This window comes from Trachypithecus francoisi, unplaced genomic scaffold (genome assembly GCF_009764315.1).
Source record: "Trachypithecus francoisi isolate TF-2019V2 unplaced genomic scaffold, Tfra_2.0 Lachesis_group15, whole genome shotgun sequence".
NCBI classification, from domain to species: Eukaryota; Metazoa; Chordata; class Mammalia; order Primates; family Cercopithecidae; genus Trachypithecus; species Trachypithecus francoisi.
In genome coordinates, this window is record NW_022681460.1 from 112015900 (window position 1) to 112149375 (window position 133476).

Genomic DNA, 133476 nt, shown 5'->3' on the forward strand with positions numbered 1-133476 from the left:
GAGACCATCCTGGCTAACACGGTGAAACCCCATCTCTACTAAAAAAATACAAAAAAAAATTAGCCGGGCGATGTGGCGGGCGCCTGTAGTCCCAGCTACTCGGGAGGCTGAGGCAGGAGAATGGCGTAAACCCGGGAGGCGGAGCTTGCAGTGAGCTGAGATCCGGCCACTGCACTCCAGCCTGGGCGACAGAGCAAGACTCCGTCTCAAAAAAAAAAAAAAGATTCCATATCAAAAAAAAAAAAAGCTGTAAAAAACAAACATTTTTAGCCAGGATCCCATCTTGATGGTGCCACGTGCTCCCAGTGGTTACATCAGGAAGAAGGGAAGGGCAGCTTGTTTCTCTTTCAGGGATGGTCACTTTAATCACTGGGGAAAAGTGATGCAAATTTCTGTTTTTTATTTTTGTTGAGACAGAGTCTCACTCTGTCGCCCAGGCTGGAGTGCAGTGGCCGGATCTCAGCTCACTACAAGCTCCGCCTCCCTGGTTCACGCCATTCTCCTGCCTCAGCCTCCCGAGTAGCTGGAACTACAGGCGCCGCCACCTCGCCCGGCTAATTTTTTTCTGTATTTTTAGTAGAGACAGGGTTTCACCGTGTTAGCCAGGATGTCGATCTCCTGACCTTGCGATCCGCCTGCCTCGGCCTCCCAGAGTGCTGGGATTACAGGCGTGAACCACCACGCCCGGCCTTTTTTTTTTGTTTTGAGACACAGTCTAGCTCTGTTGCTCAGGCCAGAGTGCAGTGGCGTGATCTCAGTTCACTGCAAGCTCCACCTCCTGGGTTCACGCCATTCTCCTGCCTCAGCCTCCGCAATAGCTGGGACTACAGGCGCCCGCCACCTCGCCCGGCTAGAGTTTTTTAGTAGAGACGGGGTTTTTTTTAGTAGAGACGGGGTTTCACCGTGTTAGCCAGGATGGTCTCGATCTCCTGACCTCGTGATCCGCCCATCCCGGCCTCCCAAAGTGCTGGGATTACAGGCTTGAGCCACCGTGCCCGGCCAAGTGATGCAAATTTCTAAATGCTTTAAGGAGGGATGATAATACAGAACTGTCAGTTTTCTTTGGCCTTTGCTTTGTTGGTAACCCTGAGACCAGGGGCTGTCCTGCCCTCATGAGCCATTACCCATTGAGTAAAACTATTCCTCTAGGTCTGCGTATTGGGTGTCTTTTAACATGGATGACCTAGGTGTGGGGCCACCTTCCTCGCAGCAGATCCTAACCCAGGGTGTTCACCTTCGCAGGTGTGGGAAGAGAGGAGAGAGACCCGAGAGTGGAGCCCGCTGTAGGGAGGCATCCCCACAGTGAAGCATGCTTGAAGAATCAATCTTGGCTGCCCTGGAGCAGGAGCAGCTGGGGGAAGTCAAGTTGGAGGAGGAGGAGGCTGCTAGCCCAGAGGACCCCAGGCGGCCAGAGTCCAGGCTGAGGCCCGAGGTGGCTCACCAGCTGTTCAGATGCTTCCAGTATCAGGAGGATATGGGGCCACGGGCATCCCTAAGCCGGCTCCGGGAGCTCTGCGGCCACTGGCTACGGCCGGCTCTGCACACCAAGAAGCAGATCCTGGAGCTGCTGGTGCTGGAGCAGTTCCTGAGTGTGCTGCCTCCGCACCTCCTGGGCCGCCTGCAGGGGCAGCCACTCAGGGACGGGGAGGAGGTGGTGCTGCTGCTGGAGGGCGTCCACCGGGAGCCCAGCCACGCTGGGCCGCTGGTGAGAGGGTGGGGCAGTGGACTGAGCAGTATACGGATGATGGGGACTTGATCTCCTCAGTGAAGAATCTCTGGAAACTCCACTTTCCCCTACCTGACCATTCCTTCTTCACCTCTTAACTCCTGCCCTGTCTGACTCCCACCTCGTTTCCGTCCCATGTCCCCTCGGAGTCAGAAGGACACAGGCTGCTACCCCGGGAGTCACTTAACTTGAATGTGTTTTGAACAGGATTTTAGTTGTAATGCTGGCAAGAGTTGTCCCCGTGCAGACGTCACCTTGGAGGAAAAGGGGTGTGCTTCCCAGGTGCCCAGCCACAGCCCCAAGAAGGAATTGCCTGCAGAAGAACCTTCAGTGCTGGGCCCATCGGATGAGCCTCCCACACCCCAGCCAAGGCCTGGCAAGCCTGCTGAGCTGGGACAGTGGAGACTTCCCCCAAGTTCAAAGCAGCCACTGAGCCCGGGGCCCCAGAAGACATTCCAGGCCCGGCAAGAAAGCAGTGAGGAGCCTGTGCCCTAGGAGGCCAAGGACTGGGTGTTGGGAAGGGGCCTGGATGTCTGGGGTGGGGTGAGAAGTGGGGCCTCCCCAGGTGACCGGAACAGGAGAGCGCCAAGGTGTCTTCACCTATGATGTGGTGCGTGTCCTTGCAGCCACATGGCAGGCAGGGCCTCCTTCTAACAGTGCTTCCTCCCCTCTTCCCCAATGCTGTCAGGCCCCCAGGGCCGCTCACCATGGCCAGAGGAGAGTTCCCGAGATCAGGAGCTGGCAGCTGTGCTGGTGAGCTGGGCCGCACCCCAAGGTGTTCTCAAGCCCCAGGAACTTCCCTACCACTGTCGTTTTAGCAAATCCATAACTTTCCTGATTCAGTCCTGGGAAGTGTTTCATTCCCCACAGGTTCCTGAGGCATGTTCCTCACTCACCAAGGGTTTCTGCTCTTGATATAGGAGTCCCTGACCTTTGAGGATGTGCCAGAGAATAAGGCGTGGCCTGCACACCCCCTGGGTAAGCAACCCTTCCCTGGAGTAGTGACCACTGATGCCTCTTTCTTTTCTTTTTCTTTTCTTGTCTTTTTTTTTAAGAGATGGAGCCTTGCTATGTTGCCCAGGCTAGTCTCAACTCCCGGGCTCAAGCAATCCTCCCACCTCCGCCTCCCAAAATACTAGGATTACAGGTGCGAGCCACCATGACCGGCCGACACCTCTTCTTTGCCTGAAGTTCCAGACCCTACCTGACTTTTTGGCCTTTTTGTTTTTTGAAACAGGATGTTACTCGCCCAGACTGTGGCACAATCATGGCTCACTGCAGCCGGGACCTCCTGGGCTCAGGTAATACTCCCACCTCAGCCTCCCCAGTAGCTGGGACTACAGGTGTGTGCCACCACGCCCAGCTAACGTTTTGTTTTGAGGTCAAATAAAGGGGCACCCTTGTTTGACCTCTATCCTCTCCACCCACCTACCAGGTTTTTTTGTTTGTTTGCTTGTTTGTTTGTTTGTTTTGAGACGGAGTCTCGCTCTGTCGCCTAGGCTGGAGTGCAGTGGCACCATCTCGGCTCACTGCAACCTCCGCCTCCTGGGTTCAAGTGATTCTCCTGCCTCAGCCTCCCGAGTGGCTGGGACCACAGGCGCACGCCACTACACCCAGCTAATTTTTTATTTTTTGTAGAGACGGGGCTTCATCATGTTGGCCAGGCTGGTCTCGAACTCACTCCTGACTTCAAGTGATCCACCCGCCTCGGCCTCCCAAAGTGCTGACATTACAGGCGTGAACCACCGTGCCTGGCCTTTCACCTACAGCTTTGCAGGATCCTGGGTTTCTTTCCACTTCTAGGCCAATCAGGTTCTGGTGATTGATAGGGACCCTGGGAATAGGCCTAACCGTCTCTGTTTTCTCTTGTTTCCCAGGATTCGGAAGCAGAACCCCAGACAAGGAGGAATTTAAACAAGAAGAGCCCAAAGGGGCTGCCTGGCCCACTCCCATCTTAGCAGAGTCTCAGACAGATAGTCCTGGGGTGCCGGGAGAGCCTTGCGTCCAGATGCTCGGACGGGGCGCTGCGGCGAGTGGCCCTGGTGGAGATGGGTCCCTTCTTGGCGGCAGTGAAATTTTGGAGGTCAAAGTGGCTGAGGGCGTCTCCGAGCCCAATCCGGAGCCGCAGTTCATCTGCGCGGACTGCGGGGTGAGCTTCCCGCAGCTGTCTCGCCTGAAGGCGCACCAGCTACGCTCGCACCCGGCCGGGCGCTCCTTTCTGTGCCTTTGCTGCGGGAAGAGCTTCGGCCGCAGCTCCATTCTCAAGCTGCACATGCGCACTCACACGGACGAGCGGCCTCACGCCTGCCACCTGTGTGGCCACCGCTTTCGCCAGAGCTCGCACCTGAGCAAGCACCTACTGACCCACTCCTCCGAGCCGGCCTTCCTGTGCGCCGAGTGCGGCAGCGGCTTCCAGCGCCGCGCCAGCCTTGTGCAGCACCTGCTGGCGCACGCCCAGGACCAGAAGCCTCCCTGCGCTCCTGAGAGCAAGGCCGAAGCGCCGCCGCTGACCGAAGTCCCGTGCTCCCACTGCGGCCAGACCTTCCAGCGCCGCTCCAGCCTTAAGCGCCACCTGCGGATCCACGCCAGGGACAAGGACCACCGGTCCTCCGAAGGCTCCGGCAGCCGCCGCCGAGACTCCGACCGGAGGCCCTTTGTGTGCAGCGACTGCGGCAAGGCCTTCCGGCGCAGCGAGCACCTGGTGGCCCACCGGAGGGTGCACACGGGCGAGCGGCCCTTCTCCTGCCAGGCTTGCGGCCGCAGCTTCACGCAGAGCTCGCAGCTGGTCAGCCACCAACGAGTGCACACGGGCGAGAAGCCCTACGCCTGTCCGCAGTGTGGGAAGCGCTTCGTGCGCCGGGCCAGCCTTGCCCGCCACCTGCTGACCCACGGTGGCCCTCGGCCCCACCTCTGCACCCAGTGCGGGAAGAGTTTCGGCCAGACCCAGGATCTGGCCCGCCACCAGCGCAGCCACACGGGCGAGAAGCCCTGCCGCTGCAGCGAGTGCGGCGAGGGCTTCAGCCAGAGCGCTCACCTGGCGCGCCACCAGCGCATCCACACAGGGGAGAAGCCCCATGCCTGCGACACCTGCGGCCACCGTTTCCGCAATAGCTCCAACCTGGCCCGCCACCGCCGCAGCCACACGGGCGAGCGGCCCTACAGCTGTCAGACGTGCGGTCGCAGCTTCCGGCGCAACGCGCATCTGCGGCGGCACCTGGCTACCCATGCGGAGCCCGGGCAGGAGCAGGCCGAGCCCCCGCAGGAGTGCGTGGAGTGTGGCAAGAGCTTCAGCCGCAGCTGCAATCTGCTGCGACACCTGCTGGTGCACACGGGCGCCAGGCCCTACTCCTGCACGCAATGTGGCCGCAGCTTCAGCCGCAATTCCCACCTGCTGCGCCACCTGCGCACCCACGCCCGCGAGACGCTATACTAGCTTGGCCCGCCTTCTGCCAGCCGTGCTCTGCGCCACCTACCCAGGGTCCTCCATAGCGGAGGCCTGCAGGAATATCCTTTCCTACCACACCCCACTTCCCTTTCCTTCCACTTTCTCGGCTGTGCTTCCCTGCCCGAGGCATTGCTTTCCGGCCTCAGCAATGTAATTAAAACGCCCGAAGTAAAATGGCCTTCTCCAAAATGGCCCCTCTTTATTTCTTTACAAGTCCACCAAAATTCGAACTGTCAGCTGTCCCTCTGGGGCACAGGGACACAGCTGCACCTCTGGAGCAGGCTGCCTGGAAGCAGCTGTGGGGAGAGTGTCGCCACCCAAAGTGGGGGAGAAGGAGGAGATGTTAGCCTTCACAGCCAGCTGTGGGGAGGGCCAAGGAATCTGACCCTGGAATGTTTTCTCCTCTGGAATCTGCCCTTGATCTGTGCTGTGCAGTAAGTACTCACTAGTCACATAAGACTCCTTGACTTGGGCCGGGCGCGGTGGCTCAAGCCTGTAATCCCAGCACTTTGGGAGGCCGAGACGGGCGGATCACGAGATCAGGAGATCGAGACCATCCTGGCTAGTACGGTGAAACCCCGTCTCTACTAAAAAATACAAAAAAAACTAGCCGGGCGACGAGGCGGGCACCTATAGTCCCAGCTACTCGGGAGGCTGAGGCAGGAGAATGGCGTAAACCCGGGAGGCAGAGCTTGCAGTGAGCTGAGATCCGGCCACTGCACTCCAGCCTGGGCGGCAGAGCAAGACTCCGTCTCAAAAAAAAAAAAAAAAAAAAGAGCCGGGCGCGGTGGCTCAAGCCTGTAATCCCAGCACTTTGGGAGGCCGAGTCGGGTGGATCACGAGGTCAGGAGATCGAGACCATCCTGGCTAACACGGTGAAACCCCGTCTCTACTAAAAATACAAAAAACTAGCCGGGCGAGGTGGTGGGCGCCTGTCGTCCCAGCTGCTCGGGAGGCTGAGGCAGGAGAATGGCGTGAACCCGGGAGGCGGAGCTTGCAGTGAGCCGAGATCCGGCCACAGCACTCCAGCCTGGGTGACAGAGCGAGACTCCGTCTCAAAAAAAAAAAAAAAAAAAAAGACTCCTTGACTTGGCTCAGCATGGTGCTCATGCTCCCAGCACTTTGAGAGGCTGAGGCAGGTGGATCACCTAAGGTCAGGAGTTCAAGACCAGCCTGATCAACATGGTGAAACCCCTGTCTCTACAAAAAATACAAAAATTAGCCAGGCATGGTGGTGTGTGCCTGTAGTCCCAGCATCCTGGGAGACTGAAACAGGAGAATTGCTTGAACATGGGAGGCAGAGGTTGCAGTGAGCCTAGATCATGCCATTGCGCTCGCACCTGGGCAACAGAGTGAGACTATGTCACCAGATGTTGCAGGAGAAATTCCTCTCTTGGAAGACCCCAGGAAAGGATATTTCAAGTAGGAGGGATCAGTCAACTGAGAGATGGAGGGTGAAGAGTTGGGAGAGGCCACATTTGAAGCACGGGAAGCCCTCCTGATGTATTGAGTGCCTACTGTGTGCCAGGGAAGGTGCTGGGTTATTGAGGGGAATAAGGGGAAGGCGGCCTGGGAAGGATGTGGGAGGGGCGGCCCAGGCAGAGGGAGTAGCAGGAAGCCAGGCCTGGGGAAGGGAGGAGCCCCAGATGCAGCTGGAGAGCATCTGTCCCGGAGGGGGACAAAAAAGCTCCCAATGACTGGGGCCTGACAGGTCAGCCCTGTGCTCATGTGCAATGGGAGACCTGCAGAGGGCTCAGGAAGGGAGAGATTTCTTCTCTAGTAATAAAATCACTTCAGCTTTAGCTACTGCATGGAAATGGCTTGAGAGAGGCAAGACCAGGGACACCAGCTAGGAGGCGGAGACTGCTGTCCAGGCTGGGGGTGACAGAGCACCTGGGGACCACAACACAGCAGGAGGGATTTCTAGGTAAGAGGAAGCCAAGGGGGACATGAGGGGTGAGTCAAGGGGGACACGGAGTCACTGGAGAGGTTGGGGAAATGGTAGAAAGAACTTGAGCAGCTGGGCGCAGTGGCTCACACCTGTAATCCCAGCACTTTGGGAGGCCGAGGTGGGTGGATCACCTGAGGCCAGGAGTTAGAGACCAGCCTGGCCAACATGGAGAAACCTCGTCTCTACTAAAAATACAAAATTAGCCGGGCGTGGTGACATATGCCTGTAATCCCAGCTACTTGGGAGGCTGAGGCAGGAGAATTGCTTGAACCCAGGAGGCAGAGATTGTGCCATTGGACTCCAGCCTGGGCAACAAGAGTGAAACTCTGTCTCAGAAAAACAAAACAAAACAAAAAACTTGAGCAGTAGTGGAGGGGAGATCCCAGCATGTGGCACAGGGTAAGGAGAGGCGGCGCCAGGGTCGGGCCATGGGCGGCCCCTCAGAGCTGGGGTCTCAGGCCAGAGACAGTCCTTCCAGGATAAAGGGAGGTCAGAGGTTTCTGCAGGATGCAGAGGAGGAAAACCTGTGGGGCCCTTTGAGGCTCTGCAGAGAGAACTCTGGATCCAGCTGCCTCCTTCCTCAGGAAGACTGGGGGCAGCAGGGCCCAGAGAGCCTGGCGACACCTTTCCTTCCCCCGGTCACCTCCCTCAGCCCTGCAGGAGCTGCTAGGACAGGGGCTGGAAGCAAGCAGGGCCCCTCAGGGTGACCAGGGCCACCAAAGGTGACTGTCAGGGTCACTGTCCAGCTGTTTCCCAGGCTGGGCTCTAGGCTGGAGCCAAGGAGCGCTTGCTCCGAAACTCAAGAGTGCATCCAATGCTCTGAAAGGGCAGACCAAGGAGGGACATACTGACCTCCAGCAGTGTTCCTGGTCCCCAAGCCCCCCACTTCCTTGAGCACACCCCAATGTCCCTCCAAGACCGCGGGCTCAGCCCTAGGAGAGCTGCTCAGGGAGCCTCCCTGTGGGTGTTTGCTCCTCCCCAAGCTGTGGCCCATTTCCGCTTCCTTCTTCCTCCTCAGCCCAAAGGCAAGAGTCATGGAACCCCAGGACAGGATGGGAAAGAACAGGACAGGGCCCCCAACCCCATCTTTATTTCACCAGCTGCTGCTGGATGCCAAGCCTCCCCTGAATGGGGGAGGCTGGTCTGTGTGAGTCAGCGGAGGCAGGAAGTGGAGGACGACGGGAGCCTCTGCAGGACCAGTTGAGCGTGGCCTCCAAAATGGTGAGAAGTGCCCTCCCAGTCGTTCCTCCTGGCTGCCCTGGGCTCTGCAACTGCAGGGTGCTGAGGCCTCAGGCCCAGAGATCTGACCCCTGCCTTCTTGCCTCTCCCTTGAAACCAGGGCCTGGTGGGGAACTCCGGAGTCCCCTCTGCCCCAGCCCCTGGGGCCCTTGATCTTGGGAGAAAACCAAGGAGAGTTTGTGTCCCCAGCCCTGCCTGGGGGATGAGGACGGAAGAGGGAGTCATGATAAGAAAGATGCGGAGGCCAAAGTCCCCTCATGCCGGAGGCCCGGGGTGGCGATCAGGGAGCGGTTCTGTGCTTCCGGCTCTGTAATCAAGGACACACCAGGCTGAAATCCTCTAGTCCTCAACCAACCCACTAGGGCATGGAGACCCATGCGCCATTATCAATAAGAAAGTCAGGGGCCTGGCCTTGCTCTTCCACATCTAGAACCTGGGTAGATCCATCGGAGCCACAGTTTCTGCTGTCACTATTGAGCCGCCTGCCTCCCTGTGCCTGCCTGTCAGAGAAGCCTGGAGATAGGCACCTGATTCCATTTAAGCAACTGTTATTTTATTTTATTGTTTTCAGGGGAAAGTATGAGTGCGGTCCCCCACTACCACAAATTATGCAGCCGGGTGTCCCACACTTGGGGAAATCACAGGGGTCAGCACATCCAGGGTGCAATTGAGACGGTTTGGCTCTGTGTCCCACCCAAATCTCATCTGGAATTGTAATCCCCACATGTCAAGGGAAGGACCTGGTAGGAGGTGATTGGATCAGGGGGGCACTTTCCACCATGCTGTTCTGGTGAAAGCGAGTGAGTTCTCACGAGATCTGATGCTTTTCTTGTTTGTTTTGCTTTGTTTTGTTTTGTTTTGTTTTTTGTTTTTTTGTTTCGTTTTGAGATGGAGTTTCATTCTTGTTGCTTAAGCTAGAGAGCAATCGTGCAATCTCTGCTCACCACAACCTCCACCTCCTGGATTCAAGCGATTCTCCTGCCTCAGCCCCTCTAGTAGTGGAGATTACAGGTGTAGCAGTTATATCCGGGCTAATTTTTCTATTTTTAGTAGAGACGGGGTTTCACCCATTTGCACAGGCCGCAGAGCTCCCTGGAGGGTGTGCTGTGCCTCACATTTGGGGTGGGGCAGTGGTAGAGAATGAGAGGTCAGAGGAAACCCAGGAAAGGAGGAAGAGACCCTTTCCTGGGTTTCCTCTGACCCCCACCAGGACCCACACAGGCCCTGCTCTTGGGCCTGCCCAGCTGACCCAGCCTCTGAGAGGATCCTTCTCTGAGTCGTTTCCAGGACAGCACTGCCCCACCCCTGTCCCGGGCTTTCCGGGCTGTGAGGGGCTCCTGGGACTGGTGCTCCCTCTCATCTGCACCCCTGCCATTCTCCAGCACCCCCGACAGATGTGACCTCCGGCGCCTCCAGTGACATTCTCACCCCATCACTATCCACCTGCCACTGGGCATCACTGACTGAGCCCTGACACACAGGCACCTCGGGAAATACTGAGGGCACCCGCATCCTTACGGTCTGTTTTCAGACATGCCCACAAAACACACGCAGCCTCTCACTCACCTTCGCGAAGCACATGGCAGCCAAAAGTTCCAGGAGCCAGGGCCTGCTGGCGAGGAACAGGTATGAGGAAAAGTGTCTCAGAGAAGCACCCTCCTGCCCAGATGGTCCTCACCTTCAGAAACCCCAACTCCCCACCTGAGATGACCCAGCTCCACTGAGACAGTCACCTTCTGCACCCAGTCTTCCTGGCACAAAGACACAGTTGGTTTCATGGGGGAAGTGGGGAGTAGTGGGCGGAGCCTCTCCCAGGGCAGGAGAGAAGGAGGCCACTCCTGCACCAGCTAAGTCATGCTCTAGGCTTCAGGTCCAAGAGACTATCTCTCCACACCCCCCAACCCTAGACCCTCCATGACTCTCACAAAGGCCACCATCCGAAGGCATCTTGGGATCCATCCAGACTGTACCTTGTGTTTTTTTTTTTTTTTGAGATGGAGTCTCACTCTGTTGCCCAGGCTGGAGTGCAGTGGCTGGATCTCAGCTCACTGCAAGCTCCGCCTCCCAGGTTTACACCATTCTCCTGCCTCAGCCTCCCGAGTAGCTGGGACTACAGGTGCCCACCACCTCACCCAGCTAGTTTTTTGTATTTTTTTTTTTAGTAGAGACGGGGTTTCACCGTGTTAACCAGGATGGTCTCAATCTCCTGACCTCGTGATCCACCCGTCTCAGCCTCCCAAAGTGCTGGGATTACAGGCTTGAGCCACCGTGCCCGGCCCAGTACCTTGTTTTTATAGCTTTACGGTGATGCAATTCACAGGCAAAGCAATTCACTCACTGACCTGTGCAATTTAAAGCACAGAACTGTGCAGCTATCACCACAACCCATTTTAGAACATTTTCATCACTTCTAAGAGAAATTCTGCCCCTCTGAGACATCACCGCCAGTCCTCACTTCCCTGGACAACCACTCATCTACTTTCTTTTACTTTTTCTTTTTTTTCTTAGACAGAGTCTCCCTCTGTTATCTAGGCTGGAGTGCAGTGGCACGATCTCACCTCACTGCAACCTCTGCCTCCCGGGTTCAAGCAATTCTCCTGACTCAGCCTCCTGAGTAGCTGGGATTACAGGCACATGGCACAACAACCAGGTAATTTTTGTGCTTTTAGCAGAGACGGGGTTTCACCATGTTGCCAAGGAGTCTCGAACTCCTGACTTCAAGTGATATGCCTGCCTCCGTCTCCCAAAGTGCTGGGATTACAGGCGTGAGCCACTGCGTCCGGCCTCATCTGCTTTCTCTCTCAATGGATGTGTCTCCCCCACACGTTTCCTGTAAGTAGAATTACACACTAGGTGACCTTCTGTGTCTAGCGTCTTTCACTGAGCATCCTGTTCTTGAGGTTCATCTGTGTTGTAACATGGATCAGTCCTTCATTCCTTTTTTCTGGCTGCATAATATTCTACTGTGTGGATAGACCACAAGTGGTTTCTCCATTCACCCATCGAAGGACACTTGGGTTCTTTCCTCTTTTTGGCTATGCTGAATAATGCTACTGTGAACATTCACGCACAAGTTTCTGTGCAGACATATGTTTTCAGTTCTCTTGGATACGTATGAAGGAGAAGAGTAGCTGGGTTACATGGTTAATGTGTTTTTATCCTTTTGAGGAACAGCCAGACTATTTTTCAAAATGTCTGTCATTTTACATTCCCAGCAGCAGTGTGCGAGGGTTCCTGTTTCTCCATATCCTCAGAAACATTTGTTATGCTCTGGGTCTTTTTAATTCTAGCTATCTTAGTGGGCTGAAATGGTATCATGTGACAATTTTTTTTTTTTTTTGATACAGTCTCGCTTGGTCGCCCAGGGTGGTGTGCCATGGCGTGATCTCGCCTCACTGCAACCTCCAACTCCCGAGTTCAAGCGATTTTCCTGCCTCGGCCTCCCAAGTAGCTGGGATTACAGGCATGTGCCACGACACCCGGCTAATTTTTGTATTTTTAGTAGAGACGGGGTTTCACCATATTGGCCAGTTGGTCTAAAACTCTCGACCTCAAGTGATACCTGCCTCTCAAACGACTGCATCAGCCTCCCAAAGTGCTTGGATTACAGGTGTGAGCCACCGCACCCGGCCAATTTTTTTTTTTTTTTGAGACAGATCTGTTGCCCAGGGTGTAGTGCAGTGGTGTGATCACAGCTCATCGTTGCCAAGACCTCCCACCTTCAAGTGATTCTCTCCTCTTAGCCTTCTGAGTAGCTGGGACTACACATGCGAGGCGCCATCATGCCCGGCTAATTTTTGGATTATTTTGTAGAGACAAGGTCTCACTATGTTGCCCAGGCTGCTCTTGAAATCCTGGGCTCCAGCCATCCTCCCACTTTGACCTCCAAAAGTGTTTGGATTATAGGCATGAGCCACTGTGCCCAGCCTCTTTCCAACTTTCTGGATGATGTCCTTTGAAGCACAAGTTTGAAATTTTGATTATGAGACCATTTAAAAAATAAAAATAATCGCTTTGACATGACATTTTTGTGTAGCAGTTATAAAATTTTAAAGGCTCTGGAAGTCTACATGGAGCCATGAGGCAGTCTCAATTCCACAGTGGCCGACTGTCCTCCGGGTGCCCCATAACCAACTTTTGGGTTCCTCTCTACTTCTTCCTCCCACTCTTCTTTCTTCTTTTTCTTCTTCTTATTTTTATTTTATTTTTTTTTTTTTTGAGACGGAGTCTCGCTCTGTTGCCCAGGCTGGAGTGCATTCATGAGATCTTGGCTCACTGCAACCTCCCTCTCCTGGGTTCAAGAGATTCTCCTGTCTCAGTCTCCTTAATAGCTGGGATTACAGACATGCACCACCATGCCTGGTTAATGTTTTTTTTTTCTATTTTTAGTGGAGATGGGATTTCTCCATGTTGGCCAGGCTGGTCTCAAACTCCTGACCTCAAATGATCTGCCTGCCTTGGTCTCCCAAAATGCTAAGATTAAGGCGTGAGCCACCACACCCGGCCCCACTCTTCCTTCTTAGATTCCCCATCAACCCTGGATTCCTTCTTCTGCAAAGCAGGGAGATTCAGGTCGGTCCAGTTCCCGCCACAACACTTCTCCCTAGGTCCATCAATGCTCAGAAGAATGAAAGGGCTTTTTGTCCATTCATTTTTATTGTCCTGACTGGGATGAACAAGTTTCTAAAATACAAATTTCTCCCTCCTCATACATGGAAGAGAAACTGACAGAGGCCCAAATCGTTTCCCAGCAGCCCAGAATTCCCAGGTAACTGACCAGTCTCCTGCCTCTGTCCTCATGCTGATCTATTTGTATGAGAAGTTGGGGGAACCCCTTCCCTGGTCGTGGGGATGGCTGCCCACAGCCTCAGTTCCAGGAAGCACTAGGGGGTCACGGAGGCTGGACAGCAACTTAGGAAGTGGCCCTAAGTGACTCTACCCATGGGGGTCAGGCCGCCAGTGTGGCTCTGTAGAGAAGATATGAAGAGATTGGTCCTGGGATGGGGGAACACTTCAGAGCCACAGAAATGCCACGAGACAGTCAGCTACTGCCCCCCACAATCCCCGCAACTAGTTAAAATGCAGATTCCTGACCCCACCCTGAGTGAGGATTCAGGGTGAGGTGTGGGATCTGCAAACTTCAATTTCCCAGTGATCCTGATGTGGGATAGCCTAGAAAAATAGTTCCAGAGACAATAATTTAGATCCTAAAACTGTGGGGAGTGGGGACAGGGTGAATCAGGTGCCCCCAGGTTCCACCCACCCCTCACTCTAGAACTAAGGCCTCCCAGGAGAGAGTGCTGAGGGAGCAATGACCAGGCCTGAGCCACGGTTCCGTCCCTGTCTTTCCACCAGCGTTGAGTTGATGGGAGTCCAGCTGTTCTCTCCAGGGTGCAAGCAGGGAAGGGGTTTTGGGGATAGAAAGGTGCTCCATTCAATGGGAGGCAGTTCTGGGCCCAGGGAGGTGCCCAGGCTGGGCGGCCTGGGAAGGAGGAGACAGGTGGCAGGGGAGGAACCGAAACAAGGTTAACAGGGTCTGGAGAGCAAAGATCATCCCTCCAGCCACTGATGCCACCACCCAGGACGTGGTGCATGGGTCCTCAGGGGTGATATCTGGGCTGGTTCCGGGTCTGGGTCCCAGGTTCCCACCAATGTGGCAATGACTGTAGAGGGGCATCGTGGGAGCAGAACGGGGTGAGAAACTGCGGGTGGGAGAGGGCAGGGCCCGGCTTCGCAGTGAAGCCTGTCCTCTAACGACCCAGGAACGCCAAGCACAGTGGCCAGGCAGGGCAGGGCTGCGGAGAGTCCCGGGACTGCGCTCCGAAAAAAGCTGCCTTTTCCTGGAAAAGGACGGTCCTGCGGGGGCAGCTCGCCGCCAGGGACTGCCAACCCTCCGGGTGAGGCCGCAGGCCCGCCCCTTGTCCTCCCCGCCCCTCCCCGGGCTCGGGAGGCAGGGTCCTATCGCTCCCTGGTGGCTGCCGCGAGGGAACGACGGGGGCGGCGACCGACACGTGGACCCAGCACGGGCGCCCCCTGGCAGCCGGTTCTGGTGGCACCGCCGGGGGCGGGAGACCCCGCGGAGACTGAGTCCAGCGCCAGGGCGACCAGTCCCCGCTGCCGCCGCCCCTGCGCGGGAGATCCACCCCGCTTAGTCCGCGCCCAAGCCCCCGTCTGTGGGAACAGACAAGGGGCCTCCGCAGCGCCTCACAACCCCCGACCAGTCCAGCGGCGGGGGACTTGGCCGTGGCAGGCGCTGTTCAGTCTGGATGGCTTCCCCCATCAGCGGGAGGCGACAACCCTCACCAGCAGCGGCAAGAGGAGCAGCGGGAGGGGAGCGGGCCGCCGTCCTGCAGCCTGGTTGAGCTCGCACTGACAATCGCAGGCTCTGGACTCGGGGGTCGCTTTGGGGGGCCTGGGGGCGCGGGGACCAAAACTTGGGGCGGGGCAGTCCAGCCAGTTGGGCCCCATGGGCTGGGGGGCGTACGGCTCGGCCTTGATGCTGTTCTTGGGGAAGCGCCAGTAGTGGGCACCCTTGAAGAAGTAGGTGTCACCTGGGAGAGCAGAGCTTGAGTCCCGGTCCCGCCCCGCCCCGCCCCCCCCCACTGCCGAAGGACCCCCATCCCTGTAGGGTGGTCTCCATGTCCCCATTCCCCACACCCCTCTCCCCACGCCAGGCCTAGTAACCCGCAGGTCACCGCGCTTCCCACCTGCGTTGCTGACGGTGACATCGTCAGGGGAGGGGGGCGCGCCTTCCCAGAGGCTCAGGTCGCGAGGGTAGCCGGGGTCCGGGCGCGCCGCCGCCTCATCGTAGCGCCAGTACTGCCGGCCGCGGACCAGGTAGGTCTTCCCGTTCTGTGGCCACGAGAACACGGCGTCCACCTCCTCTCCAGGGGGCAGCCCCAGCTCCGTGAGCGGCCGCGCCCCGCGCTCCAGCTGCCGGTCCTGGAACACCCAGAACTGGGGCCCTGCAGGGCAGAGGCCGGGAGGTCAGGGTGGGCTCCCCGCGCCGATCCCAGCGCGCTCCGCCGCCCGCCCCACTCACCGCTGAAGAGGAGGATTCGGCCGTCTCCGTGCCGGGCATAGGCGGCCTGCACTACCCTCACCTGGGCAGGCAGCCCCTCCCAGAAGCGGTGCAGCCGCGCGGGCCGCGGGGACACCAGCTGTCCGGAGGGCTGGAGGCGCCAGAACCAGGGGCCTGCAGGGGACAAAGGGGTTCGCAGGAAGGCATGAGACAGCAGGAGGTCTCCTCCCGCAGGGTGTGTGGCTGGGTGGGGAGGGGTTCCATCTGGAAATCAAGGGCGCAATGGATCTAGGGTAGCCCATCCTGGCCTGCCTGGGACTCTTCCCTTTTTAGTACTAAAAGTCCCAGGGCTGTGCCTGGTGGCTCAGACCTGTAATGCCAGCACATTGGGAGGCTGACAATGGAGAATCACTTGAGCCAGGAGATTGAGACCAGCCTGGGCAGTATAGTGAGACTCCATCTCTACAAAATAAAAAAATAAATTACTAGCAAGGCCTGTTGGCATGTGCCTGTGGTCCCAGCTACTAAGGAGGCTGAGGTGGGTCGATCACTTGATCCCGGTATTTTGAGGCTGCAATGAGCCGTGATCACACCACTGCACTTCAGCCCTGGCAACAAAGCAAGACTCTGTCTCAAAGAAGAAGGAAAAAAGTTCCACTTCCAGGGTAAGCCCACAACCCCAGTGGGTCACTGAAGTGGGCAGGAAGCCAACATATATGAGGCCACATGAAATGACTCACCTTTGAAGAAGAAAGTTTCCCCTCGGATGTTGGCGATGGCGTCAAAATTGCCCTCACACCGATCAGGGATGGGGAAGGACGGGCTGGGGAGGAAAGGAGAGGTGAGCAGAGGGGGGGCTTGTTTCCTCCAAGGCGGAGACCCCCACCATCCCCATCTCAAAGGACACTGAGGCTGGGCAGCTGGTCACCCAAGGTCACCCAGTTGGTGGGGGACTCACCTGTCTGGGGGTGAGACTGGGGGCTGGGGAGGAGGAGCCAGGGGTTTCCTTGTGGGCTTGTCATATGGGGTTTGGGGTGCCTTCCCTGTGGGGAAAGAGTCAAGCAAGTGTGGGTCCCCTGGCCTGCTGCAGAGGACACTGGATGGGGCAATGATGGTTTCGCAGCGGGTCCCTCTCCTCCTACCATAGAGCTGCTGCAGGCCATCACGGTCATCCGGAGACAGGCGATACTTGTCAGGGTTGCCCACCGGACCCTGGTAGAAGGGCCTCATAATGGAGTTGGGGGCTGAGGAGTGGCCCAGGCCCAGGGCGTGGCCAAACTCATGGACAGCCACGGCAAACAGGTCGGTCCCCTCGCCGTCTGCAGGAGAAAGCGGGTGGAAGCTGAGGCTGCCCCTGCCTGGGGAAAGGGGGCACAGGAAGGCCCTGCAAGTGCGGCTATGGCCAACAGGAACAGCAGGACACCCTCCAGAGGTAGCCTCAGCCTCCTCTGCCCAGGACCCCCCCGAACTCTCCATCATCCCTGTCTCCAGTCACCCAGTCAGCATGGCTGTGCTGTCTCCTAAGCCCATTTTACAGAGGAGGAAACTGAGGCACAGAGACTTCAAGGTAGGTGGCCAGGTACCCTGGCTCTGCCGGCCTGCCTTTCATCAGGGGTTTCAATGGTCTTGGTCAAATCACATCTGCACTGATGAATTTCCCTGTCGACTGTAGGTTCTCTTGTTGCTCTGAGTCCTTTTTCTGAGAAACTGGGGGAAGTTCGGTGTTTCAGTCAGAGCGATATCATTCATCTCTCACCTTCTTCCCTGCCTTGTCTCTCCTGGGCCATACTGGGCTTCCGGACCCTGCACCCCTTCCTGCACCCTTGTCACGCCATGCATCTGGGGGAAATTACACAACCACAACTGTGCAGCCCCAGCCGCACGAGATTCCCAGAGGGCAGTCCACAGGGGCCCCGGTACCTCCTATCATCCTTGCCCCAGGCTCTGGCAGGCAGCTCCTGCATGCTTCCCTCAGCCCCATGGCAGGCTCACAGCCCCTTGAGCTTCCAGTCAACCCCAGCCCCCAATTCTCAAATGATAAATGTGTTTCCTGTTTCATCAAGACAGGACATCAATGTTATCTGTAACTTCCGGTGCACTGGGGCACACAGCTGCATCTCCCCATGCTCACCTCCTGCCTCTTGCTGTGCTCAGTATGAGGACTTAGCCTGGATCACCTCCTCCAGGACAAGAACAACCTACCCTCATCTGTCCATCCAATCTACCCACCCATCCATCCCTGCCTCTGGGCATGTATCCTTCCATCCATCCATCCCCCGCCTCTGTGGATGCATCTGTCCATCCATCCCTGCCTCTGTGCATGCATCTGTCCATCCATCCCTGCCTCTGTGCATGCATCTGTCCATCCCCCGCCTCTGTGCATGCATCTGTCCGTCCATCCCTGCCTCTGTGGATGCATCTGTCCGTCCATCCCTGCCTCTGTGCATGCATCTGTCCATCCATCCCTGCCTCTGTGCATGCATCTGTCCGTCCATCCCTGCCTCTGTGCATGCATCTGTCCGTCCATCCCTGCCTCTGTGCATGCATCTGTCCGTCCATCCATCCCTGCCTCTGTGCATGCATCTGTTAGTCTATCCATCCCCGACTCCTTCTTTGTATCAGCTCATCCAGTGTTCAGTGCTCACAACTCCCTCATCCTAAGATGCTCATTGGACCTATTCCCTCCCCTCACCCCACACGGTTCTCTGCCCTCCCTTCCCAGTCAAGTTCTCCAGCCAGTGGTCTCAACTCAATCTTCACTTCCTCTGCTCCTCTCATGCCCAAGCCCACTGTGGCCTAAATTCTTCCCCAACACGCTGGGTCTACAGGCACTAAAAAGGTGACTTTGTCCCTGGATGACCAAATACAAGCCAATGTAACTTACTGGGCTTGTTTTTCCCCCAGCCACGGCTGACACTTCCTCCTTCACTCTTTGGGCTCAGTCTTTCTCCATCTCTGTTGATGCCACCTACCCCTTCATGGTGGGGTTCTCTGTAGCTCTGTATCTGACCGTCACGTTCCACCCTTTCCTCCCAGAAGCTCGCCAGCCCCCATGGACTGCTGGCTCTCAAGGCGGCCACTAGCCCAGCTCTGACAGCAGATGGCAATGCACACTATGCGGCCCGGGGCAGGCCCTATGCCAAGAGGCATGGGTGAATCGCTCATTTCATCGGCAAGCCCATGCCACCAGCAGGCACCATTCTCCTTGCATTTCTCAGGCGAGGAACCTGAGACAATGAGGTGAAGGAAGTTGTTCATTACGAGGGGAAGAACCCTGACTTACTTGAATTCAACTTTGAAGCCCACATCCTCTTTTTGTGTGTGTGTGACAGGGTCTCACTGTGTCACCCAGGCCGCAGTGCAGTGGTGTGAACACAGCTCATTACAGTCTCAACCTCCCTGACTCAAGCAATCCTCCCGTTTCAGCCTCCTGAGTAGCTAGGACTACAAGCATGTGCCTCCACGCCTGGCCGAAGCCCACATTTTAATGTTGCGGCACACAGCCTCCCCAGCTTTTGCCTCGCCCAAGCCCTCCGCAGGACCTAGGCACCTTCCTGCCTGCCCCTTTCCCCCCGTCGCTCAGGCTCCCCAGCAGCCCACAGCCAAGGTAGTTAATACAGGGCTACAAAGAGCTGGGCCTGGCCTCAGGCAGGATCGCCTCCCTGGCATTGCCATCCCTGCTGCAGAGCTCCCATGGGATCAGGCTCCTCTCCAGCTGAGACCACATCCTCACTCAGCTTCTAGACTTCCTGCTTCCCATCCCCCTCAGCATATGGCCCCTGAGAAACTTGCTTGCACAAGAATTTCCCTCTGGAGCTCCACCTCTGGGGAACCTGACCTCAGACAGAGGAGACCAAGCTCTAGGGCAGGATCCTCAACTTCCTGGGCCCCACCTGCATGGCCAGCCCGGAGCTCTGCAGACTCCCACCCAGACCTGCACTTGTGCCTGCCTTCTGCAAGCCTACTCCTCCCTCTCCCACTCTCCCACCTGCATTAACAGCACCACCAGGACACCATCCTCCAAAGGCCCCAGCCTCATCTCTCCTGTCACCAGGATCCAGCCAGATCTCAATCCGTGCCCATCCTAACTGAACCTCCCTTAGATCCATCCACTGGCCCCTTCCCCGGGAGCACACTCCACCATCTCGTGCCTGGACCGTGCGAGAACTTCCTGCCTCCCTGCCTCTATCCTACCCCTGGACCCCGCTGAAGTTGATGATAGTTCCAGAATGCAAAACCCCTTAATGATTCCCCAACTGAACAAAGGCTTCCACATGCTTTCAAGGCCCTTGGTGATCCGGGACCTGCCATCTTCTGCAGTCTCCCTACTGATGCCATAGTTTTGGCTTCCGGCCTCAGATGTCCCAGGTCATTTCCCTGCTCACTGGCTCCTCGTACCCCTGACTCAGCGGACTCGCTGCTTTCCTATTGGATCTCAACCCTGTGTACCCGGGGAGAGTGGTACTCTCTATGTCTGGTCTTGTGCTAGTCGGCGCTCAGTGTGTGTGTGTGGATATTTACATATATATATATATTTGAGATGGAGTTTTGCTCTTGTTGCCCAGGCTACAGTGCAGTGGCACAGTCTGGGCTCACTGCAACCTCTGCCTCCTGGATTCAATAGATTCTCCTGCCTCAGCCGCTCCAGTAGCTAGGATTACAGGTGTGTGCCACCACACCCGGCTAATATTTTGTATTTTTTAGTAGAGACGGGGTTTCAACATGTTGGTCAGGCTGGTCTCAAACTCCTGACCTCAGGTGATCTGCCCGCCTCTGCCTCCCAAAGTGCTGGGATTACAGGCGGAAGCAACGGCGCCCGGCCTATATTCATATATATATTGAGGGAATGAAGTCACCTCTTCTAGGAAGCCTCCTCTTGCCCAAGAGCTTTGGGCCAACATCTCTGAGCCCCTGCAGGCTTGAGGACTTCCTCTGCTGGGACTTTGTGCAGCTGTGTCACTGTGGGTTTTGTCATTGCCAGTCACTCTTCTGACTCAGCTGCCAGGTAAAGATTTGTTTTCATTTCTGTAAGCCCCCAACTCTGGATTGGAGCTAAGCACCTGCTAGACCTCTGTGATGGTCAATTTGGCCCAGCTGTCGTGCCCAGCTGGTTGGTGAAACACCAGTTTAGATGCTATGGTGAAGGTGCTTTGTAGATGCAATTAACATCTACAATCAGTTGACCTTAAGTCAAGTAGATCATGCTCCATAGTGTGGCTGGGGGTGGGGTGGGGGCAGAGCCAATTGGTTCAAGGCCTTGAGAGCAAAAGCTAAGGTTTTCTGGAGAGGAGGGAATTCTGCCTCCAGACTGTCACTGAAATCCGGAGTTGCCAGCCTGCCATACAAATTTTGGACTTGCTAGCCCCTACAATCCTGTGAGCCAATTCCTTAAAATAAATCTCTTTACATACACACACACACACACACCCCTCCCCATACACACATAAACACACAGACACATCCCACACACACACATCCTATTGGTTTTGTTTCTCTGGAGACCCCCCAGCTGATAGAGCCTCCATCAATAAATATAAGTTAAACCTAATTATTGGCCAGGAGTGGCGGCTCATGCCTATAATCGCAATGCCTTGAGAGACCAAGATGGGAGGATCACTTGAGCCCAGGAGTTCGAGACCAGCCCTGGCAACACAGTGAAGCCCGGTCTCTACAAAAAATTTTAAAACTAGCCAGGTGTGGTGGTGCACATCTGTGGTCCTGGCTATGTGGGTGGCCGAGGAAGGACGATTGCTTGAGCCCAGGAGGTGAAAGCTGCAGTGAGCTGTGACTGTGCCACTGCACTCACTCCAGCCTGAGCAAGATAATGAGATCCTGTTTCTACAAAAAGTTAAAAAAAAAAAAAGCCAGGTATGAAGGTGTGCACCAGTGATCCCAGCTACTCTGCAGACTGAGGTGGGAGGATTGCTTGAGCCAGAAGTTCATGGTTGCAGTTAGCTCTGATTGCACCACTGCACTCTAGCCTAAGGAACAGAGCAAGACCTTGTTTTTTTGGTTTTTTTTTTTTTTTTTTTTTGAGACGGAGTCTGGCTCTGTGGCCCAGGCTGGAGTGCAGTGGCGCGATCTTGGCTCACTGCAAATTCCACCGGGTTCATGCCATTCTCCTGCCTCAGCCTCCTGAGTAGCTGGGACTACAGGCACCCGCCACCGCGCCCGGCTAATTTTTTGTATTTTTAGCAGAGACGGGGTTTCACTGTGTTAGCCAGGAGGGTCTCGATCTCCTGACCTCGTGATCCGCCCGCCTCGGCCTCCCAGAAAACTTATTCTGGCCAAGACCAGACCTGGCAAGAGGATCTCTCATAAGAAAGGAGATTTTACCTGTTGACCCAAAAGTCCAGGTCTCCTCATCGTCAAAGTGAGTGTCCCCGGAGATGGGGTGCTCCCCGGGGAAGAAGGCATGGGCTAGAGTGCCCCCCAAGCCGTCGAAGGGGTAGCTGTCCTGGTGGAAGGCGCGGGCAAAGTCGATGAGGATGTCGGGCTCCTGGGCCTGGGGGGAATCCACCTCATGAAATGTGAGGTCTGACTCCATGCCCCAGGCCATCAGGGCATAGTTCATGAGGACCCGCACTGTCTCCTGGCTCAGTTGGGAGCTCTGGGGGAAGGAACGTACCCTGGGGAGAGGGGAGCAAGGCGTAAGGGTAGCCGTGGAGGGAGCAGGCAGCCATTCAAAGCTGGAGCCCAGCAGGCAGGCCCAGGGTGCGGGTGGGGCCTGGGACCTACCTCCATGTCAGGGTTCGCTTCTTCCACACGCTGCCGCTCAGAGCATACCGGCGACGCCGCCTGACCAGCCCCGCCACCCCCAGCACGTCAGGCAGGGAGCAGCGGGGCTTTCGCATGGTGGCCACTGTCCCTGGGTCTGTGGGAGACATTTGGTGATGTCGAGTAAGGGGGTGCACAATAGGAGAGCCTGCCTTAATCATAGCACCAGTCAACTTTCTACATGGGAAAACTGAGGCTCAGAGGGCTTAAGAAACGTGTCCTCGAAGGCCACACAGCCCAGATTTGAACCCAGGCAGTCTGTCTCTGGAAGCCAGCTCCTACCAAGCTATTCCCACTGCCCTTTGGAGTGGCGTCACCTGGCCTGGGACAAACTGGCTGCATGCAGGTGGTGCTCAGAGGCTCAGGCCAGGATTTCGCATCCAGCTTTCCTGGGCCCTGGTGGGCAGACTCTGGAGAAAGGAGCCCTGGGTATGCAGTGAGGACCTTTGAGGCTGGAACCCTCTGGGAGCTGTGCAGGCCTCACACCATCACTGCCAAGCTCTCCTCAAACCCAGATTAAGTCCAAAGTCCCCTGGCCGGCTGGGTCTCTGGCCTCCCGTGGCAAGCCACCCCCTCCCGGGTTAGGTCTCTCCGGGGTCCCCTTTCCCAGTCAGGCTCCATCCCCAGTAGTCTCATCTCCAAATTAAGGTCAAACTGCGCCTCATTTGTTGAGGCAGCAAATAGTAGTGAAGGACATATAGATGCCAGACAGTGTTCTAGGCTGTTCCTGAGTCACCGGGACAGAGAAAGGGCCTACCTTTCCTTGTAGTGAGCCAGATCCTTCCAATTCCCTCTTCTTGCCCACTTAACCCCACAGAAGAGTTCCCTGGCCCTGCCTCCAAAATATGCACCCCGAATCTAACTACTCTGGGCCACATACGCCACCCATCCTCCTGCCACCATCCCTCGTGTGGACTCTGCAGCCGTCTTCCGCCTGGTCTCAGGGCTCCTGCCTTTCATTATCCATCAGGACTCAGAGGAAGCTTAAAACTGCAAGTCAAGGCCAGGCACAGTGGCTAATGCCTGTAATCCCAGCACTGTGGGAGGCCAAGGTGGGCTGATCGCTTGAGACTAAGAGTTTGAGACCTGCTTGGCCAACAAGGCAAAACCCTGTCTCTACTAAACATACAAAAAAATTAGCTGGGCATGGTGGCGGGTGCCTGTAGTCCCAGCTACTCAGGAGGCTGAAGCACGAGAATCACTTGAACCTGGGAGGCAGAGGTTGCAGTGAGCCGAGATTGCGCCACTGTACTCCAGCCTGTGCGACAGAGAGAGACTCTGTCAAAAAAAAAAAAAAAAGAACTGCAAGTCATACCAAGTTCCAAGTTACTTCCCTTCTGAGAAACACTTGCGCAGTTGCTAATCACCCTTGGAATCAACCCCAATCACCTTTCAGGGCCCTTGGCTGAGGCCTCTCGCCAGAGCTCTTCAATGCTCCTTTCGCTCCAGGCACACAAGCTTGTGCGTGCCATGGGGTCTTTGCACTTGCCCGGGACACTCTTCTTCCACATCTTCCCATGGCTGGTTCCTCCTCTTTGTGGTCTCAGCTCATATGACACTTTTCAGAGGGACCTGCCCTAACCTGACCAGCCCCTCAGTGCCAATAGCATTTTATTTTTTTCCAAACACTCACCACTATCTGAAATTATCTTGCATATTTATGTTCTTGATCTGTCTCTCTCTCCCCCGAGAAAGCTAGCTGCATGAGAGCAGGAACCTTACCGACTTTATTTATCACTATACCATTGGAGCTGAAAGGGCATGGCATCTAAGAGATGCTCAAAGTGTATTTTGTTAGAGAGACTGGGTCTCCATGTGTTGCCCAGGTTGGAGAGCAGTGGTGCAATGATAGCTCACTGCAGCCTTGAACTCCTGAGCTTAAGCAATCTTCCCACCTCAGCGTTCTGAGTAGCTGGGACCACAGGCCTATGCCACTACACTCGGCTAAGTTTAAAAAAAACCAGGCTTTAGGCCAGGTGCAGTGGCTCACGCCTGTAATCCCAACACTTTGGGAGGTGGACGCGGGCGGATCATGAGGTCAGGAGAGCAAGACCATCCTGGTTAACACAGTGAAACCCCATCTCTACTAAAAATACAAAAAATTAGCCAGGCCGGGTGGCGGGCGCCTGTAGTCCCAGTTACTCGGAGGCTGAGGCAGGAGAATGGCGTGAACCTGGGAGGTGGAGTTTGCAGTGAGCCGAGATTGCGCAACTGCACTCCAGCCTGGGCAACAGAGTGAGACTCCGTCTCAAAAAAAAAAAAAAAAAATCCTTAGAGGGCTGGGCACGGTGGCTCACACCTGTAATCCGAGCACTTTGGGAGGCTGGCCACCTGAGGTCGGGAGTTCGAGACCAGCCTGACCAACATGGAGAAACCTCCTCTCTACTAAAAATACAAAATTAGCCTGGCGTGGTGGCGCATGCCTGTAATCCCAGCTACTCGGGAGGCTAAGGCAGGAGAATCACTTGAACCTGGGAGGCGGAGGTGGCAGTGAGCCAAGATCCTACCATGGCACTCCAGCCTGGGCAACAAGAGCAAAACTCTGTCTCAAAAAAAAAAAAAAAAAGTCCTTAGAGAGTGGGGGGGCGTCTCACTTTGTTGGTCAAGCTGGTCTCAAACTCCTGGCCTCAAGCAATCCTTGAGTCTCCGCCTCCCAGAGCCCTAGGATCACAGGCATGAGCCACCAGGTTCTTGATAAATGCTTATGGAAAGATGAATGTCTGAGGCCCTCTGGGGTTGGGGCCTGAAATCAGCATTTTCACAGCTCCGTGTCCCAGGAGCACGCTGAGGTCTAAAGACTGTAGGGCGGTGGTGAGGCTGTATGCAGAGGCAGGGCTGGGGAGGGGTGGGGGCCACCTACCCATGCGGCCGGTCTCAGGCAGCCCCGCGAACCTCTGCATGACCTTGATGGCATCGCGCAACTTCGCAGGGCTCTGCAGCTGGGCCTGGGCAGGGTTGGGTGGCGGCAGGTAACCATAGCGCGTCAGCCAGTCCTAGGGCATCGGAGGGGACAGGTGAAGCGAGCTGGTGAAAAGTATGGGCTCTCCCTGCCCACCATCATCCTGGCAGCCCTGCCCCTCTCAGGCACCCAGACAGAGCCCAGGGCCCCAGCCCCGGATGCCTTCAGTCCCGGGTTTGTCAGTCTATGTCTGGACTTCAGCTCCTCACCGCAGCTCCTTTCCAGAGCTTCAAATCCCAGCCCCAAACCTCCCCCACAGACCCAAGAATCCGGGAGCCCAGACTCCATCCTCAGTCACTCTTTGGACATAGGAATCTTGCCCCTGCTTTCCCCGGACCCAGGAGTCCGGACTCGGCTTCCCTCTCTCAACCTCCCTGCAGACCCCAAGAACCTGCAGACCCTAAGAGCCTGCGGACCCCGAGCTCACCACGCCCAGGCTCACGTCCTGCGCCGAGGGCTTCGGGGCGCGCGCGGGCGGTGGCAGCAGCGGGAGCAGCAGCGCCAGAAGCCGGAGCTGCAGGCGCAGCACCCGCGGCCGCATGGCGCCCCCCAGCCCTGGCCGCCGGCGGGGTTCGAAGGGGGCCTGGCTGAGGCCGCCCCGGGGACCTGGGGAAAGAGATCCGGGCCTGGAGAGGGCCGGGGGCACCCGGCACGGAGCAGGGAGGGATGGGCTGGAGAGCTGGGGTATGTTCGAGGGTCCTGGAAAGCCCGCGGTGGAGTCAACGGAGGGTCCAGGAGGGCCAGGGTCGCGCCGCTGGGTCGGGTGGGCCTGGGAATCCCAGGACGGTAGAGGGACGCGGGAGCGGCGCAGCCTCTCGGGGTCCCGGGGCTCTGCGCCGGCGGCCCCTCCTCTCCGGGCGCGAGCGGAGGGCTGGGTGGGGCGGGCCGGGCCGGGCGCACCCCGATAAGCGGTAAGGGCGCGGCAAGGGAAATGGCCCAATCTTCGGACGTCCAGGGACAAGGGGCGGGCCAAGAGGTGGCTCCTGCCCGACCCAGAGACCCTCCTCCGACGCAGGACGCCCGGGCGGGGGCCGGGGGTCCACGGCTCCAACTCCCTCGTTCGCAAGTTTCTCTTCCCAGATCCCCGCTCCTGTGGGACTCCCCGGGGCAGGGCTCGCTTCTGCTTTCTTGAAGCTGCGCGGCCTGGGGGAGGGCGGCCCGGGCCTCCGACTCAGCCAGCCCTCCCCATCCCTGTATCCTGCCCCGCTCCATCCCCCCAGGACCGGTGCTGCGGGTTGTCTGAGAGCCGGGGGGATTTCCGGGCAGCAGGAGGCTGGGAAGGAAGCCTCCTTCCCTGCGGGGTCCCGGTCCGCCCTCCGCCCCGCCAGCTCCAGCTGTGCGCGGTTGCAGCTGCCCGAGGGCCGGATACTCCGTCCCCCAACCCACGTGGGCTGCGCGCGGGACTCGGCCTGGGCAAGGCGGGGGTTTGGGCCCGTCTAGATCCCGGGAACAGGAGCTGCTCTGCGACTGCGCCTGTCTCCCCAGGTGCCGGACATTTAAATGCAGCAACCACTACGCGGAAGCCGCAGCGCCGGCCAGTCCCAGGAGCCGGGGACAGGGGAGTGAGTGGGCAGGGGAGATCCGGGAAGCTGAGACCTGGGGGTCTGCGAGCCGCCCCCTTCCGCGCCGAGAGCACCGGGCTAGGAGGCCGAACAGGTGGGGAAGGAACTGGAGGAAGCGGGCGGGAGGCTTCCTGGGGAGGGCGGGTGGGCGAGTGTGTTACTAACTGCTCAGTCCTGGAGCAGCTGAGGGGCACCCGCCAGGGCTGCTCACAAAATAAACAGCGAGCAGGATGCGGAGCTGGAGATGCAAAGGCAAACACTGCGATCCAGCGCCGGCTCGCAGGGGCCGCCAGAAAAAAACACCACAGACTGGGAGGCTCAATCAGAAGTTTACGTTCTCACAATTCTGGAAGCTGGAAGGCCAAGATCAAGGTGCCTGCGGGGCTGGTTTCTCCTGAGGCCTCCTCCTGGGCGTGCAGATGGGCGTCCTCTTGCTGTTCCCGTAGACGGTCCCCTGTGCCTGCACACCTCAGAGGTCTCAACCTCTTTTTATTTTTATTTTTTTTGAGACGGAGTCTTGCTCTGTTGCCCATGCCGGATTGCAGTGGTGCGATCTCGGCTCACTGCAAACTCCGCCTCCCGGGTTCACGCCATTCTCCTGCCTCAGTCTCCGAGTACCTGGGACTACAGGCACTTGCCACCAGGCGCGGCTAATTTTTTGTATGTTTAGTAGAGACGGGGTTTCACCGTGTTAGCCAGGATGGTCTCGATCTCCTGACCTCGTGATCCGCCCTCCTGGGCCTCCCAAAGTGGTGGGATTACAAGCGTGAGCCACCGCCCCGGCCATCGACCTCTTGTAAAAAGTCAGTCATGTTACAAGGGACCACCCTAAAAGCCTCATTTTAACTTAATCACTTTTTGATCAGCTCTATCTCCAACTACAATCACATTCTGAGGTATTGAGGCTTTAACATACAAATTGTTCTTCTCTCTCTGGTGTTTTTGTTTGTTTTGTTTTGTTTTTTGTTTGTCTGTTGGTTTTGAGCTGGGGTCTTGCTCTGTCTCCCACGCTAGAGTGCAGTGGTGTGATCATGGCTCACTGCATCCTCACACTTCTAGGCCGGAACAGTCCTCCTGTCTCAGCCTCCCAAGTAGCTGGGACTGCTGGCCCAAGCCACCATGCCCATCTTTTTTCTTTCTTTTTTTTTTCTGGTAGAGATGGGGCCTACCTGTGTTGCTCAGGGGTTTCTTGAACTCCTAGGCTCAACCAGTTCTCCTGCCTCAGGCTCCCAAAGTGCTAGGATTACAGGCGTGAGCCACCATCCCAGGTTCAACATAGGAATGTTGACAGGGCACAATTTATTCCATAACAGATCCCATGTTTGTCATCAGATTGGCAAAATTTTGAAGTCTGACAATGCCAAGTATTGGACAGGTGGGCCCAGATGAAATTTGTTCTGTAGCCAGGTGTGTGGTGACTCACACCTATAATCCCAGTACTTTGGGAGGCCAAGGCAGGAGGATCCTTTGAGGCCTGGAATTTGAGGAAGACCCAGCCTGAGCGACATACTGAGACCCTATTTCTACCAAAAACGGAAAGAAATAAATTGATGCTCTGCAGGAGAGGCAGCATTTGTTCATATAGAAATAAAATAAATCAATAAAAAGAAATTCACTCTCTGCAGATAGAAGCATGTTTTGTGATTTACCCTATGTCCCAAATTTGGTTCAGATTAGAGACTAATAAGGCCACAAGCACACCAAGAGAATAAGAAGAGTTTGATTACTCAACGATGAGGCTTTCTGGGAGAGCAGAGTGGGCTTCCAGGCAGCTCTGAAAGTGGTTTGAGAGAGCAAGGAGGGTTTTGTTGTTGTTTTGTGTGTGTGTGTGTGTGTGTGTGTGGTTTTTTTTTTTTTTTTAATGGAGCCTCACTCTGTCGCCCAGGCTGGAGTGCAGTGGCACGATCTGGGCTCACTGCACCCTCCGTCTCCCAGGTTCAAGTAATTCAAGGAGGGGCTTTTATTGTTGTTAGGGGATAAAGTGGGATGAAGGTCCCTTCCAACCAGCCATGGCTTTCCTAATTTAAATTTCTCTGTAGTGCAAGGGAGAGAGCACCAGGGCCTTCGGATTAGCTTGCCAAGATGTGGGCACAAGGAGAAGAGAGGCAGGGGCTTTAAAGCTGCCAGCTGTAAAACATCAGAAAGGGAGTCAGATACTTTATACCTAGTATAAATTAAAGCCTATGCGTTAGGCCAGGCATGGTGGCTCATGCCTGTAATCCCAGCACTTTGGGAGGCCAACACAGGCAGATCACTTGGGCCCTGGCGTTTGAGACCAGCCTGGACAATATAGTGAGACCCTGTCTCTACAAAAAATACACAAATTAGCTGGGAATGGTGGTGCACACCTATAGTGCCAGCTACTTGGTAGGCTGAGGCGGGAAGATAACCTGTGTCCGGGACATTGAGGCTGCAGTGAGCTGTTCCTGCACCACTGCGCTCCAGCTAAGTGACAGAGTGAGACTCTGTCTTAAAAACAAATAAGCCGGCCGGGCGCGGTGGCTCAGGCCTGTAATCCTAGCACATTGGGAGGCCAAGGCGGGTGGATCACGAGGTCAGGAGATCAAGACCATCCTGGCCAACACGGTGAAACCCCGTCTCTACTAAAAAGACAAAAAAATTAACCGGGCGTGGTGGCGGGCACCTGTAGTCACAGCTACTTGGGAGGCTGAGACAGGAGAATGGCGTGAACCTGGGAGGCGGAGCTTGCAGTGAGCCGAGACTGCGCCACTGTACTCTAGCCTGGGTGACAGAGGGAGACTCCATCTCAAAAAATAAATAAATAAAATAAAAATAAAACAATAAAATAAGTAAGCCAGGCAAGGTGGCTCACGCCTGTAATCCCAGCACTTTGGGAGGCGGAGGTGGGTGGATCACTTGAGGCCAGGAGTTCCAGACCAGCCTGGCCAACGTGGCGAAACCGCATCTCTACTAAAAGTACAAAAAATGAGCCATATGTGGTGGCACTCACCTGTAATCCCAGCTACTGGTGAGGCTGAGGCAGGAGAATCACTTGAACCCGGGAGGTGGAGGTTGCAGTGAGCCAAGATCACACCACTATACTCCAGCCTGGGCAACAGAGCACGACTCTATCTTGAAATAAATGAATAAATAAATAAAAATATGCAGGCACAATGGCGTGTGCCTGTAGTCCCATCTACTTGAGAGGCTAGGGTGAGAGGATCACTTGAGCCAGGGAGATGAAGGCTGCAATGAGCCATGATCATGCCACTGCATTCCAGCCTCAGTGACAGTGAAAGACCCTCTCTCAAGAAAATAATAATAAAATATGAAGATAATACGTGTGCTTTGAAAACCAGCTTGGCCATACTGACTAGCGTCAAAGGGCCGGGCATCTGTGATCAGGATGGCTGCCATTCCTTTGCTACTCCCTCTCAGTAGAGGTGGAATCTCATCCTCTCTGCCTGAGCCTGGGCGGGCCTCAGTGCCTCCCTTGACCAGAAGAATGGTGTAGAAGTGATGGTTCTAGGACCTCCAAGGTAGGTCTTAAGAAGCCTTACAGCTTCTACCAAAGCCTTCCGGAACCTCACATTAGAAGAAGTCGGCCATGATATAGGAAGTCTGGGACAGACCTACTGTGAGGAGGTCCAGGCAGGCCACATGCAGAGGCTGTGTGGAAAGCGAAATGCTGCCGGGCCCCGCTGATCCAGCCATCCAGCCCAGGCACTCGACATGGGCGTAAACAGCCCTAGCCACGTCTCCCTGCAACTTAATGAGATCATGGCAGCAAGAACTGCCCAACACAACTCAACCTGCCTGCAAAACTGAGAGAGAGAAAAGCCAATTGTCTTTTTATTTATTATTTATTTTGAGGCAGAGTCTCCCTCTGTCATCCAGGCTGGAGTACAGTGGCGCAATCACAGCTCACTGCAGCCTTCACCTCCTGGGCTCAAGTAATCCTCCATCTTAGCCCCCAAGTAGCTGAGACTATACACATGCACCACCATGCTCAGTTAATTTTTATAGAGATGGGGTCTCATTGGCCAGGTGTGGTGGCTCATGCCTGTAATCCCAACACTTTGGGAGGCCAAGGTGGTCAGATCACAAGACCAAGAGATCGACACCATCCTGGCCAACATGGTGAAACCACGTCTCTACTAAAAAAAACGAAAATTAGCTGGGCATGGTCGTGTGTACCTGTAGTCCCAGCTACTTGGAAAGCTGAGGCAGGAGAATTACTTGAACCCAGAAGGTGGAGGTTGCAGTGAGCTGAGATCGTGCCACTGCCCTCCAGCCTGGCAACAAAGTGAGATTCCGTATCAAAAAAAAAAAGAGAGAGAGACGGGGTCTCACTATGTTGCCCGGGCTGGTCTTAAACTCCCGGGCTTAAGTGATTCTCCTGCCTCAGTCTCCCATAGTGCTGAGATTACAGGAATGAGCCACTGCTCCTGGCCACAAACTGTTGTCATAAGCCTGTAAATTGTGGAGTAGTGATGCCACAAGAGATTACTGGAACTCTCACCCACTAATTTGACTTCTAGGTGGTGACAGAGTGAGAATTCCGCCTGTGTGTCCATGGAGATCTATGTACAAGGATGTTCCCTCATACTCCTATGAGAAATGGGAGTGGAGAAATAGTGGGAGTTTGTTTTTATCATATTACGTTCTTTATGTTTGTTTGTTTGCTTTTATTTATTATTTTTTGTGTTTTGGGGGGGTTGTTTTTGTTTTTTCATCTTTTTGTTTTGTTTTTTTCTAGGAGTTTAAACATTGGATGGGTTACTATGCAGTGGTTAATAAACACAAGCTCAACCCAGATGCATCATCCTGGATACATCTCAGGAATAATTTTTTTTTTTTCTTAGACAGGGTCACGCTCTGACACCCATGCTGGAGTCCAGTGGCGCAATCACAGCTCACTGCAGCCTCGGACTCCTGGGCTCGATTGATACTCCTGCCTTGGCCTCCCAAAGCATTGAGATTACAGGAACAAGGCACTGCACCTGGTCTCAGAAACATTTTAGAAACAACTGTCTGAATTATTCAAAACATGTGAATGCCCTGAAAGACACAGAAGAAGGCAAGGTGACTAACCCCGTCTCTACTAAAAATACAAAAAATTAGCTAGGCGTTGTGGCGGGTGCCTGTAGTCCCACCTACTGGGGAGACTAAGGCAGGAGAATTGTGTGAGCCCGGGAGGCAGAGCTTCTGAACCGAGATCACACCACTGCACTCCAGCCTGGGCGACAGAGCAAGACTCCGTCTTAAAAAAAAAGAAACACTAGGCCGGGCGCGGTGGCTCAAGCCTGTAATCCCAGCACTTTGGGAGGCCAAGACGGGCGGATCACGAGGTCAGGAGATCGAGACCATCCTGGCTAACACGGTGAAACCCCGTCTCTACTAAAAATACAAAAAAAAAAAACTAGCCGGGCGAGGTGGCGGCGCCTGTAGTCCCAGCTACTCGGAGGCTGAGGCAGGAGAATGGCGTAAACCCGGAGGCGGAGCTTGCAGTGAGCTGAGATCCGGTCACTGCACTCCAGCCCAGGCGACAGAGCGAGACTCCGTCTCAAAAAAAAAGAAAGACTAAATAAAAATGACAGCTAAAGGCCGGGTACAGTGGCTCATGCCTGTAATCCCAGCACTTTGGGAGGCCGAGGCGGGCAGATCACGAAGTCAGGAGATCAAGACATCCTGGCTAACACAGTGAAACCCTGTCTCTACTAAAAATACAAAAAAAGTAGCCGGGCGTTGTGGTGGGCACCTGTAGTCCCAGCTACTTGGGAGGTTGAGGCAGGAGAATGGCATGAACCCGGGAGGTGGAGCTTACAGTGAGCCGATATCGTGCCACTGCACTCCAGCCTGAGCGACAGAGCAAGACTCTGTCTCAAAAAAAAAAAAAAAAAAAAAAGATGGCTAAATGAAATATATGACCTTGGATTGGATCCTGGATTTTTAATTGTTTTCTTTTGAGACAGAGCCTTGCTCTGTCACCCAGGCTACAATGTGGTGATGCCATCTTGGCTTACTGCAGCCTCCGCCTCCCAGGTTCAAGCGATTCTCCTGCCTCAACCTCCGGATTAGCAGGGGTTATGGGTGTATACCACTACACCTGGCTAATTTTTTGTTTGTTTGTTTGTTTTGAGACGGAGTCTCGCTCTGTCGCCCAGGCTGGAGTGTCGTGGCACGATCTGGGCTCACTGCAAGCTCCGCCTCCTGGGTTCACGCCATTGTCCTGCCTCAGCCTCCCGAGTAGCTGGCACTACAGGCACCCGCCACTACGCCCAGCTAATTTTTTGTATTTTTAGTAGAGATGGGGTTTCACTGTGTTAGCCAGGATGGTCTCGATCTCCTGACCTCATGATCCACCCACCTCGGCCTCCCAAAGTGCTGGGATTACAGGCGTGAGCCACTGCGCCTGGCGTAATTTTTGTATTTTTAGTAGAGATGGGGTTTCACCATGTTGGTCAGGCTGGTCTTGAACTCCTGACCTCAGGTGATCCACCCACCTGGGCCTCCCAAAGTGCTGGGATTATAGGCGTGAGCCACCACACCTGGCCTGGATCCTGGACTTTTTAAAAAGTAATCTAAAAAGGGCATTCCTAGGCCGGGCGCGGTGGCTCAAGCCTGTCATCCCAGCACTTTGGGAGGCCGAGACGGGCGGATCACGAGGTCAGGAGATCGAGACCATCCTGGCTAACACAGTGAACCCCGTCTCTACTAAAAATACAAAAAACTAGCCGGGCGAGGTGGCGGGCGCCTGTAGTCCCAGCTACTCGGGAGGCTGAGGCAGGAGAATGGCATAAACCCAGGAGGCGGAGCTTGCAGTGAGCTGAGATCCGGCCACTGCACTCCAGCCTGGGCGACAGAGCCAGACTCTGTCTCAAAAAAAAAAAAAAAAAAAAAAAAAAAGGGCATTCCTGGGAACATTTGAACATGGGCTGTATATTAGATACGGTCATTGTATGTATTTTACCAGTGTTCACTTTTTTGAATGAGATAATGTTCGAGATTATGTAGGAGAACATCCTTATCCTAGGGAGATGCCAGCTGAAGTAGCCAATGGTTTAGCAAAATGTTTATGGGTGTGTGTAGTCTGAAAGGAACATAATGCAAAATCTAATAGAATATTCACCGTTGTAAGCCTACTTGGAGGCTATTCATTGCATTATTCCTGCAACTTTTCTTTTCTTTTTTTAGAGACAAGAGACAGGGTCTTGCTGGCTGGCGAGGTAGTTCATTCCTGTAATCCTAGCTCTTTGAGAGGCCGAGGTGGGTGGATTACATGAGGTCAGAAGTTCAAGACTAGCCTGGCAAACATGGTGAAACCGCATCTCTACTAAAAATACAAAAATTAAGGCCGGGCGCGGTGGCTCAAGCCTGTAATCCCAGCACTTTGGGAGGCCGAGACGGGCGGATCATGAGGTCAGGAGATCGAGACCATCCTGGCTAACACGGTGAAACCCCGTCTCTACTAAAAAATACAAAAAACTAGCCGGGCGAGGTGGCGGGCGCCTGTAGTCCCAGCTACTCGGGAGGCTGAGGCAGGAGAATGGCGTAAACCCAGGAGGCGGAGCTTGCAGTGAGCTGAGATCCGGCCACTGTGCTCCAGCCTGGGCGACAGAGTGAGACTCTGTCTCAAAAAAAAAAAAAAAAAAATTAGGCCGAGTGCGGTGGCTCACACCTGTAATCTCATCACTTTGGGAGGCCAAGGCGGGTGAATCACCTGAGGTCAGGAGTTTAAGACCAGCCTGGCCAAAATGGTGAAACCCCGTCTCTGCTAAAAATACAAAAATTAGCCAGACATGGTGGCGCATGCCTGTAATCCTAGCTACTCGGGAGGCTGACGCATGAGAATCGCTTGAACCCGGGAGGCAGAGGTTGCAGTGAGCTGAGATCACACCACTGCACTCCAGCCTGGGCAACAGAGTGAGACTTTGTCTCAAAAATAATAATAATAATAATAAATACAAAAATTAGCCAGGCGTGGTGGCACGCATCTATAATCCCAGCTACTCAGGAGGCTGAAGCAGGAGAATCGCTTGAACCCAGGAGGTGGAGGTTGCAGTGAGTTGAGATCACACCATCGTACTCCAGCCTGTGCAACAGAGAGAGACTCTGTCTCAAAAAAACAAAAAACAAAAAAAAAACAGAGAGACAGGGTCTTGCTCTCTTGCTCTGACTGGAGTGCAGTAACTATTCACAGGCTCCATCACAGCACACTGCAGTCCCCCACTCCTGGAGAGTTGGAAAGAAAAAAGGAAAAAAGAAAGCAGGTTAGTGGTTACCAGAGGCTGGGGTGGGGAAAGAGATGGACTGCAAAGGGGCAAGGACAATTTTTTGGGGTGATTCATCATGATTGTGGTGGTAGTTTTGTTGCTGAATATATTTGTCAAAACTCATCAACTGAAAGACATAAAATTGATTAATTTAATTATATGTAAAGTGTTCCTTGTAGTGGGTTAAATTGCATCCCCCAAGCTGGGCACAGTGGCTCACACCTGTAATCCTGGCACTTTGGGAAGCTAAGGCCAGTGAGTTACCTGAGCTCAGGAGTTCGAGACCAGCTTGGGCAAAATGGTGAAACCCCATCTCTACTAAAATACAAATATTAGCCAGGCATGGCAGCGTGCACCTGTAATCCCAGCTACTCAGGAGGCTGAGGCAGGAGAATCGCTTAAACCTGGGAGGTGGAGGTTGCAGTGAGCCGAGATTGTGCCACTGCACTCCAGCCTGGACAACAGAGTGAGACTCCGTCTCAAAAAAAGAAAACAAAAATTGTGTCCCCCCCTAAAAAAAGATATGTACAAGTCCTAATCCCAGGTCTGCAAGAATGTGGCCTTATTTGACAATAGGATCTTGCCGGGTGCAGTGGCTCACGCCTGCAATCCCAGAACTTTGGGAGGCCAAGGCAGGCAGATCGCTTGAGCTCAGGAGTTTGAGACTAGTCTGGCAAACATTGTGAAACTCCATCTCTACTAAAAATACAAAAATTAGCTGGGCGTGGTGGCACGCATCTGTGGTCCCAGCTACTCAGGAGGCTGAGACAGGAGAACTGCTTGAACCCGGGAGACAGAGGTTGCTGTGAGCCAAGATCGCGCCACTGCTCTTCAGCCTGGGTAACAGAGCGAGACTTCATCTCAAAGGAAGAAAAGAAAAAAGAAAAATGGGGTCTTTGCAGACATAAGTTAAAAATCTCAAGATAAGATCATCCTAGATTTAGAGTGGGCCCTAAATTCAACAGCTGACATCTTTATAGAAGAGGGAAATTCAGAAGGAACCAATCCTCATTTCAGGCTTCTGGCCTCCAGAACTGTAATACAATAATTTTCTGTTGTGTAAGCCCAGTTTGTGTTTTTTGTTTGTTTGTTTCCTTTTATTGTTTGAGACAGGGTGTTGCTCTCTCATTCAGGCTGGAGTGTAGTAATGCAATCATGGCTCACTGCAGCCTCGACCTCCTGGGCTCAAGGGATCCTTCCACCTCAGCCTCCCAAGTAGCTGGGACCACCGGCATGTGCCACTAATTAGTATTTTTGTTTGTAGAGACAGGTCTTGCTCTTTTTCCCAAGCTGGTAGATATTTTGTTACATACATCAGCCCTAGGAAGCTAATACCTACCTCAATAAAGCTGATTTTTTTTTTTTTTTTTTTTTTTTTTGAGATAGGGTCTTGCCCTGTCACCCAGGCTGTAGTACAGTGGCACAATCTCAGCTCACTGCAGCCTCCATTTCCTAGACTCGAGTGATCCTCCTGCCTTAGCCCTGTGAGTAGCTGGAACTACAGGCACACACCCCTATGCCCTGCTAATTTTTGTATTTGTTTGTAGAAACGGCGTTTTGCCATGTTGCCCAGGCTGGTCTTGAACTTCTGGCCTCAAGTTATCTGCCCACCACAGCCTCCCAAAGTGTTGGGATTACAGTTGTGAGCTACTGTGCTCAGCCAAAGCTAATTTTTTTTGTTTTTTTTCTGAGACAGAGTCTTGTTCTGTCGCCCAGGCTGGAATGCAGTGGCGCATTCTCAGCACACTGCAATGTTTGTCTCCCAGGTTCAAGCGAGTCTCCTGACTCAGCCTCCGAGTAGCTGGGATTACAGGCGTGAGCCACCATGCCTGCACTAATTTTTTTTTTTTTTTTTTTAGTAAGTGGGAGAAAACACTTGGAAACATAAGCATACATAAAAAAAACAAACGAACAAAAAACCAAGTTGCAGAACAATGAATTCTGTGTGAAATATTTTATATAAAGGTTTTTACTGTTCCCAACAATACTACCTACTGTTCATGGACTTAGCATATGTCATAAAAGCCTGGAGGCACCTGGATCTGGACCCAAGTTATTTCTACCTGGTTGCTTCTAGGGAAGGGCAAGGAGCAGGGCGGGGTCCTACTGGCCTCTGGATGCCCAGCATAGACTCTCAAGGCATTGTGAGATCTGAGAAGGCTTCCCTAGGGACGACCCCTCCTCAACTCCCAGCCAAGACTCAGAAACCCCCAGGGCTCAGCGGGTGGATGGAAAGGCGGGGAGGGCATTCCAAACTAAGCACCTGGGAAGCTGGCTTGTTTGGGCTGGAGAGCAGGTGAGGCTGGGTGATCATCCTTCCCTTTGTTTTTTTTTTTTTTGGAATGGAGTCTCGCTGTCACCCAGGCTGGAGTGCAGTGGTGCAATCTCGGTTCACTTCAACCTCTGCTGCCCGGGTTCAACTGATTCTCCTGCCTCAGCTTCCTGAGTAGCTGTGATTACAAGCGCGTGCCACCACGCCCAGCTAATTTTTATATTTTGTTTTGTTTTGTTTTTTGATTTTGTTTTTGTTTTGAGATGGAGTCTCGTTCTGTCTCCCAGGCTGGAGTGCAATGGCACGGTCTTGGCTCACTGCAACCTCCGTCTCCTGGGTTCAAGCGATTCTCATGCCTCAGCCTCCTGAGTAGCTGGGACTACAGGCGCCCGCCACCACACACGGCTTATTGTTTGTATTTTTGGTAGAGACGGGGTTTCACCGTGTTAGCCAGGATGGTCTCGATCTCCTGACCTCGTAATCCACCTGCCTCGGCCTCCCAAAGTGCTGGAATTATAGGCGTGAGCCATTGCGCCCTTCCAAATTTTGTATTTTTAGTAGAGATGGGGTTTTAGCGTCTTGGCCAGGCTGGTCTTGAGCTCCTGACCTCATGATCCACCTTCCTCGGCCTCCTAAAGTGCTGGGATTACAGGCATGAACCACCGTGCCCCGCCAATCCCTCCCTTCTTAACCAGACATGTCCCAGCCTCCCTGGGCCTTCCCTGAGGTCACTCTGTCCCTCCTATTCATCTTTCTCCTGGGATCAGCAAGAAGCCTGAGGGTGAGGCGAGGGCTGAGAGCCCCTGTGTGGTGCTGGGTGGCCAAGACTCTTAGGCCCAACAGGGAGATGGAGGCCAGGACTCCTGGGTCCAGAGGAGACTGAGGACCAGATTCAAATATACAAAGCCATGCACACTGGCTCATGCCTCCAATTCCAGCACTTTGGGAGGCCAAGGCAGGAGGATTTCTTGAGGCCAGAAGTTGAGACCAGCCTAGGCAACATAGCAAGACCAAATCTCTACACAAAATAAAAAGGTTAGCAGGGCATGGTGGCATCTGCCTGTAGTCCCAGTCACTCAGGAGGCTGAGGCAGGAGGATCGCTTGAGCCTAAGAGTTCAAGGCTGCTGTGAGCTATGATCATGCCAGTGTACTTCAACCTGGGTGACAGAGTGAGACCCTGTCTCCACAAAAAACAAAAACCACAAATTTCCCAAGAGTGACTGAGGCTGAGAGCTAGGCAAGCTGGGATGAAGGCTGTGCTATGTACCCACAGACAAATGACTTCGCCTTTCTGAGCTGGCCTCCTCACCTGTGAATGGCATGACCTCATGGGGTTGCTCTGAGGATGAAATACAGTGTGACATGCAGGTGAGTCATCTCTGGTGGCCATGCGGAGATCACCAGCAAGGACTAAGTGCTGGCACTTCACCCTCATTTAATCCTCACACCTGGCCAGGCATGGTGGCTCACACCTGTAATCCCAGCACTCTGGGAGGCCGAGGTGGGCATATCACCTGAGGTCAGCTGAAGGCCATCCTGGTCAACACAGTGAAACCCTGTCTTTACTAAAAATACAAAAATTAGCTGGGTGTGGTGGCGCATGCCTGTAATCCCAGCTACTTAGGTGCCTGAGGTGGGAGAATCGCTTGAACCTGGGAGGCAGAGGTTGCAGGGAGGCGAGATCTCACCATTGCACTCCAGCCAGGGGGACAGAGCGAGACTCTGTCTCAAAAAAAATCCTCACATCCCTATAAGCTAGGAACTATCATCCTTATTTTACAGATGGGGAAACTGAGGGCTGCAGAGGTTAATCAGCTGAAGGACACAGGCATACACATCACATCTGGTATATGGCCAACTGCATCCTGGACTGAAGCCATGTGATGCCAGCACCCATGGCCCAAGCACCTTTGCTGTACTGTTTTATTGGTTCATTTCTGGTTTATAGGTCTATACTCCCTCCCATGGCCCAGGTGAACTATGAACCTTCTGGAAGTAGGGCTGTGATCACTTCATCCCGGGATGAGCCCAGTCTGGCAGGAGACGCTTAAGATGTGCTAAGTGTGGGTGTGAGTGGGGCCAAGGGTGACTGGCATTTGGAGGGGACACTGAGCTTATATTTCCAGAGGGTCACATAGCAGCACCCGGGGAGGCTGGGATGTCTTCAGCCCTCCAGAGGCTACCAGGCTGCTCCCACAGGTGCACTGGGAGAAAGTGGCAGACTTGCTGGGCAATGTGGCTCTAAGACAAATCTCCGGCTCCCCTACTCTCTGCTGGCAGAAAACCTGTCCCAGCCCCAGGACCCAGGAGTCCCAGTTCCTAAGTCACCCCTCCAAGGAGTCCTTGCTCCCCTTTTCCCACAAGCCAAGAGTCCCAGGGCCCACCCTCCTCCTATTTTTCTAGAACCCAGGTAAGTAGCCCCCAGTCCCCCAAGACTCAGGGGTCCTGACCCCCAGCCAGAGGTGCACGGACCCACCTGACACCGGCCAGCCACAGCTGATGTGCACCGCCCCTTCTACCTCCGAACTCAGTGAGGCCAGGTGAGTAGCTGAAGTCAGCCAAGGAGTGTGTATTGCATCATGGAAATTGGCAAATGCAACCAGCAAGGGCTTCTGTTTTAACCAGGGAGCCTGTTGTTAAATGCTTACAAGCACATCGCTGCTCCCAGCCTTCCATCTGTTCTGCTCTCCAGGCCAGGAGCCCCTGTCACGAGGCCCAGGGAGCCCTGGAGTCTGGAGATAAATCGTGGCAAGACACAAGGCCATGGCTGGGGCATCACTGCTGCCCAAGCCACCTTGAGTCCCCAGTCCCAGACCTTCCCATCTCCACACCAAGGCCCCCGTCCCAGACAACAGCATGGTCCTCAGCTCTGCATAACTCAGGAACTGAGAGCACCAGGTGGACTCGGGCATGGCTCTGGGCAAGTCACTTTCACTGCCTGTGCTACAGTGTCCTTGTCTGTGGCATGGGAATCAGTAAAGAGCATGACCCTAAAGCCACACTTGTGCTGTTCACCTTCAAGTTCTGACCAGGGGACCCCAAACAAGGTGGAGGACCCCCCTGCCCCCGAGGCTCAGCTTCCTCATCTGTAAGATGGGGATGACAACAGTTCCTCCTCATCAGGTCATCATGAAAGTCAACAAGTTGAGCCGGGGCGGTGGCTCACTCTGTAATCCCAGCACTTTGGGAGGCCAAGGTGGGCGGATCACGAGGTCAGGAGTTTGAGACCAGCCTGGCCAACACATTGAAACCCCGTTTCTACTAAAAATACAAAATTAGCTGGGTGTAGTGGTGCACACCTATAGTCCTGGCTACTGGTCAGGCTGAGGCAGGAGAATCACTTGAACCCAGGAGAGGAGGCTGTTGTGAGCTGAGACGGCACCACTGTACTCCAGCCTGGGCAAGAAGAGTCAAATTCCATCTCAAAAAAAAAAAAAGTTCAACAAGTTATGCCTATAAAAGTGTTTACTTGGCCAGAAGCACTGGCTCATGCCTGTAATCCCAGCACTTTGGGAGGCTGAAGTGGGAGGATTACTTGAATCCAGGAGTTTGAGACCAACCTGGGCAACCTAGTGAAACCGCATCCCTACAAAAAGTACAAAAATTAGCCGGGCATGGTGGCATGTACCTGTAGTCCCAGTTACTGGAGAGGCTGTGGTGGGAAGATCCCTTGACCCCGGGAGGACGAGGTTGCGGTGATGGTGCCACTACACCCTAGCCTGGGTGACAGAGCAAGATCCCATCTCTAAAAACTAAAAAAGTTTACTTAGCCGAGTGCTTAAGATGTCAGATTCGGTGTTGTCGTCATTGCCAATGAGTTCCTACCCCCACAGGGCAAGGCAGTCCTGACGGCAAAGAAGCAGCGGCTACCTCAATGTAGGATCTGCACACAGTAGATGCTCAGTTAACTGGCCGGGCCGTTTGCAACCACAGCAGGATGGGCCAGTGCCCCCCACCCAGGTGGAAGCGACTCTCCCTCGACCCCGCCTGGCCATTCAGGCAGCCTGGGAGCGCCACGGCCTCTCCCGCGGCCCCGCCCCTTCACCTGTGTCGGCCGCACACCTGAAGCCGCCTCCGGAAGAGGGGACCGGAGACCGCGGGGACCTCGGAGGGAGCCCGGCGGCTTCGGGTGAGAGCCTGGGGGACGCCGAGGGCCGGGCCCCTCGAGCTTGGGGAGGGACTGGTGCGGCCGCGTCGGCAGAGAAGGTTGGGGAACCAGGGCGGGGGTAGGGGAACCGAGATCGCCGGGGAACCGGGGGCGCCGGCAGGAACTCAGCCGTCGGGGGTGAGCCCAGCCCCTTCTCCGGGCTTCCGACACCTGGGGCCAGGGATGGGGGGCGCTGGCGGCCCCAACACCTGGGCAGCTAAGTGCGGAAGGGTGGGGGAGAGGTTTCCAGGCCCGGGTCTCTCGGGTGGAGGGGGTGGGGGGAGCGGGGCCAGCGAGGGCCAAGTCAGGGAGATCCTCGGGAGCGGCCTAGGGGCGGCTGGGCTAGGACCACGGTGACACTCAGGTCCTGCGAGCAGGACTGCACATGGACATCGGGCGAGAGGAGGAGGGGGAGCACAGGTGTGTGCGCGTAGTGGGTGGAGACCCCCCTGAGGACTGGGGCTGGTAAGCCCGGTGCGTCGGGCCCTCTGACCGGAGCCCCTGAACCCCAGCCCCTAAGCAACCCTAGGGGAGCGCGGGGCTCCAGTCCCCAGGGGCGGGCCGGGAAGTAAACAGAAACTCCGAGCCGCGCTGCAGTCGGGCGGCCGGCACAACCTGTTACCTCGCCCTGATCTGGGCCCTACGCCAGGGCCCTGGGAAACTGGGGGGTTCAGGGTCAGGACTCCTGAGTTCGGAGGGGTGGGGACATGAATGCCTGAGTCCTGTGGAAAGTGGGAACTGGGTGGGAATCCTTGGTGGGGGACATTGGAGGTGGGGACCTCTGAGTCTGGAGGGTGGAGTCAAAGCACCTGCTCAGGAGGTAACAGAATGAGTGCGAGACACCTGGGAGGTCAGTAGCTGGGATCTGGGCTTCTGGTAGGGGAGGGAGCTGGATTCCTGGGGGTGAAGACACCTGAGTTCCCAAGTCTTAGGGTCCTGCATTTCTGGGAGGAGAAGGGGCTGGGCTCAACTCCAACTGCTGAGTCCCTGAGAACCTGGGTTCTGGGAACTGTCTCAGATGGCGAGGGGCTACGAGCCAAACTGCTGGGTTCTGGGAAGAGAGGGGACAGGGACCGGAGGTGGCCTGTGGCCCTGGAGCACTGGAATGAACTTTCCTGGGGACAGAGATTGTCTAGCAGAGGCCAAAGGCTGGGCAGGTCATTTCCTTCTGCTTGCTGCCTCAGTTTACCCCAGGGACATTAACGGAACTGGGTGGCCAAAACACAGGTCATTAACCCTTCGCGGCTCAGAAAGCCCTGGCTGCAGGACCTGGCAGGCTGGCAGCAGGTGGAGAATTCCTGGAGGGCCAGGTGTTGGGCGGAGGGTGAGCCCCTGTCAGACTGCAGAGTAGAGTGTCCCGCAGTCACCTGTCCCCGCAGATGCTGCAGGTGACATGAGTTCTCCAGATGGGCCCAGCTTCCCGTCGGGGCTGCTCTCTGGGGGCGCCTCTCCCAGCGGCGACGAAGGCTTCTTCCCCTTTGTGCTGGAGCGGAGGGACTCATTCCTGGGAGGGGGCCCAGGGCCTGAGGAGCCGGAGGACCTAGCCTTGCAGCTGCAGCAGAAGGAGAAAGACCTGCTATTGGCGGCGGAGCTCGGCAAGATGCTTCTGGAGCGAAATGAGGAGCTGCAGCGGCAGCTGGAGACGCTGAGCGCCCAGCACTTGGAGCGTGAGGAAGTGAGCTAGCACTGGGCCGGGTGGGTGGCCAGGTGGGCAGAGGAGGACGGGTGGGCCTGGAGAGGACAAGGGAAGGGAGTCAGGCAAAGGAAGGAGAGAGGAGCCGGGGAGGACAGCGGGGCAGGGGGAGGACTTTGGAACAGATCAGAGCTGGGCCCAGTCCCCCGGCAGTGTTGCCTAGTGGTAAATAACAGGAACTCTGGGTGCCAGGCACAGTGCCTCACACTTTGGGAGGCCAAGGCAGGAAGATCACTAGCCCAGTGTTCAAGATCAGCCTGGGCAACATAGCGAAACTCTGTCTCTACAAAAAATAAGAAAATTAGCTAGATGTGGTAGTGGCACCTGTAGTCTCAGCTACTCAGGAGGCCGAGGCAGGGGGATCACTTGATCCCAGGAATTTTAGAGTTTGAGGCTGCAGTAAGCTATGATCCACTGCACTACAGCTTGGACGACAGAGTAAGATCCTGAAAAAAAAAGAAGGAAGGAAAGAAGGAAGGAAGGAAGGGAGGAGGGAGGGAGGGAGGGAGGGAGGGAGGGAGAAAAAAAAGAAACGAAAGAAGAAAAGGAAAGGAAGGGAAGGAAAGGGAAGGGAAGGGAAGGGAAAGGAAAAAAGGCATGAATTCTCAGGCCAGGCATGGTGGCTCACACCTGTAATCCCAGCACTTTGGGAGGCTGAGGTGGCTGGATCACTTGAGGTCAGGAGTTCGAGACCAGCCTGGCCAACATGGTGAAACCCCGTCTCTACTAAAAATACAAAAAAAATTAGCCAGGCATGATGGGGTGTACCTGTAGTCCCGGCTACTTGGGAAACTGAGGCAGGAGAATCACTTGAACCTGGGAGGCAGAGGTTGCTATGAGCCAAGATCATGCCACAGCTCTCCAGCCTGGGTGACAGAGCGAGACTCCATTTCAAAAAAAAAAATAAATGATAAATAAAAAATAAAAAACTGGGTTCAGACCCTTGTCCAGCTGTGTGACCCTGGGTCAGCTGCTGGCCCTCTCTGGATCTTGTGTCTAGCTCCTCAGCAGTATAGCAGACCACCAGGCAACAGTCATGAGTGTCTACACCCTGCCTGACACTGGGCTGAGTGCTTTCCATGACTCTCCATTGATTCTTGCCCAGCCCAATGAGGCAGGAACAGTTCCCTCTGCCCAGGTTCTATTTTCGGCCAAATTCTTGCTCTGGGGCTCACATCTGGTCTCCTGAACACCCTCCTTCATCTGCTGTATTGGCCCCAACCACTGCCCTGAGCCTGACCTGGGTAGCTAACCCTCTCCACCAGGCCACCTAGAGGGCATCTCGACACAAGTGGCACTTGATTCCACACGCTCGATTCCATGCCCACATCACCTGCTGTCCCCATCCTTGCTTTTCCACTTGATGACCAGTGACCAGAGCCTGTGCACCTCCTTGGCCTCTTTCTCTCTCTCTCTCTCTTTTTTTTTTGTGTGAGACAGGGTCTCCCTCTGTCACCCAGGCTGTAGTGCAGTGGTGCAATCAAAGCTCACTGGAACCTCAACCTCACGAGCTCAAGCAATCCTCCCATCTCAGCCTCCTGAGTAGTTGGGACTACAGGCACACATGCACTACTATACCTGGCTAATTTTTGCATTTGTTGTAGAGATGGGGTCTCACCATGTTGCCCAGGCTGGTCTCAAACTCCTGGGCTCAACCAAACCACCTGCCTCAGCCTCCCAAAGTGTTGGGATTACAGGTGTGAGTCAATGCGCTCAAACTTTCTTGAATGTACAAATCCCCCCAATATCCACAAGCCCTTTTGATTCTTCTAGGCTAGACTCCAACCACTCATTTGTTGGCTCTGCAGCCTCCAAGCTCATCATAGATCACAGCCTCCATCACCTCTGCCCCAGACACTCCAGCCACCTGCTCCTGAGTCCCCAGCTTCCACTCTTTTATTATTATTATTTTTTAGATGGAATCTCACTCTGTTGCCCAGGCTGGAGTGCAGTGGTGCAATCTCAGCTCATTGCAACCTCTGCTTCCTGGGTTCAAGTGATTCTCTCACCTCAGCCTCCCGAGTAGCTGGGATTACAGGTATGTGCCACCAAGCCCATATAGTTTTTGTATTTTTAGTAGAGACGGGGTTTTACCATGTTGGCCAGGCTGGTCTCGACCTCCTGACCTCAGGTGATCCACTTGCCTCAGCCTCCGAAAGTGCTGGGATTATAGGTATGAGCCACCGCGCCTAGCCCCCAGCTTCCACCTTTGACCCCTAGAACCCATTCTCTTTTTTTTGTTTGTTTTTTTGAGACGGAGTCTCGCTCTGTCACCCAAGCTGGAGTGCACTGGCCAGATCTCAGCTCACTGCAAGCTCCGCCTCCCGGGTTCATGCCATTCTCCTGCCTCAGCCTCCCGAGTAGCTGGGACTACAGGCGCCCGCCACCTCGCCCGGCTAGTTTTTTGTATTTTTTAGTAGAGACGGGGTTTCACCGTGTTAGCCAGGATGGTCTCGATCTCCTGACCTTGTGATCCGCCCGCCTCGGCCTCCCAAAGTGCTGGGATTACAGGCTTGAGCCACCGCGCCCGGCCCTAGAGCCCATTCTCTAAGGGACAGCCCGGAATTTTCAAAAGCTGCAAATCACACCATTTCACTCCTCAACCAGAATCTCCCCCTCACACTTAGAATGAAACCGAAACTCTTCCCCAGAGCCTAAAAGTCCCGGAGAGCTGGGCTCCTCCCTGACCTCACCACAGCAACACCACCCTTTTCTCCCTCCTCCAAAAAGGGCAGCCCATCCACCCTCTCCCCCACAATGAGGGCTCTTTTCAGTTCCTCCAAGAACTCACGCTTGTTCCCTCAGGAACTTTGCACTTGCTGTCCCTTAATGCCTAGCCTTCTTTCTGGTGGCTCTTCTTGTCCTGCAGAAGTCAACTCAAACATGACATCCTCCTTTAAGGGACCCTCCACCCCCACCCCACTCCTTACTCTCCATCACTTCCTGGGTCTCTTTGCAGCCCTTACTGTCCCCCTGAAATTACCTGGCTCCGGCATGTGTCCATGTCCTCTGGACTCTAAGTTGCTTGAAGCAGTGAACTTGGTGGTCTCATGTGCTGCTGACAGCAGACCCCAGAACAAGTGGAGCTCAGAAAATATGGGAGGATTGATAGTAGTGTGGGTGAATGGACTTAGAGATATTGTGTCCAGGCCACAAGGCATCAGCAGAGCCGAATATCAGCCAGGATAATGTGACCTTGAACCTGACAGCTTAATCCTGAGGCTGTGTTGTCCCTACAGGATTTGGTTAAGAGTTCTGCTGCCTGAGTTGGCATCCCTGCTTTGTGAAGTTATTGCATGGGCTCACGCCTATAATCCCAGCACTTTGGGAGGCCCAGGAGGGTGGATTGTTTGAGACCAGGAGTTCAAGACCAGCCTGGCCAACATGGTGAAACCCCATCTCTACTAAGAAAACAAAAAAAAAATTTGCCAGGCAAGGTGGTGCACATCTGTAATCTTAGCTACTTGGGAGGCTGAGTCAGGAGAATCTCTTGAACTTGGGAGGCAGACATTGCCGTGGGCCGAGATCGTGCCACTGCACTCCAGCCTGGGCAAAAGAGTGAAGATCTTTCTCAACAAAATAATAATAAATAATAAAAACAAAAATAAATGACTGTGTGTCCTCAGGCAAGGCACTTAGCAACTATGAGCTTCAGTTTCATCTGTAAACCCAGGACGTTAGTGATTCTCCCTCTAGTGGATGAAATGAAGCAATGCAGATAAACCCCTAATGCAGGGTACCTGCCAGTCGCTGCAGTAGCTGTGGCAATTGTTACCTTCGTCCAAGCCCATCCTGCATTGAGGGCCTAGAGAGAGTGGGCCAGAAGTTAACCCCTGACTCATCCGCCTCCCCACGTTGGGCATCTGGGTGTGACAGGGCGTTTCCCCGCTGGTCAGACAGGTTTTGGGGCCGGGGTGGGGCTGACCAGGGTTAATTAGAGGGAACTGGCTAGCAGGAGCTGGGGAGGGGGCTGGGCAGAGTCCAGGCCTCCAGAGCCCCTGGGACACAGCAGGTGTGTGCTGCCATGGGCCGGGGCTTGAACTCTGCCAGACTCAGGCGCCAAAAACGGCGCTTGCGACCTCGGGTCCAGAAGCCCAGGCAGCAGCTGGAGGTGAGTGGTCATCAGAGAGCCCCATCCCCACCCTTGCCCTGGGCCCACGCGTCCTGTCTGCCCGGAACCTTCCCTCTAAATCTCTGGGTCTTGCTCTTCCTCCCTCACTCTCCCTTGCTTTTGTGTCTATCTTGGACACAAGGCCCCCTTAGGCTTTCTCCCTAGGTGTCTGTTTCTCCATCCCCATCTCTCTGTGCCTGCCCAGTCTCATTGGTGCCTCTCTGCCTCTGTCCCTCTGCCCTGGCCCCCACAGCAGCTCCAGCAGGAGAACCATGAGCTCCGGCGAGGCCTGGCAGCCCGAGGAGCCGAGTGGGAGGCCAGGGCCGTGGAGCTGGAGGGGGACGTGGAGGCCCTGCGGGCCCAGCTCGGGGAGCAGCGCTCGGAGCAGCAGGACAGTGGGCGAGAACGGGCACGGGCCCTCAGTGAGCTCAGTGAGCAGAACCTCCGGCTCAGCCAGCAGCTGGCTCAGGTGGACAAGGTGGAGGAGGATGCCTTGGTACCCAGTGGGGAGTGGGGGCGTGGGACGTGGTGCTGAGGCTCCTCTGCCCCCTTTCCACCTCCTCAGGCCTCCCAGACTGAGCAGGAACTTCAGAGGGAACTGGACACCCTTCGGGGACAGTGCCAGGCTCAGGCACTGGCTGGGGCAGAGCTGAGGACGCGGCTGGAGAGTCTGCAGGGGGAAGTGAGTTTCAGCTGGGGCTGGGGGATTGTCTGAGCCAAAACAGCCAGGCTGGGGGCTGGGAGGGGGCTGCCCCCCTCCCCAGCTCTCAGGCCTTTCCCCAGAACCAGATGCTGCAGAGCCGCCGGCAGGACCTGGAGGCCCAGATCCAAGGCCTGCGTGAGGAGGTGGAGAAGGGCCAGGGCCGACTGCAGACCATGCACGAGGAGTTGCTGCTGCTGAGGCGGGAGCGGCGGGAGCACAACCTGGAGGTGACCTGCAGGGCTAGGGGATACAACTGCCTGGACCCTTAGCAATGCCTTCAGGGTTTTCTGGGATTTGAGGCCAGAGCTGGATCACTGGGAGGTCCAGAGGCTGGCCCACAAGAGCATGGGCCTTAGCCTATGGGCAAGTGGGAGCCACGGAAGGCTGTTGAGCAGGGGAGGCATGCTCTTAGAATATATCAGAGCCTGGCAGCTGAAAGGGCAGGGAGGGGGCTGATGCCAGAGCTCAAGCCAGGAATGACAGCCCCTAGACCATGGCTGGGCAATGGAGATGGAGAAAAAGAAATGAAAAGAGGACGCGGGGTCTGATGTTAGAGATCAAAGGAGTCTGCACTTTGGGGTCAGCTTGCCTGCCTTCGCATCCCAGTTCCCCTTTTTACTACTGTGGGACAAGCAGCCTCAGTAGCGCCGATAAATGCTGCATGAAACAATTAGTGAATGAGGAGGTAGACTGGGCAGGGGAGGGAATGGGGCTCCTCGAGGTGGGGCCCTGCTTTATAGGCGAGGAAATTGTGTGTCTGCTGAGGGAGGTGCATGGCCCAAGGCGCCCAGCGATCCAGGAACGGGAACAGCCTGGGCCGATGGGGTGCGGGGCCCTCCGCGGCGCCCCCGCGTGGACATGCCGCGGGATGCCGGCGCTGGGTGCGTCCCACTGACCACCTGCGCTTCCGCTGACCACCTGCGCTTCCGTCTGCGGGACCGTCCACAGCTGGAACGCGCACGGTCCGAGGCCGGGGAGGCGCTGAGCGCCCTGCGGAGGCTGCAGCGGCGCGTCTCCGAACTGGAGGAGGAGTCACGCCTCCAGGACGCCGACGTGTCAGGTGCCTCGTTGCAGTCAGAACTGGCCCACAGCCTCGAGGACGGCGACCAGGGCCAGAGCACCGAAGCACGCGGAGACACCCCGGTGAGCTTGTGGGCCCTCAGTCCCCTTACCTGTGCCATCGAGAGGGTCGCAGGCTCCGCCTTTCCTCCTTTCCCTAATAGACTTCACACCACTAACCCGTTTCTTTGGCCCACAGACCACCCGGTCCCCAAAGACCCGAGAGGCGTCCAGTCCCCAGCCTTCACCCCCAGAAGAGAGCTTAGAGCCCCCCAAGAAGCGAACATCCCTCAGCCCAGCGGAGATACTGGAGGAGAAGGAGGCGGAAGTGGCCAAGCTGCAAGATGAGGTGGGGGAGAGGGCACTGTGCTGGATGCAGGGCCCCTCTAGCTGTCAGTTTCTGTCTCCTATGTCCACCTCTCAGCCTTTGCCCACTAAGCCCTCCCTATACCTGGATCGGTCTTCATCTCAACAAACTTACTTCAAGAGCCAGCCTGCATGCCACCTCCTCCAGGAAGACTTCCTGGACAGCACCTGCCCGCTTAGTTCCACTTCCAATGCTTCTCCCTGCATCCCTCCTGCAGGGTTATACCACTCCAACTAACCCAGCTCCACCCCAACCTGCACCAGCCTGAGGGTCTCAGAGGGCTCATCTTGGAGTCTCCAGCACAGGGCCACAGCTGCCTGGGGTGTCTGTCGCAGGCAGAGGAGGGCTAGGGAAAGCCAGAGTCCGGGCTGCTGGGAGAATCAGGGACTGAAAGGCCCATTGGCCCATCTGCCGCACGGCCCCTCCTCTGCTCACAGATCTCGCTGCAGCAGGCAGAGCTGCAGTCCCTGCGGGAAGAGCTGCAGAGGCAGAAGGAGCTGCGGGCGCAGGAAGACCCTGGGGAGGCCCTGCACAGTGCCCTCTCAGACCGGGACGAGGCCGTGAACAAGTAAGCGTCAAGCCATCCGCCACCACCCCAGCGCCCTCTGGGCCCTCCTGGGCTCCTGATTCCTCTTCTGATACGGGTTATAACGATCCCCACTCCCGCCCAGGGGCCCACTGACCTCCTTGATCTAGGTGTTGGCAGCCCTCCTCCCGTCTGGGTCCAGAATTCCCCCGCCACCCCGGCTCCCTGAAGCCCTAGCGCCCTCAAACGCGTCGTCCGCCCCTCCCCGCCTAGGGCCCTGGAGCTGTCCCTGGAGCTCAACCGCGTCTCGCTGGAGCGAGACTCCCTGTCCCGGGAGCTGCTGCGCGCCATCCGCCAGAAGGTGGCGCTCACGCAGGAGCTGGAGGCCTGGCAGGTGAGGGGCGGGGTCCGTGTGCGGAGGAGGGCAGGGGGCGGGACCGGTGCTGAACCGACGACGGCCTCCCGCAGGACGACATGCAGGTGGTGATCGGGCAGCAGCTGCGCTCACAGCGCCAGAAGGAACTGAGCGCCGCCGCGTCGTCGTCGACCCCGCGCCGTGCTGCGCCCCGCTTCTCGCTGCGCCTGGGCCCCGGGCCCGCCGGTGGCTTTCTCAGCAACCTCTTCCGAAGGACCTGACGGCTGGGCCCAGGGGCTGCCCTTGCCCACTTAGGGGCTCACTTTCCTGTTCTGGCCAATTAAGCGACAGGGCCTGGATTGTCTTCCAAAAGGAGCTGATGCCCTCCCCACCCCAGAATGCTGGGCAAGGGCTCATCGGGAGCAGGGGCCAGCTTGTGGGGCAGGAGCCTCAGGTGGGTGGCAGGGGCAGGTGAACAGAGCTATTTTCCGAATCAATATAGGTCTATCTTTTCTAGGGCAGGGATGGGGCTGGGTATTTATGTATCAAGATGGGACAGAGTAATATATAAATCACTCCACCGATTTGGCCTCCATTCATGGAAAGAAAGAGCACGGAAAAAAAGCATGAAACTTTATTGTAAAAAAGAAAATGAAAAACACTCTAAAACCCTGGGCTGGCTGGGGGTGTCGTCGGAGGTCAGAAGGACAGGGAGAAGGCTCGGTAGCCCAGGTTGGTGAAGACATCCACCCGGCAGCTGTTACCTGCAGCTGTCAGGACCTGGAGGAAAGAGGGGCATGACTGGCCTGCCCACACCCTTGCCTCCCAGCCACCCCATGGCCCCTGCCAGACCCACCTTGCACTCGGGCGCCGCGGGCTGCTGGTTGAGGCTGAGGCTGAGCAGCCCTGGGGAGGAGCCGGGCACCTGGGCCTTCAGCTCCCCGCTCAGCTGCCACTGGTTGACACAGCGGCCCTGGCCAGCCGACAGAATCTGCAGAGGACAGGGAAGGTGCTCGGGGGTCACGACTGAAGGGAAGAGTCAGTGGGGGTGGCAGAAGTGAGAGAGAGGGACTCACCAGGTCCTGGTAGAAGGTGACATGCTTCTGTGGCGCCCGGATGGGGAAGACAGTGGTGGGTGTGGAGGATCGGAGGTGCCAGAGGGTGAGGGCTGGGCCCCCTCCACAGACCTGGACAGAAAGGTGGGAGTCCCCAGCTGTGAACTACAGGCCCACAGCTGACAGGGCCCGGAGCTGCCATCCCATCCCACAGTCTGCCCAGCTCACCATCCAGTCGGAATCAGTTGCCAAGCATCCGATCCAGCGCCCATTGTGGGGCCTCGAGCACTCCTGGGCGGCGGGGGAGGGAAAGAGGTGAAGACATGCAGAATTCAAGGAGCGGGAGGGGAAGAGGACAATGGCCATGGACAGACCCTCACCTCGTGCTTATAGACCTCGATCGTCTGGACCTCCTTGGCTGTGCGCAGGTCTGCAGGGAAAGAACCGTGAGTGGTGGCCCATTTACCTCAGCCTCCTTCACTGCCATCTTGCCCTCTAGCCAGCCACCTCCTTACCCCAAAGTCGAACAGCTCCGTCCTCGCCACCTGACAGCACCTCTGGGCTCCTTTCCCGCAATGCCAGGCAATGGATGTAGTCTGTGTGGCCCCGGAGGACCCGCTGCACATAGAGGGGCGATGTCAGGAGGAGACCTAGGAAGAGTACCTCTCCCTGGCCTGGACCTGCTCTAGGGCTCCAAGACCCTGCTCACCGTAAAAGTCCCAGTTTCAAGGTCCATAGTGTGCAACTGACAGTCTCCCCCAGCCAGAATGAGGGAATTCTCCTGTGGAGGGAGCAGGGTGAGGCAGGAAGTCAATGTCAAATCAGGGTAGGCAGAGGGTGAAGGATCAAAGTTTGGACAAGAACTTTGATGGGGCTCAGACCTTGGGGACTAGCAGCAGAGCATTGATCTCGGGCACTTCCAGGCTGGTCCTGGGGAAGGAAAGGCAGGGTCAGTGAGGAAGTCACTTCACCCTGATGCCCCCTCTATCCACGTGGCCCTGGCTCACCTGTATGGAGGCTGACGATGCCACAGCTCCTTACACCCCTTCAAAAGGGAAAATACCAGTTGACCTCAAAGGCTCTGTCTGGGTCCAGGCACCCCAGCCCCTTCCCAAGCTTGACTCCTTACCTTCTTGAGCATCTCCGCCCAAAGCCAGGCCTTCACCTCCCCATCCCCAGCACTAAGCAGATGTCGATCGGTGGAGACCATGCTATAGACGGGCCCATCATGGGCTAAAGAGAAATGCAAAACTGAGTCAACCAATTCCACCCAAAGTCCGGAAGCCAGACTCCACAGCTATACCCACCTTGGAAAGTCACCACCGGCCTCTTACTTTCCTCTTTGGCTTCGGAGCTCAAAGCAGCGGACAAGCTGCAGGGGACAGCGGAGGGGACCCAGGAGTCAGAAACAGGGGCATCCGTCCCATGAGGGCCAAGTGCCAGGGCTAACGGGTGGACAGCGGCAGAGGGTACCTGAAGATGGCAATCTGCCCATAATTGTTGCCAGCCGCCAGAAACTTCCCACACGGTGAGACACTCTGGGAGAAGATGGTCATATGGAACCGCTGCAAGGCCTGGAACACCTCTGTCTGCAGGGAAGAACTGGATGAGGCCTGCCTGGGATGTATGAAACCTCCCATCCACAGACTCCTTCCTGCTTCCCCCAACACCTGCCAGGCCTCCCACTGTCCTGACTTCTCAGCCCTCTTTTGAGGCGGCCCGGCCCCAAGCCAGCACTTGCCCATGCAGTCCCATGAGTGGCTCCAAGAAGACACTGAAGAAGGGGCGAGTCGAGGTGATGCCTCAGGGACCTCTGAGCAAGCACCCAGCACTCTCCTACCACCTTCCTCAACTGTCCAGTGGAGCTCACAGAAGATTCCGTCACAATTAGATGAGCTAGTGTATAGACAAGAGCTTTACATGGGGTTGTCACTCAGTGCTGAAGCCGGGTATGGTGGCTCATGCCTGTCATCCACCTCTTGGGGAGGCCAGGAATTCGAGAGCAGCCTGGTCAAAATAGTGAGACTCTGTCTCAACAAAAAATTTTAAAATGTGGGGCCGGGCGCAGTGGCTCACGCCTGTAATCCCAGCACTTTGGAAGGCCGAGGTGGGCGGATCACCTGAGGTCTGGAGTTCCAGACCAGCCTGACCAACATGGAGAAACCCGTCTCTACTAAAAATACAAAATTAGCTAGGAGTGATGGCGCAAGCCTGTAATCTCAGCTACTTGGGAGACTGAGGCAGGAGAACTGCTTGAATCTGGGAGGCGGAGGCTGTCGTGAACCGAGATGGAGCCATTGCACTCCAGCCTGGGCAACAAGAGTGAAACTCCATCTCAAAAAAAAAAAAAAAAAAAAAAATGTGGCCAGGCATGGTGACTCACACCAGTAATCCCAGCACTTTGGGAGGCCAAGGCAGGCAGATTACCTGAGGTCAGGAGTTCGAGACCAGCCTGGTCAACATGGTGAAATCCTGTCTCTACTAAAAACACAAAAATGGCCGGGCGCGGTGGCTCAAGCCTGTAATCCCAGCACTTTGGGAGGCCGAGACGGGCGGATCAAGAGGTCAGGAGATCGAGACCATCCTGGCTAACACGGTGAAACCCCGTCTCTACTAAAAATACAAAAACTAGCCGGGCGAGGTGGCAGGCGCCTGTAGTCCCAGCTACTCGGGAGGCTGAGGCAGGAGAATGGTGTGAACCCGGGAGGCGGAGCTTGCAGTGAGCTGAGATCCGGCCACTGCACTCCAGTCCGGGCGACAGAGCGAGACTCCGCCTCCAAAAAAAAAATAAATAAATAAATAATAAATAAAAAATAAAAACACAAAAATTAGCTGGGCATGGTGGCACACGCCTGTAGTCCCAGCTACTTGGGAAACTGAGGCAGGAGAATCGCTTGAACCCAGGAGGCGGAGCTTGCAGTGAGCTGAGATCGTGCCACTGCACTCTAGCCTAGGTGACAGAGTGAGACTCCGGCTCAAAAAAAAAAAAAAAAAGTGCTTTGCAAGAACTAGAAAATTAAAAAAATAAAAAGTGGCTCTACTACCCCAACATAGAAAAACGTACTGATTTATAATCCCTACTCTCTGACTTGCGTTAAGACCCTGAAGCACTTCTGGGTTACTCTCCCGCCCCCCTGGTCAGCGTCTGAGTTCCACAAATAGCCCAGGCAAAACAGGACTCAGGGCATAATTCCCTGCCCGCCCCGTCCCAGCCAATGAATGGACTACAAATCCCAGAAGGCAACGCGCACCACGTCCATCTCACCTGACCCAGCGGTACCGCGAGCGGCACAGCTCGCTCCATCTCCAGAACTACAAGTCCCAGAGTGCTCCGCGTGCGACGCAACTTCACGAGGCCTTACGTGCCTAGAGCGGTTCCTCTCCGTGGCGCCCTACTGCCTTCGGCGCGAAGGTGGCTGCTGCGTACCGTCCTGAACCCCAGGAGCCGAGGTGAGCGCCGCGAAGACCCCCGACATTAAGAAGTGGTGTCCACCGCAGCCCCGCTAAGCCGGATACCCTCCCCCACCCCGAGGAGCAACCCTGCCTTCCGCCACGCGCCGCCCGTCTTCCGCGCCCGCGCAGAACCTCGCGGCTGTGCCCGCCTAAAGCCACGCCCATCCTCGCTGGGCCACGCCCTCAGAGACTCCTCCCCTGTCGCCCAGATCCCACCCGCAGGACCCCAAAACCCAATGATCCTTCAGCAGCCCTTGGAGCGAGGCCCCCAGGGTGGGGCCCAGCGCCTCCCGCGGGCCGCCTTGGGGGTGATTCGGGGCCTGGACGCCAGGTGCGTGTAGGGGACCAGGGTGGGCCTGACCAAGGGCCGCAGGAGCTTTGGCTGGGTGCTCAGGGCTGGTCTGCAGGATGAACACGGGGTGGGACGAATCGGTGGGGCTTAGGCGTGACCTGAGATGGTATTGGGGCTGCAGCTCAGGGTCGAGACTTCCGAGGTACGCTGCTGGATGGCCCAGGAGAAGGGGGACCGGCACCAGCTGAGACAGTAATAGTCTAGGGGCTCCTGGCTGATGCTGCAGGCTCAGGCGGGCATATCCTTGGGAAGGGCCCAAGAGGGTGGGGTGCACCAGGCTCTCTTTTTTTCCCAGCTCCCCTCTCCGAGGAGCTGTGCCCCTGAGCACCAAGCGGCGCCTGGAGGAGGAGCAGTGAGTTTGGGGGCAGGGAGGGACTCCCAACGAGATCTCTGTCACCTCTGGTCCCCAACAGGCTGCCTCCTGTCTCAATATCCCAGCCTGCCTCTCTCCCATCTCTCCCCAGGGAGCCTCTGCGCAAGCAGTTTCTATCTGAGGAGAACATGGCCACCCACTTCTCTCAACTCAGCCTGCACAATGACCACCCCTACTGCAGCCCCCCCATGGCCTTCCCCCAAGCCCTGCCCCCACTCAGGTATGCTCCTCCACTGGCCGGGCCTTCTGCAGAATCACAGGCGGTCCTCGCAGCTGACCTCAGGCCCTGCCTCATCGTGCCATTTTTAGCTCTAGCTGACCTCTGGGTTGTTTCTCATCTTGGCTCTTTGGAAAGTGCTGGGAACCCAGGAGTCCCTGGGGACCTGGACCTGGTGGGAGGTGCTCAGCTAGGCCAGCTTTAGCCCCATGCCCTAACAGTCATTTCTTCTTCTAGAAGCCCTTGCTCTGAGCTGCTTCTCTGGCGCTACCCTGGCAGCCTCATCCCCGAGGCCCTCCGTCTGCTGAGGCTGGGGGACACCCCCAGTCCCCCCTACCCTGCAACCCCAGCTGGGGACATAACGGAGCTCTGAGTGCTGGTGGACAGTGCCCCTCCCACCTTCCTTCTTCCCCACAACAGAAGAGACCAGCGACTCCTGCAAAGGGACAAGGTTCCTCCCTCTCCCGCAGACCAGGCATCTGGGCACCAAGACCTTCCCTCAACCGAGGACACTGAGCCCAGCGGAGCTCTGGGATGGGAGGGGTGGGAGCATGGGAAGGGAGGCATCCCACCCCCAAGAAGAACTGAATAAAGATTGCTGAGCAAAGGAAGGCTTCAGTCTAGAACCTGGGGCTTTTGGGGATGGTGGAGAGGGCAGAGGTGCGGGATGCTGGGGTTTCTCCTCAAGATCTTCCCTGGAAAACTGTTAGGGCCAGCCAGGTCCTGGCCGGCTGAGTTCCAGGCATTGAGAATGTGTGAGTCAGAGCCTCACCCCCGCCCCCGCGGCTGGCTGACTCACTCCCTCCCTCCAGCTCAGGGGAGTCAGTCGGGGATCACTGCCTCTCCAAACCATTTAAAGTTAAAGATTCTTTTATTAATAAATTCTCCCTCCCCTCCAAACTCTCCCCAAAATAAATATCTCCTCCCCTCTTTAGGGAGTTGGGGGGGTCGGTATCTTAGGGCCAGCCCTCCTAGTGGGCCAGCCCCCTAGTGTTAAAAATAGGTCCCTAACCCCCCAGGGTGACCCCCATGGTGGAATTTCAGGACATCTGAGTGGGTGGGGCCTAGTGTCAAGTCTGCCCCCCAAGTCAGCCTGGCCCCCAGGGCCTCTAGGAAGGAGGACACCCCCCCTGTGCAAATGCTGCAGTTCCTTAGTCAGTGTCAGCTGTTTTGTGTGAGCCAGCGTGAGGCTCCCTTTCTGTTCTGGGGCCAGAGGCAGGGCAACCAGACACCTTGGAAGGTTCCCCTGAACCCTGGGCCCAGGCCTCAGAGGTGATTCACCGCCCCCCACCCCCCTTGTGGTTGGAGGAGCTTGGCTCCTGCTGCGTCTGGGAGGCAGAGACTGGCTCTAGAATGGATGAATGAATGATGAGTGGGCGAGCCCCGGCTGGCAGGGGGCACATTGTCACTGGATCAGCGCCACAGCTGGGCAGCCCTCTCCGCCGGTCTCCTCTATGGGGGCTGCAAGATAAGAGGTGGGGTCGTCAGGGGCAGAGAAAAGGTCGAGTGCTGACAGGGCTGGGCAGGCCAGGGCGCGCTTACTGGTGAACTTCTCTCTCCTGCGGCATCGTCTCCAGACCAGAAAGCCAGAAAGCAGCCCCAGCACGAAGGTCAGACTCAGAGCGCCCCCAAGGATGGGCCAAAGCAGCCGGAAGGGGGCAGGAGGTGCCGCAGCGCCTGAGGGCGGGACTCGGAGTCAGACCTCGCCCCTCTCCAGGGCAGCCCCGCCCCCTAAGACTGAGCCTTCAGCCTTCTCCCAACCGTGGCCTCCTCCCTGACCCGAGCCACCTTCCAACTCCCACCTCCTCCCGATTGACTTCCCCGATGCAAAGCTCTCGGCCCCGCTCTCCGCACCAGCCACCCTCTCTCCCAGTCTGGGGTCCGCTGGCCACTGGCCCTGCCCCCCACTCACAGCCCAGGCAGAAGTCGCTGTGCGGTCGCGCCCTGCAAGACGCGCAGTCCATGCACTTGTCCAGGTCCGCGCTCCAGGAACTGCCGCGGGAGCAGGGGGCGGTGCCTGGGGAGGGGGCCTCGGGTCAGAGGCTGGGGGCGGGATTCGGCTATTCTGGGGTCTGAGGTCAGGGTCTGCCGGCTCGAATAACGTGAGTCACTGGCGCCCTCCCCGCGCATTCCTCACAGGTGACCGCACGGCCCGACCGGGACACTGCAGCTCCGGGAGGGAGGGCGTAGCGCGGGACGCTGGGGGTGGGGGGGTCAGGTCCCCACAACCCCCCTGCCGCCGGCGGGTGACTCACTCCTGGGCACCGGGCCCGACCCCGGTCCCTCCCCCCGCATAGCTGGGCACTGAAGTCACCGGATGGAAGGGGGCACCCCACATGGTATAGAGGGCACAGACCCTAGTGCCTCTCGACGGCCTCCCCAACTCGTCGGTCACTGGGGCTAGTTAGACCCTGTACTGACCAGGCTGGGGGCGTGCCCCTTCCTAGACTGAACATCCCGCCCTCACTTACTTTCTCTCTCCACTTCGAAGTAGTTCGGACTTTCGGAACCGAAGAACCCACCCCAACCCCAATTGGACGGTGGGAGAAACTGAGGCCCGGATTGTGAATGAAACTTGGAGAGTGATGGAAGTTCCCACAGCCAGGAGCGAGCTGTTAGAAGGCCACCTGAACACAGATACCCACATCCGCCTGTTCCCCTAGTTCCGCGCTGTTCTCCAGGCACCCAATCCGGCTCCCGAGCCCCGGCCCGTGGTTCTCCGACCCCCGAGTCCCGCGTACCTGGCGCTTGCTCCCCCGCCACGGAGCGCAGCAACGCCAGCCAGAGCCCCAGCACGAGGAGCCGCAGCAACCGGCGCAGCGAACCCCGAGCCATAGTGCACGTCCCGCGCCCGCCGCTGTCTGCGCCCGCCGCCGGCCGGCAGGGACCCACGGCCACCGCCCCGCCCCCGCCCCCGCCTTCCGGGGCGGAGCTCTCGCCTCCGCCCGCCTTGAGTTCGGCTGCGGGACGCCCCGCCCCGCGGGGCCCGCTCAGTTCAGTCATTCATTCAACAAAGTCCTGGTGCGGGAGCTGCCAGGACCCCGCAGGGACGCAGACCCCTCTCTTGTCCAGGAGGTGATCTAGTCCAGCGCGCGTGGGGTGGGGAAATCAAAAATCAGACACGAGTGCTCGCTTCGGCATCTCATATAGAAATCAGACATGAGGCCGGGCGCGGTGGCTCAAGCCTGTAATCCCAGCACTTTGGGAGGCCGAGACGGGCGGATCACGAGGTCAGGAGATCGAGACCATCCTGGCTAACACGGTGAAACCCTGTCTCTACTAAAAACTACAAAAAACTAGCCGGGCGAGGTGGCGGCGCCTGTAGTCCCAGCTACTTGGGAGGCTGAGGCAGGAGAATGGCGTGAACCCGGGAGGCGGAGCTTGCAGTGAGCTGAGATCCGGCCACAGCACTCCAGCTTGGGTGACAGAGCGAGACTCCGTCTCAAAAAAAAAAAAAAGAAAGAAAGAAAAAAGAAATCAGACATGAACGGCCGGGCGCGGTGGCTCACGCCTTTAATCCCATCAATTTGGGAGGCTGAGGCAGGCGGATTAGGAGGTCAGGAGTTCGAGAGCAGCCTGACCAACGTGATGAAACGCCGTCTCTACTCAAAATACAAAAATTAGCCGGGCGTGGTAACGCGAGCCTGTAATCCTAGTTACTCAGGAGGCTGAGGCAGGAGAATCGCTTGAACCCGGGAGGCGGAAGTTGCAGTGAGCCGACATCGCGCCACTACACTCCAGCCTGGGCGATAGCGTGAGAGTCCTTCTCAAATAAACAAATAAATAAAGAAATAGGCCGGGCGCGGTGGCTCAAGCCTGTAATCCCAGCACTTTGGGAGGCCGAGACGGGCGGATCACGAGGTCAGGAGATCGAGACCATCCTGGCTAACACAGTGAAACCCCGTCTCTACTAAAAATACAAAAAAAAAACTAGCCGGGCGAGGTGGCGGCGCCTGTAGTCCCAGCTACTCGGGAGGCTGAGGCAGGAGAATGGCGTAAACCCGGGAGGCGGAGCTTGCAGTGAGCTGAGATCCGGCCACTGCACTCCAGTCCGGGCGACAGAGCGAGACTCCGCCTCAAAAAAAAAAAAAATAAATAAATAAAGAAAGAAAGAAAGAAAAAAGAAAGAAAGAAAGAAATAAAATCAGACACATGAACAATCCATGCAGAGATCACTGCAGCTTTCTTTTTTTTTTTTTTTTCCTCCCCTTGAGATCGCGTCTTCCTCTTGCTCAGCCTGGAGTGCAGTGGTACGATCACGGCTCTCTGGACTGGAGTCTCCCACTTCAGCCTCCCAAGTAGGGACCACAGGCACTGCGCCAGCACACACGACTAATTTTTGTATTTTTTGTAGAGAACAGGGTCTCACTATGTTGCCCAAACTAGCCTGGCCACTGCAGCTTTCTTAAGGGCCCTGGGGGTATAACAATTAAATCTGAGGTTAAGAGTTCGAGACCAGTCTGGCCAACATGGTGAAACCCTGTCTTTACTAAAACCAAAAATAAAAAAAGAAATTAGCTGGGTGTGGTGGTGGGCACCTGTAATCTCAGCTACTTGGGAGACTGAGGCAGAAGAATTGCTGGAACCCGGGAGACAGAGGTTGCAGTCAGCTGAGATAGCGCCATTTCACTCCAGACTGGGCGACAGAGAGGGCCTCCATCTCAAAAAATCAAAACAGGCCGGGTGCTGTGGCTCAGGCCTGTAATCCTAGCGCTTTGGGAGGCTGAGGCGGGCGGATCAGAGGTCAGGAGATCGAGACCATCCTGGCTAACATGGTGAAACCCCGTCTCTACTAAAAATACAAAAAATTAGCGAGGCATGGTGGTAGGTGCCTATAGTCCCAGCTACTTGGGAGGCTGAGGCAGGAGAATGGCTGTGAACCCGGAAAGCGGAGCTTGCAGTGAGCGGAGATCGCGCCACTGCACTCCAGCCTGGGCGACAGAGCGAGACTCTTATCTCAGAAACAAACAAACAAACAACAACAAAAAAAGCATAACAACATAAAAATAATATTATCTGGCCGGGCGCGGTGGCTCAAGCCGGTAATCCCAGCGCAGTGCGAGGCCAAGGTGGGCGGATCGCTTGAGCCCCGGAGTTCGAGACGCCTGGGCAATATAACAAGACCCTGTGTACAAAACATAAATTAGCTGGGCGCGGTGGCGTGTGCCGCCTGTAGTCCGAGCTACTCAGGAGGCTGAAGCGGGAGGATCGCTTGAGCCCGGAAGGTCGAGGCTGCAGTGAGCCGTGATCGCACCACTGCACTCCAGCCTGGGTGACACAGTGAAAATATTTCTCTAAAATAATACCAATAGTTTGCCCTGTAATTTGTAACTTAGGACGTAGTTACATAATAAAAGGCAGAGTTATCTCCACTTTGCGGAGTAGGAAACGAAGGCTCGGGTAGGTTAGGTGAGTTCCCCATGTCGTCGCGCTGCTTAAGTGGCAGAGACTCAAGCTCTGTTCTCCCCAAAGCCTGACGCCTCACCCTGGGTGAGTCTGGCAGCTACCCCAGCCTCCAGCGCCCCCCTCTGACAAGGCTGGGATTCGCACGCCCCCTGCCGTCGGGGACAGGGTCTCTGCCCCTCCTTCGGGGCGGTGGTCCAGTGACGTCACCGCTTCTTTAAGACCCCCGCCTCCGCCCCGTCCCGACACTCGGCCTAGGAATTTCCCTTATCTCCTTCGCAGGTGAGTCCCGGGCAAGTGTGAGTGTTGGAGAGACGCCTCTTGGGGCCGGGTGCAGGGTGCTGGCGGCGTGGGTAGGGGTGCATGCGAACTCGGGCTGCGGCCACCTGGATGCGCGAGTCCCTCAGGGGGTCGGGCGGTCTGCGCCCAAGCCTCCGAGGTGATCGGGTCCTTCGAGGCTCCCAAGGGTTAAACGCCCCTCCCCCCTCCCCAGGGACAAAGACGCCGAAACCCCGCGCGCCCCTCCCCCACCTGTCTTGCCTTTCGGGGCGGGGCGCCCCTCCCTCTTCCCCCTCGCCTGGGGGAGCAGACCTTGTGGCCACTGCAGCTATAGAACCCTTCCTGGGCGAGCGGCTCCCAGGCTGGAGTGGTCGGGTGGGCCGGGGCGCCCTCGGACAGAGTCGGGCCTGCAGTGCATGGAAAAGAAAGGGGCAGGGGCACATTCACAGGGGAGAGGCTTGGGGCGCCTAGACCAGCGTGGCCCCGACCCTAGCTCGACTAGAGGCCTAACGGCTGGACCTGGGCGTTGGGGCAGCCTGCCCCAGCCAGTCTCCCCAAGGTGGCCTGCTCCGCCCAGGCCTGGGATCCCCCGCTAATGAGTAGAGCCTGCCCTCGGGCCACTGCCGGCCGGGGTAAGTTTAGGTCCAAGCCGTACAATGGAAGAACTCTGGGCAGTGGGAGACCACAGCAGTGGGAGGCCCTGGTAAGACGTGATCCCCTCCGCGATCTCCAACACTGCCTGGGATATGAGGGGACACAGGTGCAGGCCAGGTGGCGGTGGGAGAACTGGTGTTGAGGAGAATCTAGCACAGCATTTGGTCTAGAATTCACAGGAAAAGACCACAAGCCTTGAGGCTATGCTCTCCAGCCCCTAGGGGAGGTCAGAAGGATGGGACCAGGGAGTCATTGAGTGACTTTGGGGAAGGAAGTGCTTTTAGGTGGGGGATTAATGATGTTTTTCTTCATCTCTCCTGCCCCTGGTGTCTGGCTGCCTGGGGTGTGGAACCAAGTTGTGAGGAACATTGTTGAAATTAACAAGTTAACAAGTTTTGGTCGGGTGCGGTGGCTCACACCTGTAATCCCAGAACTTTGGGAGGCCGAGGCAGGCAGATCACCTGAGGTCACGAGTTCAAGACCAGCCTGGCCAACTTGAGGAAACCCCATCTCTACTAAAAATACAAAAATTAAGGCCAAGCACGGTGGCTCATGCCTGTAATCCCAGCACTTTGAGAGGCCGAGGCGGGCAGATCACGAGGTCAGGAGATCGAGACCATCTTGGCTAACATAGTGAAACCCCGTCTCTACTAAAAATACAAAAAATTAGCCAGGCATGGTGTTGGGCGCCTGTAGTCCCAGCCACTCGGGAGGTTGAGGCAGGAGAATGGTGTGAACCCAGAAGGAGGAGCTTGCAGTGAGCCGAGATCGCTCCACTGCACTCCAGCCTGGGCGACAGAGCGAGACTCCCTCTCAAAAAAAAATTATCCAGGCGTGGTGGTGTGCACCTGTAATCGCAGCTGTTTGGGAGGCTGAGGCAGGAGAATCACTTGAACCTGGGAGGCACAGGTTGCAGTGAGCTGAGATTGCACCACTGCACTCTAGCCTGGGCCACTGAGCGAGACTCCTTATCTCAAACAACAAAAAAAGAAATTGTCTAGTTTTGAGCCTTAAACTCAGGGCTAAAACGGAACCATTCTACACGGAAACTGCTTGGAAATCACACTGTCTTCTCATCCTGCTGTTTGCTGCCTTGCAGCCTGATGACTGGCCCTGGCCTTGGACTGTCATTGCATAGGTTTCATGCTGTATTTTTCATTTGCACTCAGAATAGCCAGGGCAGGGCTGCTTGCACATTCACTGTTATGAGCCAGTGCCTATCACATAACTAGGAAGAATAATAAATGCTAAAGCATTAAGTGTTCATTTTGCCCATGGGAAGTGAGGCTCAGGGAGCATGTCTTGACCGAGTTCCGGGATGTGATGACGACTTTCCATGGTGCATGCCCCTAGTGTCCTGTCCACATGTGGCCTGAGGTCTGGACCTGCCAGGCCTCACCTTGCTGTGCTTCTGTCCCAAATACAGTGCAGCTCCTTCAACCTCGCCATGGCCTCTGCCGGAATGCAGATCCTGGGAGTCGTCCTGACACTGCTGGGCTGGGTGAATGGCCTGGTTTCCTGTGCCCTGCCCATGTGGAAAGTGACCGCTTTCATCGGCAACAGCATCGTGGTGGCCCAGGTGGTGTGGGAGGGCTTGTGGATGTCCTGCGTGGTGCAGAGCACCGGCCAGATGCAGTGCAAGGTGTACGACTCGCTTCTGGCACTGCCGCAGGACCTGCAGGCTGCACGTGCCCTCTGTGTCATTGCCCTCCTTGTGGCCCTGTTCGGCTTGCTGGTCTACCTTGCTGGGGCCAAGTGTACCACCTGTGTGGAGGAGAAGGATTCCAAGGCCCGCCTGGTGCTCACCTCTGGGATTGTCTTTGTCATCTCAGGGGTCCTGACGCTAATCCCCGTGTGCTGGACGGCGCATGCCATCATCCGGGACTTCTATAACCCCCTGGTGGCTGAGGCCCAAAAGCGGGAGCTGGGGGCCTCCCTCTACTTGGGCTGGGCAGCCTCAGGCCTTTTGTTGCTGGGTGGGGGGCTGCTGTGCTGCACTTGCCCCTCGGGGGGGTCCCGGGGCCCGAGCCATTACATGGCCCGCTACTCGGCATCTGCCCCTGCCATCTCTCGAGGGCCCTCTGAGTACCCCACCAAGAATTACGTCTGACGTGGAGGGGAATGGGGCCTCCGCTGGCACTAGAGCCATCCAGAAGTCCAACAGCTTTGGGATAGGTTGGCATCTTTTGTTTCTGCCTTCTGCTATTTTTCTTTTGACTGAGGGTATTTAAAATTCATTTGAAAACTGAACCAAGAAGATGGCTCAGACTCCCACTTAGGCTCTGCTGTTTCTCTCCCTTGGATGATGGAGCCAACGAGAGGCTGCTTTGAGATTTTGGATCTTGACGTGCCCATCTTAGAAGCCAGTCGAGCTGTGGAACTAACATGGAGGCTGCTTGCTCTGCTGGCCTTTGCAACAAGATAGACTGTCCCCAAGAGTTCCTGCTGCTGCTGGGGGCTGGGCTTCCCTAGACATCACTGGACAGCTGCCCCCATCCTACTTGGGCCTCTGGAGCTCCTCTCATCACCCCCTGGAAAAGCAAGTGATCTGTTAACAAAGGATTGCCCACCCCCGGAACTTGTGACCTGTGGCTCCTCTGTCCTGATAGGACGTCCACCCCCGGGCCCAGGTCCCAGCTATGTAGACCCCCGCCTCCACCTCCAACACTGCACCCTTCTGCCCTGCCTGCCCCTTTACACTCACATTTTTACCAAATAAAGCATGTTTTGTTAGTGTGTTTGGTGTTGCAGGGGGTTCCTGAGTGCCCACCCTGGCTAGGGGAAGAGGTGGGCATAAGTGAGTCATGATCTCCTCTGCCCGTGGCTTGAGTGAGCATACCCACCAGGCAGAACCTGGAGCCAGACCTTGGCCTGACAGCCACCAAGGGAGGCTAACCTGGCTGTCCCTGCCCAGCCCTAGTGGCGGCACACAGATTAGAGGGAGCCCAGTTACAAATGCTCTTTATTTCCAACTCGCGGGTGGGGATGTTGGGGAGGGGAGGTGATGGGCAGGCCCTCCCTGCCAACTCCAGGGTTGGGAGGGCATGGTCTGTTCCTTGGTTTTGGAGCCAATGAGCTGCTGCCCTTTCGGTGAGGTCAGGGTTCCTGGGACAGGGGAGGGCTCAGAAGAGAAGGAAGGCCAGCCAGTATCCTGGGCAACGGAAGGAAACAGCTACTGGGGAGGCGGGGGCAGGCCAGGGTGCCCAACACCTCTGGGCTGCCTAACTTGGGGGAGAACATCAAAGGGGACCCCATTGAGAAGAGCTCAGCCAGGCCAGCTGACCCAGCCCTGCAGCCAGGTATAGCTTGGGCTTTTGGAAAGTGGGTTTTCCTGGGGAAGGACGTTGTGGTGGAGCAGGGCATCTGGTCACCAGGCCAAGGTGGAAGGTGCGGAGCAGTAGGGAGCAGCGGGCTCCCAGGGGAAGCCTCCGCCTCACACGTAGTCCCTCTTGTCCAGTCCAGACGCGCCTGAGCGGGAGGGGATGGAGTAGCCCAGCCTCGGTCCACGGGGCCGCTCGACCGGGGGCGGGGGGCACGTGCAGCAGAGGAGCCCCCCGCCCAGCATAAGCAGTGCGGCTGCCGCCCAGCCCAGGTAGAGGGAGGCTCCCAGCTCCCGCTTGAGGGCCTCAGCCACCAGGGGGTTGTAGAAGTCCTGGATGATGGCGTGCGCCGTCCAGCACACAGGGATGAGCACCAGGATGCCAGCGAGGAGGAGGATGACTCCTGCGGTGAGCACGATACGGGCCTTGGCACCTTCATCCTCCACACATGTGGTACACTGGGCACCTGTGATGGCCACCAGGAGGCCAAGCAGGGCCAGCAGGAGGGCGATGACACAGAGGGCACGTGCAGCCTGTAGGTCCTGTGGCAGCGCCAGCAGCGAGTCGTACACCTTGCACTGCATCTGGCCCGTGCTCTGCACCACGCAGGACATCCACAGCCCCTCCCACACCACCTGGGCCACTACGATGCTGTTGCCGATGAAGGCGGTCACCTTCCACAGGGGCAGGGCACAGGACACCAGGGTCCCCAGCCAGCCCAGCACAGCCAGGGTCATGCCCAGCAGTTCTAAGCCAGTTGACGCCATCTGCCCCTCGGTTAGGTCTTCTCGGCCCCAGGCAGCCTAGGTGACTCAAAGGGTGTGTCTGGTGTGCTGGGTGGGGGTCTCTGTGCCCAGCAGGAGGGGAAGGCTTGTTGGTGTCCCCAGGCCAGGCCAGTCCTCAGTTCTGTGAACCTCTTGAAAGGCTCCTCCTCTTCGTGCCTCTTGCAGGTGTCTCTGGTCCTTGCGGAGCACAAAGCAGACTCCTGGTCCCACTCAGCTGAGTGGTGGGTGTCACCTTGAGGGGCCTCTGCCCATTGAATGCGGTGAGAGTCCTGCTGCTCTTGCCACCCTGCTGTCACACCTGGGCTGAGCTCACACAGGCCCTCCGGATGCACTGCCAGGCTGAGGACATCCGCGTCCCCTGCGGGCTGGCACAGGTTCCCACGAAGCGACTCTGACAGTGCCACCTGAGGACTCTGCAGGCTCTCGGCTGCAGGCGGGGTTTTAAGGCCAGGCAGGGGAGGAGCAGAGTGAAGTGCAGGGAGGCCAGGATAGGGGAGACCTGAGCCATGGGGAGGGTGCGAGGTTGGGGATTCGTGGGCAGCGGGTGGATGAGAGGCCTGGGGGTCAGTGGGGGACGCTGCGACTGAGTGGCGACAGGGGAGGAAGAGCATCCGTAGCATCTGTGCATGTGGGAACCAAGGGTAAAGGAGGGGAAGATGGAGGACAAGCTGAGGAAGAAGAGAAGGATTGGGGGCCAAAAAAGTAACAGGCTCAGGACAGAAACACACACAGGGGGCGTTGGCCTGCCTTCCTGAGCCTCCTCCTCCCGCAGCCCCTCCCGGCCGCCTCTGCTCTCCCCCGGCCCAGTTTCGTGATGCAAATATGCCCCACCTTCCCAAGTATCGCACACCCCCACCCGCCTGGGACTCTCAGGAATCTGATCCATCCCCCGTTTCAGCCCAGTGGCCCTGCTAGCTCCCAGGGGAAGAGCCCCGCCCGTACTGTTCCCCGGACTACAGGTCCCTGGCGCCCAGCTCAGGTGGCATTGCCCTGGCAACGGCCTAGAAAACTACCCCCCCTTCGACCTCAGCTCAGGTGCGCTCTTGCCACCCTCGCTGCTGAAAACGAGGCTGAGCTGAGCTGCCTAAGGTCTCCAGAGGCCAGAGGATAAGGGGCCTGTTGTGAAGGTTGGGGGACCCTCAGGAAGGGGGATGGAGGTGGGAGGGGCTTGGGCTGGAACCCAGGGTGAGGCGCAGCCCAGGACTCAGTTATCTTCCGTGAGTGGGTGAGTGAGTGGCCAGTCAGGCCTCCCGGGACAAGACACCCCAGAGGTGGGCATGGGAGTTAAGTCCAGGGACTCAAGTGTCCCCAAGACCTGCCTTCCAGTGTGCAGGAAAGCCCTTCCTCTGGAAAAACTCCCTCAGAGCCTGTGACTCCACTCACGGGGACAGCCTGGGGGTCCCACTGACTGAAGCTCAAATCCTGACCCCTATCTGGGACAGATCATGGAAGGTCAAGGTCCTTAACCTCCTTTGGTCAAAGACCCACTTGAGAAACCCATGGGACTCACAGAAAAAGCACCCACAAAAATGTGCCCCTCATTTGCGGGGGAGGGTTCATGAACTCCCTCAAGCCCCTGCCCGGGTGCTAAGAACCTCTGAAGATTGTTGTCTGAAAAAGGGGCGTGACGTCGGCCTGTAGTCCCAGCACTTTGGGAGGCCAAGGTGGGTGAATCACCAGGGCAGGAGTTGGAGAGCACCCTGGCCAACATGGTGAACCCCATCTCTACTAAAAATACAAAAAAATTAGCTATCCCAGCACTTCGAGAGGCCGAGGCAGGTGGATCAGGAGGTCAAGAGATCGAGACCATCCTGGCCAACATGGTGAAACCCCGTCTCTACTAAAAATACAAAAGTTAGCTGGGCATGGTGGCACGAGCCTGTAGTCCCAGCTACTCGCTACTCTGGAGGCTGAGGCAGAAGAATCACTTGAACCCAGGAGGCGGAGGTTGTAGTGAGCCAAGATCGCACTGCTCCACTCCAGCCTGGCAACACATTGAGATTCCATCTCAAAAAAAAAAAAAAACAAGGAAAAAAAAATTAGCTGGCTGTGGTGGCAGGCGCCTGTAATCCCAGCTACTTGGGAGGCTGAGGCAGAAGAATCGCTTGAACCCAGGAGGCAGAGGTTGCAGTGAGCCGAGATCGCACCGCTGCACTCCAGCCTGGGTGACAGTGGGAGACTCTGTCTCAAAAAAAAAAAAAAGAAAAAGAAAAAAAAAAGAAAAAGCGATGTGAGGAAGATTCCCTCCATTCACACACTTTCCAGGGCGGTACAGAGGATCCTCAGAGTGGGCCCTCAGCTGGGAATGCATCTTACCCGCCTGGTGCTGGGAGAGCTAGGGTGTGCTGGAGCTCACTGGCCAGTGTGGGCAGCGCTGGGGTGCCCACCACACACATCTGGTAGCTGTACCACTTCACGGCACTGCCTTCAGGGAGCCAGTGGCCAGGCAAGCCCCTGCCCAGTGCCCCTCACCTATTCGGTGGGACATTGTGTATAAAGGGTTCTAACCTCAAGGAGCGTTCAGGGTTCAAATCCAGGAGTATGAGCATCACTTCTGCGAAAGGTTTTAGCATCTTTTGGGTCTGGGCACTGAGGCTCACACCTGTAATCCCAGCGCTTAAGAGGCCAAGGTGGGAGGATTGCTTAAGGCCAGGAGCTTGAGACCAGCCTGGGCAACATAGTGAGACCCCATTTCTAAAACAAACAAACAAACAAAATACAAAAATTAGCTGAGTGAGGTGGTTCCTGTCTGTAGTCCCAGCTACTCAGGAGGCTGAGGTGGGAGGGTCTCTTGAGCCCAGGAGTAGTGAGCTATGATTATGCCACCGTAGTCCATCCTAGGTGAGACCCTGTTTCTATTTAAAAAAAAAATGATACTTTTGGAAGAGAGATTTATACTTTCCTTCAGATTTGCAAAGGGGCCTCGACCCAAAACAGCTTAAGATCCTCCCCTGCAAACACAGAGACTGAGGCCAATGCCAGTCAGCCTCACCTCCTCTTCACCACCCCTTTCCACTGAGGGGGGCTCCTCTGGTACGAGGGGCTGACCTGGTGGCCCCACAGAGTCTGGGAGATGGGGGATGATGACAGGGGCTGGAAAATGGCCACCGATGGACTCAGAGAATCTTGTGGTGGGTTTGTCCAGCTCACCCAGCCCCCGGGGCTTGGATTTCACAGAATGGGGGTGGGGAGAGCAGAGAATTGCAGACGGAGGCAAGCCGGGTCAGTGGGCTCCCTCGCAGCCTTCCAGGGGCCTCCAGGAATCCAGTCGCACAGGTTTGGGCAGCTGTCAGGAGGCAGCAGCAAGCCTGGCTCTCTGGAAGGCCCCCCACCCTGCAGCCCCAACCCAGGGGCTATTCTCTTCCCCGGGCTAGAACCAATCCTCCTCTTTCTAGGGCCTAAGGTGATCGGCTCATCCCACTTTTTTGAGGGACATTCCCAGTTTGAATATTGGGTCCTGCATCCCAGGGAAACCGGGACAGCTGGTCAACTTGCCGTCGGGCCCTGCGGTTCCACAGGCAGCTCTAAACCCCTACGTTGTAGCCCAGTGGCGGGCTGCACATATCCGGTGAGCATTGTGCCTGGAAAGGGCATAAGAGGACCCCAGGGGTTTTTTTTGTTGTTGTTGTTTGAGATGGGAGTTTCACATTCGTTGCCCATGCTGGATGCAATGGCACAATCTCGGCTCACTGCAACCTCTGTCTCCCGGGTTCAAGCTATTCTCCTGCCTCAGCCTCCCAAGTAGCTGAGATTACAGGCATGTGCCACCACAGTCAGTTATTTATTTATTTTTTTAATTTAGTAGAGACAGGGTTTCACCATTTTGGTCAGGCTGGTCTCGAACTCCTGACCTCAGGTGATCCGCCCACCTCAGCCTCCCAAAGTGCTAGGATTACAGGCGAGCGCCACTGCACTTGCTCGGCGACGCCAGTTTTTTTCGTTTTGTTTTCTGAGATGGAATCTTGCTCGGTCGCCCAGGCTGGAGTACAGTGGCGTGATCTTGGCTCACTGCAACCTCCGCCTCCTGGGTTCAAGCGATTCTCCTGCCTCAGCCTCCCGAGTAGCTGGAACTACAGGCATGCGCCGATACGCCCAGCTAATTTTTGTATTTTTATTAGATACGGGGTTTCACCATATTGGCCAGGCTGGTCTCGAACTCATGACCTCGTGATCCGCCTGCCTCGGCCTCCCAAAGTGCTGGGATCACAGGTGTGATCCACTGCGTCCAGCCAACCCAAGGTTTTTAAGACCCCAATTCCTCTTTGACCCAACATCTCCACATTGGAGCAAGGAGGAAAGCAAGCACACTCCAGGGACTAGCCAGCTGCATGTGTGACGGCTGCTCAGTGGACACGCACACCCCCACCACAGGCCCCAACCCGCTGGACTTGCCTTCACAGTGGCCCGGTGCAGCTTCAGCCTCCTCCCACCCCGACTCCCACTCCAGGTCTCTAAGATAAAACAAAGTATCTCCCCAAGCGCCTTGGGGAGAGTAAAAGTGGGGGAACATCTCGGAACCTAGGACAGGCTGGAAGAGGGTGGTTGGGGACCTGCCCACAGTGGGAGGATTCCCAGGACACATGGGCAGCAATTCACCTGTTGTCCTCAGCCCTCGCTAGGCCTGGGTTGGGAGGTCCCAGACCCTCTCCTAGGCCCCCGTGCACCTGGACTCAGTTGGATCTTGGGAACGGAAGGGTTAAGGTTGGGGCTGAATCCGAGACTTCAAGGGCCGGAATGCCATTGATATGGAGAAGTGGGAGCCCCCTGGTGTAGTTACCATCTCAATGGCACTTTAAAGTTCCCTCCCCCATCTGCCAGGTTGGGGGAAAGAGGTGGGGGAGGGGAACCTTCCCCACTGTACTACCCTGGGAGGAAAGGAAGCCGGCCCTCCACCAGCCCCTTCCTGGAGCGACAAAATGGACCTTGTTTTTGTTCCGTCTAGGAGGAAAGAGGAGCAGGGAGACTCAGGTGGGCAGAAGAAACCAGGGATCAGCTTAGATAGGGTCGAAGTGGGTTAACCCGCGCCTCTTAGAGGGGGAAGTGGGGCCTGAGGACAAAGAAAGGGAACGAAGTTACCAGGAGCTACCATGCGGCAGGAATGGTGCGGGGGTGGGTGTGGGGACTGCACACTAAGAACCCCAAGGGCAGAGTCACCCACTGCGCAGAGAACTGCATCTGGATCTGATAACGAAGGAGGCCCCCTCCACCTGCTGGCTCACTCTCACTGCCACGTCCCTGGCAAGGGACGTGCCCTTTGCTCCCCACTTGCAGGAGGCAGCAGGCTGGGCTCCTAGAACCCCATGCGGATCCCACCCCAGGGCTCCCTGGGCAAGTCACAGCTGCCCAAACCTCAGGTGCCTGCTGGCTGTAAAGCAGAGAGGAGACAGTTCTGCTTCAACCCTGGCACATCCCTGGACTAGTGCCTTGGGGATCGAAGTAGGTATTGACTCAAGGCAAGCATATTTTGTCAGAAGCATAATGGAGGTTTCACTTGTAAATCTGGGCAGACTCCATTGACTGCGGAACAATTAACTTTATTATCAGTAGTAATTGTCAGTTTCAACCAGCAGCAGTTGTGGCTCCCACCCTTTTGAGGGTGGGGGCCCCATGGCTAATGCTGTCTTTAAGAACACACATCCTCCGTGTACTTCCTGTTTCTTAGCTGAGAGAGGAGTCCTCAACAATATAAAGCACGGGAGTGGCAAGCCAACGGGAATGGGCACCTGGCCATAAGTCAGAGAAGGGGAAGGAGTCACTTTATTCTCTTTTCTTCTGGTGCCAGTAAGAACTTTATCAAGGTACTAGTGCCATCAGCTCCTACCCAAAGGCACCCAAGGCTCCAGGTCAGCAAGACAGATTTAAAACACATTATGTTCGACGGGTGCGGTGACTCACGCCTGTAATCCCAGCACTTTGGGAGGCCGAGGCAGGTGGATCACGAGGTCAGGAGATCTAGACCATCCTGGCGAACACGGTGAAACCCCATCTCTATTTAAAAAATACAAAAAACTTAGCCGGGCGTGGCGGCGAGCGCCTATAGTCCCAGCTAATTGGGAGGCTGAGGCAGGAGAATGGTGTGAACCTGGGAGAGGGAGTTTGCAGTGAGACGAGATTGTGCCACTGCACTCCAGTCTGGGGGACAGAGCAAGACTCCGTCTCAAAAAAAAAAAAAAAAAAAAAAATTACGTCTTGGGAAGACAGCTGGAAAGATAGGCCAGCCCCACAGACGAGAGGACACTGCCTGTCCGGATTGGATGGGGGCAGGCAAAACGATACTTCCACCCACTAAGCCCTGGAATGTGTGAATGTGACCTCACTTGATAAAAGGGTCTTTGCACATGTAATTAAACTAAGGATATCAAAATGAGGTTATCCTAGATTTCAGGCAGCCCCTACATTCAACAACAATCCAACCTCTTACAAGATAAAAACAGAGGGAGATTAGAGACAGACAGGGGAAGAAGGCCATGTGAAGATGGAGGCAGGAACTCCTGTGATGCGGCCACAAGCCACAGAGGGCCTGGAGCCAGCGAGAGCTGGGAGAGGCGGGAGGCATCCTCCCTTAGCACCTGTGAAGGGAACAGGGTCCTGCCCACACCTCGATTTTTGACTTCTGGCCTCCAGGACTGTAAAGAATAAATTTCTGTTGTTTGAAGTCACTCAATGTGTACACATTTGTTACTGCAGTCACAAAGAACTAGTACACTGCCCTTGTTGATGGTGGGTCTCCGGCTCTCTGAGGTCCCCTAGGGTCAAGGTTGGCTTCCTGATACCAATCCTGGGCTGCTGGAGTGGAGCCCACTGAGATAGAACTTCTGCCTGATTACCTGAGCTCAGGCCACCTAGGGGACAAAGAGAACTTTATTAAGCTGTAGAGGCTGCACAGAAACTGGCGGGTGGGGTGCAGGCAAAGCTGGAAAGAACAGGAGTTTCCTCTCAGGGCCCAGCGCGGGTGGGGGTGGGGGAAGCTCTCCTGTCCCGTGGGGATGACTTCATAGCCTTTGCACATGACCCTCGGGTCCAGTATCGATCCACACCGCTGCTTCCCTGGTGCGCACAGCCAGCCCGACCCCTGGATCTGTCAAGTTGAAAATTTGACTCCTGGCTGGGCGCGGTGGCTCAAGCCTGTAATCCCAGCACTTTGGGAGGCCGAGACGGGCGGATCACGAGGTCAAGAGATCGAGACCATCCTGGCTAACACGGTGAAACCCCGTCTCTACTAAAAATACCAAAAAAACTAGCCGGGCGAGGTGGCGGGCGCCTGTAGTCCCAGCTACTCTGGAGGCTGAGGCAGGAGAATGGCGTAAACCCGGGAGGCGGAGCTTGCAGTGAGCTGAGATCTGGCCACTGCACTCCAGCCTGGGCGACAGAGCGAGACTCCGTCTCAAAAAAAAAAAAAAAGAAAAGAAAAAAGAAAATTTGACTTCTGAAGACTTCTGAGAGGCCGAGCACGGTGGCTTAAGCCTGTAATCCCAGCACTTTGGGAAGCCGAGGTGGGCGGATCACCTGAGGTCTGGAGTTCCAGACCAGGCTGACCAACATGGAGAAACCTGTATCTACTAAAAATAGAAAATTAGCTGGGCGTGGTGGCGCATGCCTGTAAACTCAGCTACTCGGGAGGCTGAGGCAGGAGAATCGCTTGAACCCAGGAGGCGGAAAGTGCCATTGCACTCCAGCCTGGGCAACAAGAACGAAACTCCGTCTCAAAAAAAAAAGATTTTTGGCCGGGCGCGGTGGCTCAAGCCTGTAATCCTAGCACTTTGGGAGGCCGAGACGGGCGGATCGCGACGTCAGGAGATCGAGACCATCCTGGCTAACACGGTGAAACCCCGTCTCTACTAAAAAATACAAAAAACTAGCCGGGCGAGGTGGCGGCGCCTGTAGTCCCAGCTACCTGGGAGGCTGAGGCAGGAGAATGGCATGAACCCCGGAGGCGGAGCTTGCAGTGAGCTGAGATCCGGCCACTGCACTCCAGCCTGGGCGATAGAGCTAGACTCCGTCTCAAAAAAAAAAAAAAAAAAAAAAAAAGATTTTTGAGGCAGGATCAGAATTTTCAAGAGCCATACACTGAGGATGGCCTTAACCATGGCATCCAGATCCTTTATTTATAAGAGAAATGAAATATTTGGATATAAAGCACTTTCAACTTTTGTTTTTATACCCTTCATCCCCATGTCCATGGACATGTGCTGTGGGCCCCGTCCGCTGCCCTGATCACTAACCAGGTTATCAGCTCAGCGGATGGGTTACATTCTCAAATAACCTAGCAAGAGGCCTGCTGGAGGGCTAGAGAGGAAAATGGAAGAAAGACCCGAATCTTTAGACGAGTCTATTTTCTATTTGGTAGAGAAAGTCTCGCTTCTTTCTTTACCAAACCTTGGCTGCTTCCGATTCCCCGTCTCTCTTCCCCAAACTGGGCTCTAACCCCCGTCCTCTGAATCCATGCTCTGGGAAGGTGGCTAGGGGGCACTGGCCCTGTCGGGGGCTGCCTACTCACCCGCCGCGGGAGGGGCCCGGTCAAAAGGGCGGCGACAAGAAAAAATGCAGCGGCGGGGGCGAGGGGAAGGCGGGCAGAGGCCACGTGTCGCGGGTCGAGGGGGGCGCCAGTAGGCTGAAAGGCGAGGGTCGCGCCGGCAGCGGAGGTAGCGGCTGCGGGGGCGGCTCGGAGAGCAGGGGCGGGAGGCCGCGCGCGCCCACGGGCCCGGGGGCGGCGGCGACGGCGGCCTCGGGTAGCGGAGGCAGCGGCAGGTGCGCGGGGGTTGGAGCGGGAGCAGGTAGGCGCGGCAGGTCCTGCAGTGCGAGCGCGGCGGGGGGCGGGGCGGGTGCGCAGGCTTCAGGCGGGAGCTCGGGTAGCGCCAGGTACGCGCTGGGGCCCCAGGGCAGCAGCGGCTCGGGCCGCAGCGGGAGCGCGGGCAGCGGCGGCAGCTCAGCCAGGGCGAGCGTGGAGGGCGGCGACGGCCCGGGGCTCAGGCCGGGCGGCAGGCCGGGCAACGGCGGGTGCGGCAGGGACGGCGCGGGTAGCGGGGTTGGCGGCAGCGTAGAGCGGGCCCGGCCCAGTCGCGAGTGGGCGCGGGCGCGGGCGAGCCGCGGGTGCGAGCTGGAGCGGGGCAGCCGTGCCGCCAGCTTGGCTGCGGCCGCCACCTCAAGGCCCCCGAGCGCGCCGCCCGCCGTGACCTCGTACCTCTGGAGGTGGCCACGCGCCGCACTCCGACCGGCCCGGCCAATGGCAGACGCCCACCGCCGCGCTCCAACCAATCAGGGGCCAGTGCGCTCGCGGCCTACGGGTCCCTCCCGGCAACTGGCAAGGGCTACCCTTGGCAGCCAATCAGAGATATCAGCGCGTTCCTACAAGTTCTTCTTCCCGCCCTCTCCTGGTCCCAGCCAATCGCTGTGTCCCAATTGTCGCAGCTGCTCCCCGCCCTCAACTAGCCTGGAGACCAGGCGCTGCACACGCGCAGTGAGCGCCCCCACTTGGCCTGCGGGTCTGCAGATTCGCTGCGATCCCGAGGCGCCTCGCCTCAACGATTTTTTTTTTTTTTTTTTTGTTGAGACGGAGTTTCGCTCTGTCGCCCAGGCTGGAGTGCAGTGGCCGGATCTCAGCTCACTGCAAGCTCCGCCTCCCGGGTTTACGCCATTCTCCTGCCTCAGCCTCCCGAGTAGCTGGGACTACAGGCGCCCGCCACCTCGCCCGGCTAGTTTTCTGTATTTTTTTTAGTAGAGACGGGGTTTCACCGTGTTAGCCAGGGTGGTCTCGATCTCCTGACCTCGTGATCCGCCCGTCTCGGCCTCCCAAAGTGCTGGGATTACAGGCTTTAGCCACCGCGCCCGGCAACGATTTTTTTTGTTTGTTTTTTAGGTGGCTTTTTTGGGGACTGAGTTTCACTCTGGCTCCCAGGCTAAGTGCAGTGATGCGGTCACGGCTCAGTGAAGCCTCGACCTCCCGGACTAAAGCAGTTCTCCTGCCTCAGCCTCCCCAAGTAGCCGGGACTACAGGCGCGCGCCACTACATCGGCTAATTGTTATACTTTTTTTAAATAAAAAAAAAAAAACGCTTTTTTTTTTTAGATGGAGTCTCGCTCTATCGCCCAGGCTGGAGTGCATTGGCGCAATCTCAGCTGCAACCTCCGCCTTCTGGGTTCAAACAAGTCTGCTGCCTCAGTCTCCTGAGTAGATGGGATTGCGGGCGCCTGCCACCACGCCCGGTTAATTTTTGTATTTTTAGTAGAGACGAGGTTTTTCCGTGTTGGCCAGGCTGGTCTCTAACTCCTGACCTCATGTCCTCAGGTGATACAGCCGCCTCGGCCTCCCAAATTGTTGGGATTACAGGCGTGAGCCTCCGCGCCCGGCCTAATTATTATATTTTGTGTACAGATGGAGTCTCACCATGTTGCCCAGGCTGGTCTCGAGCTCCTAGGCTCAAGCGATCCGTCGGCCTCAGTCTTCCAAAGTGCTGGGATTCCAGGCATGACCTACCGCGCCCGCCCCGCGACGCCACCGATTTGGAGTGTGAGATTGTCCTCTCCTTGCTATTTACCCATTGCAACTCAGGTAAGAGGATCCTGTGTGGATGGGTCACGGTACCCAGATTTCCATTCAGTTATAAGAAAGATAAAACGATATCACAATTCAAAAGCTACGTTTGGTGATAATATACTTAGCGTATGTGTTCAAGTTCCTAAGAACGATTTTGTAAATAACAGATGGGTGAGAATCTGGTAGCTCAGAACAAAAAGGATAAAATGGTCAATCTATTCAAAATTGGAATATAGAAACTTTTTCTTTTTGAGACAGGATCTTGCTTTCTCGCCCAGGCTGGAGTACGTAGCGCCATCATGGCTCACTGCAGCCTCGACCTCCTGGGCTCAAGTAATCCTCTTACCTCAGCCTCCCAAGTAACTGAGACTACAGGCATGTACTACCCTGCCAGGCTAATTTTTTAATTTGTGGAGATAGGAGTCGCTAGGCGCGGTGGCTCACGCCTATAATCACAGCACTTTGGGAGGCCAAGGCGGGCAGATCATGAGGTCAGGAGGTCAAGACCAGCCTGACCAACATGGTGAAACCTCGTCTCTACTAAAAATATAAAAATTAGAGGTTGCAGTGAGCCGAGATTGTGCCACCACACTCCAGCCTAGGCTACAGAGTGAGACTCCATCTCAAAAAAAAAAAAAAAAAAGAGATGGGAGTCTCACTATGGTGCCTAGGCTGCTGTCGGACTCCTGGGCTCAAGCAATCCTCCTGCCTCAGCCTCCCAAAGTGCTGGGATTACAGGTGTGAGCCACTGCACCTGGTGGAGACATTTATAAGAACAATTAAAATAATATTACAACAATGTTTCTTGGTGTTAAGGGATATCATCCACTGCCCTGAGAGTCTGGTCAGTGGCCACTGAGCAGATGTTGGCTCCTAATCCTATTCTACAGTAAAGAGAAAAACCTTGGAATGTGGTTTACTCCATGCTGTGGTGCAGAGAAAGACAAGATCGTTTGAATATTTTTATTTTTTAATTTTTAATTTTTATTTATTTGTGAGACAGAGTCTCCCTCTGTCACCCAGGCTGGAGTGCAGTGGTGAGACCTCGGCTCCCTGCAACCTCTCCCTCCCGGGTTCAAGCAGTTCTCTTGCCTCAGCCTCCCGAGTAGCTGAGACTACAGGCATTTGCCACCACGCCCGGTAAATTTTTGTATTTTTAGTAAAGATGGGGTTTCTCTATGTTGGCCAGGCTGGTCTCGAACTCCTGATCTCAGGTGATCTGCCTGCCTTGGCCTCCCAAAGTGCTGGGATTACAGGCATGAGCCACTGAGCCCAGCTGAATTTTTTTTTTTTTTTTTTTTTTTTTTTTTTTTTGAGACGGAGTCTCGCTCTGTCGCCCGCGCTGGAGTGCAGTGGCCGGATCTCAGCTCACTGCAAGCTCCGCCTCCCGGGTTTACGCCATTCTCCTGCCTCAGCCTCCCGAGTAGCTGGGACTACAGGCGCCCGCTGCCTCGCCCGGCTAGTTTTTTGTATTTTTTAGTAGAGACGGGGTTTCAGCATGTTAGCCAGGATGGTCTCGATCTCCTGACCTCGTGATCCGCCCGTCTCGGCCTCCCAAAGTGCTGGGATTACAGGCTTGAGCCACCGCGCCCGGCCCCAGCTGAATATTTTTAAAGAATCAGTAATTCTGTGAAAAAGCAAAAGTCTATGATTCTCCAGTAGAGCAAATCAGATGAAGTAGTCAAGAAAAATCAGGCTGGAATTCCAGTACTATTTACAGAATCTCCTGAATGTTGATCAACCCAAAACCTTGTGCATACTGAGATAAGTCTTTGGTCTACACCCAAATACCATTATCATAAATCGGGCTAAGAAAAGAAGAGCTAGGTGCCAGATAGGAATTCCAGATCCTGTCAGTGAACCAGCTTGCAAGAAGAGGTTTGGATTTGGAAGGGCTCAGCTCAGAGCGTAAAGATTTAGCCAGGTGCAGTGGCTCACGCCTATAATCCCAGCACTTTGGGAGGTCCAGGTGGGAGGATCACTCGCGCTAGAGTTTGAGACCAGCCTGGGTAACATAGTGAGACTTTGTCTCTACTAAAAATTTTAAAAGGCCGGGCGCGATGGCTCAAGCCTGTAATCCCAGCACTTTGGGAGGCCGAGGCGGGTGGATCACGAGGTCAGGAGATCGAGACCATCCTGGCTAACACGGTGAAACCCCGTCTCTACTAAAAATACAAAAAACTAGCCGGGCGAGGTGGCGGGCGCCTGTAGTCCCAGCTACTCGAGGCTGAGGCGGGAGAATGGCGTAAACCCGGGAGGCGGAGCTTGCAGTGAGCCGAGATCACGCCACTGCACTCCAGCCTGGCGACAGAGCGAGACTCCTCCTCAAAAAAAAAAAAAAAAAAAAAAGAAAAAAAAATTTTTTTTTAAATTAGCTGGGCCTGTTAGCATGTGCTTATGGTCCCAGCAACTCAGGGGCCTGAGGCAGGAGGATCACTTGAGCCTGCCTGGGAAATTGGGACTGTAGTGAGCTATGATCAGGAGACCCTGTCTCAAAAGAAAGAAAGAAAAGAAAGAGAGGGCCGGGCGCGGTGGCTCAAGCCTGTAATCCCAGCACTTTGGGAGGCCGAGACGGGCGGATCACGAGGTCAGGAGATCGAGACCATCCTGGCTAATACGGTGAAACCCTGTCTCTACTTAAAAAAATACAAAAAACTAGCCGGGCGACGAGGCGGGCGCCGGTAGTCCCAGCTACTCGGGAGGCTGAGGCAGGAGAATGGCGTAAACCCGGGAGGCGGAGCTTGCAGTGAGCTGAGATCCGGCCACTGCACTCCAGCCTGGGCGACAGAGCGAGACTCCATCTCAAAAAAAAAAAAAAAAACCTGGGGGAGAGAAAACTGTGACTCAGAGATGGGGGTCAGCAAGAGCCACTGTCCTGGCCTCCCCTCTTCCTGGGGTGGCAGAAGGAAGAGAAGGGAAGAGGAGGGGAAGGGAGGGGAGGAACTCCAGGAAGGGCCTCCTCACCTGTTTCTGCTCCTGGTCCATAGCCATTTGGAGGCTGGTGCCCTGTGAGGAGAAAGAAGGTCAGTGCGGAGGACCCAGGTCTCCCCTGACTCCTTGGGGGCCAAAGATGGACCTTAGGGACTCTGAAGGGGAAGCAGGGACTTTTTGTGTCCACAGGGAATGGAACCAGAAGAAACAGAGCAGCAAGAGACCGGGCGCGGTGGCTCACACCTGTAATCCCAGCACTTTGGGAGGCTGAAGCGGGCTGATCACTTGAAGCCAGGAGTTCGAGACCAGCCTGGCCAATGTGACAAAATGCCATCTCTACAAAAAATACAAAGATTAGCCAGGTATGGTAGTGCATGCCTGTAATGCCAACTACTTGGGAGGCTTATTTTGCAGTGAGCCAAAATTGCACCACTGCACTCCAGCCTGGGCGACAGAGCGAGACTGTCTCCAAAAAAAAAAAAGCAAGAGGGTAGAAGAGGGTAGACTCGGGGAGGGACTTCCTGGCCTTAGGGTGCCTGAATAGCTGAGGCAGCGTAGGGAACAAGGGTGATGGAGGAGTGACCCTGATCTGGGGTGGGGACAGAGGATAGACCTAGCTGAGAGTTTGTCCCTCTGGGATGTGGGGCCTGGGGACAGACAGACTCACACCTGCTTTCTGAGGTTGCAGTCCCCACTGGATGGCTGGCATCAGTGCTAGGAGGAAAGTCAGGGGCAGGAGTGAGCCCAGCCCAGGGCTTTAGAGGCTGCAGATGCCATGGGGCAGAGGTTGAAAGGGTTCCCATACTGGGGGATACATGGGGTCCCAGGGAAAGAGTTCGGGTTCTCGTCAGCAGATCACTGTGTGACAAGTCACTGCCCTCTCTGAGCTTTGGCGTCCAAGGACAGAGTGGGACATGGCGGCCAGGTGCTTCCCAGTGACCCCCAGGCACCCCCACTCCACACTGACCTGGGAACTTGCCATTCTGCACTGCAGGAGGGGGCTGGGATTTCAGGCCCCAGCCACCCTCTTTGTCCGAAGGGACCCCTGGAGTGGGAAGCCTGGGAAGGAGCTTCAGAGCGACCCTCGCATTGCAGGGACCTAAGATGGGAAGGAAGGGAGGGATGGAGCTATGCTCCAGGCCAGTCCTCACTGACGCCACCCAGGAGGCCTTGGCCTGGCCAAGCTACCGGCCTGTAGTGGCTTCTAGGGCAGACCCAGCACCTAAGGGGGACATTAGCCAGGCTGGAAAAAGCCCAGCTCCCTTGGGCCACACCCTGCCGGGGGGACCTGGGGATCCAGGCAGGGGATAGAGGGACATAGGGACCTGTCAGGGATGGGGCTCCTGGTGTTGGTCCACCAGCCCCTCCATCTTTCAGCAGCCTCCTTCTCCCTTCCTCTTGAGCCCCCAACCCTGGTCCCAGTGGCCTCACCTGGCTGGGGCCCATTTTCATGGCCATATCCTGGAGAGGGAAAGCAGAGATGAGTGTGGCAACACTGGGGGCAGGGGCTAGAAGGGCTGAGAGGCAGAAGGAGGTGTGGGGCAGAGCCAGGGGTCCCCCACTTGCCTGGCTTCTGAGGCTTCAAAGTCCCTCACAGGCCTGGGGAGAGAGAGAAAGAGGCCAGTTCAGAGACCAGTCCACCCCAGGGGTGTAGTGAACCCCTTTCTCCCCTGCTGATCCCCCTAGTCACGCCTTTTCACCTGGCAGGAGCCCCAGCTGGGTCCCTGGTGTGTATCCTGGGAGAGAGAGCAGGGCATGAGGGCGGGTTTGGAGTGAGGGACCTTGGAGGAGGCAGGAAGGGGGCAGAGAGGAACTCAGCTTTGGAGGTTTCTGGCTCCCTCCCAGTCCAGAGACCCATGGAGAATGATGGACAGGCCGACCCCTCCCCTCCCCTTCCCCCGTTGAGACCCACCTCTGCCCCTTGGAGCCCGTCCTCCTTCCCCTCTCCTCCAGTTCCCACCCGCCTCCCTCACCTGGCTGGGCGCCTTTCCACAGGAAGGCTCCAGCTCCAGCCCATTCTTGCACCCTGGGGAGACAGGGTGCGGCTTGGGAGGGGAAAAGAGTGGAAGGGTAGGCAGTTTCTGCAGGCAGGGAGAGTGAGGAGGAGTGGGAAGGGCTTACCTGGCTTCTGAAGTTTCCTGCCCTCTCCAACGCCTGGAGAGATGTGAGCAGGTGAGAGACCAATGGCCCACCCCTTGCTGAGGGGCCTTTTCCAGACCCAGCATCTGCCCCCCTACCCGGTGCCCACGCCAACCTACCCTACCTGGTTCATGGCCAGTGGGAACTGCAGGGCCTGTGGGGGCGGTACGGGGAGAGGCTAGGGTACAGAAGGGGGCTGGAGCCTGGCCCCCCTTTCCTCTCAGTTTAGGAACTGGAGATCGCAGCACCTCCCTCCACCTTGTGCCACCTCCTCTCCAGACTCCACCCCCTCTAAGGCTGCAGGAGTCCCTGAGAGAACCCTCAGAACAGTGTCAGTGGAGACCCAGGCGCCTACCTGTCTCCTCCTTTCTGCACTCCCAGCAACCCCAGCCCCCCAGTACCTGCTCTGTAGTCATTCTGGGCTGAGGGGCCTGTGGGGAGGGAGGGGTGAACAAGGTGTTTGGGATTCTAGCTAAGGAGAGGGCAAAGGGCCTTTGGATCCCCCTTCAGAGCCAAGTAAGAAACTAGGGATCCTGGAGCCGCCTCTCCTCCCACATTTTGGTGCCCACCTGCCTTGGAGGCCTGGGAGCGAGACAGGAATAGCAGCCCGACACCCCCTCACTGGCTGGGCTCCCAGCCCCCTCTTGAATCCGGTGGAACTGAGGTGGGGTATGAATGAGGGAGGGAGCTCAGGGTTTGGGGGAGGCAGAGGGACAGGCTGGGCAGGGCTCACCTGGCTTCTGGGCCTTCACAACCCCCGAATAGGCTGGTGGAGAGACAGGGAGCAAGTGAGGGACCCAAGGCCTCCATTTCGGACCTCCTGGAACCCCATACCCGCCCCTACCTGGTCCATAGCCATTTGGAACTCCCAGGCCTGTAGGGCAAAAAAGGGAGAATGGTAAGCCTGGGCCAGTGGGGGACAGGGAGGCAGGGTCCAGGAAGGGAGCTCTCAGTCTCTCCTCCACCTACTGTCCCCTCGGTCTTCGGTGCTCCTACAGACCTCCCCTCACTCATGAGGCTGGGGTCACCCCTCCCCTGGGAGTCCCATGCAGACTCAACTAGAGTACCAGGATGGAGGGGAGGTGGGGCCACAGACGCAGGCAGTCCCCTCACCTGGCATCTGAGGTTTCATCCCTGCTCCTAGGCCTGGGAGAGACAGAGACGCTGACATCAACTCCAGCCAGTGCTGCTGATCCTCAGACCCCAGCCCTCTGTCCCTGTGGCCCCAGCTTCTCTCTGCCTGCCCACCTCCTGACCCCTTGCAAGCCAGGCCCAGCTACCCTCACCTGACTGGACTCCCAGTCCATTTCTGTGGCCATATCCTGGGGGGAGGGATGGGGTGGGTGTGAGACAGCGGCATTCGGAGGGGGCAGCTCAGTCGGCTGTGGGCAGCTCTAGAGACAGGGCGGGGTGCCAGGGCCCTCCCCAACCTGGCTTCTGAGGCTTCACTCCGGAGGCAGAGCCACACTGGGCCAGACAGTGGCACTTAATTCCTCAGGATTCAGACCCACACTCTGCCCTCCTGGCTCCCTGGCCTGCTCTCTGTCTTCCCCCTTCCCTCTAAGAAGCCTGGGCTCAGCCCGGCTCGGTGGCTCACACCTGTCATCCCAGCACTTGGGAGGCCAAGGTGGGTGGATCATCTAAGGTCAGGAGTTCGAGACCAGTCTGACCAAAATGATGAAACCCTGTCTCTACTAAAAATACAAAAATTAGCCAGGTGTGGTGGTGGATGTCTGTAATCCCAGCTACTTGGGAGGCTGAGGCAGGAGAATTGTTTGAACCCAGGCCTGGGCGACAGAGTGAGACTCCGTCTCAAAAAATAAATAAATAAATAAAAAGCCTGAACTGCTACTCCAGGGGTCCTCACCTAGCTGAGTTCCAGCCTCAGGGAAGGCCCCTGCTCCCAGCCTCTTCCCATATCCTTGAGAGGGAGAGGGAGCATGAGCGGGATGCTTATGGCTTCAGGGGTGCGTGCATGGAGAGGCAGACCAGGGTGGGGCTCACTTGGCTTCAGAGGCTTCACACTCCCTCCAAGGCCTGGAGGAGATGTGGGGGGGTTGGTGAGTGACTCAGGGGCTCCACCCACATTCTCCCCCAGCCCCTCTCCAGCCCTGCTCCTACCTGCTCCAAATCCAAATCCATTCTGGGCTATCAAGACTATGGGGGAAAAAAAAAAAAGACTATGGGGAGAGGAAGGTGGAGTGATGATTTGGGGTTTGGTTGAGGTGGAAGCGAGGGAATCCTGGAGGCTTCCTCCCAGCAGCCCTTCAGGTATTCACCAGTTCAGCCCTCCATGAGACTGGGAAGGGAGGCAGGGAGAGGATGGCCCAGGGGTAGACCCCCAGACCCCACCTCTTTCATCTGGCTGAGCGCCCAGCCCATTCCCATTCCTTAATCCTGGGGGACAGATGGAGGTGGGGATGAGAGTGGGAAGGGGGCTCTGAACATTGGGAAGACAGAAGCCCGGGGAGAGTCAGGCTCACCTGGCTCCTGTGCCTTCATGCCCCCTCTAAAGCCTTCAGGAAAATGGGGAGCAGATGAGGTACCCAGGAGCCCCCAACTCAGATCCACCTCAGAACCTCACCATCCGGACCCCAGCTCCTCCCATCCCCTCAGGAGCTGCTCCAGAGCCATTCTGAGGTGGGGGGCTTGTTGGGGAGGGAGGGCTGAGCTAAGCTGGGGACACAGTGCCTGTGGTTCCCCTTCAGGGCCAAGCCAGAAGCCAGGGTTGGAGACGCCCCGTCACCCCTCCCCATCATTCACTAATCCCGCCCGTGGGAGGAAGAGGCCACCCAGATGCGGACCCCAGAACCCCGGACTCTACCCCCTTCACCTGGCTGGGCTCCCAGCCCAATCCTGTACTGGAATCCTGGGGAAATAGATCAAGGCGGGGTATGAATAAGGGGAGGGAGCTCAGGGTTTAGGGAGGCAGAGGGACAGGCCAGGGCAGGGCTCACCTGGCTTCTGGGATTTCATGGCCCCCCCATAGCCTGGTGGAGAGACAGGGAGCAGGTAAGGAACCTGGGGCCCTAGCTCTGGGCCTCCCCAAACCCTAGCCCCACCCCTACCTGGTTCATAGCCGTTTTGAGCAGTGGGGCCTGTGGAGGAGAGAAAGGGTTAAGGCCCTTCAGAGCCCCGGATGCCATCTCCAGCCACTTCGGGAAGGGGTGTCCCCACCTCCAACTTCAACTAGCCAGAAAGGTGGGTTCCTTTCCTCAGCAGCCTCCAACTGTCAGGCTCCAGCTCCTGCCACATCTTGAGTCTGACCTCCTTTTTTTTTTTTTTTTTTCTTGAGATGGAGTCTCGCTCTTGTTGCCCAAGCTGGAGGGCAATGGTGTGATCTTGGCTCACTGCTGCAACCTCCACCTCCCGGGTTCAAGTGATTCTCCTGTCTCAGCTTCCTGAGTAGCTGGGATTACAGGTGCCCGCCACCACGCCCGGCCAATTTTTAGTATTTTTAGTAGAGACGGAGTTTCACCATGTTGGCCAGGCTGGTCTTGAACTCCTGACCTCAAGTGATCCACCCACCTCGGCCTCCCAAAGTGCTGGGATTACAGGCGTGAGCCACCGTGCCCGGCCAGGTCTGAGATCTTGCTGGAGCCGGTACCTTCTTTGTTCAAAACTCTGTTTTTGGTCCAATTTCTCAGCGGCTTGGGCCACTCTCTCCTCTCCTCCCTGGCCTCCACTGCCTCCTGCCCAGAGTGCCCAGGGCCCAGCTCTGGGGCAGCCTCAGCCCATACTGTACGCCCTAGCGTGGCCCTAGTTGGGGAGGGCCTGTCCCCAGCACCTGCTTGGCTCAGAACAGGCATGGTTCACAGATTGTTTGTTTGTTTTTTAAACAGGGTCTCCCTTTGTCACCCATGCTGGAGTACAGTGGCGAAATCTCCGCTCACTACTACCTCGACCTCCTGGGCTCAAGTGATCCTCCCCTCTCAGCCTTCAGAGGAGCCGGGACCACAGGCACGTGCCACCACAACTGGCTAGGTTTTGTATTTTTTTTTTTTTTTTTGTAGGTGGATTGCTTGAGCCCAAGAGTTCAAGACCAGCTTGGGAATGTTGCCCAGGCTGGTCTTGAACTCTTGGGCTCAAGTGATCCACCTAACCCTGCCTCCCGAACTATTGGGATTACACGTGTTAGCCACCGCTCCAGGCCTGGATTGGTTTGCTGAATGAGGTTTGTTGTGTGAGACCAAGTTGGGAGACTAGAGGTTGGGGCTCGCCTGCTCTCTGAGGCTTTAGTTCCCCTGCCAGGCCTGGGAAGAGAAGGGGAAGGACTTTCTGTTAGTCTACCCAGCCTTTCCTCTCTGCTCAGGACCAGGGACAGGCCCCCATATCAGTAACCCCTAACTCCTAAGACCTCCATGCTCCCAGAACTCCAGGGCCTCACCTGCCTGGGTTCCAGCTGCCAGGAAGGCCCTGGCTCCCCGCCCATTCCAATTCCCAAATCCCAGGGGAAAGAGTCAAAGAGAATGGGGAGATCCGGGACTCTAGGGAAGCAGTGGCAGATGCATAGGAAATGGGCAGCGAGGCAGGGACAGGGTGGGGCTCACCTGGCTTCTGGGGTTTTCCACCCCCTCCAAAGCCTGGGGGAAAGAAGAGAGGGCGAGGGATCCTTTCCTCTGGACCTGTGCCCAGAATCTCAGCCCCAGGTTCCCCGCTTCCGTCCCCACCCTCTTTACCTGGTCCAAAGCCATTTTGAGTGGCAGGACCTATTTGAGGGGCAGACACAGGAGTGTGGATGGTGGTGCAGTGGGAATGAGCTAGGGCCTGGAGCCCTGCCCTCCCCCTTTCTGTCTTGCAGGACCCCTGCCCTCTCCCTTCCCGTCTCGTGTGACCCCTGCCCTCTCCCTTTCTGTCTCTGAACTCCCTCCCAGGCCTGACCGCACTTGAAGCTGGATTTGGCTCTTGACCTGGGAGTCCAGACCATGGCCACGCTTGACCAGCTCAGGTGTCCTCCATGCCCAGCCGAGGCCTGACTTGGGGCGGGGGCTCAGGGGAGACTGGGTGAATGAATGAACCCCAAGAGCCCATCTGTTGGTCCCCAGAGTGTGGCCCCAGGCCCCTGACCTTTCCCTCTTAGCCACCCCAGCCCCTTCGGCCCTGACCTGGCTGGGTTCCTGGTCTGTTTCCATTGCTGTATCCTGGGAGGAAAAGCAGTGTGTGAGGGGTGGATCTGGGGAGGGCTTGAGGGTGGGACAAGGCCGTAGATGCAGGGGAAACAGTCAAGATAGGGGAGGGAAGAGCAGGGGCTCACGGACCCCACCCATCCCCTGTCCTCCCCTAGAAATAAACTTTGTGTCCTCTGGACCTCTGACATCCCCTGGCTCTTCCCTGTGCCTCCTAGAATCCCAGTGTGGTCCGGGTGCCCTCACTTGGCTGGGCTCCAGCTCCTGGGAAGGCCCCAGCTCCCATCCCGTTCCCATCACCAGATCCTGGGAGACGAGTGGAAGGAGGAAGCAGAGGCTGGGGCTGGATGTGTGTGCAGGGAGTAGAGGACAGGGACACAGGAAAGGGGAGGCACACCTGGCTTCAGAGGTTTCACCCCCCGCCCTTTTCAGGAATAGAGAGAGAGACCAGGTAAAGGAGCCTGCAGCTCCCTGGAGCCCCCAGACCCAAGCCCAGGCCCTCAGCTCCACCCTACTCTCCCTGACCTGGTTGTGGGCCTGTGGGGTGAGGGAGGCAGAGGCTGGAGCTAGGCCATGTGGAGTGCGGGTCCGAACACCACCCCAGGGCTGCTGTGCCCCATGCCCTGACAGTTCTCTAAGGGCGCATGCCCAGGGAGCAACTCAGAGACCTCCACAGGAGTCCCCACCCCAGGAACGGCACTGGCAGGCCAGAGAGGGACCAGCGCCTGGGGAGGATAACACAGGGGGACAGAGAGGGACGAGACATGGTGAGCATGGCAGGGAGGCGGCATGTGGGCGGGGTCCTTCCTCCATCAGCTTCTCCCCCAGGCATGGGGGGAGCTAGAAAGAGGCTGACATTGACCCCAAGAGCTCCTCCCCTAAGAATGAGAGTTGGGACCCCGAACCCTCCTGCCCACCCCTCCCTGCGGCCCCTGCCCAGCCACCCTCACCTGGTGGGGTTCCTGCCCCTGGAAGAATGCCAGCGCCCAAACTACTTCTGCTCCCCAATCCTGGGGAGACAGAGGCGAGGGCCATGAGCGGTGGGGTGGGCAGGCTTGGGGGACACAGAGGCGCCTGGATATAAGTGGGCAGGGCGGGGCAGGGCTCTGCCTCACCTGGCTTCAGAGGTTTCACGCCCACTCCCGGGCCTGGGAAGGGACAGAGTGGCTGAGCCCTGCCCTCCCTCCAGAGCCCAGCTCTCCCAGCTCCTGGTTCCCTGACTCTGTCTACCCCTTCCCCCTCCCTCCTGGAAGCCCAGGTCCTGTCCCACGTGTCCTCACCTGGCTGGGCTCCGGCCACTGGGAAGGCCCCTGCTCCCAGCCCATTTCCATATCATGGGGAGACAGAGCCAGAGGAACATGAGGAGGGGGGAATGGGGCGTCGAGCAGAGACAGAGACAGAGGGTGGGAAGTGGACACTGGGACAGGTGTGGGGTGGGCTCGCTTCTGACTTCTGGGGTTTCACAGCCCCTGCAAAGCCTGGGAAGAGAGATGGGCAGATGAAGGGGCCCCGCCTTCCTGCCCCAGGCTTCCTGCTCCAGAGCCACACTGAGCTGAGGCAGGGGTGAGGCCCAGGTGCCCCTGTCCCCTTACAAAGCCAGACATCAGAACTCCTCATGGTCCCCCTCCTGCCCACCTCCTGTGAGACACCCACCTGTTCTGCCCTCTCTGAGGCCTGGGGGAGCCTGGAGAGGAACCTGGAAATGCTGATCTGGCTGCATGCCCTCCCCCACAGTATCAGGCAAAGATTAGGCACCCCCAAGCCCCTCCCATTCCATACCCACATCCCCGCCTCACCTGGCTGGGCTGCAGCACCTGGGAAGGTCCTGAACCCTGGGGTGAGAAGGCAGGAGGGAGTTAGGAGGAGTGAGGCAGGCAGGGGCTGGGCGAGCCTCACCTAGGTTCTGGGGTTTCATGCCCCCTTCAGTGTCTGGGAAAGAGGGGGATCAGATGAGGGGCTCAGGAATCCCCATCCCAGGGATACCCCTAGAATCCTGGCTTCCAGCTCACCCACTCCCACCTCTACCTGCTCCATAGCTAATCTGAGTGGAAGGGCTTGTGGGAGAGAGAGAGGTGAGCTGAGAAGGTTTGGGGTCCCAGCTGAGGTGGGGGTACAAGACCCTTGGACCTCTCCTTGGACTAAGCCAGACACCAGCAAACCTGAGAGGCTCCCTGTGCATCCCCCCACCACAATCACTCTCCAATCCTGCCTCTTCCCTCTGAGGCCTGGGAGGGAGGCAAGGAGGGGACCCCACGGCTCTCACCTGGCTGGGTTCCCAGCCCATGCCTGACCCTGAACCCTGGAGAGACAGATGAGGTGAGGTGAGGAGTGTGAGAGAAAGAGGGGGAGACAGAGCTGGGGCCGGGGCAGGGCTCACCTGGCTTCTGTGGGTTCACGCCCCCTTCAGATCTGGAGAGACAGGGAGGTGAGGGACACCCCTCTCTCAGGATCTCCCCAGAACCCCGCACCTGGCCCACAACCTATCCAAGCAGCGGGCCTGTGGGAACTCAGTCCCTTCCCATGAGGGTGGAGGGCTGTGGGGCACAGGTGGGTGCTTTCAGCCGCCTTCCCTTCCTCCTTCCCTCTCTCCTTCTTTACTTCTCTCTTTCCTTTCTTCCCTGCCCCGCTCCATTTCTTCCTGCCTGCCTTCCCTTCTCCCCAGCCAGGGTGCCTGGGGGACACTCTGAGGCTCAGCTCTGTCCCCGCGTACCCTGTACCCTGCCCTCAGATGCCTCCCTTCCCTATGCCAGGCCTCACCTGCTCCCAGACCACTGTGGGGGTCATAGGCTGTGGGAAAACTGAGATGTTGAGATGGGGTGCTGGAGCAGCTGGGAGCTGGTGTGCCACCCTCCCCGAGCACCCCACCACCAGCTTTTAACGGATTGGTAGCCATTTGGGCTCTCTAAGCCTATAGGGTTCAGGGAGAAGCAGGGGAACTTCTGAGGGGGCAAAGGGGCCCAACTCTGGATGCCACCCCCTTCTCCAGGTCTCAGTCTCCCTGCTGTCACAGGAGGGTAGAGGGCAAAGCAGGTAAGTAGTCTGGGGCCAGGGCAGTGGAGGCTAGAGGGTCCCTGGACCTGGAGGAAGGTGTCTGAGCCGGGGCTCTAGGGGGTTGTGGGGCAGATCCCACTCCGCTCTCTTCCTCTCCTCTCCCATCCATTCTTAGTACTGGGCTCCCCTCTCTTCCTGGAAATCTCCTCCTCCACCTCTCACCGCCTCCGCCCCCCAATCTTTCTCTCCTGAGCTCAGATGTATCAGGGCTTGGGGGAGCCCCTCCTCCTACCTTTAGGACCCCCCAGGTCCCTGAAGTAAAGACCCTTCCATGACACTCGCCTCCTGCCCCTCAGCAGGCTCTGCTCTTCTTGTCCCCTCCCTCCTCTTGCCCTCCAGGCCCCTTTGGGCTGCCGGGAGGTCCGCCCCTGCTGTCACACCTGCCCACCCTTCTCAGGCAGCCCAGGCCCCTCCTCAGGGCTGCATGTTCTGCCCGGTGGACTCTTCCCAGAGCGCAGAGTGTCTGTGCTCCCCACCCTGAGTGGACACTTGATGAGACTCCTTGCCTGGAAGACAGCAAGGGCCCTGAGCTCTCCTGGGCCCCGCATCGGGAGTCCCAGAGAGCTCCCACGCACCCCAGGGCGGGAGAGATGGGAGACTCTTCCCTGACCCCAGTGCCAGAGGGGCCACCTACATTTCCCCAGGCCAGGAGGCAGCGGGGGCAGCCCTGGGGGAGCAAAGTGGTGCTGACTCAAGGCTGGGGGCCCCAGAGGCTGAGATGGGGCAGGGCCCAGGCATCTAACCTCCAGCCCCCAGAAACCCTCACTGTCTGAATTCTCTGCCCATACCAGGCTTCCCACACCCCAGCCCTCCTTGTCTCCAGAACCCCAGTATCCGGCCAGGGCCCCACCTGGACCCCTAGCCCCAGTCACAGATGCCCACTCTCCAACCCCCAGCCCCGAGCTGCCCTCACCACCTTGCAGGCTCTTAGAAGTCAGGCAGAGAAGGAAAAGGGCTGCAGGGAAGGCCCAGGCGCCCATGACTCTAGGCAGCGTGGGAGTGCCCACAACCTTTGGGCCTTTAAACACCCCTGGCTGGGTGGGGACCCTCATCCAGGCACCCCAGCTGCGAGGGGCAGAGGCTCTGCCGCAGACCCTGGGGGGTCAGCCCCCCACCTCTCCCTGTGGCCCCTCATCCATCATGGGTGCTGACAGCAGGACAGGCCCCCTAGACTTCTCCACCCCGTCAGTGACTCAGGCCCTGGCTCCAGGCCCAGAGGGCTCAGATGTCCCCCCAGCAAGGGGCAGGCAGGCACCCTAGGCCCAGCTCAAACACAGCTGGGGAGAGGGCAGGAACCAGGGCTTTGGAGTGCTGCAGACAGCAGGGGCAGAGGCCAGGCGTCATCCCGTCTAGTCCTGAGACCACACAGACCCCACCAGGGGTCCTTTGTCCTCATGGTGGCTCGGCCTGCCAGAGTGGGCCAGAGCCCCAAACTTCAGAGCCACCCCTTCCTCCTCCCTCCTCCTTCCAGGAGGGGCAGGGACACATGAGGACGGGCCAACTGTGCCCAGCCTGTCTGAGAGTCCTTGGAGGCCCTCCAGCTCTGCCTCATCTCCTGCTTCAGCAGCGACTCTAACTCTAACACTAACACATACTAACTCTGACTCTAACACACACTAGCGAAGCCACTGCTCAGGGTTGGGGGGCGGGACTGCAGGAGAGGCTGAGAAGGGGATGTGGGGGGCTTGGAGCAGCTCTCCATGCCTGGGGCTGGGTGGATGGACTTGGAGCTGGGGCCCCGTGCTGGGGGCCTGGAAGGGAGGTGCCGGGCATGGGGGTCTGGACAACAGGCACCACCCCTCAATGAGCCTTCAGACCCCACCAGGCTGGCTGGGGATGACAGTGACTCAGTCCCTAGCCCCTGCACCCTCGTCTGGAAGGCTCCATACCCTGTCTGTCTGCTGGCCTGTCCCTGGCCCAGCCAGCCCCTCCTGGCACCTCTGGCTAAGGAGTCTAGCCTGCCAAGCCAGACAGCGCAGCTAGGCTGGGGGTGTAGAGAGGGCTATAATGAGGAAGGGGCAGCAGAGGTTTCTCCAAGAGAGGCTGCTGAGCCCACACCTCTGTGGCCAGGTCCAGCCTCCAATAGACTACAGGGCTAGTTACCACCAGCTACCCTTACTCATAGGCCAGCCCAGCACTTAGGTCCCTGCGCCCGCTCCCTCTCTGCCTCCCCTCTCACCCACATCGTAGGTGTGCCCCAATGCTGCTCTCTTTCCCCACACATGAAGCCCCCCACAGGGCTCACGCCCACAGGCACACTATGATGCCTGTGGTGCCCACCTCCCCACCACAGACCCACCTTTGCACGAGGCCTGCCTGCTCACGGCAGGGCCCCTCAGCCCAGTGCCTCAGAACAGTGCCCTGAATGCCCCCCTCCTGTCCTGCCTGGCAGACAGCCATGAGTTGGGGTCCCAGAGGCTGGACCTTCATGGGTGGCTGACAGGGGCTCAGGGATGCCCCCTGGCCCCATCCATCCTATGAGTGCCCAGGGTAGCAGGGACGGTCCATTCGGACTCCCTGGGCGGGTTTTCCTGCCAGGCCACCTGCCCCGCCCATGGCAGCAGGCACATGTCCCCCGTGTATTCATGGAGGGTAGCCGAGTAGCCCCGTGGCTAGCAGCTGGGTGCTGGATTCACATGGGGTGCAAACACCCACTCCATCTGGCTTGGGGCCTTCCCGTGCATGTTCACTCTCCCCTAAAATGACAATAAGAGCACCTCTGTGTTGGGGCTACTGGGAGGAGCTGCTGCTTTTCCTCATTTACAGATGAGGAAACAGAGGCAGGGGGAAGGGACTTGGCTCAGATTGTGCACCTCCTGAGCGTGGGGCTGAGATCTGAACCCCAGCAGTCTGGAAGTCCCCATGCCTGCTGTCCCTGCTCTCAAGCACCTTACATGCTTACAGGCGGGCAGTAGGCCCAGTTATGCCAGACGGGATGAGGTGTCTGCTTGAGACCGAGGCCAGCTGAGAGCTCCTACACAGACACATGGCTTGCCCTGCAGGGCGCTGGGAAAGCGTAGCCCAGGAGGAGGCAGGCAGGAAACCAGGAGGTGCCCTGTGGGAGGTAAAGGATGGGCGCCTGCTTGGCCACTGCCAGAGGGAACACCAGTGCCCGCCACCACTGCCAGGCTGCCTGGTGCTGGCATGGCCTTGGAAAATGCCAGCCAGCCCAGGGCCTTGGGCCAGCCTGACAGTCACTCAGGACCAGGTTGGGTCCAGTCGGGTGTCCCAGCCCCTGCAATGCCACCACTCGTACTCCTAGCACAGCCAGTCCTCTCTACTCACCCCCAGACCCACCCAGGCAGGGCCTGCCTGACAGCACAGAGACTATGTATGGGCTGGGAGAGCCCCTGATGGAGTCTTGACCTGGGCTACCCTTTGCTCCCAGGCACCCTGGCCTGAGGGGGACACAGCACAGCCTCTGAACAGAGGAGCAGCTATGAGGGGCTAGGGCTGAGGGCCAAGGGCAAGGTGACAGCAGGGATGTTGGAAGTGCAGGACCCAGGCCCAGGAAGTGCATTGCCCTAAAATGGCAAGAGACTCCCTGCCAGCTGCTTGACACCAGTGGCACCTGTGAGGGCAGGAATTTGGGGAGGACAGCTGGAGCGGTGGCCAGGCGCCAGCCGGGCGGACACCTTCTGCACTCGCAGCTGTGCTGAGGGTCCTGCAGGCCACTCTGCTTGGGCAGCTCTTCAGCCCATACCCAAGCATCGGAGCCTCTAGTGTACCTTCCTAGGCATCCCAAGGCAACTCACACCAGCAAAGCTGACCTCTGTGAACTCCTTCTTCCCACCCATCTGCCAGTTCATTAAAACCTTATGCAGACCTGGCGCAGTGGCTCACGCCTGTAATTCCAGCACTTTGGGAGCGGAGGTGGGTGGATCACAAGGTCAAGAGATCGAGGCCGGGTGCGGTGGCTCAAGCCTGTAATCCCAGCACTTTGGGAGGCCGAGATGGGCGGATCACGAGGTCAGGAGATCGAGACCATCCTGGCTAACACGGTGAAACCCCGTCTCTAATAAAAAATACAAAAATAGGCCGGGCGCGGTGGCTGGCCGGGCGCGGTGGCTCAAGCCTGTAATCCCAGCACTTTGGGAGGCCGAGACGGGCGGATCACGAGGTCAGGAGATTGAGACCATCCTGGCTAATACGGTGAAACCCCGTCTCTACTAAAAAATACAAAAAACTAGCCGGGCGAGGTGGCGGGCGCCTGTAGTCCCAGCTACTCGGGAGGCTGAGGCAGGAGAATGGCGTAAACCCGGGGGGCGGAGCTTGCAGTGAGCTGAGATCCGGCCACTGCACTCCAGCCTGGGCAACAGAGCAAGACTCCGTCTCAAAAAAAAAAAAAAAAAAGAGATCGAGACCATCCTGGCCAACGTGGTGAAACCCTGTCTCTACTAAAAATACAAATATCAGCTGGGCATGGTGGCACACGCCAGTAGTCCCAGCTACTTGCGAGGCTGAGGCCAGAGAATCGCTTAACTCGGGAGGTGAAAGATGCAGTGAGCCAAGATCGCGCCACTGTATTCCAGCCGGGCGACAGAGCAAGGCTCCGTCTGAAAATAAATAAATAAAATAAAAAACCTTATTCAAGTGTGAAACATAGCATGCAAAGATTAGCGCACATGAGAATGTGCTGTGCAGCAATCGTACTTATGAGACAAACCCCTATGCACCCAGCACCTGGGTCAAGAAATTGGTTCCGCAGAAGCACCCATCACAGTCCCCTCCCTCCCATTAGGATAGCCACATTTGCACTTGTGGTCGTCATTCCCTCGCTTTTTTTCTTTTGAGACGGAGTCTTGCTCTTGTCGCCCAGGCTGGAGTGCAGTCCCGCGATCTCGGCTCACTGCGACCTCTGCCTCCCGGGTTCAAGCGATTCTCCTGCCTCAGCCTCCTGTATAACAACCTCCTGTGTAACTGGGATTACAGGCGCCCGCCACCACGCCCGGCTAATTTTTGTATTTTTAGTAGAGTCGGGGTTTCACCATGTTGGCCAGGCTGGTCTCAAACTCCTGCCCTCAGGTGATCTGCCCGCCTCGGCCTCACAAAGTGCTGGGATTACAGGCGTGAGCCACCGCGCCGGGCCTCGCCTTTCCTTTTGTGGCCAAAACCGGATGTGCGCCTTCCTGGGAGAGTCTGGGCGGAGCCGCGGGTGCTGTGGCGGCAATGGGACACATGGGGGCGCGCGCGACCCGCGCCTGGTCGTACGGGTGGGACTAGCGGGAACTGCGTTCCTGGGCTGCGGCTGGGGGGATTCCTCCCGGAAGGAGGTCGGCCAAGCGCTTTGGTCCGGAACCCTGCGAGCCAGTACCTCGGTCCCTGTGACCCCAGGGTGGTTAAAGGAGTCCCGACTTCTTTCCTCCTGTGGCCTCTTTTTGGCCCAGAGTGCAGCGTTGAAAACTGCAACAGACTGTACAGATGAGGGGGTCTTACTGTTTTATTATTATTATTGTCATTAATTTGAGACCGAGTCTCGCTCTGTCGCCCAAGCTGCAGTGGTGCCACCTCGGCTTACTGCAACATCCACCTCCTGGGCTCAAGGATCCTCCCACCTCACCCTCTTGAGTAGCTGGGAGCACAGGTACACACCACCATGCCCAGCTAATTTTTGTATTTTTTGTAGAGATGGGGTTTTGCCATATGCCCAGGCTGGTCTCAAACTTCTGAGCTCAAGTGACCTGCCGCCTCAGCCTGCCAAACTGCTAGGATTACAGGCGTGAGCCACCTCGCCCAGCCTGTTATTCTTAAACAATGAGTAAGCCCCTACTGTGTGTTCGGCTCTGTGCTAAGCACTTCACAGGCATTTTCTCATTTAGTGCTCATACTCCCCGAGGAAAGAGGAACTATTATTATTACTCTATATTTTTTACAGGGTCTTACTCTGTTTCCCAGGCTGGAGTACAGTAGTTCAATCATGGCTCACTGCAGCCTTTTTTTTTTTTTTTTTAGACAGAGTCTTGCTCTTGTCACCCAGGCTGGAGTGTAGTGGTGTGATCTGTGCTTGCTGCAACCTCTACCTCCCAGGTTCGAGCAATTCTTCTGCCTCAGCCTCTCGAGTAGCTGAGATTACAGGTGCCTGCCACCACACCCAGCTAATTTTTGTATTTTTAGTAGAGATGGGGTTTCACCATGTTGGCCAGCCTGGTCTCAACTCCTGACTTCAGGTGATCCACCCGCCTCAGCCTCCCAAACTGCTGGGATTACAGGCGTGAGCCACCGCGCCTGGCCCTCACTGCAGCCTTTAACTCCAGGGATCAAGTGATCCTCCTGCTCCATCTTCCTGAGGACCTGGGACTCCAGGTGTGTGCCACTGTGCCTCACTGATTTCTTCTTTCTGTTATTTACCTTTTCTCTCCCTTTCTTTCCTTCCTTCCTTTTCTTTCTTTTTTCTTCATTCTTTTTTTTTTTTTTTTAATTTTTGAGACGGAGTCTCGCTCTGTCAGCCAGGTTGGAGTGTAGTGGCGCGATCTCCGCTCACTGCAAGCTCCGCCTCCCGGGTTCACACCATTCTCCTGCCTCAGCCTCCCGCGTAGTTGGGACTACAAGCGCCCACCACCACGCCCGGCTAATTTTTTGTAGTTTTAGTAGAGACAGGGTTTCACCATGTTAGCCATGGTTTAGATGGTCTTGATCTTCTGACCTCGTGATCTGCCTGCCTCAGCCTCCCAAAGTGAGCCACCGCTCCCGGCCGGCCGGCCGGCCTGCCTGCCTGCCTGCCTGCCTGCCTGCCTCCCTCCCTCTCTCTTTTTCTTTCCCTTTCTTCCTTTCCTTTATTTCCCTTCCTTCCTTTCCTTTCTTTTCTCTTTTCTTTCTTGAGACAGGGCCTTGCTATGTTGCCTAGGCTAGAAAACTTTTATTTTTATCCCCATTTTACACATGCAGAAACCAGGACAGACAGGATCGCAGTCCTAGTTTCCCTTACACCACAGTCCACGCACTTACCTGCTCCCTCTCCTTATTTCCATTTACATATATTTATATTACAGCCTTTCCTCACACAGTGAAATTAACATCGGAAGCATGTCTTTCCATGCCTTTTTTTTTTTTTTTTTAATTATCATTGTGAATCAGACTTTCAAAAATGGGCGGTTGGAAGGGGACCTGTCGGGGAGATGGGGCGGGCAGAGGTAGCCCTAGGAAGCTGGGGAGGGGCCTGTGTGTGCCCCAGGCCTCCTGGGGGTCAGTCTGGAGTCATCAACAAGGATCCTGCCTGAGTCACTGGAGCACAGCTGCCAGAGATGCGAAGGACAAGGAAAGGGGCAGGCAGGTGGGCTGCCGCCCCCAGCCAGGATTCCAGCCTCTCCTCCCCTACACGGCTGCTCCATGCACAGAGCGTTTACAGAGGGTGCAGGCACTGAATGAGTGGGAAGGTTTGCAGTCCATTACCTGTCAGAGACTTCTGGGGGGCACGAAGGGTTTGGGGGCCTAGTTCTGGAGGCCAGGGCTAGGAGGAGCAGGTAGTCAACAAGTAAACTCACAAACAAAAGATACAACATCAGACACATATTAGGACAATAGCAAAAATAAAGCGGAAGGATAGCAAAAATAAGGCGGAAGGAGAGGTGTGGGTGAGAAGACCAGCGTTTGGGGGAGGGTTGCCCGGAAGCGTGACTCCTCCCACCCAGTTAAACGGATAAAGAGCCCCTCGGTGAGGAAAGTAACAATCCCTAGCCCGGCTTGCCCCGCGAGGGCCTCTACTAATCACTTTAGGGGATCATCTCAGCGTCCTCAGCTGTTTTTTTTCAGGAGAGGAGACTAATCCTAAGCTCAGAAAGGCTCAGTGCATTCCCAAGGTCGTTCAGCCAGGACGGCGCTAAAGGGATTTAAGCTGAGAGCAAGTCTCAAATTCAGAGAATGGAGGAGCTGCCCCGGAAGTGGCTGCTCGAGGCTGCAGTGAACTATGATCCTGCGGCCAGTCGCGGTGTAATCCCAGCCCTCTGGGACGCCGAGGCGGGCGGATCGCTTGAGGTCAGAAGTTCGAGACTAGCCTGGCCAACATGGTAAAACACTGTCTCTACAAAAAAGTGCAAAAATTAGTTGGGTGTGGTGGCGCGCGCCTGTGGTCCCAGCCACTCAAGAGGCTCAGGTGGGAGGATCGCTTGAGCCTGGAAGGCGGAAGTTGTAGTGAGCCGAGATCTCGCCACTACACTCCAGCCTGGACGACAGAATGAGACACTGTCTCAAAGTAAAGTCTGTGAGCCGAGTGCGGTGGCGCGGGCCTGTGATCTCATACACTCGGCAGGCTGAGGTGGGAGGACCGCACCACTGCATTCCAGCCTTGGTGACAGTGAGACCCTGTCTCAAAAAAAAAAAAAAAAAATGTGGCTGGGGCCTATTGGCAGGGAAGCTGCAGGTAGGCGAGATCAGGCCAAGCAGAGTCCTGCCTGTCTGGAGAGCTTCCTGGAAGAGGCGGCTTTTTCTGGCTCCCGAAGCCGCGCGCTAGGAATTGGGGGTTGTGTGTCTGGCCTGCCACTGCGACCCTGGCTCAGAACATGGCCGGAGTGAGAAGTGGGGTGCCGGGACCCAGGAGGTCGTAGGGACTTCCTGGTCCTACCCGGAGTAACCCTGGGGCTATGCCTGCTCCGAGCAGCGGGATAGCCGTCCCTTTTATGGACTCAAACACTACACCAGTCCAGCGAGGGCGGTGGGTGTCGGGAGCGAGGCCTGGAGTGCGGTGGACGTCCCAGAAACTAGGCGGCAAGCGCTAGAGGGCGGGTGAGGCCCGGCCGCCCACGCCCTGGGCCAGCTCAGAGGACCCTGTGCGCTTGCGCACTGAGCGGCGGGGCGGGGCAGCGGCGCGCACGCAGCACGAGGGGAGGAGCCCCGGAGCCTGGGCACCCCTGACGGGCTGCACTGGGGAGGGGGAGGGGCCTCGAGGCCGGTTTGGAATTTTTGGCGCGAGCAGCTCCGCGCGCGTTCACGGGCCGTTCCCCCTCAGGGGTGTCCTCCGCCCGGGCGTCCGGAGCAGTCGACGGCAGACTCCGGCCCGCTGGGCCACCCGAGGGCTCCCGTGGCCTCCGCAGACCCGGAATCTGGGCCCTCGCGGACCCGCGCCCCGCCCAGCCGCCCCAGGTAAGTCCAGATCCCGCCATGAGGGGCCGCGGCGTGGCCACCTCGCCGCTCCCCTCCGCCTCGCCCGGTCAGCGTTACCTCTGCCCCTCAGGCCTCCCGGGCGGCCCGCCCGCATCCCCTCAGGCCCGCCCCCGCGAGCCCCTGCCTCTCGTCCTCCCCAGTTCCTGGTTCCCTTCCCAGCGGCGGCCCCGCCCTACTCGCCCCTCCCGGAGACCCCGCCTGCTGTCCATCAACCCCGCGCCACCGCGCTCCCCGTGACGGCCCTTTCCCCGTGACAGCCCCTCCCCTGGAGACAGCCCCTCCCCCGGTGACACGCCTTCCCCCAGTGACAGCCCCTCCCTGGTGACAACCCCTCTTCTCCTGCAACAGCCCCTCTTCCCTGGTGGCAGCCCCTTCCCGTGACAGCCCATCCACTGCTCTGTTCGCCAGGGTTTCCCCACACCCACGGAGTGAACTCAGCCGCGGCCCTGCCTGGAAGGAACTTACAGTCTACCCGGAAAGGTGGCCCGCAGATGTGTTGGGCCTGGTGAGAGGGTGAGGCGAGACGGCCCAGTCGCCCAGGGCCCTGGAAGCTGCGGAGGTCACCCCTGCCTGGCCTTAGCTCAGGGACACCCTGGATTCACGTGGGAGCCCCTGCTCCTACCTCCCCCATCCCACCACTGAGGCTGTTGGGCCAGGCCAGTCATGCTAGAAAGTAAGTCATAGGGATGGTGGGAGAACTGGGTTAAGATGCACAGGTCAAGGTACCCAAGGGTGCCAGGGTTGGGCCTGGAGGCTGTGCTTGTGACCAGTGACCTCGAAGATCCCAATACCGTGGCTCCTGACTTGGAGAAACCCTGGTCTGGGACTCTGAGGTAATTAGAGTCAGAGGAAGAGTCTCCGCAAGATGGAAGGCAGCCTGCCGGCCAGGCCCAGGTAGCATCCCTCCCCTTACCTCTCTACTCCCTCAGATACTGGAGACTGCTCTTTTTAGATTTTTATTTATTATTATTATTTTTTTTTTTTTTTTTTTTTTTTTTTTTTTTTTTGAGGCGGTGTCTCGCTCTGTCGCCCGGACTGGAGTGCAGTGGCCGGATCTCAGCTCACTGCAAGCTCCGCCTCCCGGGTTCACGCCATTCTCCTGCCTCAGCCTCCCGAGCAGCTGGGACTACAGGCGCCCGCCACCTCGCCCAGCTATTTTTTTGTATTTTTTAGTAGAGACGGGGTTTCACCGTGTTAGCCAGGATGGTCTCGATCTCCTGACCTCGTGATCCGCCCGTCTCGGCCTCCCAAAGTGCTGGGATTACAGGCTTGAGCCACCGCGCCCGGCCTATTATTATTATAATATATATTTTTTTGAGATGGAGTTTCGCTCTGTTGCCCAGGCTGGAGTGCAGTGACACAATCTCGGGTCACTGCAACCTCCGTCTCCTGGGTTCAAGCAATTCTCCTGCTTCAGCCTCCTGAGTAGCTGGGATTACAGGCATGCACCAGCACGCCCGGCTAATTTTTGTATTTGTAGTAGAGGTGGGGTTTCACCATATTGGCCAGGCTGGTCTCGAACTCTTGACCTCAGGTGATCCACCTGCCTCGGCCTCCCAAAGTGCTGGGTTTAGAGGCGTGAGCCACCGCTCCCAGCCTGCTTTGAAGTCTTTGTTAAATCTGACATCTGGAGACCGGATGTGGTGGCTCACCCCTGCAATCCCAGCACTTTGGGAAGTTGAGGTGGGCAGTTCGCTCAAGTCCAGGAGTTTGAGAACAGCCTGGGCAGCACGGTGAAACCCCGTCTCTACATGATATACAAAAATTAGTCAGGCATGATGATGCAAGACTGTAGTCCCAGCTACTCAGGAGGCAAAAGTGGGAGGATCCCTTGAGCCTGGGAGGCAGAGGTTGCAGTGAGCTGAGATCCTACCACTGCACTCCAGCCTGGGTGATACAGCGTGACCCTGTCTCAAGAAAAAAAAAGTGACATTGGGGCAATTTCTGTTGCCTGTTTTGTTTTTTCATGTGTATGGGTCATACCCTCTTGTGTCTGTATATCTTGTAGTTTTTTGGTGAAAACTGGACATTTTTGGTAATATGTTGTAGTAACTGTGCATACTGGCTCTCCACCCTCCTCCAGGGTCTGTGATCATTTATTTGTTGGTGACTGGCTGGACTATTGTATTGCAGTCCATGTCCCCTGCACTGTCTGAGGCCACTCATGTCACTCCCCTGAGGATGCAGCCATGGGCATGTGCACAGCCACCCTGGGACAAGCGTGGTTTTAGGAGGGCCCACTCTATTTTTTTCCCCCAATCACACCCAACTATTAGGCTCCACCAGTGACCAGTTTGTTGCTCTATTGTTTTTTGTTTGTTTGTTTGTTTGTTTTGAGATAGAGTCTCACTCTGTTGCCCAGGCTGGAGTGCAGTGGCATGATCTCGGCTCACTGCAACCTCCACCTCCCAGATTCAAGCAATTAGCAGTTCTTTTCCTCAGCCTCCCGAGTAGCTGGGATTACAGGCACCGGCCACCACGCCCAGCTAATTTTTTTTTTTTTTTTTGTATTTTTTAGTAGAAATGGGGTTTCACCATCTTGGCCAGGCTGGTCTTGAATTCCTGACCTTGTGATCCACCTGCCTTGGCCTCTCCAAGTGCTGGGATTACAGGTGTGAGCCACACTGCCAGGCTGCTCTATTGTTTTTATAATACTTTGGTGCACCAGCCTCACCAACACGGTGAAACCACATCTCTACTAAAAATATAAAAATTATCCTAGTGTGTTGGCACACACCTGCATTCCCACCTACTCAGGAGGCTGAGGCAAGAGAGTTACTTGAACCTGGGAGTTGGAGGCTGCAGTGAGCCGAGATCATACCACTTGCACTCCAGCCTGGGCAACAGAGTGAGACCCTGTCTCAAAAACAAGCAAACAAACAATACCTTGGGGCATAAATTGTTCCACAGGCTCATCCAATTAAATTTTTGTTTTGTTTTGTTTTGAAACAGAGTCTCGCTCTGTTGCTCAGGCTGGAGTGCAGTGGCACGATCTCAGCTCACTGTAATCTTTCCCTCCCAGGTTCCAGCAATTCCCCTGCCTCAGCCTCCCGAGTAGCTGGGACTACAGGCATGCACCACCACACCTGGCTAATTTTTGTATTTTAGTAGAGATGGAGTTCCACCATGTTGGCCAGGCTGGTCTTGAACTCCTGACCTCAAGTGATCTACTCACCTCAGCCTCCTAAAGTGCTGGGATTACAGGCATGAGCCCCTGTGCCTGGCCAGATCCAATTAATTTTGAGCTCCTTTGACAGGGTGGCTTTTGAGGTCAGTGAGGTTTGTTCTGACTGCAAGCAGACTCTTCCTACCTGTCTCTTTCCCTACTCCTCTGTGGTAAACTAGCTGGCTTATGGTTCAGCTGGTTGCCCTAATACAGGTACCAGTCTCTTAACAGCTCACCACCAAAACCTCCACTGATTTTGGCAGCCCCTTTAAACTTGAACTTCCCTACACACTGTTTCTTTTTTTTTTTTGAGACGGAGTTTCGCTCTGTCGCCCAGGCTGGAGTGCAGTGGCCGGATCTCAGCTCACTGCAAGCTCCGCCTCCCGGGTTTATGCCATTCTCCTGCCTCAGCCTCCCGAGTAGCTGGGACTACAGGCGCCCACCACCTCGCCCGGCTAGTTTCTGTATTTTTTAGTAGAGACGGGGTTTCACCGTGTTAGCCAGGATGGTCTCGATCTCCTGAGCTCGTGATCCGCCCGTCTCGGCCTCCCAAAGTGCTGGGATTACAGGCTTGAGCCACCGCGCCCGGCCCACACTGTTTCAAATCAAGCCAATTTTCAGGGGGTTGGTGGGTGGGGAGAACTCTGTTTTTTCTGTTTTTTGTTTTTTGTTTTTGAGATGGAGTCTGGCTCTGTCACCCAGCCTGAAGTGCAATGGTGCAATCTTGGCTCACTGCAACCTCTGCCTACCAGGTTCAAGCAATTCTCCTGCCGCAGCCTGCCGAGTAGCTGGGATTATAGGCGCACGCCACCATGCCCAGCTAATTTTTGCATTTTTAGTAGAGATGGGGTTTCACCATGTTGGCCAGGCTGGTCTTGAACTCCTGACCTCAAGAGATCCACCTGCCTTGGCCTCCCAAAGTGCTGGGATTACAGGCATGAGCCACCATGCCCGGCCTAGAACTCTGTTTATGACCTATGTCTACCCCTAGGCTATATCTCTGTCTGAGCCGTGCTGTGAAACTGGGGGCAGGACAGCAGTGCACCTCTCTGAGCACTGCTGTTGCTTTAGGAGCAGGTCGCTGGGTCACGCAGGAGTCCCTGGCCTTCTTGGTTTCCCTCTCCCAGTGTGGAACCTCCTTCCTACAAATGAGCTGGGCCTCCACGTTCCCAGCCTGCCGGGCCTGAGATACAGCCTCTATTCTGTGTGTAGGAGCAGATGGAAGAAGGGAGCCCCCGGCCTGTCTGCCACACTCAGCTGGAATTTAGCCTCTGCCATGTGGAGCTTGGAGGGTTGAGAAGTGCTGAGAACCTGGCTCTCTTAGGCAAACACCCTAACCCTTGACAGCTGGGGGAGAGGGAGCCCTTCTTCTTGGCCACACTTGCCCGCAGTGCTAGCCGGGCGGTGAGGGGTGCTGGAGGTGGGAGGGCAGGAGTGTCATGGCTCAGGTACCAACAGGCTTGCTGTTATTCCCAGGCCTTGGCAGGTTTTCTTGTGTAAACTTTTGTTTGCTGTGTGCCCTGGGCACCATGCCCAGAGGCCTTCAGTGCTTGCTTTTGAATAATTGTCACCAGTTGTGCTGTTTCACTGAGGGAGGCATCCATGGAGCTGTGCACACTGCCATTCTGGAAGTGGACACCACTAGCTGGGTTTTGGCATGACAGATATGAAAAAGAAAGACCCTTGAGGGACTCTGGGTTTTCACTTTGGAACTGGAGATAAGGGATCGTGGGCCCGTGTGGTCTTGGAAGAGGTTGTGTAGTTTAGGGTCAAAGAGTTGACCATGACAAGGGCAGGGATGCAGGCGCAGCCTGTCTGACCCCAAACCGCCTTGGTCTTAACCTTTACCCGACCGCAAGGCCCTCAAGAACATGGGCCCCAAGGTTTTCCTCTTATGTTTCTATCGTCTCTAAAATACAACAGCCCAGTGAGCAGGTGAGTGTGGGTCTGCCCTCTGCCTTTTCTTGGTAGGTGGGTATTGCCCCCATGGCCGTTTGAAGTAGAGTAAGTGTGTGGTGTAGACACAGCTCTCTTCTGTGGCCTCTTTGGGACCACGAGGCCAGGTGGTATCAGAGTGGACACACTGCCGTGTACTCAGCCTCTGTCTCTGCCCCCAGGGCCTCCTGTGCTGGCCATGCCCATGCCCACGGAGGGCACCCCGCCACCCCTGAGTGGCACCCCCATCCCAGTCCCGGCCTACTTCCGCCACGCAGAACCTGGATTCTCCCTCAAGAGGCCCAGGGGGCTCAGCCGGAGCCTCCCACCTCCGCCCCCTGCCAAGGGCAGCATCCCCATCAGCCGCCTCTTCCCTCCTCGGACCCCAGGCTGGCACCAGCTGCAGCCCCGGCGCGTGTCATTCCGGGGCAAGGTCTCAGAGACTCTGCAGAGCCCTGGGTATGACCCAAGCCGGCCAGAGTCCTTCTTCCAGCAGAGCTTCCAGAGGCTCAGCCGCCTGGGCCACGGCTCCTACGGAGAGGTCTTCAAGGTGAGTGAGGGAACACCTTCCAGGCCCATCTAGGGGACCTCCTTTGTGTCTCTGCCCCTCCTGTGGCAGGACAGGGTCCTGGGCAGCCTGATCCCCTTCCATTCCCTACATCCTGTCCCTGCTGGGCTCACAGGCTCCCTCCACATTTGACTTGGCTGCTCCCATCACCCCCAGTGCTGGCCCCTCCAGGGACTGCTCTGTGCACACTGGCCCCTTGTCCAGAGCCTGGCACGTGCTGCGGCAGCCCCTGTGCCATCTCCTCAGGCCCTGGCGCCAGCTGTGCAGGGTCCTTGGCGAGTCTGCCTGGCCCCTGGCACCAGCCCTGGTTGCAGTGCCTGGCCAGCCCTCCCCAGGCTGGCAGGCTCTGAGTTACCCCCTGCCTGCCACCTTGTTTTTCTTCAACACAGTTTCCAGTCATTTATATTTTCTTTTAAAGAATAGTTTTCCCGGCCGGGCGCGGTGGCTCAAGCCTGTAATCCCAGCACTTTGGGAGGCCGATCGGTTCACGAGGTCAGGAGATCGAGACCATCCTGGCTAACATGGTGAAACCCCGTCTCTACTAAAAATACAAAAACTAGCCAGGCGAGGTGGTGGGCACCTGTAGTCCCAGCTACTCGGGAGGCTGAGGCAGGAGAATGGTGTAAACCCGGGAGGCGGAGCTTGCAGTGAGCTGAGATCCAGCCACTGCACTCCAGTCTGGGCGATAGAGCGAGACTCTGCCTCAAAAAAAAAAAAAAAAGAATAGTTTTCCCTTGTACGAGTCCTATATGAAGACAATTTTGTTAAGAAGTACAAACAGGCCGGGCGCGGTGGCTCAAGCCTGTAATCCCAGCACTTTGGGAGGCCGAGACGGGCGGATCACGAGGTCAGGAGATCGAGACCATCCTGGCTAACATGGTGAAACCCCGTCTCTACTAAAAATACAAAAACTAGCCGGGCGAGGTGGCGGGCGCCTGTAGTCCCAGCTACTCGGGAGGCTGAGGCAGGAGAATGGCGTAAACCCGGGAGGCGGAGCTTGCAGTGAGCTGAGATCTGGCCACTGCACTCCAGTCTGGGCGGCAGAGCGAGACTCCGCCTCAAAAAAAAAAAAAAAAAGAAGTACAAACAACATTGGCCCCCAGGTCAGCTTTCTCACAGGGGAGCCCCCTTTTCACATCACAGCCTGTGCTGCCTGTGTTGCTCTGCAGCTGCTTTTTCCACCTTCTGACACATCCAAGAGGTCCCCTGGGGTCAGTGCAGGTCGGCCCTGGGTCCTCCATCGCTGGGTCTCCACAGACCCAGCCTCAGGGATGGAGGTTTGTCTGGTTTTGCTGTTGCCCTGGGCAGGGGTCTGAGACAGATACCAGCTATACTACTGTCCCCCGTGTGTGAACCCTTAATGGGGTCTGTCAGGTTGTCCCCCTACCTGATTGTTCCACTTGTGGCTCACCCCCACCCTGCGTGTGGGTACCACCTCCCTTCCAGGTGCGCTCCAAGGAGGACGGGCGGCTTTATGCGGTAAAGCGTTCCATGTCACCATTCCGGGGCCCCAAGGACCGGGCCCGCAAGCTGGCCGAGGTGGGCAGCCACGAGAAGGTGGGGCAGCACCCATGCTGCGTGAGGCTGGAGCAGGCCTGGGAGGAGGGCGGCATCCTGTACCTGCAGACGGAGCTGTGCGGACCCAGCCTGCAGCAGCACTGTGAGGCCTGGGGCGCCAGCCTGCCTGAGGCCCAGGTCTGGGGCTACCTGCGGGATATGCTGCTTGCCCTGGCCCACCTGCACAGCCAGGGCCTGGTGCACCTTGATGTCAAGCCTGCCAACATCTTCCTGGGGCCCCGGGGCCGCTGCAAGCTGGGTGACTTCGGACTGCTGGTGGAGCTGGGTACAGCAGGAGCTGGCGAGGTCCAGGAGGGAGACCCCCGCTACATGGCCCCTGAGCTGCTGCAGGGCTCCTATGGGACAGCAGCGGATGTGTTCAGGTGGGGACCAGGGCATACCAGGTGTTTGGCAGGCTGTGGGAGGCCCTTCCTGGGACGGAAGCTCCGTTCCTCAGGAGGGAAGCTCCACCCTAGCCCAGGACACCCGGCCTCAGAGCCACGAGGCTGAGATGCTGTCCCTGCTCTCCAGTGCAGAGGCTCTCTGGTCAGGCTGCCTGTGAGCCTCGAACCCTCCAGAGCCACTTCATGTAACCTGCTGCCTCCTCACAGCTCTACAGGAGAAACAATTGTCACTCCATTTACAGCCAGGTTAAGGGCCTTGCCGGAACCCACTGCTAGCAGGTGGCACAGCTGAGACTGGCCCCAGGCACTGGGTTCCAGTGTCCACACTGGTAACCACTGCCCTGATCATCAGGATGGTCATACCTGTCAGCAGTAACTGGTGTCTGTCCATCAGGGCACTGGGTGGACTCACCACTGTGGCACGTGGGTTCCCTGGGCACAGGGCCCATATTCCATGATGTCCCCATCCTGCCCAGGGTTCATGATCAGCCCTGCTGGGGCCTCCCTTCCCCCTGCTTCCACCCTTCCTTGACTGATGAAGGAAGGTAGCATCCCTCTCCCACCCACCTCCAAGAGGCAGCCCGGGACTGGGTCTGTGTCCCAGGGCCAACCCTGCCCCCTTCTGTCCCCATCCTGTCCCTGCCAGTCTGGGCCTCACCATCCTGGAAGTGGCATGCAACATGGAGCTGCCCCATGGTGGGGAGGGCTGGCAGCAGCTGCGCCAGGGCTACCTGCCCCCTGAGTTCACTGCCGGTGAGTGGGTGAGGGCGGGAGGGGGTGCTGCCATGGGCTCCTGGGGAGACAGTGGCTGGCCATGGAGGCACTGCTGGACTCGGTGCAGTCGGCATTCTGGGACCCTGATGTGGCCCTTCTTCATGGGCAGGTCTGTCTTCCGAGCTGCGTTCTGTCCTTGTCATGATGCTGGAGCCAGACCCCAAGCTGCGGGCCACGGCCGAGGCCCTGCTGGCACTGCCTATGTTGAGGCAGCCGCGGGCCTGGGGTGTGCTGTGGTGCATGGCAGCGGAGGCCCTGAGCCGAGGGTGGGCCCTGTGGCAGGTAAGCTCCTGACAGTGGCGGCTGCCTGCCCTGCCCCCAGCCCCAGGGTCTGCCTGCCCACATCCTGAGCTCCTCTCCCCCACAGGCCCTGCTTGCCCTGCTCTGCTGGCTCTGGCATGGGCTGGCTCACCCTGCCAGCTGGCTACAGTCCCCAGGCCCGCCAGCCACCCCGCCTGGCTCACCACCCTGCAGCTTGCTCCTGGACAGCAGTCTCTCCAGTAACTGGGATGACGACAGCTTAGGGTGGGTTTGAGTGCAGGGTATGGGGGGCTGGGAGGAAGGTGGGGGATATCACTGGGGCTCCATGGAGGTTCGTGGTGAATGGGGACCACTCCCACAAACCCGGCCCCCATCACACCCTGGGGAAGGGAACCAAGACTGGTGGGGTGCGGCCCGGCCGGGCTTCATGCAGCTGGGCGTGGGGGCTGGCTGTTCAGGGCATGGCTTCACATTAGGGCACCGGCACCCCAGGGAGTGGCCGGCCGTGCATCCCCGACACCAGTGGAGGCTGCCAGTGCCCAGGGACAAAACATTGTCCCTTCTCTGGGAAGAGAAAGCCTCTAGAGTCTGGGGAGCGCTGCCCCAGGAACAAGTCCTTGGTCCCTGGGGCCTGGTAGCTGAGTGAGAGGCTGTAATTAGGAAACTACACACTCGGGGCAGGCAGCTCTTGGGGACTCCACAGTTAGCCCCTTCCTGACAAACACATCACCTCCTCCCTCGGGGGCACTTGATAGCGAACAAGAAGTTCCAGGAAGGCTTACATTCACTAAAAGTTTACTTCAGATCTGCCTCAGTCAAGTCCATGTGTTCTGAAAAGGACAGAGGGGGCCTTGGAGTGCAGCCAGATGGAAGGACTTTGAAGGCTGTCCAAGTGCTGCTTTCAGAGTGCACCAAGTTTTTATTGTCCCTGACTGTGGCTCCCTGCCTGTTTGTCAGGTGGGAGCCTGGAGCCTGTGTAGGGACGGAGCTGGTTTCATCCCGCACTCCATAGCCCTGGACACCCTGTTTGTCTTGCCCGCCCTCCTGCAGGCCCTCACTCTCCCCTGAGGCTGTCCTGGCCCGGACTGTGGGGAGCACCTCCACCCCCCGGAGCAGGTGCATACCCAGGTAAGCAGATCCATGGGCTGGGGTGGGCAGGGCTGGCTTTTGAATCCTGAGTGTCACTACTGTCTCCTCCCTACTCCCAGGGATGCCCTGGACCTAAGTGACATCGACTCAGAGCCTCCTCGGGGCTCCTTCCCCTCCTTTGAGCCTCGGAACCTCCTCAGCCTGTTTGAGGACACCCTAGACCCAACCTGAGCCCCAGGCTCTGCCTCTGCACTTTTAACCTTTTATCCTGTGTCCTTCCCATCGCCCTTGAAAGCTGGGGCCCCTCGGGAACTCCCATGGTCTTTGCTGCCTGGCCATGTCCAATAAAAAGTATTTGAACCTTGGGAGCACCCAAGCCTGCTCATGTGGCATACATGGCCCTTCCTGTCCCCTTACTGATGTCATCTAGGGTCTTAGGCCCCTGAGGCTGAGCCCTGCTGTAGAACTCAGCGCTCCTAGCCTTGGGCCAGCAGCTGAAGCCCCATGCTGTGTGGAACAAAGAGGTTTCCTGAGCGGGCACATCCCTGGTGGGCACCTGGAGCTGTTGGAGTATGGCACTCAAGGTGGAGGGCAGGCACGGCCCAGAGGTCCCAGGATCCGAGGCCACTGAGCTCCATATGCCAGTTTCCTAGAAGAAGTAGCTGCAGCCCTTGTGCCTGTGGCCAGCTGGTACGAGAAGGGTCCACGCCCCCTTGGTCCTTTTGCCCTGAATGCCTTACTCCATAGTCTCTGGGCGGAGGGAGCCAGGGCAGGCAAGCTCGTGGCTGCTGGGAGGGCTGGTATGCAGGGCAGAAAGATGGAGGTCAGGAAGTCTGGGCCCAATGGGCTGGCCAGAGGCCTGGTGGGAGGAGCAGGATGGGGTGAGGGCTCCGGGCTGGCGGCCTGGCAGGACTTGAACTCTCAGAGCAAGGCATGACCCCAGAGTCCCTCTGGTCCAACCCCACAGGTCACAGAGGGTAAAGAGGTCCCAAGAGGGAAAGACTTCCTTCCAGCTGACACAGTAAAACAGGAGCTTGGAGGGAAAAGGCAGGGAAGGAATTTGGAGTGCCACGGCATGGGCAGAAGAGGTCAGTCCACAGAGAAGAATGGGTGAACAGGGCTCCTGCCAAGACATCTCGTGAGCTGGAAGTCTCCAGGGAGCTAGCCCCTTGCAGACAAGTTGGGAGGAACACCTGGAGGCTGCTGTGGGCAGGCTGGCATGGCAGCTTAGTCCCGGGGACAGGCGTGGTGGGCAGCCCAGAGTAGGTCGGGCACAACGCCGGCATGCAGCTGCAGGATGGAGCCCACGCTCAGCAGGTGCATGATCTGGTGGGAATTGCCCCAGTAGTCGAAGCGGCCGGGTCCCCAGCGCTCGGGCAGGCGGGCTACGTTCACCAGCCCCCCAAGCAGCGCCAGTGCGTCCATGCGAAGGTAGCAAGGCAGGGAGCCTGGAGCCCCTGAGCCCAGCCCTACTCCCCGGGCCCCGAATACCAGCAGGCGGGCAGCAGCCTGCCAACCAAATGCCCGGAGCCGAGCACTAGTGGAGGGGGCGGTGAGGGCACGCCAGCCGGCCAGACCCGACAACACGGTGTAGCCCACCAGGGCAGCCGGGCGCAGCCAGGGCCTGCAGGCCAGGGTGCAATGGATGATGGGCAGGGCCCCTGCACAGAGGAGAGAACAGGAGAGGGTATGTCAGTATGAGGGTCCGCCTACCCTTCCCTACCCATGGCTTGTATGCGTGTCCCATGCCTCCCCCACCAGTGGCTCCAGCTCCCATCCCTTGGGCCCTGACTCACCAAGGGTGTTGACAAGGCAGACCCCACACATGTCCAGGGCGAGGAGCCGGGCGTACACAGCGCTGCCCCCTTGGTGGCACATAAAGAGGTGATAGAGCACGGAGCCTGCGGGGGGTGCCAGGCAGGCCACGCAGTGTGTGCCTCCCAGCCAGCCATCCTTGCCCAGCTGACCCCAGGGCATGGTCATTGGCACCAACACCAGGAAGCCCAGCAGGGCCAGCCCTAGGGAGGGAGACAGTCATCTACCAGATAGCTTCAGTCACATCCTCAAGGGGACCACAGTCCAGACACAACACAGGGCAGAGCAAGACAGGTCCAGGTAATGCTGTCATCCAGCTGGCCACCTGGTCTTGGCCAGAGGCAGGCCCTGGGCAAAAGGTTTTTGGCACTGGTTACTTATCATGGCTCCTGGTCTGGGAAGTAGAGACCATGATCCCCACTTTGCAGGTGATGAAATAGACTTGGAGGGGCTGAGCAACAGGCCCCAGGTGAGCCCAGCAAGTAAGCAATGGCAGAGGACAAGCCTGCGCCGTCCCACCCTCACACTGCTCTCCCCACACAAGCAGGAGGTCACAGGAGAAGCCTAAGGCAGTGAAACCTCAAGCTGAGTTGTGAAGAGGACACATGAGCAGTGATGCCAGCCCGGGGCCACTTAGCTTGCTCTTCACACCAACCCAGTCCTCCCCTCTCCATAAGTGTCCAGACAAATAGAGGCACTGGGCCTTTTTATCTTCCAAAAAGGGGTGAGACCAGGCAGGGGAAGACAAGTCCAGAATGAAGGGAAGGGGGCTGAGAGGGGCTCATCCCAGCTCTCCAGGCCTCTCCCTGGGGAGTTTCATTCCAGCCTAGCCCTTTCTGGGGGTCTCCACCCCTCCCTGCCGACCTCTAGCTCTGGCCTCCAGGGAGCCAAATGGAGCTCCGAATGCTGCCCACTCTTGTGGGATGTGGCCTGGCAAAAACTCGGGGAAGGCACCCAGCCCAGGCCCGGCCGCTCATGGTCCCTTGCCTGCCTGGGGCAGCTCAAGGACGGGCAGGGCTATGTCAGCAGAGCTCCGCGGGGCGCGGAGGAGGGGCCGGGCGCCTGTTGGGGGAAGAAGGAGCCGCCACCAGGCGGAGCCCCAAGACAGAGCTGCTTGGGGCGGGGGCGTCAGGACGGCTGCGCTGGGAGGCTCCTCCTGGGCCCTCTTCACCGCAGTCAACACCATCTCCCGGCTGGGTGCTGGCGGGAGAGGGTGCCCAGGGCGCTGGGATTACAGAGGCTGGACACCAAGCTCCCTACCCCTGGGGCTCAGAGGGATTAAGCAGGCTCAGACCCCACTCTGCTTCGCTCTCCTGACCCGGCCCCCACCCGCCGGGAAAGCGGAAGCAGGCAGCGCGGCCCGGGACAATGGCAGCTTTGTCACCGCGGCTACTGGCCGTGCCAGGGCCGGGGCAGCCCAGGACTTGGGCTCTGGGGCCCTCCTCGGCCTCAAAGCCCCCGGCCCAAGGCGGGCAGGGCGGCCGCGGGTGTGGGAAGCGCGTTGCGGGACGCGGCTCACCGTGCGTGTAGATGTTGCCCAGTTCGTTGTGCAGGTAGAAGAGGCTGCGCAGGCAGCCTGAGCCGCTGCTGGCGGGCCGGTACCCGGTCAGCACGAACTTATTGAACTGCAGGTGCGGCGGCGAGCTGGCCCAGTCCAGCAGGCGCGGCCCGGCCAGGAACGCCATGGTCCGCACCGCGCGGGCAGCCCGTGCTCCTCCTGTCCCCGAGCCGCCGCCTCAGTGGGGCCGCAGCGCGGGGAGGCCCATCACTGCCAGGCGCCCGGCGCCCACCCGCCGCCCTGCGCTCGATCGGCGCACGCGCTGGCTAGGGGGTCCCAGCGCGCGCCCCTCCCGCGCTGCGCACGCGCGAGTCCGACGCCCCCGCGCCGGGGTGGAGGCTGGGGACGCACGGGACGCCTGAGCGCACTGCGGTCGGCTCCGCCGAGGCAGACGCGCCGCAGGGACTGCTCGCGGCGGCAGCGGTGGCCGGTAGTCTCTCTGCAGCCGGGAGGACGGGCGCGGCCGGACGCGGGAGGGGACGCCAGGCTCCGCCCAGGCTCCTAGTCCCCGCCGGCCGGCCAGCGTTTAGCGCGCGGGGCTCCTGACGTCTTCGCAGCGAGAGCCAATGGGCGCGGCCGGCGGGGAGGCTCCGCCCCGAGGTTGCCCAGGCCTCGCCTCCTAGCATAGTTTGCGCGATCCCAGTCCGGTTTGCATGGGGTGGCTGGGGGCTTGCGACCCGACGTTCCGGGCCCTGAGAGCTCCGCTAGAGTGACCCTGGCACCTCGTGTCCCTCAGAACTGTGCATCCGGGCTTTCCGCATGACACCCAGGTCTCCGCACCTTTGGGCACCCACCCTCGAGGGTACAGTCCCGCCACCCAGCCCCACCCTGCAGACCGGGCTCTGTCCAAGGTGCTGCCGGACGGGTCCGGCCTAGATTCGGTGCGCCCCCACTCCAGAGTGATCTCTCCGCCGGCCGGACTGCTCCGGAGTGCAGCAAGGCGCTCCCCGGTACCCAGGCCTTTGAAGGCGTGGCTCACGCGCCCGCAGCTGTCCGGAGAGGCCCTGCCCTTCGCACCAGGCTTCTCGGAGCGTGGGCTCGGCCCAACTCGTTCCCAGTTATCGCCCACAAGGCGCATCCTTGCGGGGCCCTGCCCAGGACAGACAGGAAACAGAAAAGATGTAAGGTTGGAGGTCAAGGGAGCAAAGTTGGCCTCCGCCCCGTCCACCCTGAGCAGGGACCAGGAAGGCACCCCTTCTTCAGCATAACGCTGCCCACGATCCTCCTCCCCTGGAGCCCCCGCCTTCTACAGGACTCCACCCATCCACCCATCTGTCTGCGTTCCGGGTCCTTCTCTGCATTCTAGGCAGTTCCACCAAAGTCTGCGTGCAACGCCCTTTATTTGCATGGACACACGCAACCCTCGGCGCCGATATGGTCATTAACATGCTCCTCCCACCGCGGAAGAACTTTCGAGGCCCGGACCCAAGTAGATCCTTTATTCAAAGTCTATGGGGGTCTTTTTGACCGTTTTTATTGACCTGTGACCTCTCACTGAGGACAGCAGTCTAAGATCACCCCCAGAGGGGTTCAAAGACCTCTAAAACCAGAGACCACCCCCACATAAAGGTCCATGGAGAGGGGACTGGATTTCTCTTGCCCTTTGGTCTGGACCATCTGGACCCCCACGGTAAGGGCAAGTCCCAGATAATAGCACCAGATGTTTCCTGTCCGACTTCTGGTCTCCCCAAGATGACCAGAGGCCAAGCTGCCCCTAAACAGGCGCAAGGCCGAGGTAGGGCGTGGCGCAGCACAGCATCTCAGTATCTTGCTGGTGGCGAGTCCAGCGGACCCTGGGGGTCCAGAGTCAGAGAGCGGAGATGAGCGAGCGCAGGGAGCTCTGGCTGGAGGCACTCAGAGGCCGGTAGCCCGCGGCAGAACCCTCAACCTGGGGGTCCCCGGGGGAGCAGGGTAGGGGCACCCCTCGGGGCTGTCGGTACCACACAGCCCAGCTTCTCCTGGGGCCCCTGGAAGGCCCCAGCGCCGGGGACCCTTTTCCCGGAGCCAGCAGACAGCTCCTAGAGAGGGAGCAGACATCAGCCGAGCCCGACCAATCCCGCTGCAGCGTCCTGCTCTACCTGCGATCCCGCGCGCGATCCTGTGTGTGGACCCAAAGCCTCGCTCCCTTAAGATCCCAGGAGTTCCTTCCTAGCTCCGTTCCCTTCTGGGCCCCGGCTCCCCACCACAGGTCCGCCCTCAGGCCTTGCCCCAGCGCCCCGCACCGTCGGCGCAGCGGACGCAGCAGCCCCAGGAGCAGCAGCAGCAGCACCGAGATAGCCGTCACCGTCGAGAAGACCCGGGCTGCGGGCACACGGCTGCGGTGAGGATGGGCTTGAGAGGGCGGCTCCCTGACTCCCTCCCGTCCCGCGCGCCCGCCTCACCCCCCATCGCAGCCTGCGGAGCCCCAGGCCTGGGGCTGCAGCTCACGTTGGCCCCGTTGAGCGGCGCCGCGGGGGTCTGGGCCGAGCCCTCGGGGGCCGCTGGGTCCTCGGTGGCGTCCTGCAGCCCTGCGGAGAGGGGCGTGAGGCGGAGTGGGGAGAGCGGGGTGGGAACAGCGGGCAGGGCGCGCCGGGCCGGGGCTCACCGCGGTAGGTGAGCGCGAAGCCTTGCGCGTGGCCCCGCGCGTCGCTTCGGAAAGTGAGCAGCAGCGCGGCAGTGCCCAGGCGCAGCGGCCCGGGAGGCGGTGGGCGGGCGCCATCGAAGGCGCGGAGCAGGCTGCCCGAAGCTGCGTCGCGCAGCTCCAGCCGGTCGCGGGGGTCGGCCAGCTCGAAGAGGCGGAAGGTGAGCTCCAGCGCGGCGCCCGGCGGGCCCAGGGCCCAGCTGCAGTTCCGGTCCGGCCCGTACTCGTCCGGGAAGTCCGGGGAGTAGATGACGCCCTGAGGCGCCGTCCAGTTCCCCTGGCAGGAGCCCACGGACACTGAGGGCGGAGCCGGCAGTCAGCACCCTGAGGTCCACGACACGGCGGCTTCCCTGCCCTTCCAGGCCCCACTGGTCCCCGCCCACTCCTCACCTTCATAGACGCCCAGCCGCCCATCTCCGCCACACAGCTGTCCCGGGTGGCCGAAACAGATCTGATCACAGTCGGTGGCGGGGGCCAGGCGTCCCCGGGCCAGGTCGCTTTCAGAGCCACAGAAGCAGGCGTAACCAGCCTCCACGCCCGCCAGCTGGGAGCACAGTCTGGGTGACCCCAGGGCAGGGGCTGGGGTAGGGGTTAAGTGGTGGGGCCTGGGGTCGGGGTGGGAATTGGGCTGGAGGTTCAGAAACCGGTGTCTGGGTTTGGCAACTGAGTGATGGGAGTTGAGTGGGGTCTTTAGATCCAGGTCAGGGGTCACTGGTCTGGGCCCGTGAGCAGTACCTGGTACCCCTTCATGCGGCAGAAGCGAAGGCACACCTGGACCGTGAGCTTCGTGGAGGTGCCGCTGGGGCCGCTGAGGGCTGGGGGTGCCCCTGAGTCCACAAAGCATCCCAGGTAGCCTGGCACTGAGGGGGGAGAGTCAGACTTCCATGACTCCAAAAACAACCCTCCTTCCCACCTCTGTCCAGCTGCGCCACTCACTGTGACAGGTGGGGATGTCGCAATAGCGCCAGTAGATGCCCTCCTCTGTCTCAGCCACGTAGCACCACGGCTGCACGTCACCGTCTGGGTTACTGCGGGTGGGAAGGAGGTGGTGGGGGTCCCACCACCCCAAGAATAGCAAACCCAGGTCTGGCCGCGCGGCCTGTACTCCAAGTGGCCTTCAAGCCTCTGTGCCTGTAAGCGGCTGTGCTCCCTGCTGTCCACCCACAATTCCAGTTTTGTCCACGCAGAGCTCTGCCTGATGAAGGAACTGGACCGTCGACTTCCGAGTGGACAGCGGGAATCTTTAAAGGGGCCTTGAGAGCTGTCTTTAGGCTTCAGCTGTTGCTAGACTTGACTCCATATATGAGAACTTTGAGGCCATCTGTAGTCTTCACCCCCACCCGGCATGGGCCTCAGCCACTTCCATCCCTCAAACCCCACCTTTTTTTTTTTTTTTGAGACCAAGTCTTGCTCTGTCACCCAGGCTGGAGTGCAGTGGCCTGATCTCTGCTCACTGCAAGCTCCACCTCCCGGGTTCAAGCGATTCTCCTGCCTCAGCCTCCTGAGTAGCTGGGATTACAGGCGCCTGCCACCACGCCCGGCTAATTGTTTGTATTTTAGTAGAAATAGGGTTTCACCATGGTAGCTAGACTGGTCTCGAACTCCTGACCTCAGATGATCCGTCCGCCTTGGCCTCCTAAAGTGCTGAGATTACAGGTTTGGCCACCGCGCCTGGCCTCCAACCCCGCTTAAAAGCAGAAGAGCTTTGCAGCTCTCCTCCTGCTCGGTCCATCCTGCCTCAGACCGTAGCTGTGGCTCTGAACCCCAAAATAAGTTGTGTGACAAGAGCCGGTCCCCTCACTCCAGGGAACCCCCCCCCCCGACCAGGTCCCGCCCATACGAGTCCTTTGAGTGCCCGGGTCCATTTCTCTCCTGGCCCTGAAATGAGGCTCTGCAGAAATTGTGCACCTGAGGAGGACCCCTTTTGCGCCAGAGTTCCGCGCCCCCCGCCCCGCCCCGCCCCGCCCCTCGTTCTGGCCCTGCCCCCAGGTTCTTCGGGCGGCTGCGTTACCGGTCCACCGCAGACCTCCACCCCGCCCGCACAGAGGCCCCGCCTTGGCCATCCCCGCAATGGCGAGCCCAGCCTCGCCCCCAGCGCAGGCCCCGCCCCTCACCGGCAGAAGTTGTGCGCGCCCAGCCCCCAGCGGCCCTGGGGGTCGCTGGCGCTGCTGTAGCTGTGTTGCTGCGTCTGGTCCCAGAAGAGGCACGGGCGGCCCGCCCCGCGCGGGCCAGTGCGGTTCTGGTGGCCGCGGTAGTCAGCCCCATTCACCTGGAAACACTCGGACAGGCCTGCACGGCAAAGGCGGGGCCTGGGGAAGTCCGGACCCATGCCGGGCATCCTCGCGCCCCTACGCCACCTCCCGCCTGTGTCCCCAGCCAGCGTCCCCTCACCAGCCCCTGCGGGAACCCTCGGGCTGCTCAGCTGCTCCAGCCACCTGCTCTGTCACCCTCCCCAGCCTTGGGGGTCTGGCCCTGGCGACGGAGGCCAAGGAGAGGGTGGTGAACACGGCCCGTCAGCTGTGCCCGTACTTACCTGGACTGTGCAGGCTCCCAGCCCAGGCTCCTGGCGGCTGCAGCAGTGGGAGGAAGAGGAGAAAGAGGAAGCCCTGCAGGGCATGTGTCCCCATCGCCCCCAACCAAGGATAGGTCACCCTCGCCCGGACACGGCCCGGGCTGCCCCCGGGGTCGTTCCGGGGTGTCCCAGGAGACCTGGGGGGCGTTGTCCTCTGACAGTCTGCCCTCGTCCGACTCTGAGCCGCGCTCTCCGTCTGGGGTGGGTAAATCTCTCCTGGGGGTCTTTGCCTCCCAGGGCCTCTGCCCCTGGAGGCGTCTCTCTGCCCCTGTCCCTACCAGGGTCTCTCCGGGGGGGGATCTGGCCGGGGGCGTTCTCAGTCTCTGTCTCAGCGAGCTCTGGGCGGTGCCTCGGCCTCTACACCCGCCCCCTCTCACTGCGCCTGGTTCTCGGCGTCTCCCTCGCCCAGGTCTCCAACATGCTGACTCCTGCCCCCCTCGCATCCCTCCTTGGATCCCTCCCCTTGGGTCTCTCCCTCCCCACGTGGGAGGCCGAGAAGCCCCGCCCAGGACTGGAGCGGAGGCAGCAGGTCCAGACGCCTCCCACGCCCGTTCCCCAGACCCCAGGCGTCCCGCGCCTCCCCGCCCCCTCTCTCTGAGGTCGGTGCCGGTTCAAGTGGGAGGGTGTGGAGGGGGACAGGCGAGGCAAGCGGACGGAAGGCCCTTAAAATGGGAGATACAGAACCCCCTCCCGTGGCCGCACGCGCCCCAGGATACCCCGGAATGTCAGAGTTACAAGCGCCCTCCTTCCAGTGCACGCACGCGTTCGCACTCTCACCCATTCATTGCCAGGTGCTCACGCGCACACTTTCTTCGGATCCGCACGCCCCTCCCGCCCCTGGTCCAGATGTCGCTGGCCTGAAGGAGGAAGCGCCACTCCCTGCCCCCGCGCCCACGAGACAGGCGGGAGTCGTGGACGCTCAGTCCGGGATAGGCAGGGGCAGCTGGTGTCTGGGGAGAAAGGCAGCTGTGCCCCAGGTCCCAGTCTGTCCCCTCCTCCCCGCCCCCCGCCTTTCCCTGGGACCCCTAGCCCAGACTCTCCCGAGCCTTCGCACTGCAGTGGAATTCCCCCAGCGGCGCCCCCCACCTGGCGGAGAAGGGGGAGGGGAGCAGGCCCAGGCAGGCGTGGGGGGAATTCCCCGCCCCCTCCCCCTGGGCCCGACTCCTCTGAGTCCTCTGATCTCCCAGCGCCACCCGCCCGCTGCCCCCAGGGCTTGGGGGGAGGCCAGCGCAGGTGCGTGGGAGGGCAGAGGCAGGGGCCGGGGGAAGGAACTGGTGGGGGCCGGGCGCCCAGAGCGGCCCCGCCCCGTCCAGACCCCTTTGCCCCTCAGTCCAGCCTGCCCAGCCCGCACCAGGCCCTCACTAAGCTGTTGAGCCCAGGCCGACCTGTCCCCGCCCTGCAGCCCCCACACCCTCTCTGCCCCGCTGCGGATGGAGAAGCAAGTTGGGATTCAGGGAAGTTCTGCCAGGCCCGGGCACCCGCTGCGGTCCTGGGACCCCCAGGGATCTTCCAGCTAGCGCCTCACGCCAGTGCGCTCTGGAGGAGGGGTGTGGAGCCAAGGTGGGGGCATCTGAAGGAGCTTGGCTTACTGAGACTCTAAGCCAGGGTCCCGGTCGCCTCCTCCGGGAGCTCTCTCAGCGGCCAGGCTGGTCCGGCTCACTGAGCCCTGAGCTGGGGTCCTTCAGCACCCATTGACTTCCTGGAACCCAACTGCACTTCCTGAGGAGGGAGCAGCCAAGACCACCTGTCTGCCCGGTCTCTCTTGGAGGGGGCTGAGTGAAGTCCTCCCAGGCTCCAGTCCACAGAGGGTGTCCTAGGGGCAGGCTGGTCGATGGTGGTGCGTGGGGAGCTCCACCCTCTGATGATGGGGCAAGGTGGGGACAGGGGCAATTAAGGACTCTATGTGGGGAAAGGGGTTGGGACGCTGGTGGAAGAATCGGCCCCTTCCCTCGAGAGAGCAGGGTCTACAAAATCTGTCCCTTTGTCCCTGGCACTGTGACACCCGGTTCAGTTGGCCCAGGCCTGTCTCCTCCAGAGGGGGCAGTGGGTGAGAGGAAGGGGGTGCTCAGTGCTGAGGCTGGGACACTGAGATGGAGTGGGGTGGAGTATCCCTGCGGCAAACTCCAGTCTCAGGTCACTCATGGAAACTTCCAGAACTAAGAAGCCCACCCCCACACCACTTCCCAAGCATTTGGCACTCAGGGCTCTGCAAGCAGCAGCATGTCTGCCCTCCTGACACTCTGCGAGGGGGGACAACTTCATCTCCCCATTCTGCAGATGGGGCACAGAGGTGGTAACTGGTGACTCGTGGACGTCACCAGCTATTAAATGTTGGAACTGGGCTTCAAACTCTGCTTGGTCTGATCCAGGTTCTGGGCTCTGACTGACACCTCCATCTGGCTTCCAGGGTCTCTGATTCTTCAGGGACCTCTGGGTACACAGAGATACTCTCATGCCTGCTCTGAGGGGCTCCTCACTCCTCGAATATCCTTGCCGCCAGGTGACACCTTCGAAGCAGGATCTCCAGCAGCCCATTTCACAGACAGGGAGACTGAGGCCAGACCAGGGCAGGGGTCAGCCTGGGGTCCCTAGGGTCTGACAGGCTTGGCTTGTCATCTCTGAGGGAAGCAGTTGCGCAGGTGCACATTGGCCACATGGGGGCGGCAGAGAGAAAGGAGCCAAAGAGATAGGTGTAGAAGCAACCCAGGGGCCAGCCTGGCCTTTCTCTCCTATGGAACATGGAACACAGGTTTTGCCCTGCCCAAGTTGGGAGAAAGTGAGAAGTTGGGGGACCTGGGCAAGAGGAAGGACCAGGCCACTTTGCCCCACCAGTAAGCCCCCCAGGAAGGGGAGGAGCAGGCTCAGCAGCCCTGCCCCTCTTTTTTTTTTTTTTTTGAGATGGAGTCTCGCTCTGTCGCTCAGGCTGGAGTGTAGTGGTGCGATCTCGACTCCGCCTCCCAGGAAGCTCCGCCTCCCAGGTACACACTATTCTCCTGCCTCAGCCTCCCGAGTAGCTGGGACTACAGGCGCCCGCCACATAGCCTGGCTAACTTTTTTGTATTTTTAGTAGAGACAGGGTTTCACCGTGTTAGCCAGGATGGTCTCGATCTCTTGACCTCGTGATCCGCCCGCCTCGGCCTCCCAAAGTGCTGGGATTACAGGCGTGAGCCACCGCGCCCGGCCCAGCCCTGCCCTTCTTTTTTTTTTTTTTTTTTTTTTTGAGACGGAGTCTGGCTCTGTCACCCAGGCTGGAGTGCGGTGGCCGGATCTCAGCTCACTGCAAGCTCCGCCTCCCAAGTTTACGCCATTCTCCTGCCTCCGCCTCCCAAGTAGCTGGGACTACAGGCGCCCGCCTCGTCGCCCGGCTAGTTTTTTGTATTCTTTAGTAGAGACGGTGGTTTCACGGTGTTAGCCAGGATGGTCTCGATCTCCTGACCTTGTGATCCGCCCGTCTCGGCCTCCCAAAGTGCTGGGATTACAGGCGTGAGCCACCGCGCCCGGCCAGCCCTGCCCTTCTTTTTTTTTTTTTTTTTTTTTTTTTTTGAGACGGAGTCTGGCTCTGTCACCCAGGCTGGAGTGCGGTGGCCGGATCTCAGCTCACTGCAAGCTCCGCCTCCCAAGTTTACGCCATTCTCCTGCCTCCGCCTCCCAAGTAGCTGGGACTACAGGCGCCCGCCTCGTCGCCCGCTAGTTTTTTGTATTCTTTAGTAGAGACGGTGGTTTCACGGTGTTAGCCAGGATGGTCTCGATCTCTTGACCTCGTGATCCGCCCGCCTCGGCCTCCCAAAGTGCTGGGATTACAGGCTTGAGCCACCGCGCCCGGCCAAGCCCTGCCCTTCTTAAGGCAATGCAGGGTGGGCGTGTTTGAGCCCAGCCCTTTCCTGCCGGGAGCTCTGGGTCTGGGCCAGACCCGGTGCAGTCAGGACGCCTGGGTTCCACCTGTTGCTGCTCGGCTGCCCTTGGTCTTCTTGCTTTTTTTCTTTTCTTTTCTTTTCTTTTTTTTGAGACGGAGTCTTGTTCTGTTGCCCAGGCTGGAGTACAGTGGCGTGATCTTGGCTCACTGCAACCTCTGCTTCCTGGGTTCAAGCGATTCTCCTGCGTCAGCCTCCCGAATAACTGGGATTGCAGGCGGGCGCCCCCACACCTGACTAATTTTGGTGTTTTTAGTAGAGACGGGCTTTTGTCATGTTGGCCAGGCTGGTCTTGAACTCCTGGCCTCAGGTGATCTGCCCCCCTCGGCCTACGAAAGTGCTGGGATTACAGGTGGGCGCCACTATGCCTGGCTATTTTTGTATTTTTAGTAGAGACGGTTTTCTTTTTGTTTTGTGTTTTTTTTTTTTTTTAGACAGAGTCTCTTGCTTGTTGCCCAGGCTGGAGTGCAATGGCGCCATCTTGGCTCGTTGCAATCTCAAGACGGGGTTTTGCCCTGTTGGCCAGGTTGGTCTGGAACTCCTGACCTCAGGTGATCTGCCCCCTTCAGACTCCCATAGTGCTGGGATTACAGGTGTGAGCCACCGTGCCTGGCCCTTCCTTCCTTTTTCTCACCTCTCTGGTGGGGACAGTGTTCCCTCTGGGGCCCACTCCTCATGGCAGATGCACATCAGGGCCACCAAGGCAAAAGGAGGCTCCAGAAATCTGTGGGCAGGGAGTCCCCCTGGAGGCTGGGGAGGCCCTGGGAGAGATGAACCAGGCTGGGCCTCACCTCCACGTTCTGTCTTCAGGAGGGCGGTGGGTCAGTGGGCCACCTCTCCTGGGTGACAGCTGGATGAAGAATGAGTGGGGTAGGGTTCATGGGCCCCTCTGAGCCCCTGAGAGCAGCCCCGGGGTATCTTTCGGGGCCTTCCCAGGAGTTCAGAAAGAGGCCCCTGCTGAGGGGCCGCTAGTCCTAATTGTGACCTCACCTATCCTCAGCAGCAATGATACTTCGCCCTGTCCCCCTTCCTGGGACAGCTGTGTTCCTCCTGCCTGCTTCCTAGCTGCACCCCCTACCTGTGTTTACTGATCCGGGTTCCTCCAGCTCCTGCACAAACACTGGACTCATTTCCCCACTTCCCCTACATGAGATGTGGCTAGAAGGGCAACAGCAGGAGTGACACCTCTCAGTACTCAAAGTTTGGTCCCTGGACCAGCACCATTATTACTGGGGAGCTTGTTAGAAATGTGGTTCTCGGGCTGGGCATGGTGGCTCACGCTTGTAATCCCAGCACTTTGGGAGGCTGAGGCAGGCAGATCATCTAAGGTCGGGAGTTCGAGACCAGCCTGACCAACATGGAGAAACCCCATCTCTACTAAAAATACAAAATTAGCCAGGCCTGGTGGCACGCACCTGTAATCCCAGCTACTCAAGAGGCTGAGGCATGAGAATTAATTGAACCCGGGAGGCAGAGGTTATGGTGAGCCAAGATTGTGCCATAGCACTCCAGCCTGGGCAACTCCGTCTCAAAGATGAAAGGAAAGAAAGAAAGAAGGAAAGGAGGGAGGGAGGGACGGAGGGAGGTTCTTGGCCGGGTGCAGTGGCTCATGTCTGTAATCCCAGCACTTTGGGAGGCCGAGGTGGGCAGATCATGAGGTCAGGAGTTTGAGACCAGCCTGGCCAACATGGTGAAATCCGGTGTCTACTAAAAATACAAACAGCTGTATATGGTGGCGGGCACCTGTAATCCCAGCTACTCGGGAGGCTGAGGCAGGAGAATATTTTGAACCCAGCAGGCAGAGGTTGCAGTGAGCCGAAATGGCACCACTGCATTCCAACCTAGGTGACGAGAGCAAAACTCCATCTCGAATAAATAAAAATAAAAATAAACTAACAAATAAATAAATAGAGACATACTTTACCTATGTTACCCAGGATGGTCTGGAACTCCTGAGCTCAAGTGATCTACCACCTTGGCCTCCCAAAGTGCTAGGATGACAGGTGTGAGCCACCACACCCGGCTAGAACACTTACAAGATCCCTGGAAAGTCCCTGCCAGGTCTGGCCTGCCACAGCCTCAGCTTCTCTCTTCGCCATTCACCAACTGAGCAGAGAGGATACGTAGGGGAGGATGGAAGGAGCTGGATCCTTGAGTGACCTGGTGGAAGGTGCCTGCCAAACAGAAGTCTTGGCACAAATCTCTGAATGACTGAAAAACAAACATTTGTAGGTTAAGCCACCAAGACTGGGAGCTTGCTGTGTACGGCACCCGGCCCAGTCCCTCCTCCCTTGCCCATCCCACTCTTTTCTTCTGTGTTGCCTTCCTTGGTTGTGGAAGCCTCACTCTAACTGCCTTCATCTGCACATGGCGTTCTTCCTGCGTGCAGCTGTGTCCAAATTCCACCCCTACCCCCGCCACCTTTTATTTCTTTTATTATTATGATGATTTTTTTGACATGGGGTCTTGCTCTGTCGCCCAGGCTGGAATGCAGTAGTGCCATCATGGCTCACTGCAGCCTCAGTCCCGTGGCCTCAAGCGATTCTTCCACCTCAGCCTCCCAAGTAGCCGGGACCACAGGGGCGTGCTGCCACATTCCGCTGTTTTTTTTTTTTTTTTTTTTTTCCCCGAGATGTAGAATCGCTCTATCACCCAGGCTGGAATGCAGTGGCATGATCTTGGCTCACTGCAGCCTTGCAACCTCCGCCTCCCAGGTTCAAACACTTCTCTGCCTCAGCCTTCCGAGTGGCTGGGATTACAGGCATGTGCCACCACAGCCAGCTAATTTTTTTATTTTTAGTAGAGACAGGGTTTCACCATCTTGACCAGGCTGGTCTTGAACTCCTGACCTCGTGATCCACCTGCCTTGGCCTCCCAAAGTGCTGGGATTACAGGTATGAGCCACCGCACCTGGCCAGCTTCTTTATTTATTTATTTATTTATTTTTGAGATAGAGTTTCACTCTTGTTGGCCAGTCTGGAGTGCAATGGCACGATCTCTGCTCACTGCAACCTCTTCCTCTTGGGTTCAAGAGATTCGCCTGCCTCAGCCTCCCAAGTAGCTGGAATTACAGGCGTCTACCACCACACCCAGCTACTGTTTTGTATTTTTAGTAGAGACAGGGTTTCACCATATTAGCCAGGCTGGTCTCGAATTCCTGACCTCAGTTGATCCACCCACCTCAGCCTCCCAAGTAGCCGGGACCACAGGGGCGTGCTGCCACATTCCGCTGTTTTTTTTTTTTTTTTTTTTTTTTTTTTTCCCCGAGATGTAGAATCGCTCTATCACCCAGGCTGGAATGCAGTGGCATGATCTTGGCTCACTGCAGCCTTGCAACCTCCGCCTCCCAGGTTCAAACACTTCTCTGCCTCAGCCTCCGAGTGGCTGGGATTACAGGCATGTGCCACCACACCCAGCTAATTTTTTTATTTTTAGTAGAGACAGGGTTTCACCATCTTGACCAGGCTGGTCTTGAACTCCTGACCTCGTGATCCACCTGCCTTGGCCTCCCAAAGTGCTGGGATTACAGGTATGAGCCACCGCACCTGGCCAGCTTATTTATTTATTTATTTATTTATTTATTTACTTACTTACTTACTTACTTATTTTTGAGATAGAGTTTCACTCTTGTTGGCCAGTCTGGAGTGCAATGGCACGATCTCTGCTCACTGCAACCTCTACCTCTTGGGTTCAAGAGATTCTCCTGCCTCAGCCTCCCAAGTAGCTGGAATTACAGGCGTCTACCACCACACCCAGCTACTGTTTTGTATTTTTAGTAGAGACAGGGTTTCACCATATTAGCCAGGCTGGTCTCGAATTCCTGACCTCAGTTGATCCACCCACCTCAGCCTCCCAGAGTGCTGGGATTACAGGTGTGAGCCACTGCGCCCGGCCTTATTTTTTTATTTTATTTTATTTATTTATGTATTTTTGAGACGGAGTCTTGCACTATGGCCCGGGCTGGAGTGTAGTGGTGTCATCTGGGCTCACTGCAACCTCTGCCTCCCGGGTTTAAGCGATTCTCCTGCCTCAGCCTCCAAAGTAGCTGGGATGACAGGCATCCACCACCACACCCAGCTAATTTTTTGTAGTTTTAGTAGAGACGGGGTTTCACTATGTTGGGCAGGCTGGTCTCAAACTCCTGATCTTGTGATCTACCCACCTCGTCCTCCCAAAGTGCTGGGATTACAGGCTTGAACCACTGCGCCCGGTCCCTATTTTTTACATTTTAAATGGGGTTTCGCTATGTTGCCCAGGCTGATCTTGAACTCCTGGGCTCAAGTGATCCGGCCGCCTCAGCTTCCCAAAGTGCTGGGATTACAGGCATGAGCCACCACACCCGGCCTCAACATGTAAATTTTATTTATTTATTTATATATTTTTGCGCTCTGCCACCCGGGCTGAAGTGCAATGGTGCCATCTCGGCTCACTGCAACCTCCGCCTCCCGGGTTCAAGTGAGTCTCCTGCCTCAGCCTCCCAAGTAGCTGGAATCACAGGCCCCTGCCAACACACCTGGCTGGTTTTTGTATTTTTAGTAGAGTCGGGGTTTTGCCATGTTGGCCAGGCTGGTCTCAAACTCCTGACCTCAGGTCATCCACCTGCCTCGGCCTCCCAAAGTGCTGGGACACCCTTGAACACCCTATTGATGTCTAACTCCTCACTCGCACCCTCTGCCATCCTCACCAGCAACCAGTGTTTTCTCAGGTAATTAAACACTGAACTATCAGATAAGTGACTAGAGAGTCATTAAACTTTAAATCAGATTGTGTCGCTGGTCTGATAAGAATCCTCTGGAAACTGACCAGGCTCAGTGGCTCACGCCTGTAACTCCAGCATTTTGGGAGGCCGAGGTGGGTGGATCACTTGAGTTCAGGAGTTCGAGACCAGCCTGAACAACGTGGAGAAATCCCATCTCTACTAAAAATACGAAAATTAGCTGGACGTGGTGACACACGCCTGTAATCCCATCTACTTGGGAGGCTGAAGCAAAAGAATCGCTTGACCCTGGGAGGCAGAGGTTGCAGTGAGCCAAGATTGCGCCACTGCCCTCCAGCCTGAGTGAGGGAGCAAGGAAGAAAAAAAAAATAATGCTCTGGAAGCTCTCAGAACACTTCAAGGTGCTGCCTGGACTGGCTCATGCCTCCCTATCTGACCTCACCCCCACCGCATCCCCCACACCCCAGCATGATCTCCTCCTGGTTCCCCAGGTCCGGTCCTTTCTGCCTTCTGGGCTGCTGTACTGCGGTTCCCTCGGCCTGATGTGCTTCTCGCCTGCATCTTCACTTGGTAAATTCGTGCCTCGGAGCTCAGAGCTGCCTCCTCTGATAAGCCTTCCTTGATCTCCACCCCTCCACCTCCAGCCTGCTGTCTGCGCCACCCGCCATTGCCTCCTGAGCTGCCTGGTTCCTCTGTCTCTCCTGCCACCTGGGGAACAGGTGAGGGTGGGACACAGAAGGGGGCGAGATGCCCAAAGTCAGGCTTATTTTGGTGGGATGGGGTCACCTGCTGCCGGCTTGTCCTAGATGCTCCGGTCACCAGCATGGGCAGAGCCAGGAAGGGGCCCTGATTTGGAAACTCAGACCTCAGCTCAGCCCTGGAACTCCTGTGTGGATTTGGAGGGGTTTTCCCATGGGGATGCTGGATGACTGGCCCTCACCCCAGTGGCTTGGTCTGCAGGACCCACCCTTCTCAGATAAGGACCCCAAGGCTGGCAGGGTCTGGGAGTGCCCAGGGCTGGCTGACTTCTGGGCCCCAGGCCAGACGGCTCAGAATGGCTTCTGGGGAGCCAGCAGCCTCGGCCTCCAAAAAGTCTGCATGAGTTGCTGGAAGCTGCCCTGCCCTGGCTGGGCTGGGGCTCTGTCTGAACGCAGGAGTCTGTCTGTCTCTCTATCTGTCCGAATAGGTCACTGTGTTCTTGTGCAGGGGCAGGGAGGGGTCCACATGGGCAGCTCCAGGGGCTGGGGATGGGTGAGCCAAGCCCTTTCTTCCTGTTCTTTCCCGCTCAGGTTGAGGCTTCACTTTCCATCGAGAGAGGCCCCTTCCTGCACCCTGGGGAGGGAGGCTGTCCACAGGCAGGCCAGGCCTGGTCAGTGGTGCACAGTCTGAGTGGGGTGTGGGGGCACGGAACCCCTGGAAGGTGAGAGACGAGGAGCCTTAGCTGGTCTGAGCTGGTGTGGGGGTGAGCAGAGCCAGTTCGGCCCTTCCCAACAAGCGAGGATGACCATGACCTGGTTCCTGGAAGGAGGATCAAGGAGGTAAGCCACCTGTCCCCACCCCGCCCACTCCTTCCTCCACGGGCTCCTTGCCCAGCACCATGGCAGGTGCGGGGCTTCGCATTTCCGGGGACCCTCATTGTTGTCAGAGTCCTGGCCACCCTCACCCTCCTGACTTTGACCTGCTGCTGCCTAAAAAGCGGTGCCCACCCCCTGGACTTTCAGTGGCTCCCCCTGCCCACCGGCTCCCCCTGCCCCAGGCCTGCAGGCCCAGTGAAAGCTCACTGGCAGGGCTGGGGGTGCCCTCTCCCCAGGAAGGCCGCAGCTGGTCTCCACCCAGTCTGAATGAGGGGTGACTGGAAGCCCCCTCAGCGGGGCCCAGTCCCTCCTAGCTGCCTACCCCGCCATCCCCTCCCTGAGGGCCTGAGGGGCACTAGAAGGGACCTCAGCTTTGGATAGAAGGAGGACCCCCAGCCCACACTGCTTCATAGAAGGGAGGAGTATTTGCCTCAAACATAACAAGTGCTCAGAACAACTGTTCCTGTAGCCTGAGTGACAGTGAATCCAGGAAGGGAGGGCGGTGTAGACACAGGTGGGGCTCCTGATCCGGCCCCACAGGTGTCAGGCGTGGAGGAGGGAAGGACTGGGCAGAAGCGGCCTGTCCACAGCGTGGGGCTTGGGCTCCTTCCGGGAAACACCGAGGGAGGTAGCAGAGGCCGCTCGTCCCCGCTGGGCGGCACCCTCCCCTGCAGGGGTGGATGGGCACCTCAAAGGCTAGCCCAGGGGCTGGTGGGGGCCGGAGCAGGTGAGGAGAGGGCTGGGCAGCATCGAGCAGGTGGGGTCCCTGGGTCCTGGCATGCCATGCTGTCCTCAGGCCTCGCAGGGGGCATGGCTTGGTCCCCGGCCTGCCCCCCAGGGGGGCCTTCCCACGACCCCCCACCCCTAGCAGATCTGTGAGGTCCAGGCAGGCCTCTTCTCAGGACCCCAGTAAGGGCCACTTGGGCACCCCACACAGCCCCCAAGGCTTCCTGCCTTAGACTGGGCAGTACCGGGGAGAGTGGGGCCCACAGGGACTTGTCTGGAACCACATGGCTGGCAGAGGCACAGCCCAGTGGGGTCCCTCCAAGCCAGGGCACTTCCACAGGCAGGCCCCCAACACCCCTTCCCTGTGTGGCGCTCCTCCCAGCTCAGGGAGGGGATTGGTGGTTAGTGAGGGGTGGGCTGGGAGCTGTGGCCCTGAGATTCCCCCTCGGAGTCTCTGTGACCCCCTGCCTAGAGTATGGGCCACCTCTCCTGTGATCGGATTGTTCTGTGGCACCGGTGGAGGGACTTGTTCCTGTTTTTCTTTTTGCCTCTCCTGTGGTGGTGCAGGGAAGGGATTGCTGCAGGTGTAAGTGGAGTTTCTAATCAGGTGACTTGGAGTTAATCAAAAGGGAGGTTGATCTGGCTAAGCCTGGCTAGCTCAGGTGCAGCCTTTAAGAGGCTAGAAACTGCAGAGACGCCCCCTCCTGATGCCAAAGAAGCATGTGACCATCGGCTCCACAGCTGCAAGAAATAGATTCTGCACACAACTACATGCGCTCAGGAGAGGACCTCGGGCCTCGGTTGAGATCCCAGCCCTAGCTGACACCTTGAGTGCAGCCTGTGAGACCCTGGGCAGAGGTTCAGCAGTCCCTTCCCCAGACTCCTGCCACACAGAAGCCATGAGGTAAGTGGGTGTTGTTTTGAGATGATAAATTTCTAGTGATTTGTTCTGTAGCAGTTGTGTGCTGGAGTGTGGAGGGGCTGGCAGGGTGGAGGGTGGTGAGGGGCGAGGCTCATTAGGCAGGGTGTGGACCCCCAAAGGCTGCAATGACAGCCTGCTCAGGCCCAACGCCCTCCTCATCAGGGGCCTGGTAGGCGGTGTGCACAAAGTGGCCCTGACTATGGTTAAGTGCCCCCAGCTGGGCCTATTCCCCTGGGGCTTCCGAATGGGAACAGGGTGATTGGTCTCCTTCCTGGGCAGCTGGATGTCTTCTGTTGGCCACGCAGGTCGGGAAGCAGAGCAGGTGGCTGGAGGCAGGTGGAGGGCCAGTGGAACGCGTATCTGGAGGCAGCCGTGGCTGGTGCTAGCAGCCTGAGGCCAGGGACTGTCGTCCCCTTGGGCTCTAGAGAATCCCCTTGGGTACGTCTGGCTTCTAGTCCTTGAACCAGGTAGTCACACCTGATGCGAAAAACGGCGAGTACACCCGAGGCACGTGTTGTGTGCTTCAATTTGCATTTTTAGAGCCAGGAGCAGTGGCTCACACCTGTAATCCCACCACTTTGGGAGGCTGAGGCAGGTGGATCAATCTCTCGAGTTCAGGAGTTTCAAACCAGCCTGGAGGCCGGGCGTGGTGGCTCAAGCCTGTAATCCCAGCACTTTGGGAGGCCGAGATGGGCGGATCACGAGGTCAGGAGATCGAGACCATCCTGGCTAACACAGTGAAACCCCGTCTCTACTAAAAACTACAAAAAACTAGCCGGGCGAGGTGGCGACGCCTGTAGTCCCAGCTACCCGGGAGGCTGAGGCAGGAGAATGGCGTGAACCCGGGAGGCGGAGCTTGCAGTGAGCTGAGATCCGGCCACTGCACTCCAGCCTGGGTGACAGAGCGAGACTCCATCTCAAAAAAAAAAAAAAAAAAAAGAAAAAAGAAACCAGCCTGGGCAACACAGAGAGACTGTCTCCACAAAAAATTTAAAAATTAGACCATGGCTCATGCCTGTAATCCCAGCATTTTGTGAGCCGAGGCGGGTGGATCACCTGAGGTCAGGAGTTCGAGACTAGCCTGACCAACATGGTGAAACCCTGTCTCTATGAAAAAAAAAAAAAAAAAAATTAACCCGGGGTGGTGGCACATGCCTGTAATCCCATCTACTTGGGAGGTTGAGGCAGGAAAATCGCTTTAACCTGGGAGTTGGAGGTTGCAGTGAGCCGAGATCGCACCACCGCACTCCAGCCTGGGCAACAAGACTGAAACTCTGTCTCAAAAAAAAAAAAAAAAAAAAAGTTAAAAAACTAGCTGGTTGTGGTGGTGCACACCTGTGGTCCCAGCTCTTTGGGAGGCTGAGGTGGGAAGATCACTTGAGCCCAGGAGTTGGAGGCTACAGTGAGCCAAGGCCGCATCACTGCACTCCAGCCTGGGTGACAGAGTGACACTGTTTCAAAAAGGAGGCCAGGAAAGTGTGCCTGGGCAGGTGTGTGTGCTGGGATGTGCACTGAGAAAGTGCCCTGTTCTCACTGAGCTATGATGGGGCCAGGTTTTGCAGAGGAACAGCGGCAGGGAGACAGGCTTGGAGACTGCTGTGGTCACACCTGCCAGAGGCTGGGCTCTGCATGAGTCAGGGGCTGAGGGATGGGAATGTTTATGAATACAGGGACCCAGGAAAGGGTCTCCTTTGCTGTCCTAGTGCCTTCCCCGGATTCTCCAGATCCTCTCAGCGTTACACTCTAGAGGAAGGGGCCCATCAGCCCCTTAGCACACGAGGGAAGGAAACAGGCAGAAGGGCCGAGCGTGTGGCTCACACCTGTCATCCCAGCACTTTGGGAGGTTGAGGGGAGCTGACTGCTTGAGCCCAGAAGTTCAAGACCAACCTGGCCAACATTTTGAAACCCTGCCTCTTCTAAAAGTACAAAAATTAGCTGGGTGTGGCAGCGCACACCTGTAATCCCAGTTATTCAGGTGGCTGAGGCAACAGAACGGGTTGAACCCAGGAGGTGGAGGTTGCAGTGAGCCAAGATCACACCACTGAACTCCATCCTGAGCAGCAGAGTGAGACTGTCTCAAGAAAAAAAAAAAAAAAAAACAGGCAGAGGAGAGGGACGGCCAATGGGGAAGGGCTGCTTTTCAGGGTGATGAAAATGTTCTGGAATGAGATAGTTGTGATAGATGCACAACCCTGTGAACTTATTAAAAGCCACTGATGGGCTGGCACTTTGGGAGTCCGAGGCGGATGGATCACGAGTTCAAGAGATCAAGACTTTCCTGGTCAACATGGAGAAACCCCGTCTCTACTAAAAATACAAAAATTAGCCGGGTGTGGTGACAGCCGCCTGTAGCCCAACTACTCAGGAGGCTGAGGCAGGTGAATCGCTTGAACCAGGAAGGCGGAGGTTGCAGTGAGCCGAGATCGCACCATTGCACTGCAGCCTGGGCGAGAGCAAGACTCCATCTTAAAAAAAAAAAAAAAAAAAAGACCAAGCAGGCAGGTGGTGGCCCCTGATGACTGATGGGACGCAGGACAGGCAGGGCATCGAGGATGACTGTCACTCATCCGTGATCTCCTCCCTCAGGCAAGAGGGCAGGAGACAGTCCCCTCTGCTGCCTGCATTGCTGGTGCTCACGGGAGATGCTGGGCAGGGCCCAGGAGGCAGCTGGACACGACGCCCAGGTGTCATTTGCAGAAAGGAGGGCTGACCTACAAACCGTGAACCCCAAACGTGGCAGAGCAGAAGCGGGCTGAGGTCCAGCTCCCAAATCACCAACCCCCACTCCAAGGTTGGGCTCACGAAGGGGGCTGGGAGGGGAAGCCAGAGGAGCTGGCATTGGAGGGGACCTGGGAGGGCAGTCAGTGCCCACAGCCAGCTCAGAGACACACCTGCTGGCCTTAGTTGCAGGGGTCCTGTGCCACTCTGTCTTGGCAGAGGAGGTGGGACAGGAGACTAGGCTGGGACCACGGGGGGATGGGGCCCACCTGACAACTGTGGGTCAGGGCCCGGGGTGTCAGGAACTCCCAGAGCTGGCCACTGCCCCCACCCCCATTTTCAAACTTGGAGTTCTTTGTGGATACCTTTCTGATGCCTTGGGAATTTATTTTAAATTTCATGAGACGTTATTGGCACTGTCACGTCAAAGGGCACCGGCACACACCACGTGGTGCAGATGGCACACAGCAGGGTTTGTGGGCAAAGCACCAGCACAGCCAGGGCTGGAAGCAGGAGCTGCCCTGCTTGAGCTGCTGCTGGGCTGCACGCTCCACAGCCAGCACGCTTTAACTCTGTGACAGTGACTGGGCAGGGGACATCTGGTGGCTCTGGAACTTTCCAAAGGAAGGCTCTGAAGCTCACTTAGTGGCTGTCAGGTCCTTGTCATGGCTGAGTGGCCACCAGGGTGCAGGTTGGTGGCTGTGGACCTGCCCAAGGCAACAGCATCATCCAAATTCACGTACATTGGAGTCTCAGCCCAGCAACGTGGGCTGCCATCTGTCCTCTAAGGTCAAAGCAGACGCGAGGCAGAGGAAGAGTGGGCCAGCCCGGTCAATGACGCAAATGTCCAAAAGGGAAGAGAAGCTGATATCCTTCCTCTGAGTCGCCTCATACCCACTTAGGGGTGCCCAGAGCCCAGCCAAGGTGACAGGGCATGGCATCATGTGACCATGGCAGGAAGATGCTGGCCATGGAGGCCCCATCACAGAGGCAGCCAGCCCACAGGTGCAGAGAGCGCAGGCTTGGCAGGTAGCAGAGGCTGCAGTGACTCAGGCTGTTGTGACCTGGGCGTTTCTCTTGTATCTTTTTTTTTTTTTTTTTTTTTTTTTTTTTTGAGACGGAGTCTCGCTCTGTCACCCAGGCTGGAGTGCAGTGGCCGGATCTCAGCTCACTGCAAGCTCTGCCTCCCGGGTTCACGCCATTCTCCTGCCTCAGCCTCCCGAGCAGGTGGGACTACAGGCGCCCGCCACCTCGCCCAGCTAGTTTTTTGTATTTTTTAGTAGAGACGGGGTTTCACCGTATTAGCCAGGATGGTCTCGATCTCCTGACCTCGTGATCCGCCCGTCTCGGCCTCCCAAAGTGCTGGGATTCCAGGCTTGAGCCACCGCGCCCGGCCTTCTCTTGTATCTTGGGCACGTGTGTAGCTTCCCCCTCTGCAAGGAGCCTGACCAGAGGTCCAGCTGGTGGCGGCATGAGCTGGACCGCCTTTCAGCAGATGCCTTCCTTGGGCATGGCTGCCTCCTGTGGGCGTGCACGTTTGCAGCACACAGTGGGAGTCGGGATTGGAGTACTGGATCTGTAGCCTTGGCCCTGAGTCCAGCTGGGGGCAGTTCGATCAGCCTCAGGGCAGGATGCTTCAGGGCCATGAACACCGCCTGAAGCGTAGCCACT

General features: G+C 57.4%; 11 protein-coding genes and 1 pseudogene across 26 annotated transcripts; 5 read left to right on the forward strand and 7 right to left on the reverse strand.

Annotated features, from left to right (window-relative positions):
• Positions 1–1309: 1309 nt before the first annotated feature.
• ZSCAN10 (zinc finger and SCAN domain containing 10) lies at positions 1310–5356 on the forward strand. Its single transcript, XM_033236032.1, has 5 exons — positions 1310–1705; positions 1934–2201; positions 2415–2479; positions 2647–2704; positions 3604–5356. Exons 1-5 carry the CDS (start codon positions 1310–1312, stop codon positions 5157–5159), a joined length of 2343 nt encoding a protein of 780 aa, XP_033091923.1. The 3' UTR covers positions 5160–5356.
• A 3573-nt stretch (positions 5357–8929) lies between these two features.
• On the reverse strand, positions 8930–9063 carry LOC117098208 (annotated as a pseudogene).
• A 2084-nt stretch (positions 9064–11147) lies between these two features.
• On the reverse strand, positions 11148–26197 carry MMP25 (matrix metallopeptidase 25). Of its 4 annotated transcripts, none has more exons than XM_033236014.1 (10): positions 25546–26197; positions 25020–25152; positions 22121–22256; positions 21719–22011; positions 16525–16701; positions 16341–16425; positions 16123–16205; positions 15404–15556; positions 15069–15326; positions 11148–11191 (listed from the first exon to the last, which is right to left on the reverse strand). In XM_033236014.1, exons 1-10 carry the CDS (start codon positions 25657–25659, stop codon positions 11163–11165), a joined length of 1461 nt encoding a protein of 486 aa, XP_033091905.1. In that variant the 5' UTR covers positions 25660–26197; the 3' UTR covers positions 11148–11162. The 4 variants fall into 4 exon arrangements, with proteins under 4 accessions (XP_033091905.1, XP_033091902.1, XP_033091903.1 ...); XM_033236011.1 differs by lacking the exon at positions 11148–11191 and adding an exon at positions 12999–14912 and having other exon boundaries at positions 25546–25689; XM_033236012.1 differs by lacking the exons at positions 11148–11191; positions 25020–25152; positions 25546–26197 and adding exons at positions 12999–14912; positions 23549–24070.
• A 443-nt stretch (positions 26198–26640) lies between these two features.
• On the forward strand, positions 26641–50735 carry BICDL2 (BICD family like cargo adaptor 2). 9 transcript variants are annotated; one of them, XM_033236018.1, is made up of 13 exons: positions 26641–26774; positions 31401–31726; positions 38973–39730; positions 41024–41319; positions 42701–43012; positions 47395–47610; positions 47707–47823; positions 47925–48071; positions 48793–48987; positions 49103–49252; positions 49708–49838; positions 50070–50190; positions 50265–50735. In XM_033236018.1, exons 5-13 carry the CDS (start codon positions 42731–42733, stop codon positions 50430–50432), a joined length of 1527 nt encoding a protein of 508 aa, XP_033091909.1. In that variant the 5' UTR covers positions 26641–26774; positions 31401–31726; positions 38973–39730; positions 41024–41319; positions 42701–42730; the 3' UTR covers positions 50433–50735. The 9 variants fall into 9 exon arrangements, with proteins under 9 accessions (XP_033091909.1, XP_033091910.1, XP_033091913.1 ...); XM_033236019.1 differs by having other exon boundaries at positions 38973–39253; positions 39594–41319; XM_033236022.1 differs by having other exon boundaries at positions 38973–41319; positions 47398–47610.
• A 34-nt stretch (positions 50736–50769) lies between these two features.
• Positions 50770–54802, reverse strand: THOC6 (THO complex 6). The gene is made up of 13 exons (XM_033236025.1): positions 54472–54802; positions 52680–52795; positions 52514–52578; positions 52336–52439; positions 52214–52251; positions 52088–52136; positions 51916–51987; positions 51722–51824; positions 51587–51636; positions 51435–51497; positions 51228–51338; positions 51008–51142; positions 50770–50931 (listed from the first exon to the last, which is right to left on the reverse strand). The coding sequence occupies exons 1-13, from the start codon at positions 54508–54510 to the stop codon at positions 50851–50853; spliced, it is 1026 nt and encodes a 341-aa protein (XP_033091916.1). The 5' UTR covers positions 54511–54802; the 3' UTR covers positions 50770–50850.
• On the forward strand, positions 54514–56212 carry HCFC1R1 (host cell factor C1 regulator 1). 5 transcript variants are annotated; one of them, XM_033236028.1, is made up of 5 exons: positions 54514–54656; positions 54869–54990; positions 55307–55363; positions 55476–55604; positions 55839–56212. In XM_033236028.1, exons 2-5 carry the CDS (start codon positions 54896–54898, stop codon positions 55972–55974), a joined length of 417 nt encoding a protein of 138 aa, XP_033091919.1. In that variant the 5' UTR covers positions 54514–54656; positions 54869–54895; the 3' UTR covers positions 55975–56212. The 5 variants fall into 5 exon arrangements, with proteins under 5 accessions (XP_033091919.1, XP_033091921.1, XP_033091922.1 ...); XM_033236030.1 differs by lacking the exon at positions 55307–55363; XM_033236027.1 differs by having other exon boundaries at positions 54570–54990.
• A 241-nt stretch (positions 56213–56453) lies between these two features.
• On the reverse strand, positions 56454–58517 carry TNFRSF12A (TNF receptor superfamily member 12A). Its single transcript, XM_033236026.1, has 4 exons — positions 58343–58517; positions 57514–57618; positions 57144–57278; positions 56454–57062 (listed from the first exon to the last, which is right to left on the reverse strand). Exons 1-4 carry the CDS (start codon positions 58434–58436, stop codon positions 57007–57009), a joined length of 390 nt encoding a protein of 129 aa, XP_033091917.1. The 5' UTR covers positions 58437–58517; the 3' UTR covers positions 56454–57006.
• A 2732-nt stretch (positions 58518–61249) lies between these two features.
• Positions 61250–64673, forward strand: CLDN6 (claudin 6). Its single transcript, XM_033236033.1, has 2 exons — positions 61250–61286; positions 63364–64673. Exon 2 carries the CDS (start codon positions 63385–63387, stop codon positions 64045–64047), a length of 663 nt encoding a protein of 220 aa, XP_033091924.1. The 5' UTR covers positions 61250–61286; positions 63364–63384; the 3' UTR covers positions 64048–64673.
• Positions 64674–64882: 209 nt separating this feature from the next.
• Positions 64883–66916, reverse strand: CLDN9 (claudin 9). The gene has a single exon (XM_033236034.1). It carries the CDS (start codon positions 66022–66024, stop codon positions 65371–65373), a length of 654 nt encoding a protein of 217 aa, XP_033091925.1. The 5' UTR covers positions 66025–66916; the 3' UTR covers positions 64883–65370.
• Positions 66917–98641: 31725 nt separating this feature from the next.
• PKMYT1 (protein kinase, membrane associated tyrosine/threonine 1) lies at positions 98642–109063 on the forward strand. The gene is made up of 9 exons (XM_033236035.1): positions 98642–98897; positions 99327–99591; positions 104202–104569; positions 106034–106527; positions 107195–107301; positions 107432–107604; positions 107690–107847; positions 108634–108711; positions 108792–109063. The coding sequence occupies exons 2-9, from the start codon at positions 99582–99584 to the stop codon at positions 108901–108903; spliced, it is 1500 nt and encodes a 499-aa protein (XP_033091926.1). The 5' UTR covers positions 98642–98897; positions 99327–99581; the 3' UTR covers positions 108904–109063.
• On the reverse strand, positions 108362–112720 carry PAQR4 (progestin and adipoQ receptor family member 4). The gene is made up of 3 exons (XM_033236038.1): positions 112007–112720; positions 110469–110690; positions 108362–110333 (listed from the first exon to the last, which is right to left on the reverse strand). The coding sequence occupies exons 1-3, from the start codon at positions 112170–112172 to the stop codon at positions 109900–109902; spliced, it is 822 nt and encodes a 273-aa protein (XP_033091929.1). The 5' UTR covers positions 112173–112720; the 3' UTR covers positions 108362–109899.
• A 749-nt stretch (positions 112721–113469) lies between these two features.
• Positions 113470–117654, reverse strand: KREMEN2 (kringle containing transmembrane protein 2). The gene is made up of 9 exons (XM_033236036.1): positions 117199–117654; positions 116780–116954; positions 115602–115693; positions 115401–115525; positions 115056–115209; positions 114630–114962; positions 114427–114552; positions 114268–114346; positions 113470–114063 (listed from the first exon to the last, which is right to left on the reverse strand). Exons 1-9 carry the CDS (start codon positions 117290–117292, stop codon positions 113853–113855), a joined length of 1389 nt encoding a protein of 462 aa, XP_033091927.1. The 5' UTR covers positions 117293–117654; the 3' UTR covers positions 113470–113852.
• Between the last annotated feature and the right edge of the window lie 15822 nt (positions 117655–133476).

Excerpts from the sequence above, each read along its gene's own strand:
- ZSCAN10 (XM_033236032.1), top strand. The coding sequence starts at position 1,310 with ATGCTTGAAGAATCAATCTTGGCTGCCCTGGAGCAGGAGCAGCTGGGG. Across the intron at positions 2,202-2,414 it reads CCAGGCCCGGCAAGAAAGCA|GCCCCCAGGGCCGCTCACCA; the intron begins GTGAGGAGCCTG and ends CAATGCTGTCAG. Across the intron at positions 2,480-2,646 it reads AGGAGCTGGCAGCTGTGCTG|GAGTCCCTGACCTTTGAGGA; the intron begins GTGAGCTGGGCC and ends CTCTTGATATAG.
- MMP25 (XM_033236011.1), bottom strand. The coding sequence starts at position 25,659 with ATGCGGCCGCGGGTGCTGCGCCTGCAGCTCCGGCTTCTGGCGCTGCTG. Across the intron at positions 16,206-16,340 it reads CCAGTCTCACCCCCAGACAG|CCCGTCCTTCCCCATCCCTG; the intron begins GTGAGTCCCCCA and ends TTTCCTCCCCAG. Across the intron at positions 15,557-16,122 it reads GGAAACTTTCTTCTTCAAAG|GCCCCTGGTTCTGGCGCCTC; the intron begins GTGAGTCATTTC and ends TGTCCCCTGCAG.
- BICDL2 (XM_033236020.1), top strand. The coding sequence starts at position 42,731 with ATGAGTTCTCCAGATGGGCCCAGCTTCCCGTCGGGGCTGCTCTCTGGG. Across the intron at positions 43,013-47,394 it reads AGCACTTGGAGCGTGAGGAA|CAGCTCCAGCAGGAGAACCA; the intron begins GTGAGCTAGCAC and ends TGGCCCCCACAG. Across the intron at positions 49,253-49,707 it reads TGGCCAAGCTGCAAGATGAG|ATCTCGCTGCAGCAGGCAGA; the intron begins GTGGGGGAGAGG and ends CTCTGCTCACAG.
- THOC6 (XM_033236025.1), bottom strand. The coding sequence starts at position 54,510 with ATGGAGCGAGCTGTGCCGCTCGCGGTACCGCTGGGTCAG. Across the intron at positions 52,440-52,513 it reads GCCGGTGGTGACTTTCCAAG|CCCATGATGGGCCCGTCTAT; the intron begins GTGGGTATAGCT and ends ATTTCTCTTTAG. Across the intron at positions 50,932-51,007 it reads CCGCGGCGCCCGAGTGCAAG|GTCCTGACAGCTGCAGGTAA; the intron begins GTGGGTCTGGCA and ends TCTTTCCTCCAG.
- HCFC1R1 (XM_033236028.1), top strand. The coding sequence starts at position 54,896 with ATGATCCTTCAGCAGCCCTTGGAGCGAGGCCCCCAGGGTGGGGCCCAG. Across the intron at positions 55,364-55,475 it reads CGGCGCCTGGAGGAGGAGCA|GGAGCCTCTGCGCAAGCAGT; the intron begins GTGAGTTTGGGG and ends ATCTCTCCCCAG. Across the intron at positions 55,605-55,838 it reads CAAGCCCTGCCCCCACTCAG|AAGCCCTTGCTCTGAGCTGC; the intron begins GTATGCTCCTCC and ends TTCTTCTTCTAG.
- TNFRSF12A (XM_033236026.1), bottom strand. The coding sequence starts at position 58,436 with ATGGCTCGGGGTTCGCTGCGCCGGTTGCTGCGGCTCCTCGTGCTGGGG. Across the intron at positions 57,619-58,342 it reads GGCGGGGGAGCAAGCGCCAG|GCACCGCCCCCTGCTCCCGC; the intron begins GTACGCGGGACT and ends CCCCCTCCCCAG. Across the intron at positions 57,063-57,143 it reads CAGGAGAGAGAAGTTCACCA|CCCCCATAGAGGAGACCGGC; the intron begins GTAAGCGCGCCC and ends CTTATCTTGCAG.
- CLDN6 (XM_033236033.1), top strand. The coding sequence starts at position 63,385 with ATGGCCTCTGCCGGAATGCAGATCCTGGGAGTCGTCCTGACACTGCTG.
- CLDN9 (XM_033236034.1), bottom strand. The coding sequence starts at position 66,024 with ATGGCGTCAACTGGCTTAGAACTGCTGGGCATGACCCTGGCTGTGCTG.
- PKMYT1 (XM_033236035.1), top strand. Across the intron at positions 104,570-106,033 it reads CCTACGGAGAGGTCTTCAAG|GTGCGCTCCAAGGAGGACGG; the intron begins GTGAGTGAGGGA and ends CCTCCCTTCCAG. Across the intron at positions 108,712-108,791 it reads CGGAGCAGGTGCATACCCAG|GGATGCCCTGGACCTAAGTG; the intron begins GTAAGCAGATCC and ends CCCTACTCCCAG.
- PAQR4 (XM_033236038.1), bottom strand. The coding sequence starts at position 112,172 with ATGGCGTTCCTGGCCGGGCCGCGCCTGCTGGACTGGGCCAGCTCGCCG. Across the intron at positions 110,691-112,006 it reads GGGCAACATCTACACGCACG|GGCTGGCCCTGCTGGGCTTC; the intron begins GTGAGCCGCGTC and ends CTCCCTCCCTAG. Across the intron at positions 110,334-110,468 it reads CTGCCTTGTCAACACCCTTG|GGGCCCTGCCCATCATCCAT; the intron begins GTGAGTCAGGGC and ends TCCTCTGTGCAG.
- KREMEN2 (XM_033236036.1), bottom strand. The coding sequence starts at position 117,292 with ATGGGGACACATGCCCTGCAGGGCTTCCTCTTTCTCCTCTTCCTCCCA. Across the intron at positions 116,955-117,198 it reads TGGGAGCCTGCACAGTCCAG|GCCTGTCCGAGTGTTTCCAG; the intron begins GTAAGTACGGGC and ends TTTGCCGTGCAG. Across the intron at positions 115,526-115,601 it reads CGACATCCCCACCTGTCACA|TGCCAGGCTACCTGGGATGC; the intron begins GTGAGTGGCGCA and ends CTCCCCCCTCAG.